At 44.7% G+C, this 131,370-nt stretch overlaps 6 protein-coding genes and 1 long non-coding RNA gene across 17 annotated transcripts; 3 read left to right on the forward strand and 4 right to left on the reverse strand.

Moving 5' to 3' along the window:
• Positions 1–1,346: 1,346 nt before the first annotated feature.
• Positions 1,347–6,615, reverse strand: LOC128918512 (uncharacterized). 2 transcript variants are annotated; one of them, XR_008469557.1, is made up of 6 exons: positions 6,257–6,615; positions 5,234–5,439; positions 3,158–4,066; positions 2,768–2,862; positions 1,873–2,016; positions 1,347–1,787 (listed from the first exon to the last, which is right to left on the reverse strand). It is a non-coding gene; the product is annotated as an uncharacterized LOC128918512 (long non-coding RNA). The 2 variants fall into 2 exon arrangements; XR_008469556.1 differs by having other exon boundaries at positions 5,234–5,475; positions 6,257–6,364.
• A 4,805-nt stretch (positions 6,616–11,420) lies between these two features.
• Positions 11,421–31,450, forward strand: TTLL10 (tubulin tyrosine ligase like 10). The gene is made up of 11 exons (XM_054222680.1): positions 11,421–11,572; positions 14,764–14,929; positions 15,859–15,977; positions 17,211–17,331; positions 17,978–18,063; positions 18,281–18,452; positions 20,861–21,032; positions 22,805–22,945; positions 24,246–24,362; positions 30,022–30,115; positions 31,050–31,450. The coding sequence occupies exons 1-11, from the start codon at positions 11,440–11,442 to the stop codon at positions 31,448–31,450; spliced, it is 1,722 nt and encodes a 573-aa protein (XP_054078655.1). The 5' UTR covers positions 11,421–11,439.
• On the reverse strand, positions 29,140–54,987 carry TNFRSF18 (TNF receptor superfamily member 18). Of its 5 annotated transcripts, XR_008469553.1 has the most exons (10): positions 51,604–54,987; positions 49,218–49,352; positions 48,609–48,696; positions 48,018–48,106; positions 47,366–47,506; positions 46,522–46,729; positions 40,889–41,020; positions 37,665–37,836; positions 33,990–34,085; positions 29,140–29,366 (listed from the first exon to the last, which is right to left on the reverse strand). XR_008469553.1 is itself a non-coding variant. In XM_054222775.1 (7 exons), exons 1-7 carry the CDS (start codon positions 51,776–51,778, stop codon positions 41,005–41,007), a joined length of 852 nt encoding a protein of 283 aa, XP_054078750.1. In that variant the 5' UTR covers positions 51,779–54,987; the 3' UTR covers positions 40,820–41,004. The 5 variants fall into 5 exon arrangements, 4 of the variants coding, with proteins under 4 accessions (XP_054078750.1, XP_054078749.1, XP_054078752.1 ...); XM_054222775.1 differs by lacking the exons at positions 29,140–29,366; positions 33,990–34,085; positions 37,665–37,836 and having other exon boundaries at positions 40,820–41,020; XM_054222774.1 differs by lacking the exons at positions 29,140–29,366; positions 33,990–34,085; positions 37,665–37,836; positions 40,889–41,020 and having other exon boundaries at positions 43,566–46,729; positions 51,604–54,986.
• Positions 32,665–40,887, forward strand: LOC128918507 (uncharacterized). Its single transcript, XM_054222770.1, has 11 exons — positions 32,665–32,818; positions 34,033–34,111; positions 34,608–34,754; positions 35,247–35,333; positions 35,753–35,825; positions 36,480–36,616; positions 37,899–38,045; positions 38,623–38,709; positions 38,863–38,938; positions 39,390–39,466; positions 40,474–40,887. The coding sequence occupies exons 1-11, from the start codon at positions 32,682–32,684 to the stop codon at positions 40,546–40,548; spliced, it is 1,122 nt and encodes a 373-aa protein (XP_054078745.1). The 5' UTR covers positions 32,665–32,681; the 3' UTR covers positions 40,549–40,887.
• Positions 54,988–55,524: 537 nt separating the features above from the next.
• TNFRSF4 (TNF receptor superfamily member 4) lies at positions 55,525–71,448 on the reverse strand. Of its 5 annotated transcripts, none has more exons than XR_008469554.1 (8): positions 67,642–71,437; positions 65,696–65,818; positions 65,239–65,340; positions 64,743–64,809; positions 63,984–64,213; positions 63,553–63,669; positions 59,690–62,826; positions 55,525–56,690 (listed from the first exon to the last, which is right to left on the reverse strand). XR_008469554.1 is itself a non-coding variant. In XM_054222780.1 (8 exons), exons 1-8 carry the CDS (start codon positions 71,378–71,380, stop codon positions 62,756–62,758), a joined length of 792 nt encoding a protein of 263 aa, XP_054078755.1. In that variant the 5' UTR covers positions 71,381–71,448; the 3' UTR covers positions 59,406–62,755. The 5 variants fall into 5 exon arrangements, 3 of the variants coding, with proteins under 3 accessions (XP_054078755.1, XP_054078756.1, XP_054078754.1); XR_008469555.1 differs by lacking the exon at positions 55,525–56,690 and having other exon boundaries at positions 59,406–59,856; positions 62,704–62,826; XM_054222780.1 differs by lacking the exon at positions 55,525–56,690 and having other exon boundaries at positions 59,406–62,826; positions 70,467–70,531; positions 71,364–71,448.
• A 1,193-nt stretch (positions 71,449–72,641) lies between these two features.
• SDF4 (stromal cell derived factor 4) lies at positions 72,642–86,753 on the reverse strand. Of its 2 annotated transcripts, none has more exons than XM_054222771.1 (7): positions 86,516–86,753; positions 84,378–84,743; positions 79,117–79,253; positions 78,519–78,632; positions 75,821–75,979; positions 74,536–74,711; positions 72,642–72,907 (listed from the first exon to the last, which is right to left on the reverse strand). In XM_054222771.1, exons 2-7 carry the CDS (start codon positions 84,683–84,685, stop codon positions 72,731–72,733), a joined length of 1,071 nt encoding a protein of 356 aa, XP_054078746.1. In that variant the 5' UTR covers positions 84,686–84,743; positions 86,516–86,753; the 3' UTR covers positions 72,642–72,730. The 2 variants fall into 2 exon arrangements, with proteins under 2 accessions (XP_054078746.1, XP_054078747.1); XM_054222772.1 differs by lacking the exon at positions 86,516–86,753 and adding an exon at positions 86,153–86,305.
• A 156-nt stretch (positions 86,754–86,909) lies between these two features.
• B3GALT6 (beta-1,3-galactosyltransferase 6) lies at positions 86,910–92,053 on the forward strand. The gene has a single exon (XM_054222773.1). The coding sequence runs from the start codon at positions 87,200–87,202 to the stop codon at positions 88,241–88,243; it is 1,044 nt and encodes a 347-aa protein (XP_054078748.1). The 5' UTR covers positions 86,910–87,199; the 3' UTR covers positions 88,244–92,053.
• The last annotated feature ends 39,317 nt before the right edge of the window (positions 92,054–131,370 follow it).

Raw genomic sequence — 131,370 nt, forward strand, 5'->3', positions numbered from 1 at the left:
GCAGAATATCAGCCCCAGGTGTCGTGTGGAAGGCGATTTAGATACTTAGATGGTAGGGAAGAAAACCATAACACCTCCCCCCCTTTACAAACGGCCTGGGAGAAGCTCGTTTCATATTCCTTTGTGGGTTTATTTTAGGCCAGGCGAGGTGGGGGCAGCTCCCAGGGCAGTAAATTTAACAGGCACCTCCTGGCACAGCCCAAACCCGTTCAAGAACAAAGTTCAAGCCATTTAAACTACAGACATATGAACACATCATTTGATAATAAGCGGATTTAAGTATTAAAGAAGCTGTTTAATGAGTAATATACAATTCTATCAAACCATGTACCTTCTTCAAGGTGGCAGCAGCATTATTTATTTTTTTTTTTTCCCGGATAGTGTCAATTTGCTTTAAAAGCACCCGGGATCCAAACCGCCACGTTCAGGTTGGAGCATCTTGTGCAACTTCCCTGGCCCCTCCTGAGACCCACGGCACTTTAAAACACTCATAAACACAGGTCTAAAGGGGGGTGGTGGTGGTGTGTGTGTCGGAAGAACCAAGTGGATGTGATATTTGATGAAGATTCCACTTTAATTTTGGTGTCCGAGCGCTTAATAGACTGTATTAAACCATTCCCTCAAGCGGGAGCCACGGGCAGGGAGGGGCTCAGCAAACACCCAGGAGACGCGACCGCGCTTGGATCGCTCGTGTTATTTGCACGGCAAACACCGCTTTAAACAAACCCACTGCTGTGCGCGAGCTTAACTCGTTATTCACTGCCTGCCGTTTGATGGCTGTTTCTGAGCCTGCCCTGTCGATAAACGGCGGCCACGCGAGAGAAGAAGCCTTGTGCGCCCATGAATGAAGGGAAACCTGAAAAACCGGGAGGAGTTAATAACGTGCGGCTCTTTCAGCTCGCTCACTTGTCTTCGGCCCTTATCTCCCGCAGAATGGCTCCCAAAATCAGGGCCATTTTAGAATAAGGGAACTGCCTATAAATATACTTTAAAAAACAGCAAGGCCGGGAAAAGTCTGAGCTAACCGTGGTTGTATAGTGACCAAATTGAATTAGACACAGCCTGCATTTAACTCTCTTCCTGATACCTCATCTAAATCTTCCCTCTCTCAGTTTAAAACCATTCCCCCTTGTCCTATGGTTCCCCCCACAGAGTCACAGAACGGTGGGGGCTGGAAGGGACCTCTGGAGATCACCCCGTCCCACCCCCTGCCACAGCAGGGTCACCCACAGCAGGTGGCACAGGAACGCGTCCAGGCGGGGTTGGAATGTCTCCAGAGACGGAGACTCCCCCACCTCTCTGGGCAGCCTGTGCCAGGGCTCTGCCACCCTCACAGCAAAGAAGTTCCTCCTCGTGTTCAGGTGGAACTTCCCGTGTTCCAGCTTGTGCCCGTTGCCCCTTGACCTGTCACCGGGCACTACTGAGAAGCCAAGTTCTGGAGCGCTATGAGGCAAACTTTCCTCATCTGAAGCTATAGCTGGGGGGCATGTAAACACTTGGCCATGCCAAATAAATGGTTAAGTTTGCCGGGTTGCTCTCTGTAGTGATAAAATAAAATAAAAATAGCCAGCAGCATGGCTCCGTGGGATGGTCTTTGTGGTTTATAGAGAACATGACTGACAACACGCATGAAAATTTGGCCCCATCCGATACTGTGAAGCGACCGCGTGTTTGAACGGCAGCACTCGGCCAGAAACTCGCAGCAACGGATGGGGCCCCGTCAGGGTTTGAATGGAGAGAAGTAACCGGAGCGATGCGTATCCCATAGCAATCCGACTGCCAAAATACTGAAACGACAGCCACAGTTTGCCCTCAGACTACTGGAATTTCATCAGAAATTCATTTCTGAGGGCATCTGGGCATCCCTCTCACCTTCCCAAGGAGGGAGACCACGGGGCCATGGGCGGAGCGTCCCGACTTCTCGGTTCGCTGGCAGCACTTCAGAGTCCCGCAGGCATCCGAGAGACGGGTCCAGGCTTGAGCAGCTGCGGGTTCTGAGATGAACCAAAGGCATTTCTGAAAGAGGACACACATGCCGAGTGAGCCTGACGGGTACGGCCACGGGGAATTTGTTTAAGTCTCAGGCAAAGTCCTGCCAAGCAATGGTTTGTACTTAGAAAGCTTCTGAGACTCTCCCGAAGTTGTATATGAAATAAAACACCCGAAGAAAATACCACGGCAAATAAAAGAAGACTGAACCCCATCTAGGCAGGCAGAGGTACAGAGGTGGGCATGGACGGGGATGGCTTTGGGTCTGTGACAGCCTCAGCCCCTACAGACCGGCTCTCGGCTGGCTCTGCTGCCGACGGCATGGCTGTGTTTGGGCAGGTCAATAAGGTCACTGCGGTTATTCCAGCTCCACAGGGATGCAGACAGGCCCTGGGAATTTACAGCTGGCGGTTTGGAAAAAGTCAAGGCAGCAAAGTGCCCAAATCAAACTGGAATTCAATGGGCTTTGGGTGCTCAGCGCCCCACGACCTTTGAAAATGCCACAAATGATGTGAGAACCTGCACCGCTCCGCTTGTGAATCAGCCCGGGCGGCTGTTCTACCATGGCTTCATGCCTCAATGAGATGGAATTCCAGCCTCACCCCTCCCCTGGAGTCTGACCGCACACATGGAGTGACCAGAGCAAGAAAAGGCAAATGGGGGGGCTTTGAATGATACGGTCACCCTTTGCTGCAGCAACAGGCAAGAGCAACTCCTTGGCAGTAGTTTGTCTTTAAAAAAAACCCAACCAAACAAAACACAACCGTTTTTCACTCACAACTGCTGCTCCTGCTCACGTCCCTCTCGAATTTCCTGCGAGTTCTGGAAGTCGGCTCTGCAGGTACGGAACGGGAGCCAAGGCGAGTGGTTCTCCTGTAAAATCAGAACTTGGGCCTTGTGCCTCACACGGCTTCTTTTTTAATATATTAAATATATATATTTGTATATGTTAATATACTATAATATATATATTATTTTATATATTAAAGACGGTGGGCCAGGAGGACATACACACGGCGAGAGGAGCACCCGTGGATCCAGCGGGAGACCCTCCGGCGGGGCGGCTGCCTCCCGCACGAAGTGCTGCTGGGTCTGGGACTGGGCAGCGGGAAACCCGAGCCGCGGGAAGGACCACGTCCCACGGCTGTTTGCTTTACTCCTCGCTCACCTTTCTTTTTCCCGCCGCCACGCCTCGGACGGTGGGTTGGATGTTGCTGAAGCTGGGATGAAACGTCACTCCGGGGACTCGCCGCTCCTTCAGCTGCAGCTCCAAATCCAAACAAGGCAGGAGAACGCAACACCAGAAAGGGGTTCAGCACACAAACAAAGCAGCAAACCCAAATGTCGTGGTTTGGGCACCAAAGCCACGTGAAAAGGGAGAGAAAGGGTGCGCATTTTCTAGGAAACACTCCCAGTTCCCTCAAAATACTGATACAAAGCCAGATGAAACCCTTGGAAGTTTTCCACAGCCTTCACGGGACTTCAGGCCAAATTCCTTTTTCCACGATTGACAGAGCCTCTCCTCTCACGGAGTGACGTGCTCCCGCCTTTCTGCTGGTTTCAAGCAGGACTGTAGGTGCTCAGCGACACCGACAAACGGGCCTGTTTCAGGAGGAACTGGCTTGACGAAATCGCCGCGTGGAGGATTCACCTGCTGCTGGAGGCGCGCGTTGGGTTTGTCTTCTCCTAACGCCACGGCTTCGCTTCCAAATTTGGGGCTTAATCATTAATTTCCACGTATCTGCGGGCCGCATGCCTGCTGTGCAGTGAGCCAGGGCTGGGCTGATAAACGCCTTGGGAAAGGTGGTGCCTGCCCCCGTGTTCCTACCGCTTTCCCTCTGGTACTGACATAAACCCCCCACACCACCCGTACTCTGTGTGGGAACCACAACTCACTACCGGGGAGCCCAAGCACGCGTTGTTTAATACACCTATCAAAGCAATTTATAATTATCCATTACCGTTAAAGTCCGCAACATGTAAATGTTGGGGTTTTTTTTCCATCGCACAGGTGAGTCTCGCCGTCTCTCTCTGCGGCTTTCTTGCAGAGCCAAGGGGAGATGATCCTTCCTGGCCCCTACGGCAGCAAAAAACACGTGTACGTGACGGTGCACGGTCCTTCCGATCTGCCTCCACACGGCCGGTTTCTCCCTCCCTCCCTCTAGAAGCACTCTCCTTAAAAAACACTACTACTGTTGGAAAATGCCAATGCCAAGCTAGGAAAAATACCCTGGAATTGCAAACCCTGGAAAAAGCATTGGAATTGACCTCGTCCCAGCTCCAGAGGCAGTTTGGGAATGACCCCGTTTGTGTGTGTGGGGGGGGGAACAGCCTCCAAATGTGATTAAAACATTGCTCCCTGAGAGACGTGCTGTCCTCACCCTCCTGTTTGCTACGGAAAAGGCCGCTGGGAGCACACGCACCACCGGCACACGAGTCACCCCTAAAATATCCTTGAATGAAGGCGATTGCGTAGACAGGGCTGCACTCCCACCGCCAGCACGGGGTGAAACCTCATGGCTGCAGCTGGTACCCAGCCCCGGCCGCGCCGATCCCAGCCCCGAGCGCCGGTTTTGGCTGGAATAGCGCTGCCCACCCCAACACCGGGATGAGCAGCATCAAGACTTTACTGTGTCCAGCTCCGAAGCCCGCAGCACAAGAAGGGCATGGACCTGTTGGAGCGGGGCCAGAAGAGGCCACGGAGATGATCCAAGGGCTGGAGCCCCTCTGCTGTGGGGACAGGCTGAGAGAGCTGGGGGGGTTCAGCCTGGAGAAGAGAAGGCTCCGGGGAGACCTTGGAGCCCCTTCCAGTCCCTAAAGGGGGCCTACAAGAAAGCTGGGGAGGGGCTGTTTGCAAGGGCACGGAGCCATAGGACGAGGGGCAATGGTTTAAACTAGAGCAGGGCAGGTTGAGGTTAGACATCAGGAAGAAGTTCTTCACACTGAGGGTGGTGAGACACTGGCCCAGGTTGCCCAGAGAGGTGGGGGAGGCCCCATCCCTGGAGACATTCAAGGCCAGGCTGGATGAGGCTCTGAGCAACCTGATCTAGTTACAGATGTCCCTGCTGACTGCAGGGGGGTGGGACGAGATGGCCTTTAGAGGAGGTCCCTTCCAACCCAACACAGTCTATGATTCCGTGATTCTAAGACCCACTAAAGCATCTCTCATGAGCCACTGAAACTGTGTTTTCTGTCCTCAAAGCGCATCTATTTATAGAGAGACGCATCAAAAAGCATCACATACCTGCAGTAAAGCGAAGATTGTTTTCTTCAGCAAGAAAATATTAGCAGGTGTTTACGCAGCTTGCTTCCTTGCGCAGTACGCTGTGTGACATCAAGCCGTCAGGCGGTTACAAAACCTGAGAAAAATTCAGGCCCTGGGAGAGCTGCTGTCTCTTCTACCGGCAGCACTGTCGGCGTGCGACGGGAGCGCTCGATTCCGTTCTTTTCCTGGAATAGCAAGGCTCAGTTGTTTGCTTCAAGGTTCTGCATAAGTAACGATGTAGAACATTTATTTTATTTAAAAAAAGAATTAATATTTGAGCTTTTACTAGTTTTTGTCTCATACAGCGCTCCTCGCTTTTGTAGCTTGGATTTCTCGTGAACCTTGAAAAAAGAATTATAAATTTATTATTGCATCTTCTATAGCCGAAATACATTCCTTATATAAATCCTGATATATTTATCGTTTGTTAGACTCGTATTGTGCATGGATCCCATAAGACTTTCAGAAATAGGGAACGTAAATGGGCCTTTCACATCAAAACACTCCGACTTTGTACACTTAAACAACAGACCAAATGCAGCACTGTCTGATTCCCAACACAGATGACGCGAATGTTGCTTGTAGAGATAATTAAGTCACAGAAACTCTTTGGCAGAACTACCTTGAATTAAACACGCGCCGTCTCTGGCCGTACCTGTGTTGTCAGTACGCGTTCTTTTCTATTGCATGTTATTTTTTGAGCCTGGTTTCCCAAGAGAATAAGGATTACACACAAACGTCTTTGGCATTTCTTACTCTAAGGACTTTTAAACCTTTTGGTCAAGTTCTACAACACTTGGTTTTTAGAGGCCTCCTGCATTGGTGCGGGTTTCGTGGGGCTGGGTGGACGACGGGGAGGTGAGGAACGCTCCTTCCCCCTCGCCGCCAAGGGAAAACCTTCAGCGGTCTTTGACCGACGCGCTTAGCATTGGGGATTCAAACAGAAAAGGTCAGGAAAATAGGTGTCCAGATAAAATAGAGCTCAAAACACAGGGCGAATACCTAGTTCAGTCTTCTCTGGGAATTCTCTGAGGAATGTCTCATTTGCCTGGATGCAGAGGAATACTGAAAAGCCGCACATTTCGTCGTCTCGGTGAATGAAACGCCTCCTTTAGCTCTGCAGCTGTCAGCCTCTCCCCTTCTCCAACAATTAGGCAATATTTCCTAGAGGGTGTAACGTTTGCTGAAGGTATTTGCAGTGCCAGTAGGTTGCGACACCGCCGTGTCCTCCCACTCCGGGCTGTTCCCAGTATGACCAGAGAGAGTAGGTTGGGCGGGTTGGCCGGGAGAGGTAATCCAGGAAGGTTGAAGGTAAGGCAAGGACAGGATCCCGACCGGCGCTGCGTGAGCACTGGAGCTAATCAGAGCCATTGTGCACCGACAGGAAAATACGGAGAACGTTCCTGAAGGTCGCCGTGACCGCCGGGGAGGAGTGCCAGGGTATTCACACGGCCTTGGCACGACCACCTTGGGAGGACGCAAGGGCCAACACAGAGAGAGATTGAAGCGAAGCCAAATTCCGCCTTCCATCAACTTTTCTCACGCCTTTTGGTTGGGGTGGGGAGTTATCACGCAAGAGAACACAGGTTTGCTGCTGGGTTTTCATTCTTCCGCCCTTGTAGTTTTAATTGCGATGCCCCTGGCAGGGGATCTCTCTCCTCAGGGAGCAGATTTCAGCATCTCAGGTGCTGCTGGCAGATGTGGCCAAAGTTTTCTGGGTAGGCCAACAATTCGACTGTTTTACCTGCAGTTGGAAGCGTCAAAGCCTGGCAGTAAATGCCGACTTTTCCAAGCTTTATCTTCTGATGTGAACCCTGGAAACGACCTACTCCCTGTGCATATCCAGCTGAGCTCACAAAAAAAAAAAAAAACAACCTTTATTTTTTTGCTCCTGCAGCTGAAGGACAGAAAATACATAGAGAGAGGAATTTAGGCCTGCATAAATAAGCCTTTCCATCTTTAGATTTTTGGCTGGGGCTTCCTAAGTGTCAAAATCCTTTATTATAGCTAGTTCCCCTTCCCTTCCCACAATTAATCCCTGGGTTGTTGTAGACTCAGCTCACCAGTAGCTGCAGCTTAGTGACACAATAAAACTATTCAAGGGATTCGATAACCAGTTACAGGCAGTCTGCTAAGAGAAATCGCCGTATTTGGCAGTTATCTCACACTATCATGACCTTATTCCCCCTTTTAAAAATATGTTTGACTTCATGCTTTTTCCCTAAATCAGTGTCATTTTGTATCAGTGTGAGCTGACAGCGTCACCGCTGCCTTCTTCGGTGGCTAGGGGTGAGTTTGCAGGTGTGCTTTTGCTCACATCTGGCAGGCAATTTCCACAGAACCGCCCCGATCGCTGCTCCTCGGGGTGCCCCGGCTCAGCTCTTGGGTGCCCTCTGAGCTCGCAGACTGGATTCTGTCGCGACGGAGCTGAGCTAGGGAAGGCACACACCCTGCCCCACCAGAAATGGGGGCCTCTGGAGATCCGGTGTCCGCAGCACACACCTTACGGAAAAGGCGTCCTCCCTCTCTCTAGAGATCCACTTCTGTTGAACAGATGTATTTGCCGGGGCAGACCTCACCTTGGCACCGAGCAGCTTTGGTGGGCTCCCGAGGGCTGCTGCAGCAGCTGCCTTCGGCCTCCGAGTTGCCCTTCAGAACACCGCAGGAGGAATCGCCGCTGTTCAGTAAAGAAACAGAAGGACTTAGGAGGATTTAGGACGCTAATTTTGCCCTGTTACCAGTTTTCACGGTTTGATCGTAGATGCCCCATCCCCGGGTTGGATGGGGCTTTGAGCAACCCGGTCTAGTGGGAGGTAGGTGGGACAGGATGATCGTTAAGGTCCCTTCAAACCTAAACCATTCTGTGATTCTATGATTAATCTGGCAAATTTAACACTGCACCCTGCACCGGGCCGACTCCCGGACTCTGCATTAACCAAGGCCAACAAAGTACTGAGCTATGCAAACTCTGCCTCAGAAAGGAAAACTATTATAGACAAAAATCTATATTTTCATGTCTTTAACCTGTTGGCCTATTGGTGATTGTGCCCCGGAGAGAACGAAACCGGACTCTGTGGTTTGCTCCTCGGGGCGAGTGGGAAGGGTGTCTGCAGCAGAGGTGACGCCTGACCTTGAGAAGACTTGAGGAAAGCCGCAGGAGAGGGAGCAAAACTGTGTCAGCCAGCAGACGCTCGGAGAACCGAACTGGTTTTCCCGTTTTTCTGTTACGCAAGCCGACTCGGATCCCCGCGGGCCGCTCTGCTCAGCAGCCCTCCTCTAACACTGCCGTTGGGTGGCTTTATCTGAAAGCACACACGTTTGTGGAAATCCCGTCGCATTTGTCACACCAGAAGCCCTTGCGTGATTACCAACAGTAGCCAGGCAGCAGTTGCCAGGGGATCAGCCCGTGTTTATAGCGCTGAAGCCTTTCCGAGCCTCCCGGATGGACACAACGCGATCTCGGTATCTATAAAGCAGAAAGAGCCCGGGTTTCTGAGCCTCCGCTTGCTGGTGCGAATCCACCGTGCTTCAGCCGATGGAATAAGGCAGCCTGTGCTCTCCCAGAGTGAAACCAGCTCCAGCGCGGGATGCCGGGTTTCTTTAGAAGCTGTTCACGGCCCGACTAGAAGCCAAGTGCAAGTTCTCCAAACCGCAGGCAGGGCAGGGAGCAGTCAAAGCTCTGCCGAAGTATTTAGAAAAACCGCCGAGCGAAGGTTAGAATTTCCATTTCTTTTTTTTTTAGCTTAAGGTACGGTTTTAGCCCCCGAAAGAAGGGGCTAAAAGGCAAGAAGTCGTGGTTGTACAGAGTGCCTCTCATCTCCGAGGAGATATGGTACAGAGTGATTTTTTTTCAGTAAAATGCTGAAGTGATTTTGTGTCATCTAATGCCAGCAGTCACGACTTATAAGCTAACCAGCTATTTGCATCTATATGATGATATTTGGAGTGAACGTCGCAGGCCCTTTCCCCAGACATGGCCTGGCAAATCCCCTGAGATCTCATCAGATCACCAAAACTGGGCAACCTGCTGCCACCAGATACGCTTTGGTAAAAACACTGCACTGTTTAGTTGAGTTGTTGCAGAACAACTACCGCTCCAGACAAACAAGATGACGCCTAAAATGTTATTCTTTGCTATAAAAGGCTTTACATACATTCTGGGTACGGCAGCACCATCATTATTACCGCCAGCGATCGGTGTCTGTCTTGGTACCTGTTAGTAAGAAGGTGTTACAGAGACACACGTCACTAAACAGACAGGCGTAAGGAGGAGGCTTCTCACTTACTGCAGGCTTTTCTTTCTGCTGTTTTAAAATCCTTTTACTTTGCCAGGAGAGTGCGTAAAACAGCTTCCGCAGGGCTTGGTATGGGGATGCAAAGGCACACACAGGCTGCGAGGCCACCGTGTGCGCTAATTCCTCACAAGCAGTTGCCGGCTCAGCTCGAGTCCTTCAGCCTCAGGGGACAGTGACGTGTAAGTGCTCAATAATATGGGAAGAGAAACCTCTGAGAAGCATTTATCCTAAAATGAAGCTACAGGAAGAGGCTGGGATAAGAAACAAGCAAACAGCAGAACGCCCGCAGAATGGAAGAGCTGCTTTTGCCTGAGAGGAAGATTTCTGCTTTTGATGTTCACGGCAGGGACAACTGGAAGAGGAACACAAACCTAAGTGTCTCCTCAGCGCGATGAGGATTTTTCAATGTGTTTTTCAATTCCATGCTTGAGCCTCACTCCTTTCCTGAGCGGTGCATTCCGAGTGCGGGAGAAAGCAGCAGGAGTAGCAAATGCAAACCCACCTGAACGTCAACCACCCCTGAGGACTCCTGGTCCCCAGTCCTCACGTTGCCTCCACCCAGACACTGACACACGTGTCTGCCTTCCCTGCCGACCCACGCCAACAAATCACCCGGGGAGGACAGTCTTTAATGGGAAATATCCTCTAAATATATCTAACTGTAGAGTCAGTAGCTCAATATTATAATTCAGCTTGTTGCATTATATCTTCCTACATAAGAATATTTACAGTAACTAGCACTTTCGCATTTGTCCTGCTTACGGACTTTGAACTACACAGTATGCGTGCTCCACTTACGTGGTGTTCTTAGACTATTTGTTACTTTTGCTTGTAAATAAAAGCAGCAAATATCTATTTCCCTCTCTAATTCTAGCTGATGTTTCAGTTGCCCTGTGCTTTCTAAGGTAAGCATCGTTCACAGAGTCACAGAACGGTGGGGGTTGGAAGGGACCTCTGGAGATCACCCAGTCCCACCCCCTGCCAGAGCAGGGTCACCCACAGCAGGTGGCACAGGAACACGTCCAGGCAGGGTTGGAATGTCTCCGGAGACGGAGACTCCCCCACCTCTCTGGGCAGCCTGTGCCAGGGCTCTGCCACCCTCACAGCAAAGAAGTTCCTCCTCGTGTTGAGATGGAACTTCCCATGGTCAAGTTTGTGCCCGTTACCTCCCGCCCTGTCACTGGGCACCAAGAGGTAACGGGCACAAACTTCCTGCAAAACAGTTGCAGCCTTGACTCAGAACAAATCCTTTTTTCACAACTGATTATTCCAAGCATGAAACTTGCTAAAAACATTCTGCCTATGTCCAACAACTATCCGGCGTTATGGTTTTTGTCTCCAGATAAAATATCTCATTTGTTGTTTTCATATCCATTGCAAAGACAAAAAAAAGAGTCTCGGCTTCCCAGCTTCCTGAAAAGAAGCCTGTCTTTTATCCCGAGGCTGAACAACTGGAGCCTGAAGATGCCATAGACAAAGAATGCCAGCTATATCTGAGAACAACTCTTGGACACTGCGCCACCACGAGCAGCAGACTTCGGAAAAGCACCTGAATTTATTTACAAGGCAACCCAAGAGCTGCACTGAGCGTTATCGATGGGAAGGAAGCAGAAGGACCACCAAGATTAGATACAAAAGCACGTGGATCCCAACACAGTCCCCAAGAGCTTATCACTAGAGACCACCGAGAAGAAGCTACAGAGGGAAAGTAGAGCCTGTGTTATTTCCAGCTAAACAACTAAGTCAAAACAAAGATTCTGAAGAAATGAAAGAACTGCAGAAAACGGTGGAAAATGGCATCTACAATCAACAGAGGAAATGACGACAAAGAGAAAAATACGTCTCACAGACTGTCCCAGAGCATTCCTGACTCGGGCAAAGTGGCTGACGATGGTCTCTCCCTTTGCAGGCTGGGCTGCGACGGCCTTTGTGCCAACCAGGAGGAAAAAGAACATCGAATCCACGATGCGAGGAAGTAACCAACAACGGGCTGGATCCTTATCAGCTGACAGAGGTGAATCTCGTATCCTTGTTTTTCAGCTATTAATTGTGCCAAGTCCTATGAGCGGGTTCTCAGCTGATGCCAGTATCAAGGGATTTGTATCTTCTTATACCTGCCAAAGTGCCGGACACTCACTCACCTAGAATTACAGTCACATTGCACATAATTTACACCATTTTCATTTAAACCCTGTGAAAATACAAGCCCATCCCTTTGCTTCTAAAATAATTCAAGACAGAAATTATCGATATTGGCTGACAAATATCTAGTGAAATTAATACATTTCACACTAACATTTGAAGTGTTTTGTTGAAGACACGAAGACAAAAATACAAGCAGTTGCTCTGCAAATAGACCGTTACATTTTTATGGAAGAGATAATTTGGCTGAAACGCCACAACCCTCTCAATGACAAAAGGGACAGTATTATTTTTCTGAGGTATTTGTTGTTGAACTCAGCTCTGTGTACCGGCAGCAAAAAATACATTCGTTTCACATGAAAACCTTTTTAATACAGAGGTAACCTTTAGGGCAACCCTTGTCTTTAGAAAGATGATTAGATCATTTCGTTTTCTGAAATGAAAATTTCAGCTAGATTTAAACGCTGGATTCTAGAGAAATCAGTCAGTGACTATTCTGTTAAACCTTCCTTTACGTGGAAAAGGGGAAAAAAAAAAGAAGTTCTGCGTTCTAAACTCTGTTGGGTTTTTTTTTTTTTTATTTTTGGTAGGAAATGACACAAAGCAGGCTGCACCTCCCTGCCCGCGCGTTTATCCCCGTGCGTGCTGAAAGCAGAGCTGAGATTAGACGGGGGCTTCTCGCGCAGACACCGCCAACACACCAGTCCCAAAGAAATTAATGAGCCGAATTCAAAATCGTCTCAAGCAATGCAATTTGCTGGCTGCTCCCGGTGCGAAGACGATCTCTGTGTGGGCTCTCTGGAAGGGAATCACGCTGTTTAATTTCATGCTGCTAGTTTACGGGAGGAGTTAGAAGCCCCTTTCCCCAGGGGCTCTCCCCACCTCCCCTCCCGAAATGACTTTGGGGCACTTGTTTTTCACAGGACAACGTAGAACTGAGTTCAGATGCACAAACTCAGCCTCTGAAATATCCCCTCCTGGCGGCTGATCGGCTCTGCGAGCCAAGCCACCCTGCCTGTTCTTTCCCAAGAGCTCAAGTCCCAACAAGCGGCTAATCCCACCCCTGATGATAAACAAGTGAAAAGGCCTGAAATTTATGCAATCAGGCAACGGGAATAACCCACCCCCCCCCCCCACCCTCACCCCCCTCACATCCCTGTTTCTCCTCGCCTCTTTAATAATTAGCCATGTAAGGATGCAAACCACGCAAACAAATGAAGGCTGAGGGGACTCACGCTTAAATAATACATGTCGAAAGATGCAATGAAATGAGGGTTCGTCTTTAATACTGGGAGATTCCATAATTAGACAGAAAAGAAGATAAAAGGCTCCCACCCCCTGGGTCTCTGTATAAAGATTAGAGAGGGAGAGACAAGTATGTCTTCAGACTAATGGAAGAATATCTTACCAGCACTTCAATCATGGCAGGCTATTTCATGTGTCCATGTCTCGGGATAAATGGGACTGGTTAAAATTAGTTAATTTCTTAGCAATCCAGGCACGGAGGGAGGTGATAAAAGAGGCAAAAGCTCTGGCAGGCAGGAGGTATGAATGAGCAATTAAATGTTAAAAATAGATAAATAAATATTTACATTCCCATATCAAAGAGTAACGAGAGCAGCAGTATAGCACCCCGTGCTAAGGCAGAGGAGAGGGATCAGCCTCCCTCGTGGGAGATGCCAGTAGCCGGAGGGGCGGCACCGCTTTGCGGCACAACCTTTCCAGAAAATACACCGGCTCTAGGGAAGAGTTGAGCTGTGTCGCGCTTTTCTGCGCGTCTTTCAATTTGCCTGACGCTTACGCGTAGTGCATTAACCCTGTCTTCGAGCTGCTTTTGATCTGTTACACTGAGTGGCAAACGACAGTCTCTTCTGCAGGAAGAACCCAATTATGTGATGTTTTCGCCCGGTTTGGGTGCTGTGGTGGCAAAATGAGAAGGCGGCCAAGGTGCCAGGCACCGCCGGAGACTCCTCCCCATTGCAGCCCTCCCACCATCCCGCAAGGAGCGAGCGCGGTCTCGGCTCCGCACAACCAGTAACGGGCAGCTTGAAATTTCACGGTGGAAAAAGCTCATTTCCGTGGGTTACGTGACACCGCCGAGGCAGCGTTCTCCACCATGGACATCGTGCCCTGGCTTGTTCAAACTGGTTGTTTCGCATGGTGGGTTTTTTTGGTTTGGTTTGGTTGTAATTTAAGGAGGAAATTCAAGGCAGGAGTCCAGGGGTTAGCACTGATAATGCTGCAGTTTGTAACAACGCTGAGGCTTTTGCTGTCAGAACCCTTTGGTGCCAAGTACTACCTGACGCAGAAATTTAAAGCAAGTCCCGCCGCAAAGCGTTTGCAATGTGTTCGCTCTATTCCAAAGCAAACGGACCCAGGTGTGGGAGCCTGCTGGGAAATCCAATAACCGTGGGCGCACAGTTCCCCCTGGACTGCACCTGTGTTCATGGGTGGAGTGCAGCGAAGACATAAAACAAGGGCTTGTAAAATGAGAGATAACAACGTCCAATACCTTTGCTCCACTTCAGTCAAAAGAGTTTTGTCATTGAGATGGAAGGTTTTACTCATGTGATCACTATAACAAATAACAATAAAAGAACAGTCCAAAGAGTAGACTCTTGTCATCTCCTTGCTTCCTGCTCCCTCCTTCCCTGTTCCCAGTGGGAACAGAACCAGGACGGAGTGGACTTTTTCTTCTATTCACAGGTGCTTTATTGTTGCCAAAAGTTCTGTGCATAACCAAGTTGAAGAGAAACCAGTGGCATAGCTTCTCAGCCCCTGGTAATATTAAGATTTGTATGTTTTCCATAGGTTTGGAGACAGTGATTTGGGTATCGATATCCCAAATGTTAGTTAAATAAGTAGTCATGAGCGCTTAATACCTGCTACCAGGTTACATTAGCAATAATTTCTGAATTGTTTAAAGACAATGCCCCTAGTGATGGCTATGAAACCAACTGAAGCGGTCCCTTACCTTACAGTATTTTCTTCTGTAACAGCTGTCGTTCTAGATGTGGATTTTATGGAGCAGATCCCGGATCATCTGAAGTTTCTCAATTTCCAATTGTGCAGGTACTTCTCCCAACTCTGGAGTGGAGCCTGACAAAGCCAAGGCTAATGAGAACAGAACGCAGGGTAAGGCATGCCCTCAAGAAAAACAGCCAGAAGAAGAGACACCAAAAGTACCAATGGGACCAGGACCGTATTTTTATATCAGTGGATCTAATGGAGCGGGGCTGTAAGTAGGTCCTTTTACCGAACTCTTATGAACAGCAGTGTGACCATATACGAAGTCATGCAATGTTATTCATTGCCCTTAAATAATTTTCCTTTGATGTGCTGTCTTTTTGGAGGGGTACACCTGGGGAACCATTTAAAGACAATTCAAACAGAAAGCATTGACTAGAAGGCCACCCGTGGTAAAGTAGCTAACTACTCTGTCTTTGCAAAGAATGAAATACTTCTGTTTGTTTAATATAAGTTTCTCTGTCGGGGCTGCTCAGAAATCACTTAGCTACACCATATAGCAAATGTGCTAGCACCATCCCTAGCGCTAGGCACCACTCTTGTTGAATAACATTCTGTTATGCTAAATGTAAAACAAGCGAAAAATAAGAAGAGATTTCTGCCCAGGAAAAACTGTCAGATCAGAAGTTCCATTCGTTCCTTTCTGAGTTCTTTCCAGCATATCGGCATTCTTCTCTAGATGTTGTCACCAGAATCTCTGCTGCAAACAGCACTTTCTTTGCTATGTTTCCATAGTTTTGTCTACAAACAGCTTTTCCTCTCGCTACTTGTCATCTCTCCCTAAACTCCTCCGCAGAGAGGCTCCTTATTAAGACTAGACCCTCAACATTTCTATTCCATGGGTATCAGTTGCATCCTAATTGGACAAACCCTGCTGAATCGGTACAAGTTCTCGGCAGAGCTGCTGAATCACAGTGTTCTTCGCATGCTCAGCTACTCCCCAGCCGCCCTCTCGAGTTCAGACCAGCAGGTCCACCAGCGGCCATCCTAATTAGTGCTTCCCACTTTATCCCCCACCCAGGGGCTTCTGGGCATGTTAGGTCAGGCTCCCAGAGAAAATTATTAGGAGTTCAAGGGATATGCGCTAAGTATTTATTAATAGAAGGGAGGCTACTTTGCTATTTTATTTTCCGTGTGCAGTGTGAACATCTATTGCCAGAGCAGAGGCTGGCAGCGTATCTATGACAACAGAAGAGAGGATTATGCACTCAAATGGTGTGAAATCAAGTGCCGAGAGACCTATTACCATTTCAAAGAAGGTAGAGGTGCCCGTGGGCCTTGGGTGGGAGAGGGGAGTGGGAAAAACTTGAGAATGCTGGACTTTTAACTCCCAGGGCTGAGGAGGTCGCCTGGGGGTAGGAGGAACAGGTAACCTCAACTCCTTGGGAGACCTCAGAGGGGAGGGATATCAGAGCTGGATTGCCGTGGTGATTAAAGAAAGGGGTTTAGACAAGAAAACAGCTTTGGGAGAAAAGATACCATCGAAACGAACTAAGTATAGTAAAATGAGCAGCGTGGAGATTTAAACGCAAACCATCGCAATCGCTTTTGAAAGGCCGTCCTCCCTCTTTGAGCAGAGGCTGCAGTAGGATGGACACAGGGCTGTAGCACAGGACCAGCACCCAGCCTGCTCTGGCATCTCTCGAGCGCTACGGAGGGTGCCCTGCAGTTCGAGACGCTCCCACAGTGGAGGTGGGGAGAGGAGAAAGGGAAGGAAGGGTGCACCTGGAGACAGAAGTCGAGTAAGCTCAAGGTGGGTCGCCCCACACATCCCAGGCCCAGCTATCTCCATCTAGGGAGAACAGAGTCACTAAAAAGCCAAACTACTCCACTGTATTAGCCAGCAACTTCTGGAATTGTGCTCTACCCTTCATCTCATCAGTACATCCTGACTTCTCAGGGCCCAGCTTTCCCACCAGAAAAGCATAAAATCAAGGACTCCCAGAGCAATACCTCTGGCTGGTACCCTTGGAGCGGTACAACTCCCAAAGCACAGCCCCTGGCGCCATTCTTTTACTTCTGGGAGGTGGTCAAAACCTGTGCCCTGGCAAGCCTGAGCATCGGGGCACAGACCCGCTGGCTCTCCTGTGGCAGAGGAACGTGTCATCTCTTCCCTACCAGCCCCCTTTCCCCTCCTGCCGGCTCTGATGGCAATGCGGTGGCTGTTTCTGCCAGGCTGCACCATTTACAGCCGTGCAGATGTGTTTCAATGCGATCCTGCAGCTGGAATGGTGTGAGGGCAGTGGCACCTTTGGAGCAGGCAAGGGACGCGCTAATTTACGAAGCCCCATCAGGTCGGTCTGTTCCACTACAAGGTCAGACAGAAATACATTTACAGCACGTGATTTCACCGCTCTGTGGGTTGTCACTACAGCCTTAAAGCAAATTGGTGACAGTCAGCGGTGACAAAGTCAGCTTCATCCTGCAGATTCTGCTGCATGGGACAACGAGGGCAAGCTGCTTTTTTTTTTTTTTTTTCCTTTCTCATCCAGGTGAACAGCTTCTCTATCAGATTCCCAACAATGGAGTGCTGACCAGTAAGATAGGGCTTTTATGCTGCCTGAGAGAGCAAGAGCGAGCGAGGAAAAAGATCAGTAGGAGCTCTAATTCCAAGTAAGAACTCTCACCTTTGAGCCTTGACCAGAAACGTGCCAACAGAAAGTGAGAGCACATAAACAAAGGACCAGTTTCTTCTGGACGCGTAACAGTACAGAACACGAAGTATTGGGGTTTTATTTCTTTCTTATCTTCCAGAAAAATCACTTTTTTTTTCCAGAAGTACATACATCAAAGACAGAATTTCTTCCTTTTCTGTCTGGAGTCGTAGGAGTGCCAGGTCCCCGCAGACCATAGACATAGCAATTCCCCTATTTTGGGTACATCGTCCTACTGGAAAGGCCACAGTTTCTTGTGCCACAGACACTGTAAATGTAAGAGAAGTTTATTGCCATTTCTACTCCTATATTTTTAACTGATCAAAAAACCAAATGGCGATCCTGTACCGTGGTTACCTGCAGCCATCTCAACTGGTTTTCAAAAAACTGAGCATATGAAGAACGTCTTAAGGCTCACATATATTCTTGAAAGCTTATGGAATGAGGTAGCTCAGCAAAAACATACAACAAACACACAACTGTCTAGAAGCAGGAAAAAAAAAAAGGCATTCCTTAAGTTTTTACTCGCACCCATCCTTTCTGAGAGTAACAGAGGAATGAACGTGTTGGATGGGGTTTTCAACTTGTATTTGGTTCTCCCATAGGTTCCTGAAGATGGAAGAATTCTTCCCAGAATCTTTTCGCCTGGACTTAGAAGATGAGAGAAATGCCTTTTTTGAGCTTTGCAAAGGTAGATAGTCTTAATCATGGTGGCAACCAATTTAAATAGCTATATGATCCTCTAAAACGTTCATAGAAGTATACATAGTAAAAATAATTCATATCTATATGCACGTGTATTTATGTACATACACAGTCGCTCAATGAGCAGTTTTCAGAGCCCACTAATGGGCGCATCGGCATTTCATAGCACACAAATTACTGTAATGGATTCATTCTCTCTGCAGAAGAACAGATTTGGATCTGCAAACCGAGCTGCTCTAACCAAGGGCGAGGAATTTTCCTGCTTAAAAACCCAGCTTCCGTCAACACCCTTCAAGCCAAGCTCCACAGCGCTGAAGACCACCTCCTCCATAAGAGGGTGCCATACAAGGCTCCCAAGGCAAGGATAGTGCAAAGGTAGAGACTGAAGCCTGGGAACTCACGTGTGAGTAATGTGCTTGATGAAGAACAGTGGCCTCAGCGAGCTGAATTGTTCCCATAGGTACTTAACGTGGTTGCACCACATCTCATCAACCTAGGAGATTTCATTTTGGGGGAGGGAGGCTATTTCTCTGGTTAGTCTGTCTTGCATCCACGCTGCGGTCCTTTCAAAGTGGATCTTTGTCATCAGAAAGATTTGCGTTTCCCTTTGTCTGGAAATTTAAGAATGACTTCAAAAGGCCAGGTCCTGCAGTTCTGTACATGAATGCTAGGCAAAAAGCCTTGTGCAAAGCAATTCAAATTAGATATTATCCCAGCTTCTTATACAAAGCTGGCATTTTACAAATTGTACAGCTACAATATCTGTTCCATGCAATCTAGTAAAGCCTCCCAAATATCTTCTTAACTCTTCCTCAATGCTGCAAAAGTCTATACCTCAGTCAACAGGCAGTGGCTAAAAGTCCCTAGAATTTTGGGTTAGGGTTGTTTTAGTTTTTTATTCCTTTCATGAATAAAAGAACCACGATGGTTCTTTGTAGAATACATACTCTCTCAGCCACTGCTAGAACTTTTTGTCGAGTAGCAGAACGAGGAAGGGAAAAATAAGGCAGTAAAAGCCACGAGAACGGTTTCAGCCACTGGACGTTACTTGCATACTCTTACACAAACTCACTTGACTTCCCTTCGCCCCAGTGGCCCTCCCTCAATTGAGGAATGGATTACAATTAAATCACTTCAGTGCTTTGAGATGAGTGAATAAAGAGAGAGACATGCAAAACAGATGTTTTCTGTATTTATCCTAGGAGCTGCAGCTCCCAGATGCCTTTGATGCTGCCTCTGGTGTGCACAGCCAGGCACACGGGGCACTCTGAGGTGCCTGTACATGCATGGCACTGCCTGGCGTTGTCATGACGTGCCAGCAATGACAATGCCATACGCTCGTGACAACGCTGTAGTATTGGCATAGCAAAAGCACATTTTGCTGTGTAGTGATCACTGCGTGGACCCGTTGGAGCAGGTCCAAAGGAGGCCATGAGGATGCTCAGAGGGCTGGAGCCCCTCTGCTGTGAGGACAGGCTGAGAGAGCTGGGGGGGCTCAGCCTGGAGAAGAGAAGGCTCCGGGGAGACCTTCCAGCCCCTTCCAGTCCCTAAAGGGGGCCTACAGAAAGGGCGGCGGGACTCTTAATCATGGAGTGTAATGATAGGACGAGGGGTAACGGTTTCAAACTGAAGGAGGGCAGATTTAGATTGGATATGAGGAAGAAATTCTTTGCTGTGAGGGCGATGAGCCCCTGGCCCAGGTTGCCCAGAGAAGCTGTGGCTGCCCCATCCCTGGAGGGGTTCAAGGCCAGGTTGGACGGGGCTTGGAGCAACCTGGGCTGGTGGGAGGTGTCCCTGCCCAGGGCAGGGGGGTTGGAATTAGATGATCTTTAAGGTCCCTTCCAACCCAAACCATTCTGTGATTCTATCATTCTATGTCCTGGCAAAGCGGTGATACCAATGCCTCACGCTGACCCGGTGCCACTTCCCTGACACTTTGCTGTCATTTGGCATCTTTGCTTTGCAAGAGAACACAGTGACCTTCCCAAGAGCTGCCCTAGCCAAAACAAGCAATATTCCCTGCTTACATTCATCCAAACATTTCTTTTCATCACAACGGGATGGTGGGCCTCATTGAGAAGGATAAGAGAGATTTGTAAAATGGCAAACTCGAATGATGATCTTAAAATCTTTCAGGAATAGGCTGGACTGTGTTTATGCAGCAGCCAGTATACAGAGCAAAACAACAACTGCCTGACAAAATTAGACCAAGGGACTTCGTTAGACCAATTCTTTGACATGGACAAGCAGCAGTGCCAGGGGAAGAAGTGGTTGGACCCTATCTTAGATGTCACCTTGATTTCTAGTAGAATGGCTTATGCTCTGCAGAACGAGGCTCCATATTCCTTTGAAAACCGTTGTTAGCGTTGATTGTTTTAACAGCATATCCTCGTTATTTATGTAGACATCCAGCAACCTTTGATGATAAAGGGAAACAGTTCCCAGATTACATCACGCTGGCAATAAAAGCAATGGTGCTGTATGAAGGGCTCTTTGTGTTCAGACATAAACTTTGCATATTCTCCAGTAAATATTAGTAAATCTTTAATTACCTCCCGCTCCCAAGACTCATAGCGTCTTTCCCTCTTGAAAGGAGATACTCTTGGCATTTCTAACCTCTCCTATGAGCGCCCTCTGCTGCCATTCACCTTAAAACCAGTGCTGAGAATGGGACAAACAGATGAGCTCTGTGGTGAGACATGAACTGGCTTTTGTGTGAGCTTGGAATTGCCACGTCTTATGGCTACTTCTTGGTGACGCGTGTTGAAATACTGCTCTGACAGGTATATTCAGCAGCCTCTGCTCCTGGAAGGGAAGAAGTTTGATGTCCGGTCTTACCTCCTCATTGCCTGCACAGCGCCCTACGTGTTATTTTTTGCCCAGGGTTATGTCCGGCTGACCTGTGTCAATTATGATGCCGCTTCTGATGATCTGACTGTCCATCTGACCAACCAGGTAAATGAAGTGCACTTAGTTCAGAAGAAAGGGAGGCTGTGGTTAACAGAGGTGGGAAGCAAAAAAGACTTTAGAAAGGCTAAAAATAAATGCCTCGTACAAGCAAAATCCATGCCCCCAGGAAAGGGAGGGGGGCTCATGGTCAGGCACGGCAACAGGAGTGAACAGAAGCAGTACCGGATCAGGTTCCCTTCTCTGCCACGGACCAGTTCTCTGCTTAACCTGACAATTTTTTTTCCCTGGATCTCTTTTTCCTGCTGTTGTTCTCTCATGTATCTACAGATTGTAAGCTTCTTAGGGCAAGAAGCCTTTGATTGCAGCTACCTAGCACAAAGGAGCCTTAATCTTGGCGAAGGATTTTGCGCTTAAACACAATAATCATAACGATGTAAGATGCAGATGTGTTCTTCAAGAGCCATCATTCCTAAATCTCCATCTTTGCTTGCCTTGCTTCTCAAATGAGAGCTATAACAGAACAAGACTGCTCAGGCTTGTACCCCCGTACATCTTTTATCATACAAAACAGAAGCCTGCCTTGCTCAGATCTCCCTGCGGTTTTGCTTCAAATGGGGCCCTTCTGTAGTTAGAACTGGCCGTGATGAAAGAGAATTAAAAGAATCAGAAGGAAGAAAGCAGTTTGCTTTTAAAGCCCTTCTCTCCTCCCAGTGTCACACTGTGCTCTGAGAACGAGGGAAATACGCATTCGAGAGGTATCAGACAAGCCCACTTCAGTTGGAGTTTTACGGTTCCTCTGGAAGTGCAGTTCAGGACAGCAGATTACAGCTGCTTCCTGCAATATATGCTATTATCACAATATATGCTATTATCACTCTGCCACTTGTTTTCCTGGAATAGTTTGTTTGCTCAGCTAGCGAGCTAGCCACACGGGAATTCAGGTGCTCAGGTAGGATCCCATGGCACAAGTGATATTAAACAAAGGACAGGTGTTTATTAGCAGAACATAAATTACGTGGGTTCCTGCTGGGAGGAGGGAAACAAAATTTACAGGAGTGGCTGGTTATTACCAGACTCCTTCAAATTACAGTTGATTCCGCTCTCGTTCCCTTCCTACCCTTTCATCCCACCTGGAATCAGCCATTCTCGTACTGTATTTCCAAAAGACAAGAGGCAGCATCACTAACCTCGCAGGGACCGTCCCAAAGATGGACGTGCAGCCCAGCCCAGCTGTTTCGCAGGGAAAGGGGACTTGCCTATGACTGAACAATGTAAATACCCCATTATTGCTAAACTCCAGCTGACATAGGGATTAATGAGACGGTGGAAGAGAGAAGCCCTCACCTTGGTTTCCTATGGAAAACATCCACACACCTCTCCCAGACGCAGTCTCCTCTAGGAGAGGACCAGACACTGGAAGTGGATTTAGTTCAAATATCATGACTATGACTTGAAAGCACCTCTCCCTGTCTGCCAGCCACTGGTCCAGATGTGTCATACACACGCACACACACACAGAGAAAACACCGCTTTGACGGTGACCTTGGCAAATTGTCTCTCCAAGGGCCACGTGGGTCAGGCACACTTCTGCCTATGGCACTCTTGTACGATGGGAGTCGGCACATTTCCTCAGGTTTAGCTCCGCTAGTGAGGGGCTCTATTCCCTCCACCCCTATAACTTGATCCTGGGGTTCTTCCCAACTCCAGATGCCTGGAACAAGTGAGGGTGGTTGGATGTCTGCCATGCAAGCTGGTTCCCAGTTGCCCTTCACTGCCAGAAATCTAATGCTCCCTTTGCTCTGTTCCCCACCTCTCAGCACATGCAGAAGAAGAACTCCCTGTACAGCCAGCTGAAAGACGAGACAGTTTGGCGGATGGAGCACTTCAACAGCTACGTTAATGAGAAGTTCAGAAAAACCAACGGCCTCCCCAAAGACTGGGTTTTCACTGTGTTTACCGTAAGTGCAAGCAAGCGCATGGTGTGCTACTCTGCCTAATTAGGGTGACAGAAATAGGGAGAAACCCCGTCAGGTCACCGGAGCCCCCAAGGAAACACATACACCGAGTGAGAAAGTCTTGATGGCCCCATGGTAACCATTTCTCTGCAGATGCTAAACACAGAAGTGAAGACACAAAGAGATTAACTTTAATAAAATGGGTAAACTGCTGACAAAGAGAGTGTGAATGTAAACGCTAGCTACAAAAATGCAATTATGGTCTTCACGTTCCTTGCCTAACGCTGTGATCCTGCGTTAAAAAATAAAGTAGACGTTAGAGAGCTCCCCAGCCTGACAGTCTTAGTCTGAAAAGGGACTGCACTTTCAGTGGTCTCATTCATGTCTGACTTGGTCTCACCCTTCACTTTCCACCTGATTTTGCCACATGAAAACCATGTCAGGGCCTTAGATCTTCTCGTATCATGGAGGAGAGATAAGAAGACTCAACTGGCCTGACTTCTTACCATCTTCCTGTCTCACTGGAGAAACAGAGAAGAAGTTACCTGAGTCCCTGAGACTTCATTTCATCAGCCTGAGTCTTAAAATGCATCAGCTCTACATGACTTGCTGGCGTGAAAATGAAAAGGGCAGAGGACACAGCTTTCTCAGGTTAATTTTGGAAATGCTGTAGTTTAAACTCAAATACAAAGAAAAATAAAAAGCTAAAAGCTTTGTTAAAATATATTTTTGTTTAGAAAAACAGCTCAGAAGCAAATCTAGTTGGGTTTGCCAAGCTTCTCAGGTGATCAGAAACTTTTCAGCCAGCTTTATGGTATTGCTCTTCATGCAGAAATTCCCCACTGGGCATTTCAACTCCAAATGGAAGGAAACTTAGCATCACCTACCGCAAGTTGCGTAGCTCTTTAAAACACTATGTCCAGCACAGCTGTGAGGGGGTTGTAAGTCATCACTGTCAGAAATGGCTGTGTTCAGCTCACATCCAGGTACCCCCATAGGAGTAAATGAAAGAACACCACTAAAAATTCTTCAGACAGCTCGTTCTGAGTAAGGGACAAGGGCCGAGATTCCTTCACATGCCACCACACCGAGTTCAAGAGGGGGTTTCAATCAACTCAAAGTAGACAGATAGGCAGTCTGCAAAATACAACATCCTCCCAGGTCTAGAGAGGAGCTCTGATGGAGGCAGGGGAAGGAAAAAGCATCCCTAAACCAAGAGGGCACCTATGACTTACAGTCACGCCCATGCCCTTGGCATTCACAACGACCAGCTACCACCACCGTTCCCTCTCTTCCCTTTCAGAAAAGGATGCAGCAGATCATGTTGCAGTGCTTCCTGGCAGCCAAGCACAAACTGGATCGCAAACTGGGCTACTTTGATCTCATCGGCTGTGACTTTTTAATTGATGAAAACTTCAAGGTACGAATGCCATATCGTCAAATACTAAGTGTGATACTGGCCAGATGTCTGACGCCAGCAGTATAGCATGGTTGTCACAGGCTCTGGTGCTAGGAATGGAGTAGAGTACTCAGTCACTCAGGTGTGAAGCGCAGGATTCGATGTTTTTCTCCAGTTCTATATTCCAGCATCAAGACATGGCACCTGCACCGCCTGAGCATTTACTGCACAGAGAAACCCCGGCATTAACAGCTCAGGATGGGAAGAAAAGTATTTACTGCAGCTGAAACTGTTCTGGGCAGAATTTTCACAGGGCAGTGGAGCTCGTAGTCAAAAAAGTATGGGAATTTTTATGCCCACGCAGTTTTTTCTTTCTCCACAAACCAAACATGCCAGATGATCAGCCAGCATAAATCAGTGTGCAATGCCTTCGACATCACATGAAATACACTGATTTACGCTGGCTGAGTAGCCATCAAAGGCAATGAAGGACCTGCCCTCACCATGCTGAAGATCAGTCATTATCGATTCAGGCGCCAGCATCAGCATCTCCACGTTCGCCGCGGGTTCACCATTTAGCAATAGGTCAGCCCAATGAGTCTATAAAATCTGCTAGAATTACAACTCAAACTTGTAAAGAGTGAATGAAACACAGGCAAGAAAAGCCAGAAGAAAGGGAAAGGGAAATGTTAAACACAGCGATTGAGGTGGTTTCAATGCAGCACAGTCCTTCAAAACCACCTGGCCTGAACATAACAGAAAGCCATCTGGCAGATTCTGCTGTTGCTAAAGCAGAAAGGAACTCAAACATATTCCAGCCAAGGGCAGAGTGGGAACAGCAAACCCTACGAAAGAATGGAATTAATGTATGCAGCAGTGGGTAAGGCACCCGGACAATAGGCTCCTTTGTACAGGAAGTCAATGGCAAGGGAGAGTAAATGGCAAAGACACAGAAACTGGGGCTTCTCAGATTTCAGTGGGAATTGTCTTTTGCAATGTCGGCATGCAAAGCCCTGGCTGTGTAAACTTTAAGTAGAATAGAAGATCCAGTATCACTCTATTGTGGCAATTCCTACTTGGCTAGTTAAAAACTTCGGCATTTAAAGACCATTACGTCCCCATGTATTTTACATACGGAGAGATAAACAAAATCTCTTTCTTGACAGGTATTATTTATAAGAATGATGAGGATTTCTGGACGCTTAGTGGTGACAGAGTCAGTTGGAACCTGGAACTTCCCTTAGAGAGAGACTAATGTGGAAATTTAGGCATTTAGGTTTGTCTATGTTTTCTTGCCCCTGCTGGGGAGCAACAAACCTACTTTTTTCTTGGTGCAGTGCCGCATCGGGAGACACCTGCGCACTCCCCGCAGAGGCAGGACTGGCAGCTTCAACCCACAGTTAACACTGGTCGGAGCAGCAAACTCCCCGTTTTCTGTGGGCAATTAGACCCAGAAATTACAATTCCCGGTCTGACGTCCTGCTTTCTCCACCTGTAGTACACAACAGCCTTATCCTCCCTGTCATCCTATTTCACAACGCATGTACAATCTGCTTTATACTGATTTAACACGGTCTTATACATTCAGTCCTATAGCTTATCATGCCATTCCCTCTTCCTTAGTTGTCTGAGATATAAATGCCCCCAGCATCATTCCTAATAATTCTTGAAGGCCCTGCAGCATCCTGATTCAGTCTTTGGAAGGTGTTTTTCCTGCCTCAGAGTTCTTAGAAGCACAGACTGTGAAAGCAGGGCTTGCTGAGAAACCACAGCTTTCTGCGGAGCTTTGCATATTCACATGTAAACTGAGAAAAGAATGAAGTACTTGAAGAGAAGAGGGAGCAAAAGCGACGGATGTGGTTTTGCTGTTGTTGGCTTTTTTCCTACTGTTTTCTGGAGCTTCCTTGTGCTGCGCTGTAAATGCTGAAGTCACCGCACAGCTTAGGACAGTGTCATTTAAATGCTCAAGGAACCTGTTTTCAGAAAGCACTGCATCAGCCGAGCAAAAGGCCTTCTCTCCAGAGGTATGCTGGGAAGACAGATGTGTACATTTTTTTATCAGTCATAAAGGGATCCAGCTATCTACCAGCAGAGAACAGACTGAACAGAGATAAGCCATTTGCCAATTTGTGGTGGATGTACATAAATGAAGATAACACTCAAATCCCCAGTGAAAGCAGGGACGGTTCCTTTGATTTGAATGACACAGCTTTTCATTCACCCCGGGAGTAGGAGGTACCACATGGATACTGTAAGATTTGGTTGTGCCCACTCCAGGTCACGACGATAAAAAAAATCTGATAAAAGCTTGTTAAGACTGTGGAGAACAGAACCCTGCTGCCTTGGGCTGTGGTCTCCGCTGTCGCTAAGCTGGTCTCTTTCTGGGTCAGCAACATCCGAGCAGCCCTTCCAGGGCTTGGTTTGTGACTGTGCACGTGGCTTCAGCTACGTCCACACAGATGAGGTGATTTTATTCCTACTTCTGACTGGTATTTCAGTGCTGCTTAAAGCTCCAGCCAGAGGTCAGGCTCCCTGGACACCTGCTGCCACACAAATGCAGAACAAGACAGCCCTGCTGTGGACAGCTTTGGGCTTTGAAGCATGGTACAACCATCCTAGGTACAAGTTCTGATGGAGACAGATATAGACATTCCCATTCAGTCTCGGCTATCACGTCAGTCGGCGCCTCTGAGAGCAGGGACTGATGCCCCCTCACTCTCTGAGACCCCAGCAGGATGTTCAGTGTCCACATGGTGAGCTCCAGCAAAGACCCATACAGTTAAATAAGCTAAATGCTTTAAACAGAACGAAACTCTGGCTCAGTCATGCATTTCCTGCACACCAAAAAGTCCTACCTCTGCCCGTGTCGGCAGGGAAAGGACCCCTGAGACAAGTCTTATGCTGTTTGTTAGCCACCATGTCAACACTTGACAGAGCCCAGTCTTGTCACCCAACGCTCCTTTGAAAGACATTGAGCTGCTGCTGTAAGGACCAATGAGACTACAATAGTAATTAAACTAGACGAAAATAAAAAGTATGCGGCAGATGCTAATATTGCATCTAACACCATACAAAGACGAAGAAATGAGACCTCAGATCCCGGTGTAAATGCATGATCCGGTTTCAGTCGGCATGTTGTTCAAGAACCTATGGAAAAATCCTAATATTTAAATGTTTTAAGCCTACCTGTGATGTCTTGACAGAGCGAGTTTAAGATGCGACAGAAGATGGGAGTTGTACTGGCAGGCTGCAGGGAGCAGTAACCTCTTCATCCCCGGGAAACACCCAGAGCAGCACTTCTGCCCAAAGCCACACGGCACTCGTTATTGTTCTCATCACTTGAGATGCCTAAAGGAAAAGGACCATCCATGGTTAGGAAGTCGAGGACAGACATTCTGGGTTTTGGTTTCCTTTCTTTTGCTAGGAAATTTTGAGCAAGCGTGGCCTGCGTGCCAGATGCAGGGGGAAGCACAGGAATTTTCATTCTACATGAAATTCCCGTGAAATTACTGATGTTCACACAGATATGGTGAATCTTGGCCTTGTTATCTCTTCTCCTCTTATATTTCATTATGCTTATTCTCCGCTCTTCCTGAAATAGAACCAAGGGGATTTATTAACTTGCCCTGGTTGTTGAGACGTTAAGAACATTTAAAAACTGAGACACTCAGAACAATAAATGGGGAACGTAGAGGATGAAGAGCCTGAGAACAGAGAACTTTCTTCCTCCTCTTTGTCAGTTTTAGTTGTTTCAAAGGAGAAGAAACCAAAACCTAATCAAGACAATTATGAAGGTTCACTGAGTTTGTCTGTCACCACAAAATCTTATGAACTTTTAATAGGAAAAAGAACACATACTCAGAAGATGAATGAGTTTGCCAAGAAAAAGGTATGTAACTCAGGTGCCCTCTGTTGGCATCTGCAAAGCAGGTTTTTTTGATCAGATGTTCCAGTTCTCTGGAGAAAAAAAAAAAAAAAAAGACAATTTACTGTCCTCACTTACCAGTCTTTTCATTTGTTTAATGAAGTATTTCAAAGAAGTGAAAATTATTGTTATATATATCATATTGCCAAAGTATACCAAACACTTAGACTTCATTTCACAGGTACTTGCAAGCAAACTCATTGCTGCTTCAGAAAAAAAAAAAGGCATTTTTTAGAATTATTTTTTTAAAACAATTAAAAGGGAGTAAAATTCTCCCGGGGGCTGTTATAAGATTAAATATCCTTCCTTATAGAACACTGAATAGTTCCTACGTGTGTTATACAGAATCATAGAATTGTCAGGGTTGGAAGGGACCTTAAAGATCACCTAGTTCCAACCCCCCTGCCATGGCCAGGGACACCTCCCACTAGATCAGGTTGCTCAGAGCCCCGTCCAGCCTGGCCTTAAAAACTTCCAGGGATGGGGCTTCCACCACCTCTCTGGGCAACCTGTTCCAGTGTCTCACCACCCTCATGGTGAAGAACTTCTTCCTAACGTCCAATCTGAATCACCCCATCTCTAGTTTTAATCCATTCCCTCTAGTCCTACCATTACCTGACATCCTAACAAGTCCCTCCCCAGCTTTCTTGTAGGCCCCCTTAAGATACTGGTAGGCCACTATAAGGTGTCCTCGGATCCTTCTTTTCTCCAGACTGAACAACCCCAACTCTCTCAAGTCTGTCCTCCTAGGAGAGGTGCTCCAGCCCTCTAATCATCCTCGTGGCCCTCCTCTGGACACGTTCCAGCACGTCCGTATCTCTCTTGTAGTAGGGGCTCCAGAACTGGATGCAGCACTCCAGGTGGGATCTCACGAGAGTGGAGTAGAGGGGGAGAATCACCTCCCTCGACCTGCTGGCCACGCTTCTCCTGATGCAGCCCAGGATACGGTTGGCTTTCTGGGCTGCAAGTGCACACTGACGGCTCATGTGGAGCCCCTCGTCTACCAGCACCCCCAAGTCCTTTTCTTCAGGGCTGCTCTCAATATACACGATGCAGCACCATATGGTGGAGGCAGGAAATGAACAGATGAGTTTCTCTCACTACAGGGAAAAGAAATAGTAAACAGCATTACATGCAAGTCAGTTGTTTGGTTTCACACAGATTGCAACTGGACCATCACGTTCTGCACTTGTTGCTTCAGAGCTCGGCATTTCGAAGGGAAACAGCGATGAGACTAGTATAGATATGGAAAATCTTTATCTTACATGGCTTCTACCTGAAACTAAAGCTTATCCAGGAAATCAAGGGCAAGGGTTCATTGAAAACTCAGTGCCACGTTTGCTTAGTGTTGATCCCACATCCATCTCAAATCCAAATGATTCCTAGGTTCCTTGTAACTTTATTTCATGATATCCAAAACACTCAACTAGAAATTGTTACGGAAACTCATATGTTAAGAACAACAGTGCCTTTACACACCTATAGAGCAAGAGTTAATTTAAAGAGAATCAGCTGGAGACACAAAGTAATGTGTAGTGTTGTTCTCAAGGACGTAAATGTATGCAAAAAGGGATTTTGTTTAATTCGCCCAGTCCTCATGAAAATTTTGCCCTGCCTGTGCTTTGCGTTATGGGATTTTGTTGGGATTTATTAGCACTCCCACCTCTCAAGGTGCTCACTAAGTCAGTAAAAGGGCATCGCTCTGACTCTGAGGAGATCCAGCCTAGCTTCCTCATTGGCATTCATCTTTCCTAGGTGTGGCTTCTGGAGATGAACGCAAACCCAGCACTGCATACCAACTGCCAAGTCTTGAAAGACATCATCCCAACTGTAGTCTACGAGAGTCTTGGTGAGTGAACAAGTCACGGGGTGGCCAGCAGCAGAAAATCCTATCACTCCATTGCGTGTCAGAGGAAAGACTCCTGTTTATATCAGTTGTAGCTCAAAAGCAGTCTTCAAATAAAGATAACTCGCTGCTGAGTTTGTAAGCGATTTAGAAGGCACTGAAAATTCTAATCCATGCAGACCTGGAAAAGCTACAGTCTTTTTAGCCATGCCCCCATTAGAAAGAAATAAGCGGTTAAATTTTTTTGTTATAATTATTTTTAAGAATATTTTCTTACATATTTGCCTACAAAAGGCTAAATCTTAATACGTGACCCTATAAACTGCACCTGCACATTTTTCTCATGCCTGTTGTTCTGAATGTGTGGGAATTTGGGATGGTTTTTACAGCGCGCCTGACACAGCTATACTTCACAAACAGAGCTGGCAGCTCTTATGTGAACTATACAAAGACTGAAAAAATCCTAATGTAGTCTGATATACATTAACTAGAACTGCTCCTGCCTGGAGGACCAAAATCTCTGATTTTCTGTGATATCCCTGCAAGAAGTAGTAAAGGGAGAGCCTATGTCTGCATGAAGGGGATTAGCAATACCCTACCATGCTTACTTTCATACAGTGACCTACCTGGGCACATGTATGTTTCTTTTGGGGTTTATTCATATCCTATATGGCACTGTAAGCCATTTTACAATATTTTTCCTACCAATCTCCTAAAATGCTTCCAGTGGAGCTGAAGCTGGCTGAAGTGAATGCAAGAAAAGTGTAGTGTTCTTTTTCTCTTTTTTTTTTTTTTTTTTTAAAATTGTCTTAATAGCAGTAGTCCACAGAGGCCACAGATCACAGGTTGGAAACCACTTCCCCTCCCACATGACAGCTCGGGTGTATTTTAGTGTCAGAGCGTTTAGACCATCTCACAACCACATCTTCTTTTCCAGATTTGGTTCTTGAGGTTTTCAAAAAGCGTCTCAAAGGCCAGAGAGTTTTGCCTTTAGAGACGCTCGGCCGTTTTGTGCTTCTTTATCATGAGGATGCTGCAGACCTGGGCCAGAAACAACCCTTGAAGTTCAGAACTGGACCGTGCACAGGCCGATTTCTGAAGCCACAAACCAGCATGACCAGCCCCTTCGGTCAGAGCCCTGCCAAAAGGCTGGAGAACTCTTCCAAGAAGCTTGGTTGCTCTAGAAAAAAAGTTGCCTTCTTGCCCAGAAAGTCAACAAACTGTCCCAACTGCACCACACATGCAGCTCTTCGACCATCATGGAAAAACCCCCGGAACCGTTACAGAGCAAGGGGGCTTTCACAAGTTCAGAAGACAGAAAAAGAAAATAAAAGCTAAACTTGTGTGTGCTGTGCATGTCCAGCTCTTTTTCACCTTAGAGAAACAAAGAGCTATCAATCAACTTCAACTGGAAAACCAGCAACTATTTCTATACATTCTTAGTTCTTCTGTGGAAAGTTAAACTTTAACCAGCCAGCCAGAAATTATAGGAAAGTTACAGAAAATGAGACAACCGTTACCACATGAAAACTCATCCCTTTTAAAAACAATGTTAATCGACCAGTGCAATCCAGAAACAGGCCAGACTTATTACACACAAAGCCCTTATAGAAAAAGGCAGGGAGAGAAGCTGCAAAGACTAAACCTAAGGCTTAGCAGTGGAAATCCCCCCGTTTGTCCCATCATTCGTAGCTGTATGTCATAGAATCACAGAATCGTTTTGGTCAGAAGAGACCTTTAAGATCATCAAGTCCAACTGTTAACCCAGCACTGCCAAGTTACCACTGAACCATGTCCCTCAGCACCGCATCTACACATCTTTTAAATACCTCCAGGGATGGTGACTCCACCACTTCCCCGGGCAGCCTGTTCCAATGCTTGACAACCCTTTCCAGCTCCCTCACTCATAGAATCATAGAATTGTTAGGGTTGGAAGGGACCTTAAAGATCATCTAGTTCCAACCCCCCTGCCATGGCCAGGGACACCTCCCACTAGATCAGGTTGCTCAGAATCCCGTCCAGCCTGGCCTTAAAAACTTCCAGGGATGGGGCTTCCACCACCTCTCTAGGCAACTTGTTCCAGTGTCTCACCACCCTCAGGGTGAAGAACTTCTTCCTAAAGTTCAATCTGAATCACCCCATCTCTAGTTTTAATCCATTCCCTCTAGTTCTACCATTACCCGACATCCTAAAAAGTCCCTCCCCAGCTTTCTTGTAGGCCCCCTGAAGATCTCGCTAGATCGACTCGTTAGATCCTCTGTCCCTTGCACATTTAACCTTGTTATATTAAGACTCTCCTTCATTTTTCATTTGGTTGTGGTGACAGCTGAGCAGCAGCACGTACTTATCGCATCAGGCCACCATCTCAGCAGGAAACCGTGACGCTTGGGGGACCAAGGAGACGGGGAGGAAGGGAGAGAGGTTTAAAACCAACAGGAAATGCTTTTACATCTCAGACACTGCTGCTTCTAACCCAAGAGGCATGTAAATGAGCAGTAAGTTGAAGGGTACATGCGTGTTTCCTTCCTCTCCTGCGCTTACTCTAACTGACCGCAGCTCAGGCACATTCATGCGATCCTGCGACTGCAGCATCAGTTTGAAGCACCTGTGGCCAAGCATGGGATGCTGCGGCCTGAGCGCCGGGCAGGCGGGCTCTGCAGGGGCAGGGCAGGGTGAGCTGGAGCTCCTGGAGACAGGCAGGACCAGGTAGGTAGAGATTTCGGGGGCACGTCAAAAAAGCCAGTCAGCTCCAGCCAAACAGAAAGATACTCGGTGCTGGAGACTGAAACGCGGTGGCTGTGTTTGCTTTCCAAATGTGATTCCCTTCAAGGCAAAGCTTTCTCTTCTTCCCTTTCTCTAGCCAGAATTTACCATAATGCTAAGCGTTAGATTCGTTTAATCTTCTCACTAGAGCCTGCTTACTTCTCCTCAACATATCCCCCCAGGTGTTGCAGTCTTTTAAGATAGAGGGTCAGCATTTGAGAAACCGAAGGTGGAAACATTCCTTCCTGCCCTGGATGTAACTCCGTTTTGGGCGGACAATCACAACTAACTCCTGGGGCTCTGGCAAGCACCGCTCGTGTTTTGTCAGAAATGGATGCTTTCAATCAGACTCTCACATGTCAGAGACAGATCGGAGGCCTCAAAAGAAGCTCAGGAGGCCTTTAGTCCTGCTTCCACCTCTGCAGCAGCCTCAGCTCTTCCTAAATCTTGTTTGTCAGACTCTTGTCTAACCTGTCCTTGAAAACCTCCAGTGATGAAGGTTCTGCAATGTCCCAGGCAAGCTCTTGTTTTTTCCTAATAGCTAATCTTTAACGCAGGTAAGGCCATTACCTATCTTACACACCACAGGCAAAAAGAAAAAAATCGATCCCCTCCTCTTTCCAGTGGTCTTTTACATATGCGAAGACGATATCACCACTATGTTCTTTACTTCAGACCAAGTGTTGAGCTATATTATGCGTTTCCTTCCACAGTCTCAGCATATTACAAGAAACGGTGTTATTCCTTCTTTGTCCATTAAGGCAGGCACACTGAGAGTGCCTTCATCATCCCTACACTCTTTTCTGTGTAACGCCAGGGGACAATTAGGAGTCTAAGCGCTCTGCTGAATTTAGGACCTGCTTAATGCGAGGGGACATTTAGTGGTATGTTGCCCAAAAGTTCAGCTGTGTTATTCCCTGACATGCCTGCTTTCTGATTCTGCATCTGTTACATTTTTTGTCCCCCCAGAGTTCACTGAGCTGTTACCAACCAATATTCCTGTCAAAAATAGCATATTCTAAAATACACCAAATTTATGCCAGAAATCCATACATTTATCTGCTCACTGAGCACTGATATCTCTCTCTTTTTTTTTTTTTAAAATACAACTCACGTAAGTGCTTTTCTGTGCCTTTTCATATTCTTTTCCATTTCAGAATGTGCTCCAACTCAGAAGGCCAGAGTCACGCATCCCTCCATCCTAGGGACCCTGCAATCCCAGCAGAAACAGAAGATGTGAGTATGAGCAGGATTGTGCCAGCAAGGATTTATACATAGAGCCAAGGAAGAAATCAGAGGCCTATTCACCTCCCCCACCACGGCATCATCCTGACGCTGGATCCCATTACAGTAAAGTGCCAGAGGCTGCGACATGCCCTTTGTTTTGAAAGCAAGTAACCAACAGGTCTCCCTGTTTTGAGGCCCAGGTGTAGGTTTTCGGCCGTTGCTCTACAAATTCACATGCAAGGAAGTTTGCCGTCACAAGTCAGTTTGGGATTTTTTCCTGGGACCACGTTTTATCACCATTGTTGAGAGAAGATGCTCAGAGGGAGGGGAAGTGATTTATGCAAATTCACATGGTTGGTCAACATCTGGGCTGCAAAACCACCCCTTCTGTCTTTTACCTAGTGTTATAAATAATTGTTTGGCTCTCGTTTCCATTTTTCCAGGTCTAACTGTCTGGTAAGGTTACCAGAAGAAATGCACGTTAATGTTTTTTTTTTTGTTTCAGCCAGACGTACTGTGGGGAAGAACACGGGAGGAACTAGCGAACTTGCTGAGCACACAGCCTGTCAGGGGCTGGGAAGGGATGAGCATTCGCTCTCTTGGGGAAATTATTTGGTCCTCCCTGGTTTTTCTGGGAACTTATTACATGGAGGTAATCATCCTCTTACCATAACCACTGAGTAACACACAAGGGATAAGGTGGGGGTAAATTTGGATTTCACACATCCTGTCCAAATTACTGTTAAATCCTAGGGCTTGACTAAAGCTATAATTTATCCTGACCTTTGTTTTTGAGAGTTAATTCTAATACATTCAACTTTTTTCACCAGTGCCAGCAAAAGCTGAATGGGTTTCATAGCCACTTCCTTGAGCAACGTGAATCTTTTCATTCATTCCCTGGGGAAACAAAACCATTTTTTTTTTTGTCAGGAGTTTTCTGTATTCTCTTCCCCAAAGAGATAAGGACTGGTTATTATGGTTGCAAATTTGTATGTGCAACAATCGAGCCCTCTCCACCGGTGCTGGAGGTGACAGCAGAAAGGAAGGGAAGGTGAAGAACTTTGAGGAAATATAATTTCCCTTTTAAAGAAAAAAAAATTGGAAACATTTTGGAGGGAAGATATAATTGATCTTCTTTCACCAGGAGATGTGTGAATGCTACCTTGTGCTGTCCTCCTTCCACTTGCTGATTCTTTCAGTGGATCGCAGAAATAAGGCATTTGTTTATGAGGTAAACCATGGGAATCCTTTTGTGTCTGTTGCATTCATGTTTGTATTCAAGATTTCCTAAATATCTATTTGCTCAGAGGAAAGGCAGATGAAAGTCCACCTTGTTCATACAAAGTACTTTTCAACACCAGCCTTGGTCTATTGGTGCCGCTAACTCCTATCTCTCAGAGCACTTTATGAAGGAGGACAGTCATTTTACGGGTAGGGAAACAAGAATAAACTCCCCATTTCCTACGCCTTGAGCCAATGAGCCGAGTGCCATCCCACACAGACTTCCCTAAAGTCAAAGGGTCAAAGGATGGGAAATTCTTTAGCCTTGCTTGCAGAAAAGCATTTCGCTGTGCATCAGAGGGACTGCAGCGGGACACAGAGAAGTCGTCGTTACCAATCGATTTCTAACATAATTCCCTTCCGTACCAGGGTCTCCTTCCTCTTGCTGGGATGCGTCTGAGAGAGATTGCGAGTGCAATCAGCCACACATTTGAAATTTCTGGTAAGCCATTTCCTGAAAGGCCTGTGATAGTCACAAAGCAGGTCACAAGCATGATACCCACGCTCTAGCCTTCAAGGACTGGCCCACATGGCTAGAAGATGAGAGGGGTTACGCAGCCATGCAGAGGACTACTGAACAAGGGACGTGCCTCCGCTCCAACATTCAGCCATGCTGGAGAATATGCCGTGCCTTTCTGCACTGGACTCTCACATGCAGCACACGCTACAGTGGCACAGAGGGATGAGACATAGCTTAGATGGAAGGAATTCAGAATCTTAGTTTTTACAGGTAGACACAACTGCTGCACAGCCTTAAACCAGGAATGCCTTTGGGTTAACAAGAATTCCTCCCGTGCAAGGCAACATAAATTATAGGTTGCCCTTGACTCTAATTTTCTACTTAAACTAAACAGGGGGCAAATGCTGATGTCTGCATGTAGAACAAGAAACTGTCCCAGCGCCAACCCAGTGTCTGCCATCAAGAACAATGCGAGACATGTTTCATCATGAGCTATCACAGCACAGGTGGAATATAGCTATGGAGATAACGAATGACAGAGTGGAGGGGCAGCACACAGAATTCACCCAACTAGAGTCAAAGGCAGATCCCAACTGCCCTTCCCCAGACCCAGGGGATCTCTGTTTCTTTGCACAGGGTCCATGATAGAATCCAGGCTCGTTTGCTGCCAGAATTCAGCTGACTTTGACATGTGGGTTCAACATCTCCAGCACCAAATCAAGATGGCAAACGCTCACTGCCCAGTCAGTCCCAACAATAATATCTCTTTTCTGGTGAGTCACTGCAGAAGAGACGTAAAGAGAACGGGATGAAAACAGGAAACAGTGGCAGCTTTGAAAGTGGACAGGGTTCTTCAGGGATCTTTAGAAGGCAGGGTGGAAACGAACAGTGGTGTTACTTGAGGATGCTGTTCTAGGCAAGTAAACTTGCTGCACGCAAATCTGCAACTGAGAGATTTTAGAAAAACTGATGATTGTTTTTGTTCTACTACAAATGTAGCAGTAGATGTAGGGATGTAACTACTACACTCGTTAAAAAAAAATAAATTTCCTCTTAGTTACAGTCACCGAATAAAGACTTTACCCTTCAATACATGCTGTCACACAAGCGACGCACTGCAACATCCACCAGGGTCACCAGATGGCAGGGTTACGCTGCCATTGAGAACATCCGCACAGCTGTGCCGTAGGGAATTCACAGACACCAACCCAAGGAGTCCTCCAAAGCCTCTGCCCATGGGGTGGTACGTTCCCATTCCTACAGGGTAAGAGCCAACTGGAAAGCCAGTCTTTCCCCTCTCCCTAGTGTTATTTACTAACAGTTCTGCTAAGGTTCCCCCTTTTTTAAACATCCCCTCCGCTGCCCTTGTTGGCTAGCATGGCACAGACTCCAGGGCAACGCTGCACCTTAGTTGTGTCCAACGCTTGTCTTCAGGCTGGGGGGAGAAACTACAACCCAGACCAGCCATCCTTAAGAGCTGCTGATTTCTGATGTTCCCTACAGTTCATGTAATTGTTTGTAGTAGCGGACACAAGCTAATTTTGCAGTAGTCAGCCCAGGTGGTCCTGCTCTAAGGATTCGATATAGATTGCAGAAATCCATCCGGGACTGAGCACAGCCACATATACCGAGCGCCCACATCAAACCCCACTCTCCTGTTAGCTGCACAGCACTGCTTCGAAGGAAAAGGAAAATATCCCCAAATAAAGGGACTTGAATAGCAATCTGAAAGTGCTTTGAACTAAGATGAAATTCTAATTCAAATCAAACCAGTGTCTCAAACAACCTTCTCTGAGGGGCAGAAGGAAAATGAGAGCTTACCCTTTTAATAGATAAAGCTGTTTGGTTGTCTCAGTTGCTTCTCATGAAACCACAGCACCCATGATCTTCTTCAAGTAGGTAGGAAACCTACAGCAAACTAGGAACTTCATCCTGGGTTTCACAACTTCCAAGTGTATTTCCTAGATACCTTTTCTTTTATGACCGTATAATCCTGAAAAACATCATACTTGTAGTTTTATCTTATTTCATTCTGTCTCAAAAAAAAAAAAAAAGGTGCCATGTGATGAACAGTGGAAGAAAAGGGAGCTGGTGAGACATCTGTGGTGTAACACCATTCTGAAGTGGGAAGGAAAACCTATTCAGCATCTGGGAAGGATCCAATATTTGACCATGGTGCAAGTGACTAGTGGCTGCATGGGGGTAATGTACACCGATACCACTCTGACGTGTGGGTGGCTTTAAGAAGGCTGGAACCAGTGAAAGTTTAGGCTCACATGATACTGTTGCTTAAAGAAAAGGGGAGGGAAAAAAAAAAAACAAAAAAGAAGGTTAATTATGTCAAAGACTCACAGTATTAAAGAGACAAAAGGAGATGCTTTTGTCTGAAAGCTGCTTCTGACAATGTGTCCAAAGAGTTGCACTCAACTCCCAAGGCAGTAGAGCTGGGAGGGACAGTCCCCCCCTTTCCCATCACACAGGAAGGTCTCACCATTTTCTAAACACCTCCTTGCAGACGTGTAACTGACCTATTCTAAAAAAAAGCTCGGCACTTTGTGATACCCTATCAGCTTTCTAAGCAATGAATAGCCAACCTGAATAAGAAATACAAAGCGGGGTATGTGTGGCTGGCACCAGAGCAAGTGGGTGCTGCAGAGTTCCAAGTTTTGGTGTATTGTCACAGTCATTAAACTCCATATTCTGCCTTTGACTGAGACAGACGCACTGAGCGGACGTCATTGAAAGTTTTTGCCGTCTCCAAGGTGCCTCTTTTCCACAGGCCCCTGAGGAAAGACTGCTGATCCTGTTTCCAGAAGACCTGCTTTTCCTCTCTGTGGATACGGACAGAACTGCAATCACATACAAGGTAACAGAGGAAATACTGGAAATGGTCAAATAAGCGAAGAACTAAAAGGAGCTGGAGCTACTGAGCAGCACGGGGTGATGAAAACATCTGAATAGCAAGGAGAAATGGGAGGAGGCAAAGGAAAAGCACATTTTTTTCTTTTCTTCTTTGAAGGGAAAACTCCCCGTAACTGGAATCCAGGCAAAGGAGAAACCTGCTATGCTGGGGAGGTTACAGTTTGAAATTACAGGTATGTAACTGAAAAAGAGAGATGACAGCGATGAAACACAGGAGTTTCTGGCTGAACACTGGGAAACAGTGTTTTACTGTGAGGGTGACTGAGCACTGGGCCAGGTTGCTCAAAGAGGTTGAGGAGTCTCCAACCTTGGAGATACTCAGAAGCTGCCTGCAGACGGGCCTGGGCAACCGTCTCTGGGTGGCCCTGCTTGAGCACGGGGCTGGACCAGGTGACATCCAGAGGTCCATTCCAACCTCAGCCATTTTGCGATTCTCATGAGAAACTGTGCAATACCGCTCGCTGCTCAGGCTTGCCTTGAGGAAGGGTTGGTTATCTTGTGAAGTTGTCCTCCCACGGGGGACAGTCCCTGTGACTTTCCTTGCAATGGGCTAATAAATTGTGTGTCATGGCAAACTTTGCACACTTTTCCGTCACCAAACTGTTCCCTGCTGATGTCTTGCAGGAAGGCTGACAGAACCAATCCTTATCACCTGTTCCACAGCAGAGGACTATGAAAAATGCCTCTTCTACCTACAGAAGGTATTTTTCAGAGAACTTTAGAATCAGCAGCAATACTGCAAACTTTTCTGCAGCAACATCTCTTTTCAAGCCTGGGATTTTCCCAGCCATAGATCGATCTAACACGTATCAACCTCCCAACTTTTCTTCTCCGTTTGCACAAAAGATTCACCTGAGTAGGGAGTTGTCTTCAAGCCTATCCACCTAAACACGAGGAGGAACTTCTTTACCCCGAGGCTGGCAGAGCCCTGGCACAGGCTGCCCAGAGAGGTGGTGGAGTCTCCGTCTCTGGAGACATTCCAACCCCGCCTGGACGCGTTCCTGTGCCACCTGCTGTGGGTGACCCTGCTCTGGCAGGGGGTGGGACTGGGTGATCTCCAGAGGTCCCTTCCAACCCTACAATTCTATGATTCTTCTGATAAGACTCATCCATTTGGCCAGTAAAATATCAGTGGGTATTTACAAAGAAGAGAAACACTCAGTCAGCAGGGACTGCATTTGGGTCCTCTTAGACAAAACACCTACCTACTCTAGGAGTGAAAGACTGATACCTAAGCACTCAAATTGCACTGATTTCAATAGAAATTACATACTGAAATAAGCAGAACTACTGAGGGGAGGAGGCAGGCCATTGGACTCTATTTTATGAAGCTAGAGAGACACATTATATCACACCAACTCCTAGAATACCCATGACTGCACTACCAGCTTATGACCTGGTTCCCTGCAAGTTATACTCATCTAAACATGAGTTATTTCCAAGTAGGTCCTTCAAAAACTCTGCTTTTCAGAGTCAATCATTTTTTGTTGGCCAGCACACATAGCACACCCTACCCAGTGGACAACCCTACTTGGGCTCAGAGGAGAGAAAGGTGAATCAGGAGTGGATGTTTTAAAAGCAGAAGGGATTTGGGCTGTGAGTATTTATTAATCAATATAGTTATTCTATAGTTAAGCATGGCTATGTTTATCTAGTGTGTGAATTCTTGGCAGAGCTAGGATATTCACGTGCTGAAAATATGTTCCAGCCACGGAAAATCCTTGATCCTCTGACTCTCCAGCCACCACCAATCATCCCTAAGAAATCCCGGCAACATCGGTAGGACGTTAGCCTGCAATGACAAGGAGAAGGGATGCTGAGTATGATCCTGACAGAAAGCGAAGAAGCTGCAAGAACGAGTAAGAGTGAACTGGAAATAGGAAACCAAGCTTCTTTCAGACTGAGAGGCCAATAAAGGTCTGCACACGAACTGCTCTCCACTGGCCACTCTTCTGAACGGGCCATTGCAATCAGTGTCGGATCTTGTAATTCTGATCTCAGCTGTACACATGCCATAAGGAGAAATCTTTCTCCATTTTCTTACTATATTTATTGCCTGATTCTTATCAGAAAAAGAAACATTGTAAAATACTGTGTAAATAGTACAAATAAAACCCATTTACCTGAGCTTAAACCATGCGTAAAAAGCAGCATTCGGGTGACTGTTGGCTCGGAGATCCATTGCCTTCCTTTGAAGTGACAGGCACAGCGCAATTCTTGATGGTGAACAGTCCCTTTTCTACAGCTTTTCTTCTCTGCCCAAATCAAGAAGAAAGGTTTCACAAAACAAAAACTGTTTCCCCAAATACTCATTTCTGTCCACTACCCTCCAAGAAGAGCAACCCAAAAACCTACAGGCCGAATCAAATCCTGAAGAACTGTAGATCCAGAATAATTTTTCTTTATTAAACTTTTGGAGAAGGTGCACGAAAACAAAGATAACTCCTCTCCTCTGCTACCTGCCATTTGCCCTGCCCTGAAATTTTGCCATCGTTACCCTTTTTCATTTTAGAAGTCAAAATTCAGGAATACAGATCCAGATTAGAAGCACAAAATGCTAAACGGTAACACTGGATCTGGCATCAGGAAAATAATATACATCACTCAGAGAAAAGCTGCTAAATTTGGTTTAACTCCAGAGCTAGGTCAGGCCCTTTTCTGGGGACAGGCAAGGGAGCCTCGGGCACAGTCAGTTTCAAAGAAATCACAAAATATCTTAGATTAGCAGCTTCGTAAAATTTGTCAATGGTGTTCCTTTCTAAGTATAATTAAAGCACGTGTGCTAAAAGAGATGGCTCTTAAGCCAGTGAAAGATTTCACTGATCAGGTCTGAGACACTCAGCTTGCGAGGCTGCCTCAAGCAGGATGGAAAGCAGAAGGAAAGGGCACACTTTTCAGCACATAAGAGACTTCTTCCACCTCTGCTGTATAAACGGAGCTGTTCCAGAAATTTCTTAGTTAAAGCTTTTCAGAGTCCTCGCTCACACGTAGGCTGCAGCAGGACACACCTGTGCCCAACACTCTTTTTATCTACCACTTCCTCAACAAGCAACGGCAGCAGCGCTGGCCGCGCAACGCAGCCAGGCAAACCCTGGGAGACGCTGCCCCAGCTGGAGGCAGAGCCCTCCGAGCCCGGGAGCAGACAGCCCTCCTCTGTGGAGCAGAAGGGGTGCAGAGACATAACCCAGCCTCCCAGACAGACGGACACCACCACCAAACCCAAAACACTACCCGAGAGCTCCTTCTCTTGCAGACGGACACCGCCAGCGGAGGTCCATGTCACCCCAGAGCCAGGGCTGATCTGCAGGACGCGATGGGACACCCAGCCCACGCCTGCCATGGGGCAGAGACACAGCCCTCAGAGCAGCAGCTCCCTTGGACCTTGGCACTTTGGTGGCCGCAGCAGTGGTGGCAGCACAAACCCAGCTCCCACCCCTGGCTCTCTCTCAACCGAGTGATCCACCTCCTTACCTCTTGGATGGATTCAAGTCAGGGACACGACTTGCCGAGTCATGCCAAGCCAGGGACAGCATCAGGGCTGCTGGTGAGGGCAAGCACGCCCCAGACTGATATCACAAAATACATGTCTAAGAAAGACTCCCCTTAAACGGCAAAAGCCTTTACTCATCACTGGCAGCTCAAGAACTTTTTTTTAGATTCCTCAGTTCATAGGACACCTCAAAGGCAAGTTTAAGATAAGTGCTGGACAACTCTAATAAAACAAGGACTAAGTGCTACCAACTGTCCTACCAAAAAAATTGCATTTTTTTTTCCATAAACATGTAATACACCTTTTAAGCTTCACCTACGCAAAGTGTAAGACTTATTATGTCCTCACTTAAGCCGTAATTCGATATTGTCGTTTTGGAGCCTGCATATTTGCCTTTTGTTAGCAATGTGAAGGAACTTTTTCTTGGTTTTTTTTTTTTAGATATAACCACGTATCATATTTTAACTATTTGACGTTAACATTAATGAAACATTGCATTTCTAAATTTGCTTGATCACTTAGCCTCTAGAAACTTCACGATGTTTTTCAGGGATATTTCATTTTCTCTTTTGAAAAGAGATTCAAGCAAACCCAAATCTTGTTAGAATCATTTCATTGGATGTAAACGATTTGAGGGAGAAGCCTTTTTTTAACCTACAGTCTATACACAGAGATCAAGCAGAAGTTCAAATCAGAACTCGAAAAACCCCATAAACTCTGGGATTTGAGCTGAAAATTCAGCCATAATCTGATTCAAATATTGCAGTAATTGCACACTGATAAAACACAGCTATTGTTCTTTCTGACTGGAAACTTATATACAGTGTTTTCTTACAAGCTCACTGTTCCGAGCCAATGGCTTTCATTTCCTTTGATGCAAAGAACAGCTCTTTTACTGAAATTCTCCGAGGCTTAAATGATTCACACGTTGGGTTTTTCCCTCTAAATTGGAGCTTTAAGAAGTCAGGAAATTGGTTGCTTTTCCCATCAAGAAGCAGCCGTAAAGTCAGGTGGTTAGGTAAGCAGGAAGTGGAACTGTTCTTCAAGGTAGGCATATAGAAACCCAAAGGCCACTGTGCAAATTTCCAATGAATAATACGGCTCTGCTCATCCTGTTTCAATATTAACTGGCAGTAGCGTCGGCTATTCAACACCCACCGCCCAGAAAACCTTGTACGCCTCACCAAGATTTGCCACACGTTGCCAGAGGCGCAAGACACTCCACTAGACACTCGAATCTTTCATTCCTCAAATCATAAGCTCTGTTGAATTATTTTATTTTTTTTTTTGCCCAACATGTTGCTGCTTCTCTGACATCATCAGGAACGGAAAAAAACATCAGCCAGAGTTTCCTGCCATTTTGGTAGTGGGTAGCTTAAGAGCTGGTTTAGCCAGGAAACATTTAGCAACTTGCTTAAAAAGGGAAAAAAAGTGAAAGTGCAGCGATCTAAAATTCAGTGACAGAAGAATTTGGTTGGGGGTATGTTGCTGAAATAGCCAGAGTTCTGGAAGAGAGGGGAAGTGAATGGCGAAAGTAAAACTAAGAACACTGGGACAACCTAAAAAATAAACCCCTTCCTTTCCAATTTGCTTAATTATATCACATAGGCACTTAACTCAATTTTCAAGTTTATTTTACCTTTACAAAAGGTTACAGTCAGAAATCTTGTTGAAAACTAAAAAAACGAGAAGGGTCAATACAGAGCCGGGACTACACACGGCCAACATAGAAGGAGCAGTGTCTTTACTAGCCAGTGTTTAGACTTCTGAGTATATTAAATCCCACAGAGAAACTCCTTACAAGACAGTGACAGTCTTACACTTTAAAAAAGTGATCCTTTTTAATCCAATCCAATGCTTTCACCTTTCCTTGGCTGAACCTCCAGTTCACCTCCATTAAAAGTCTGCACATTACTCAAAGCAATGGAGGAAAACTCACTCTGTAAGTGAATTTCACATAGGGATACCTATGCGAAAAATTATATCAGTAACACAAGAATTAACAATAAGAGGATCAAAGAAGGTATAGGGATGTCTCTTGCAGGAAACACAATAACAGAGAAGCTTGAAGATTGAAACTGGGACTATGGAGGAATACATTATAGTGAATAAGGATAACCCCTTGCACTTCATTTTTCCTTACAATTACTTCACCCAGTTACAAGATTCTATAATGCACAAAAATAAAAAAAGGCACAAAGCAAAAAAGACAGGATAACTCCTCTTGACATAATCACTGAAGAAATGTTCAGCAATAAAACCATGTCCATGAATCACAAAATTGATCCTTCGGCTTTACTCAAGCTTGCCAAGACCTCCTCCACAGAAGGCTTTGAGAAAGACCATCTGGAGAGAGCTTAGAGAGACTAAAAGTACTAGAAACCACAGCCTGTGAAGCAGGATAAGAGTCTAGAGAAAACAAGGATAGATCCATCATAATGGATAATGTTAATTTTAACCAACAAATTATCTCTTCTCCTCTGATTTGAAATCAGTCACAGCACTGGATTCCCTAGGGAGGTCATGGAGTCACCTCAATGGAAGTCTAACGGGTAGGTCGTCGTCCAGTCTCACCAAGCCCGTCTGGGAGCAGAGAGGATATGTGACTTGCTTACCAAGGGAATAACCTGTCTCACTTCCGAGGATTCTCTGTTCAAGTGCTTTCGCAACACACATCTGTGGAGGCAATAACTTCTGCTCTGCAGCTACTGTAATTTCACAGAGCCCTGCTTAAAACAGCATGTCATTCAGACTTGGAATAATCCCCTCTGAGCATTTAGTAAGGTGATTAACAGAAATTTCATTATTCTGTTAGGATTTAATTTAGAAGCCCTGTACAGTTTAGGTTATCTCTAAGAAATCATGAGGAAGCTGATGTAATGGCTGTACTGTCAGATATTTATAACATTTCATGTGAAGGCCGAGTCAAAACCCATTTTTGGCCAGAGCTGATTCGGTCATAAAAGAGTCTACTCTAAGCAGCTTTCACCAGAAGGGCAAACCAGAAAGCATTCAGAGCTTTGAAGCTATTACTGCAGTCACAGAACACAAAAATAATTATATAAAAAAAGACACGTTGAGTTTTAACTAGTTGAAGCCACAGGCGAGATTATTTGAAATCGGCGTCAATTCACAGAAAGCAACCAACTCTAGCTGAAACCCTGCCCCTTTAAATTGGGGCAAAAGAATTAATTCTAGCCACGTTAGAGCTCTGAAACTGGAGGACCACTAAATCAACATTAACGAAAATCCTCCATGGTAGAATTTCAGTAAGGGAAAACATCTTCCAGTGATGATGAAGTCACTGGAGCTATGCTGGTACACACCAGCAGATGCTCTGGTTCTTTTTGTTCTGGGGTGAGGGAAAAAAAGCATGAAGAACAAATGCTGGGCTTTTCTCTGTTTTCCACTGTCTTTTCCCCCTCTATAAACTAGGTTAGACGAGAGCATTAAACCAAATGTCATTCTCTAAACAGTGTGATTCTCATTTGAGTGCGTTAGAAGTCTCCCTTTTGTAATTCAGTATTTCAAGTACCCAGGATTGCCGAGTTATAGAAGGGGAGGAGGATAAATGTTACTCCCTTCTCCCCTTAACTTCCCTGGAGGGGACGAGGGGATCACAGAACTTGCATAGGAAAACCTCTGCAAGCACAAGTGATGCGGCCATGGCAGTCTCACCCTGGCACTTCTGTGAACCGAGACTGGCCAAACCAACACCTTCTGTCGAGACTGGAGAGAGGATTTCATGGGTGAAGAGTGATGGCCTTCTGCTGCACAGCAAAGAGAGCCATTTGACATGAGTGAAAGGCACCGTCTGCTCAGGGAAGAGTAGTAGATAGGGTTGCTAGGCACAATGCCTTATTCCCTTAATATGAGCATCAGGACACATCTTGGAAATACAGAGAGCCTGCAAAAGCTGAGAGAGTGCCCTGTAGGAACTACTGTATTTCCTGCAGTGGGACGCCAGCCTTCTACGTGCGTATCAATCTGTGGGAGCATCACAGAGACATGTGCAGAAGATGCAAAGCGGAATAATGACAAGAAGGGTCCTTGGTCCCAAACACTGTTGAAGAGAGCATCAGTGAAAAAAAAAGCCCCAACCCAACAACCCAGGAAACTTGCAATAATGCAATGCAGCTGAACAGAATGTCAGCTTGACTTGGCAGTTTTTCTGTTTCTAAATGCTAGGTTTGTTGAGAAGAAACAAAGCGAAACTCCCTCCAAAGCCATTCCTTGCTGCTATCTATATAACGATGCTTTACGCACCCAGCCCCTCCCTTCTTTTTTCCTTGAAAAGCTGAGCTCGGCTTCCCATTCTCACAGCATATTGCAATTGATCTGTTTTCATTATGGACTCTGAGGGTGGAAAAAGCAAGGCTTTTCTTCTGGTGTTTTGTCTCCATGTTCTTCTTCTGGAAACTGGCAGCTGTAAGTCTCTTCTCTATGGTGTGACAGTCGTGGAGCCCCCAGCAGCCTAGGGAAGTTATGTTCCAGATCTGCGGTGAGAATAAGCAAAAGCACTGCACATACAAGAGGTCTTCACACATGTCAGTCTGCTGCCCGTGACCTTTACCAACACAGCCTCTCGCTGAGGAAAGGGCAGAGAGACAGGTGATACACTGCATCTTAATCAAACTAAGTAACCCGCCCAAAATTGCCGAGTAAATCCGTATTTACTCTATTTATTCAACTTAATTTATTCCATTCTGACTGGATCAACAGAGACATTGTTCTCCACTGAAAGATTCTGGAGCAAGTCCAGAGAAGGGCAACAAAGGTGGTGAGAGGTCTAGAGGACAAAGTCCTGTGAGGAGTGGCTGAGGGAGGTGGGGTTGTTCAGCCTGGAAAAGAGGATGCTGAGGGGAGACCTTATCGTTCTCTACCTTTCTTCACCGAAAGGGTTGTCAAACGTTGGAACAGGCTGCCCAGGGCAGCGGTTGAGTCGCCACCCCTGGGGGTATTTAAAAGATGGGCAGACGTGGTGTTGAGGGATATGGTTTAGTGATGGTTTGGGCAGTGCTGGGTTGATGGTTGGACTCGATGATCTGAAAGGTCCCTTCCAACCTCGACGATTCTATGATTCTATAGAAGTTCACAAAGGTGCACTTACCATCAGCTGTGTGATATTTTTCCTTCTTCAGAGACCATATGCAGAAATGCAAGAAGAAAGTCAGCAAGATGAGAACGAATACAGCCACTGCAGTAAGGATGGCCAGGATGGTGGTATATAGAGAATCTTTCGCAACAGGAACTGCAATTAAAAATATTTTAATACAGATTAAGCAATCATGTGCCCAGACGATTGTTAAAATACTCAGTATCTGCAAAGCCTCTACCCACTTATTCGTATCTAATTTGATCCACGATAAAACATGAGATTTCAGTCCCGGGTGTTGTGGACTCAACCAATACTTGTAAAGGAACTGGATAACTAACTAAGCTATTGTCTCCCTAAGAAAATCTAGCAAAACAGCAAGAGCAGTTCAACGGAAGACTCTGACAATTTGCCAAATAAGCGTACTCTATTTAAGGACAATTGTTGGGTTTTCTCTACCTTTATTACTGACAGCACTTTAATGGTGGAACCTTTGCCTGGGTCAACAAATCTACTTATATTAATATCACAAGAAATACAACAGTAATTGTCAAAGCAAATTTTCATGACAGCAAACTCTGGATGATAATTATGCAGCAAATCACCAACTAAGGAAGCGCAGAGAAAAGTTATAGGCTCAAAGAAACAAATCATTGTGAGAAGGTACCTTGCTCCACATCTTTAGAAGGGAAACCACATACTGCATTGTGTGTACTGTTGCCTTGCTTGATTGTTAGAAACCCCGAACTTTCACAACTAAAAGAAGAATAAGAATCACATTTAGAACATCCCTGCCTTTCCCTTCATTCCTCTCCAGTCTTTCTCTTGGCTCCCTTTCTTCCTTCTCTCCACTCTTTCCACTACTTGTTTCCTTTTTTTTCCTTTTTATAGCAGTGCAAGTAAAATTATGGCTGTTCCCCAACAAGTTAACACTACATCACAATTGTTTATGCGCACATTTTTTTTGAGTCTCTTGTTTCAAGTACTGTCCACTTTTGGAATAATTTTGCATCAGTTTAAGCTTGACTTGGAAGCAAGTTGAATACACAGCAGTTTGTCTTAAGTTCTGCTTTGAGACTGACTATTTATAAAGCCAAAGGAGAGTGAAATATCCTATTGCTGAATTTTAAAAATTCATCATTTAATCTTATCGGTGATCTCATCTTTAACCCAATTTTATTTTCTAATTTAAGTATTAATCATTTGAGAATTTTATCACACATTTTTCCAAAGAAGGAAAGTATCAATAAATACATACTCAGTCCAATTACGGCACCAGCCATTCTTAACATTAGAATAGGTTCCAATCTCGCACGGTTTACATTTGAATATGAAGTCTAAAATTCCTACAAGAAAAAAGAACATGAATTATTAGTGGTCAGTGATTTACTGGAAGATGGGAATATAACAGAATAGAGCACAATGCATTCCCTCTACGCTCTTTCATCATTATGAATCACCCCCCTGGAGAAACACGTAAGCAATTCTTGCCACCTTGGCGTTTTGGGACATGTATGGGTGGACCCCTTACAGAAGAGGTACAGAATAGTCTGATCTGACAGCAGAGGGTGTAAAGTTAAGAGGCAACACAGAATAAAACACTCTTCTGCTGACAGTTCTAGCAGCTTGGAAAAACAGTAATACTGAAAGTCTGAGCATGAAAGTGAAAGCCGCAAATTTAGGAAGGGAAGACTCATAAAACAGGGAAGCAAGGGTTTTAGTCACAGAGGTCACAGGACAAATGACATTTCTGTCTGCATCACGAGCCTTCCCAAAAGCAGGTTGTAATAAGTGAAGGAAACTGCTGCTCCACTACCCACTTATATTGAACTCAGCCTTTTAGAGTCATTTGTGTTTCTTTAGTTACCAAGCTTAACCAGCTCCTCGCCTTCTGCACACTCAGGCAGTTTTTCACAGTAGAGACATGCGCTATCACTACAGCCGTATCCCTGACGACATTTGCAGTCAGGGTCCTCAACATTTTGACACGTGCTGTTGTCTCCTGTCAAGAAGAAAAAAGTTAGGTTTGCCTTTGTCTTAGAGGCCAGAAATTAACTTAACTATTAGTCTCACCGGCTGACAGAGGTGAAATAGTTCCTTACTGTGCTGTGGCAGAAAAAATGGATAACAAAGATGTCACTCCCATACATACTGGGTAAAGTCTAGAGTACTCAAATTCACATCACTCAGCTTTTTACCCCGTGGCTATCTGAGGACTGCACGACTTACCACTGTAACCCTTCTCTCTTACCTGGAAAACCAGCGTGAGGTCACGGCAGACAGAAGTAAGGTAGCAGATTTGCTGGTTTACATTAGCAGGTTTGTGCAGGTTTAGACACTATGGGGTGAGGAGGGCACTGCCAGTGCCCCAGAGAAGCACTACGCATTAACTAGCCATCCAGTCAGCTCTCCAGACACTGCCAGAGCTCTTCTCAGTTAGGCACATGTTAGAGGAGGGATGCCCAAAAGATCCTTGGCCAGTGAAGCTAGAGCTCCTTTTTCATGCTTTTCCCAACAGCTGCTGCTTCCTACACTCTGTTGGCAGAACTAAGTCTAAATCCACGCCATAAAACCAGCACCCTTCCTACCCTCTGTCCTTGTGTTTCTAGAGGAGTTCTGTTGTGAACTTTGCTTTCACTCAAAATATACCATCTCTAATTCTGAGACACTCCTGAGTTCACGAAAGCAAAGGATTTATCACACGTACTGATCCCATCAGCAAACAGTATCAAGCAGTCCTTCCGGCACTTGGAGACCAGTTAAAAGAAAAGTGCTGTTCAACCAGGAAGCTGTACAACTTAAAGGAAAAAAAAATATAGAGGGAAATGCTGGGTAGTTCAATAGCGTGCTTAAAACCCCACAGTGAGTAGCAAAGATCAAGAAAAGATTATTTCCTGATGTTGCTCATGGAACGTACAGGGCCACCAGGAAACTCCCCACATCCTCCTCAGCCCACTGGCCTCCTCCAAAGCTTAGTGAAGTCTGTCAAAACTTAGTGAAGTTCAGCAAAAAGGAACCAGCCTGGGGGTGCTTCTTTCTGCCCATTACTAGTGGGTGATTCTGTAGGTGATCCCACCGAGCGATGACTCTCCTACCTCATGCTCATCCCACTTTATCTCAGTGGGAAGGGTTATACCCTGGGGTCTCCACACTCCCGAGGACTCTATAGCTCTTCACCTATTTATTGCTCATTCCCGCAAATCTCAAGTGTCCACTCCTTCCACAGGGAATTCAGATATATTCAAGCAGATATATTCAAGCTGCTAATAGGAGGCTGACTCCTACGGAGGCACCAATGAAAGATGTAACTTCTCAGCTAGTCCTGTGGCTAACCTGCAGGACACCAGCCCTACCACGCTAGCTAGACAAGGCTTCCAGCAACCCTGTTTCAGGATAAGCAGAAAAGGAAGGTGCATTCCTTACTATAAGGTCATACAAACAGCTGCATGTTCCCTGCTGTTCATCTCTGGCTACCGTTACGGACGAGACACTAGATTAGGAAGAATAGTATGATTGTTCCTGCGACCACGGAAGAGGCCATTGGAACCACCTGTTCCGTCCTTCAGCCTAACAGGCACAGAAACATCACCCAGCAAGTCCTGCAGCTAGTCTGTTCCACCTCTAGTGTCTTAATTTGACTTAAAGTTACAGGCAAGTGAGAAGCCATTACCATCTCACCACCACCCTAAGATCAGGCAAGGATACGGGTTAGAACAGGCTGTTGAAACCAATGATCACCCGAGACCTTGTCTGTGCCTTCACTTCTGGGACAAGCACAGGACAGTGGAACGGAGGGATTGAAGTGGAATGTTTCCTACTCTTTAGGACTGCAAATTGCAAAGGACAGCCTTACAGGGAGCATCACTCCCGGTATTCCCTCTGTAGTCTGAATGGCACAGACAAACTCTAAAACCACGTCAGAATGGAGCAAGGGCTCAGAATCGGTGTTAAGTGAACGCTTTCTTTCCTTGTGAGGAAGACCGGCCCACAGAAACTTCCTTTCCCTTTCCCACTACAGAATAACAAGTAAAAGCACATAACAAATCTGAAACATGAGTCCACTCTGAAGTTTATAGCTAAGGCCCATTATGAGTTTGGGGGGCAGGAGGGAAGCCCTTGCCACTTTGTTTTGCATATACAGTTAATCAAGATACATTTACATACCCACATGTCTGTTCCCCACACTCAACTACCCTGGTTGACATAAAACAATACTGACAAACGGAAAGAAGACAGACACATCGTTCCTTTACCTGCGTTTGAGCTGCATTTGGGGCAGCATTTCTTTTCATCTTTACCGATTATTCTCAGTTCACCATCCTGGCACTGTGTTGCCAGAGTTTGCTGTGTCCATTGCCATAGGCACGCCAGCAGCAGCAAGCACGCTCGAATCTTGAGGTGACCGACTTCGCTTGCCAGGCCAGTCATGTCTTGAGCTATACAACCCCAAAGCACACCTAGGGTGGGCTTGTATCAGGACTTTTCTGCAAAAGCTCTCGTTCCCCTGACACCGTGGGAAGGCACTGTGCTTTTTGTGGCTGCACTCTTCCTGTTTCTTCAGGGGCGGGGAAAAGATTTTATTTTACGTCATCAAATTCTTAAAAAAGTAGAGCTAAGCAACCATGCACCAGTGACTCCATTAAGAGTGCAGCAGGTTAGGAGCAAGACGTAGCATCACGTAATTTGATTTTCAAAGGATTTTGCAAGTTGATATACAATTGAAAATTAATGCATATTAAATTAGTGTGTGAACTTCAGCGCTCTCAGACTATTTCATTCTGACTTGAGTTCCTAATAAAGTTAGAAACCTTCAAGGATTTAACTATCAGATTGCAATGTATAGTAAGTCCATCCATCCACTCAGATTTTCTGATTCTCATTCTGTTAATTGTTTTCAACTTCTTTCACTCTGGATCAGGAGAACTCTTGAATTACTTTCCAGAGCTGATGTAACTCCATATGGATACCATGAAACCAAGAGAAAGAATACCGTCATCCCCACAGGCTGCAAAATCAGCCCTGGTACCAAAACTGAAAATGGCTGCGATGGGGTCTTTAGGGGCACGTACAGCTCCTCTGAGCCCCAGATCCCTGGGATTTAGGTAACAAAAGACTCAGTAAAATTGTAAATAGGCACAGAGATGTTGCCTATAATCATCACCAGCTGATGGGTTTCAATTCCAAAATGTCTCGCCTTATACAAATGCATATGCAAACTTCCATCTCTGCTTTAGGTGTAGACAGCTTTCTTCCTTCCCCCCCCCCCCACCTTCTGTCTCCACTGCACCCCAGGGTTTGCTTCTGTTCCTCTAGCTTGTGGTTGCTCTTACGCGTGCACAGCGAGGGTAGTATTTTAAGTCCAACCTCATTCTCAACTGAACGGATGAATTCTGATGCAGAAGCAGCTTTTAACGGATTCTTTTCCACACTGCATGTGACGACAAATAGGTCAAGGCAAGGGAGAGTCAGACCCACGAAGAGAGATGAGCGCCTGTAGAAAATGTTATGCCTACAGAATTTGACACCTGCCCTGTTAATTCTCCTTAGCTTAACACACAGCCAATGAAGTCTGAATTAACTTCCCACACAGACACCAACACTCTTCCTTCAGTGTGTTCTATGCTTTCTTCCTGAAGATTCATCTATGGATCGCAAACAGTAGGTTAGTCAACACACCCTTCACTTAGCCTATGGTCTATTCAGGAATCTCGCTGTGTTCCTGTTGTGGGTTGGAAACAATCGGATAGGTTTGGTATGCAACAGACCCTTCTAGTTTTAAAAATGTATGCTGCAAAGCAGCGTGTACTCTTAAATGTGCTAGGTAAAACCCTTCTATCAAAAGATGACATCCAAACTAGCTGCAAGCAGGCAAGAGACACAGATCTCTGCCGTCACTTTTTCCCACATAATGGCCTAGAAGGCCAACTGCTAATTTTCAGAAACTAAAAGCCTCCTACTCTGTACTTCTGCCACACAGGAGATCCCCTCCTCTTCCCACACAGCACAGCTCCTCACACTCGTCACAGCTAGTACCACTCACGCTATACTGGAAACACACACTGCCTGCTGCTGCCCAGCCGGCCTCTGAGAGCCCTGGACACCACGGTTCTTGGGTTCAGTCCCCCACACCAGGATTCCTTTCACCGGCTCCTCCAAACAGCATAACCACAACACCTGGGCAACACAGGGAAGCTTTACAGGTACTGGTCAGGGTGCTGGCCCTGTACACAAAACACGGTGCATACAGAACTTTGTCTCACCTTCTTCAGAACTCATACAATGAAGACAAGTTATTAGGCAAAGCACTAATTGCAAAACACTACAGCACCACACTCTGCAGACCCATCAGTTATGACCATTTCTGAATTGCACACAAGCCCTGACCAACTCAGAGGATATTTTTATTATTCCTAGCTTTTACAAGAATAGGCCAACAATAAGGAGAACTTGTTTCAAGATCCTTATGTTAAGATTCACGCCAGGGCATGCTGGCTGCAATACCATTTGAAAATACCCCTCCTCACATAATAGCGCAAGAAATACCTGGAGCACACTCAGCCCCACCACCTTACTGTGGCTGCAGCCAGAATTCCTGGGGGCAGAGCACCCCACATCTGCCCTGGTAACAAGTGCTGCTCCTGCTCTTGTAAATGGCGTGCACGCCAAGCTCTCCCTTACACCTTCTCCAACCCTTTGTCCCTTCCCCAGCGCAGGCTGGTACAGTGGGGAAATGTGGCATCAACCACTTTTAGAAGCTTCTCAACGCGTGCATAAAGTGATTGTGGACAGGAGGGGATACACCTTTCCATTCAGCCCACCACTTCCCCTGGCTCTGCAAGTCTTTCTCAGAGTCTGTGAAAGAGGTATTTAGTCTCAACCGCATGAAGAAAGCAAGAACAAAAGACCCACGAAGGAAAGCCAAATTACTTGAAATCAAGATTTCTTCATTGTCCCAGCAGCACCTGCCTTTGAAGTCAGGTGCTTCCAGTTTCATTAAAAGACAGTGTGTAGGCTCCCTGCAAATATAAAAGGGCTGCAAACCCTCTTACAGTAGCTGGCAACACTGACACAAATTGTGGGACGTCACAAATGGTCTCAGGAGCAACACTGACATATCTTCATGAAGTGTGCAGAGAAAAATGTAAGCCAGGAATAGGAAGAAATGGGATCAGCTCTGTGCGTTGCTGCGAGACTCACCCAGAGGTGCAGCTCATGCTCCCCAGAAACTCCCCAAGGCTTTGTTAAGCGCACGTGGTTGCTGGGTTCAGTCCCACTGCCAGTACTGACGCGGAGGAGACAAACCCTTTGGGGACGCTGACAGCTGTTCTGATGCCAAAGCTGGGGTCCTGCAGAGCTGAGAGTCATTCAGCCTCACTTTCTGGAAATTACACCTCAAGGCCATACCCCAGGAAACCTGGCATGCCAGTCACCAATAACTAATGCTGCTGAATAACCAACGGGAAGAATTGCTACTTCCAGCAATAGCTGGGATGGGTAATTTTATAACGAACAGAAAGACTTGAATGGTAAAAGACCAGGTCTCTGATTAGGCACCACACTTAAGTCTCCTGATACCTTACTTTCTTCATCTTTAGAAGAAGTCTAGCTGTAGCAATAGACTAGACCACGTCTACCAGAAGGGACAAGGACAGTGTAGTTTCCAGACAGAGGAACTGGCCATGCCCTTGATTACTAAATAGCACTGCCTAAATACCAAACATGAACGTTAATCAGACATTTGCTCAGTGTCATAAACACAGCAACAGAGAAGGGATCTCCAAAGGCCCCACCAAGACAACTGGCAGTTGGTATGCAAGGGACCCCCAGGCCTGGTTGCAGACAGGCAGTTAGCGTATGCGATATCTCATACCTGGTGTTTATCAGAATAGGAATTAATAATTTATTACCCTCTATCTTTTTTCAATGTTGGTATTTTCTGAATTGGTCTCTACGTGTTTTCATTCTTGTTCAAGCACCACAGTCGCGCACAAATACTGCCAGGTGATGGAAAATTTACAGTCAGATCACAGACAATAGTTGCACATGCCAAGGCTAAATCTGTAGAGTCAGCAGCGACCTTTCAGAGACAACTTGACTATCTGGCTGCAAAATCTTTAGGGGTTTTTTCTAAAGCTAACCTTACCTGTCTCTGACATAAGGAAGTGACATTTCATCTGTCAATCCCTTTCTCACTCAGTCCTGCACGTGATGTACGTCAATGCTGCCAGGTTCCACGCTGCTGCCTGGTACGGCTTCCAGCTCTCTCTGCACCTATTGATAGAACAAATGCCTATTTCACTTATCAATAAGCAGTAATTCTCACCTCCTCATAACCTGTTTGGTGGTTTTATTCAGCAGCAGCTACAGGACTAACTAGACAATATTGGACTGAGACTTTTCAGAAATGAGGAATCCTTACAGTCTTTACCTTCACGCGCAAGCAGAGGTTCTGTGGCCTGCACAGCTTCTTTCAATCCACGTCAATCTCAATGAGCCACTGGAAGCAATGTGGTCTTTGGGGTTGTCTGAGCACGTACGTCACGCAGTGCCTTCTCAATGCACAAAACAGGAAGACATAGCACAGACATGAAGAGGCAAAGAGAAGAAGCGAGGGGCCGAGATGCTCAGAAATGCCTCAGGGTTCAGAGTTCCCAGTTGCCACTAAAAAGTAGCATCCAAACGCTGATGCTGCTGTGCCTTTGGAGACAGACTCTGCAAGGGCTTGTGTGCTGGAGTTTGAACCAAAGGGTCTCTTGCGTGCCAGGCTCTAGTTTCTCAGTCATGGATGAAGAGGCCTTAATCTTTTATGATTGTCTCCAATAAATGAGCTCAGTTCTGAGTGTGGTGCCTCACTCTATCAGGAGAACTGAGGAAGACGGGTTTCTTCTCCTTCCTTCAGCAAAGGAAGGTACAGAAACACATGTGGCAAAAGACCCCAAATGCAGTGGCTCAGGGCAGATTAAGGCTGAAACATAAGCACACACAGTGGTGGAACAGAAGAAAAAGTGTTACAGATCTCCTAATCCCTTCTCCCTCCGCTGTGCTCCATGACCCGCACATATCACACTAGAAGGAGTGCCCAAGGATGAGATCCGAAGGAAGAACCAGTGGATTCTTCCACCCACCGAAGTGCACTGATGAGGCAACTTCTACCTGTCTTCAGGGCCCACATTCCTAAGAGTACTTACAGAACCAGCTGAGAATTCTGCTTTTGCCCACCTTAAGGATATGCAGCCATGAGCTGAACATTACGCACATCGCCAGGAGCCTCATTTTACAGCTTCCTTTTTGCTTGGGGCCACAAGAGCCGCCAGTTTGCTGAACTGTCCAAATTACTAACCTGTTGGAAAGAACAAAAAACAAACAACCAAACAAAACAAAACCCCAAAAAAAGAGCGTCACCATTTCTCAGACATGCAGTTAGTTCTTGCAAGTCCAGTAGCTTTACTGACACTCACACAGAATCACAGAATGGTTCGGGTTGGAAGGGACCTTAAAGATCATCTAGTTCCAACGCCCCTGCCCTGGCCAGGGACACCTCCCACCAAGCCCAGGTTGCTCAAAGCCTCATCCAGCCTGGCCTTGGACTTAACGTCATTAACAATATACTGTCGTTGCCAGGGAGAGTTACTCGGTTTCCTGACATTGAGATTTTACTGATTACCCACAATGAGTGACCAAAGAAGCCATGCAGTTCTCCTAAATGTAAGAGGTTGTTCACATGAAATGTACGTCATTTCTGAATAACAAATATGTAAGACTGATGTACAAATTGCCTTGTAAGCTCCATCTCATAAACTGATTCCATCCCATTGCAAAAAAGAGACTCCATTGCTACCTACAGGATTCACATTCTGTTGTACAGAACTTGTCTATGATCTTGGGAAACAACTGTCAGTCTGTCTTTACTTAAAGAGCCCTTGGCTATGTCGTGACAGCTACAAGAAACGTTCCTCACACCAGGGAACCAGTGGTAGAACAGCAGTTCTGGTGGGCTGCAGAAAGCGTGGAGGAACAGCCAGTGCATGGGGTGCAGGTCAGTGCCGCAGCAAGCAGACGGTGAGGCTGGCACCAGGGGGACACAGGGACATCAACTCCCCAGAAGGACACCATATGAATGGTGACAGCTCACATAGTACTGTCCCAAAGACTGGTGTAAAAAAAAAAAAACAAAACCAAACAAACCTTAGGGACAAATAATTTATCTGCAGCCTGAAAGGAGAAGACAGAATTGTGTTCCTTTGAGCTCTGCTGACCTTTAGGCCAGCCTTGAGGTTTTGCAGTGACAAGGACTGGCTCCCCTGGGGGTTTCCAGATCCGGGGGTATTTGCAGCACCTGTCTAATGCCTGCCCTCTTTTGGCCCACTGGGAGAATGACTGCCCTGCAAACCTGCCCCAGCTAAGGCTGGGGGCACAGGAGTCACACAATGTGGCATAAGCACGTGTGATTCAGGTAGTGAGTGCCACAGGTGGGTTCCTGAGACCGGTTAAATTCTCACCCCAAAACAATTAGGGCTTTGCAAAGACCCCCGGATCCTTCCTTCACACAGCACTAAGGACCCTGCAGCACGCACCCATGGGAGCCCTGCCTTAGCCCATGGAACGAGTCTCGCAGCTACCTCTGGGGGTTGTTTGCACAGCCCGGCCACCAAAAGTGGCAACTCCTCACAGACAATCCCAATGGCGCAGAGGCCAGGTAGTACCATAACTGACATTTCATAGAGGGAAACCGAACCAGACAGAACGCAAAAACCTCAAGTCCCTGACGTTACCAAGCCGTGTATTTCCTTCCCAGCTTAGCACCTGTCACAGCGTCTATCAGCGGATGTGACCTTTCTTAAGTCTCTCATGGCAAACCTGAGTCACTTTGATGCACTTCTAAGTCACAGGAGAACGTGAAAGAAGAGAAAAGGCAGGAGATAAAGGATCTAGGGTAGCTGCAGTAGCAGAAGCTTGTCATATATTTCAGGGGAAGACCAAAAAAGACAACGGAGGAAGTGAACATAAAAAGCACAAACTTACGGATCTGTGGGTTGGGTTTTTTTTATTATAACAACTACTGAAATATGAAATACGTATGTTAACTGCCAAATCTGCGGTATGAAAGGAGTGTTCAAGAACTGCAAAACCCAGCTCATTTATATGATTTTTTTCCAACGTGGCTCTCAAATACCATCTGTTCTTGTCCTAATCCTTCTCCAAAACTGAATACAGCAAAGCAATTAGCAAAACAAACCTCCCTTTTAACCAAATTGCCTTGTTAAAACTCCAGGCGATATGGAGTTAGATATGCGATAGCCTCGCATGTAAGAGAGGGAAAAATACTGTAGATGGAAATCCCAAAGACAAGAGGGGTTGGTTTTTTGTTTGGTTTTCCTCCTGTAGCTAATTAGAAACAGCGTAAGGGGCTGGCCCCGTGGCGCGTAACTCATGAATAGTGCAGTTGAAAAGTTAAATTATTCATTTTCACACGGATATTAGTCAGTTTTACAGACAGTTCTTAAAACAATCAATAGGTCAAATTTCAGTGACAACATTCATACAGACAGTTTTGCATCTGCACAAACGACTTCCTGAATCAGGGCTCTGTGGCAACCAAGAGGCATTTAATTTACAAATCACATGGGTTTACCAAGTACTCTAACTGCCAGTAGAGTTCACACTAAAACCAGAGTTAGCACTGGTTTGCAGAATAAAAGACAAACTGACACCTCAGCTTACTGCATTACACCGGAAAAAGTTTCCAGTACAGCCCTATCTTTATCAGCTTAGCTGAAGCTGCACAATTCAGACTGTGTCTCTCTCAAGTGCCCAAAAACGGGGAAATCTGAATGGTTGAAAAACAGGAACTTGCTTTGTGACACAGGCCCATACCTTTGAGAAGGGAAAGTTTCATTTCTGGCACGTAGGAAGGCAAGCGTGGGCAGAAGGCAGCACCAATTTGTTCAAGATTTTCTGCCTATTTTTAACTACTTTCTGCCGTTTTAGGGAAGACTGGAACAAAAAAATCCAAGCAAGTTTTTCACAGAAAGAGTGACAAGACTGAAGATGGCAATTAAAAAAAAAATGTTATTCCTTTATTTAGAGTGAAATACCTACACCAGTTTATTTAAACTGGCAGTCTACCAACACAGAAATCCTCAAAAAAAAAAATCAAATCGTAAATGCCTCCAATCCTATCAGATGTTATTATGGTTTAACTCTTCTGATAGGATTATACGTCTTGGCACAGCGACTGGATACAGTCCTCCAGCAGGGCAGCCGGCACAGACAGGCTCACCGGTATGGATTAGCACAAAAACCAGCAATCGCAGTCTGGGAGCGCTTGCTATTACAGACCTTCAGCCACACAGCACACCGAATTGGCTGTTCTTGTCTTCCAAACGATGAGCAAATGCAACTTGTTCTCCGCTACCCTGCTGTGCCCTTCCACAGCCAGCGTCGGTTCATTCTTCAGGCAGAGGGAAGCCATGCCCTAGTTCGCAGGACATCTCCTGATGGGGAGGCTGTAGGAAGGCATGAGAACACAGTGAGTGCACTCGGGCATCTTCCTGTGCGGCTGAGCCAGAGGGCAGAAAACAAGTAAGATTCGCGGAAACAGCTGATGAGTCCACACCACAGAGGAGCTCTGCTGCCACAGCAGCACTTCTGTCAAGCCAACAGCTCATCTGCTCCTGTGGGCTGTTTTCACCGTATAACCCACAACCTACAATAGCTCGCTAGTTATCTCTGCCTTGCTCAGTTACATGGAAACATGGTACTTGCTTTATTGCCTCGGAAGTGGAGCCTACAAACTTGATAAGTTTCCGAGAATCTGTTGGGGTTTCCCTGGAATGCATTTCTCAGATTCATCATTTTGCCATCCAGTTCACCGCAAGATAACAGCATTTAGGCCACAGCACACTTCCAAAGACCTCTACGTTCACAACAGGGGCTCTACGATTTTGAAGGGGCTGAGCCTCATCATCTTGGCATCAACCATGGCAGGGGGGTTGCAACTAGATGATCTTTAAGGTCCCTTACAACCCTAACAATTCTAGGATTTTATGATCTTGAGCGTCCCAGCAACTCTCAGGTCAGAAATGCTGTCAGGCCAGTTTCACAGAGATAAAACACTACACGCGACTTTCTCAAGTCACACAGAAAGCCAAGGGGCAAGGCAGCATGTGAACTCAAAGCCAGTTAAGCCACAGGATTGACCATTTGGTGATCCTGCTTTCTGTGAGAATTATACGCACCGGAATAACTTTTTGCTCATTTGTACTCTCCGATCATACACATCATACAAGCACATCTAGCTGCTACCACAATTTATTTCAAAAAGTCACTATCACACTTCGTATATAATACAAATACTTATATACATTGTATATACGCTTCAAAATAAGAAATCACTGCTAAGTACACCATATGTATAACATATAAGAAAACATATGTTTAAAAACATGTTTCTAGACACCAGTTGTATTCTTGAATACATTTCCTGTTGCATATTTGGGCATATGCTTTGGTACTGTGCTTATAAAATACCTACCTCTAATGAGTAATCTACTAAGGAGTTACATTTGAAGTGAAAAACACTTCTCAATTATACAACTCCCAAGTTTTATTACTTCTTGAATTTTTACACGGAGGCATTTCAATTACAGCAAAAGCTATTGACAGTAACACTTCAGGCTTCTCTCAGACACTTCAGATGTTGCACTTGCCATCTAAAATGTGAACACTTTCCAAAACTACAGACTGATTAACTTGCGGTAAAACGTTACAGAACTAAAATTTGTTTCATACAGTGTAAAGGCAAACAACCAGGCATTTTTAACTGCACAGAGACCAAATCAAGAACACTTCTTGAATGAAGATTCCACTGACAGCATGCACAAGGTGATCATCCCGATGAATGGTCAGAGTACAGTTTAGGCATCTATCCACCGTTACACCATCTTTACACGCCTTTGCTAAAACGCAACCCTTGAAGGCCCAGAGAGTCAGCACTGTGTTCAGAGGTCAGCTCTTGCCTCTTATCAACAGAGAACATCTAAGGAGTTACTCCTTTCTAAACCATCACAAAATTTCCATTCAGCAGCAGAAAAACTCTGAATGTCCATGTACATGCTCCTAAACCTAAGACATAAACAGACTTTCCCCAAATCCAGAGCACGGTCTGGAACCAAACTTGCTTCTGTGTTTCTCCCTACATCCCAAGCAATCAAGTCTCACAAAAGTGGTTTTAGCTAAACAATTTTACTGTGGAAATGTCCAAGCTTGACTGAAGCAGCCTTGCTGATGATAGACACAACAGGATGTCCACCAAGAGGAAGCACACAGCATGTTGGTTGCACAGGGCTTATAGATAAAACATGAGTTATACATGGCAACTACTGAAGTTTACAGTGCAGACAACTGGCACTCTACCTTTCCCCCTATATTTTGAACTACAGTTTCCACTAATAATGTTCTAATCAGAAATTACCATCCCCTTTGCCTTCTGGCAATCCACATATTCTACTTTCCACACACATGAAGACCTCCGTGGAGATTTCCAAACACTTGGAGATCTGGAGCTACCTGGTGATCATTAGTAATTCCATTTTTTAGCCGGATAATGGATACACTGTTCACTATGTTAACATGACAATTTCTCAATGGGTATGTTTGAAGAAATGCATAACAGAGACAAGTGGCATTGAAAAGCCATCTCTTACCAGTCACTTAACAACTAGCACCAGAACTCTGGTGCTATTCTGGCACACGGCCAGCACGAGAGTTACCAGCAGTGACAGCTGCCTCTGGAGGCACAGCTGACATATGCCACTCTACTTGACCAAGAAGAAATAACTTGAAAAAAACAGAAGCACAAGGGACACTGGCTAGGTTCATCGGGGGAGATTCTCCACCTAACGCGAGGAGAGCTCATTTGGTAAGTAGACTGAAACGCTGGAGATACCTGCACTGAGAAAAGAGAGACATGCTCTGCTCAGCATCTCAGAATTGTACGACAAGACATAAACTCAGCCATAAAGCAAGTCTTTTGATTTCCCTTTTTTTCTGTCTGCTCAATGATCAGCTCTTACAGCTTCACAAACACTTTCTTCAGTCCAAAGACAACTGCCCATCACTACATACAGAATTGGCTAGAAATGCAGAGCAGACTATTATCAACTCAGTCTGGCAACAGGGATGCTGTGCGCAGGATCTGCCAAAGAGAAAGAATCACGTGATTTCAGCAAGAACAGCTACTCCCATGGGTCCTAATGCCAAAGGGGCCACTCAACGAGACCAAAGGAACCGAAGTGCAATTAAACAGTTACACACATCCACGCATACAGCCACAGAATGCTCCGTCACATTACTTGTTACAATCGATCGGCTCAGAAATGCAAGAAACAGAAGCGTAATGCGGAGTCAGTTTTTGATGAGACTAGAATTGGAGTGAATTTGTTCTTCCTGGACAGGGTATCGACAGCTCCCTCCTCCTGAAAGACAGATAATAATAACAAAACATAAAAAAATACTATACAGAGTAGAAAGGTCAGGAAAAGGGAAGTCAGGGACTTTTCTAGTTTCATAAAAGACTAGGGACCTGAATGACATTTGGGATAGTGCTTGCCTTTCCAGCCAGTGCAAACATTAAGCATAGGGAACAGTGAAAATACACTTTCTCATTGCTCTGTCAATGGAACACGAGGCAGCTGTGGGCTGATTCAAGAGCCAGGCTGCCACTTAATTCTCACTATAGAATTCAGCTCTTCTCAGTCAAACATTTCCTGTGTTTGCAGGTGACGCTTCAAGACAACTCACTTTACGTAGGCAAAAAAGTTCACCATATACTCTTTAAAAGACTGTTGATTCTGGATCCTGACTGTACTGAATAGAATTCCCTGCACAAAATCATTACCTCATTTTTGCAGGGACGAAGGGAGGAAAAAGCTAGAAGGAGTTAAAGTTAGAGAAAGAGAGAGAATCCTTCTGCTGGTCAACAAGTTGGGGAATCTTTGCTCTGTAAGAATGCAAAACTTGAGACACTATGACCTCCAGTGCATCAGGACTACACAGAGGATGAACCACTGGCATTAACTGCAGATGACACTGTGCTACTTAGTCAGGTAGCCTTCATTATGATTAGAACCAATTATCAAAGTTCAAACACAGGGCCCTGATTATTATTTTCTGTACATTTTTCACCATAAAAAGAAACTCACCTTGACGGTTTTTCCTCCTCTTGGTCTCTTTTTTGGCTGCTTGGATAATCAACAGAAGGATGGACATTCCACTCACCATGAGCAATATCAGACAAATAAGGATAAGTGATAAAGACCCTGGAAGGAAAAATAGAAGAATACACTAAAAAAGGTGCATGGTTCTAGCTGCAGTTTCCATGGCTTTCCAGCTTCAGAAGAAGGAACCTAGAACTCCAGAAGCACCCCTGAACCACAAAGCCTACAAATCTCAGCTGCCAAGCAGACTAGCAAGAAGTCTGGAATCCCGTGCATGTCTCACTGAAAGACTGTGTAAAATACAGATATGGCTTCTGAGAAAGAGTGTGATTTCATTTCCAATGAAATCAACTTCAGGTGAAAATTACTGAGCAGCTCTAGTAAATAGACTAGACTTGGTTATTCCCTCTCCTTACCCCAGTTAGTCTCTGTGGGGCTGTTTGTATCCGTGCAAATGAAAGGAATCACACTAGATCTGGACGGTGAGAACGTTGCAGTCGACATCTTATTCTTGTGGTCAGCATTGGAAAGATTCAAAGCAGGTATTGCACTCTGCGAGGTAGCTGGCTGTGTGACATGGTTGCTGCAAACAGCATCAGCTGTTTTTGTCCCTGGTCGAAGAGTGCTTTTCCCAAGAACGCTGCAGCTAGAGACACAACATAAATTAGTGTAGAGTTTCAAACAGTTGCAGTATTGCACTTTAAGTAATCTCCATGGAAAAAGCCAGTGAATATTACAATACTTTTTTTATCAACACAAACTCAGGCTTCACCTTTCCTAGATTCTACAGAATATGTGAAGAACAACTAAGCTAATCACAGTTATTACTGGAAAAAACCTGACATTCTGTTTTTCTTTGCAACCGTGTACCTAACAGCCTTGAAGCACATCTGCATTTGGCAAGGGAACCTTTTGCTAGAGAAACAAAACATCCAGACCTTTAAAAAACCAAAAGGCTGAGAATACTGTTGTTGCTGTAGGCGAAGAAAGGGTGGAAGGCAGGCAGATGCTTCAAATCAGTACACAGACTGCTCAAGGCTCCTGAGAGCCATGAGAAACACGGTTTTGTCACACCTACTGCAGGTTTACTCTATACACCATGATTTGGGCATCAACTGCTACCGAGATAAACCCAAAAATGTTGCTCTGGGCATGTTTAGATCAGTGATACGTACTTGGTCCAAGGTTTGCAGTTTTCATTTCTCCCTGTGGAATAAGACCCTTCAGGACATGGTAAGCATGCTGGAAAAAAAGAAAGAGAGAGAATCTGAGTTCAGTTAGCAACATAACTGTATGACAACCACACGTTAGTTATACTAATAGCTTATTCCAGTAGTCTAGCTTATGGAACAGACCAAACAAAACTCACATAGCCTCTACAAACCACACTCATTGGGTCAGAAGTAATACAACATGCTCAGAGGCTCATTTTAGCCTGCAACTGGCAAGGTTTCCCGTTTTCTCTACTGGCTATGGATATTAACAAGGAGAGCATTAAGATTTCTGACAGCTCAGGAATCAAAGCAACCGTTTGCACAACTACCCTGCTGTTAACACTTGTGCGGAGACATCAGTGAGCCAAAAGACAAGCAGCTTTTACACTAGAAATAACAAGCATCTCACCTGAAGCGGAGGCAAGAGTTTGGAGAGTCTGACACATCACTAACTTACCGCTTCGCAGTGGATGGCTGTCATCTGGCATGTAACCTGCATCGCACATGCAAATTCTGTCAGAGGTCTTCTCACACTTCTTCACTTCCTTGCTCCCCTTTGCTAGCAACAACAGAATACAGGGCATGTGAGAGACAAGAAATAAGTTAAGAAAGGCACAAAATATTAATTACTCGGTGCCTATCTGTTGTGTGTAGAAACAACCGCGGAGAGCAGAGTTCATTAACAATTCTGAAGACACCCGTTTTCAGGCAGTGCAAGCCTGCTTCCCTTTGAAGGCTCCACCACCAGTACCAACCAGGAGTTATCAGCTACTGCAGTGACAACCCAGTGTTTGGGCTTGGTCATCTCAAGTGACAGGCTTTAGGACATCAGCCTTTGAGGAGCACGCAAAGATATGAAGACTGATTGTCTCCCAAATTTGTATCAAGAAATGACCGCTATACAGCTGACTTACTAGTGTCACAGATCGTACAACTCTTGCAGAAGCTGTGGTTGTGCTCACTATTAAAGTATTCGTCTTGACAGGGAGCGCAGACTGTATCTGTTGTTGTTGTGCAGCGGCTTCTCATTCTTTCACCTAAAAGAAAGACCACATAGAAGGAGGAACTGATTGTTATCAGAAAAAAATCCTCTTGGTTTTCATGCATTAGAATGAAAGATTGCCCAGAAAGCAACAGTTCCACTTACAACTCTGACTTAAAACATCCAGCAGATTTAGATACACCAGAATCCCTAAAAGCATTGGCCCATAGCATCACTGTAAATTATGCAGCCAAAATGAGCTAGTAGGGGCCTGATGACTCGCTAAGAGTTGAGACAATGCCCCAAATGATTCTCCCAGTGGATTCCAAATATCACTTCTCCAGACCACCTTTTCATATGGTTTAGACATCACAGTTTGCAGCCAGTATCGGTTAGGGAAAAAAAGCAGGTTTTTAAGCACAGCAATAGGTCTGATCTCCAGTGTAATACAATGGCTCTATGACAGATCCTGCCTTCCCTTCTGACATAAATCATGCAATTCAACCCAAAGTAATCCCAAACAGGTACAAATGATGGCAATGGACTGCTCAGGTTTGCAGAAAATACATTAGTGAAGCAGTCAAGAATATATGTTTGTAGTACCTTTCTGTTGGCATTCTGAAAGCCCATTAGGCATGAAAGAATGCGGTTGTATTTTGATATGCATCTGTATTGGCGCCCAGCAACATCAAAGATGTTACTAGCTCCACTTCATAAACAGTGAGACACAGCGCAAGATGTAAGGCAGGCATTTGTTACTATTCCAAACAGCATGTCTGTACCACACAGTGCATTTAGAAACAAGCTCTGAATGCTTGCACCCACATCCTCCGACCTGTACAATACACAGCGCTTCCACAGAAGTTCACATTGATGCGCTAGGACGACAAAGTTCGTAAGCAAAGTAACTTGCCCAAACCGAAACGGCAAGTTACCAGTGGATCCTGGAAAAGAAAGGAGTCAGATATGTTTCTTCTATCTCACAGCTTCCCTCCATTACAGCACAGGCTGCAGGAACTATACAGACAGCTCTAATGACTAGGGTTTTTACACTTGAGCTTAAATACATCTTTCTTCTCACAGACTGCTTCTTTCGTTTTGGTTCTCCATTTTCCCGTTCTGTAGGTGAACAACGAGCACCAAGTCTCTCGATCACTCTAATTTTCTCTGCATTTTATTAAGTGCTATCAAAATACAGGAAATTTTTAGTGATGACCATATATGCAGTACACTTCCACATTTTTTACCATTTACACAATCAGGAAGAGACTATGAAGAAATGTCTCCCCAACAGCAGCAGATTTGCTAACAATGCCTAAAACCTGATAAAAGTTCTTTCAGCTCAAGGAGGAACAAAAAACTTTAGAGATAAAGGAATATCTTTACCTGCATACAAGTATGCCTTTCTTTAAACTGAGTTCAGAAACACTTTTTTTTCCTTAAAAAAACCACCAAGTCTTAAGTAGTAAAACCTTGCTACGAAAGAAAGCTTAACAAGCCATCTTTAGAAATAGAATTAATTACCTAAAGTTTTCCAGTACTATGCAAGATTTCTGAGCTTCTTTATGTGATACGTAAAGGACAGTAACATAAATGCCACCACCTTTTCTCAGCCAGTACTCCCACAATGAAAACGCACAAGACCAACACATTAAGAAAGCTGAGCCGCACAAAATAAGTTAAAGAACATGTAGCTCTTTCAAAAAGATGGATTCCTAAATGTACTATGTTATAGAAATAATCTCTGTCAGTCCAGACTGATAGGAAAGTCTCCTCAAACGCTTTTTTCCAACATGGTGTTTTCTACCACCTGTGGGTTATTAACTGATAGATATTACATCGCGCAACTATAACCAACATCCAGTGAAAATTACTTACCAGGGGCACAGTCCTTACAGCATTTTTCACGGAAAAGATAGTGATGTTCTTTGCATTTCAATACCAAGCAATGGCTAATAGGGACTGCCAGCAGCAAGAACGAAACAGCAGAAAAATACGAGTAAAAACCTACAGCTACCATAATGCAGCCCTGTTGTCCCAGCAAAATTCTAATAGCGGCAAACTTTTAGAGAAGTGATTCTAAACTGCTGGCAACCAGAATAAATTCATATGTCAGTTGCTGGGAAACTCCCAGCATGTACTCCACGCCCCCATCCTTTTTTCCACACCCTGCAAACCTATTTTCTGCAGTTCACAGCTAAAATATTCACAGGCAGCAAGATGGCATGCTGAACAGCATTATGAAAAGGTTTCTATTCACAGCCTTAAAACAGAGTGCCTCCAGCCAGGTACATACCTCTCCACATTGTATTAAAGCACAGGCGCCTTGAGTGCCAGGAGAACCAGAAGAGATGATCCTTGTTATTGTAAAGAGGAGTATTAAAGCAATAGAGGGGTAATGACTGAAAACCTTTACGGATGAGAGCCGTGAGTAAAATGAAACATAGCCCACACAGGTTTGCTCCTTAAAAGAAGTACAGACAGATGCTCTCCCCTTGGTCTCAAGGTAACGACAGACCCGTGACTTTTATTGCTGTATAAAAACCAATGTTGTTAATACATTTCGCTTCTCAGGGAAAGTGTGGAATCACAAATCATCAGTCATCTCATTATTGCCCTCAGGAGCTAGCAAAAGCTACGGATGAGAAGGGTCTGCAGTCTCCATTTCGACTCTTAATATCAGACTCCCTGCATTGCCACTGAAGAAAAGTAAGCGCCTGACTCCAAAACAGAGACTTTGTGTCACCCCTACCAGTTGCCCCCATGGAAATAAAGGCTTCCAGCACAGGTGTGCTCTATGAAAGCAAAGAAAGCAATATTCATGTACCAGCTACTTCTGATGCTAATTTGTTCCACAGAAGCACATTAACTCTGGAATTCAAAGCCCCAGAAGGCTTCTCCATCCAGGTGTGCGCACCAGCAACAACCAGACAGCAATGGAGGAGGCCGAATAGCACACTGGCACAGCAGTCCTGCCCCCACCTAACACAAGCATGTAGAGCAGAGCAAAAAAGTGGTCACACTAGGAATTAGCGTGCTTTAACTTTCCAGGCTCACTATTGATTTTTACTAATTTGATCTTACTGATCTAGGATGTAAATTTTCAGTCTTCCCGTTCTAAGGGACTCGAGCAACTCTTATGCAAAGGCACAAGGAAACAAGACATCCTACAGTAATCAAAGATGTTTTATTTAAGTTAGTTGAAAAACATGGCCAGACTTCCCAGACAAAGCAGATCTACAGTCAAGGTACATCTAAATGCAAAGGAGATTTGACTGGAAGAGAAGTACATTTGGAATCCCAATTAGCCTGCAGTATTTGGGAGGACTGAACAGCAACATCCTGCCCTTTTTTATCCAGAACTGCTGCTTTTCATTTCTTTCTTAAATTTCCGTAAGACTGTTTAAGAGTGGAAGGGGAGACAAAAGTGAGGCAAAACAGTAACTATTTTTCTACTTCTATTTTCCAAGCATTTTGGAAAACAACCGCTATGGAAAAGAAGTTATATCCTAAAGCTACTCTTTCCAAAAGGGATCAAAGCTGACAGAGCAAGTAAACCATCCCAGCTGAATTTCAACTGCCTTCACACTCAGTACCTGCACGCAGGAAATAGCCAAATCTCTTCCCATTGCAGTATCACACTCAATGCCACTGAAGTAGCTTTATGCCTCATAACTCAGTCATTCCCTCAGCAATATTTAACCAGGCTTTTTTTTCCCCAATTCTCTTTCACAAACAGTAGAAGACTTCACCTATTCAGTAAGTCAACTATTCAGTAAGAAACTGAAAATACAGACGCCTATGATGTTCATAAACAAGGTAAGGTTAAAATTCTGCTACACACACTTAAACTGAAAACTCAATACTAGCGCGGTGATGACCAAACACTGATATTCTTCTTAAGGATACTTTAATACAAATTAAATGCTCTTTTAATAAAAGCAGTTCACACAAACTTCGTAAACCATCTTGAGAATTCAACTTTTATGTATGGCATCCTTAAGTGTTGACAGGCTTCATATTGCCAGATTTCTTTACCTGGCTATATCATGCAAGTAACTAAAACAGGGAGAGAACAGTGATAATCCCATAGCGTTCCACAACTAGCACACTCCTTGGCTGGATTTTTACCAATGCAGATTAACCTCTCCCAAATGCTGCTTGGCATTGCTGTGGGCATCATGGGCTGCTTCCAAAAACCAGCCTGGATGCAGCTACTCTGGTCGTAGTAGGAGAGGGGAGTTCCAGAGTGGCGAGTTGAGCCACGCTACGGGACAGAAATAAGACCTTGCTCTGCTTTTATTCAATATACATGTATAATTTTTGACTACAGATGCTTATCCCAGATATTCCATGCAAGCTTTTGAATTCTGGAAAGATGAAACATGTCCATGAGATAGTAGCTCTCAGAGACCAAGTCCTATTAACAGTAGGCAGATTGCCTGTGTACATCAAAAAACCCCAAACTACCAAACATGGAATTCGAAACTAGTGCTTAATAAAAGGCTTTAAAGAAAGAGTCACTAGATTCCTTAGGGATTACAGCCAAGTAAGAGTTCCCCTACGGGAAAGGGCCTAAAACGATCTGAGAAAGATTGAGTGCATATAAAATACTTGAAGAATTTTTAAAAATAAATAAGTCTATGGACAAATTAGAATAGTTCGAACTTCTAAAATTCCAAAACAGGAATAATCTCATGTACCTCCAAATTTCACCACGCAGTCCACTTTATCCTTACAGCTGTTACTTAACATGTGATCCTGATTTCTGGCAGAGAAAAACAAAACACATTAAGGGGCAGAACTCTATGCATACATTAAAAATTAATTTTTCCCAGTTGCTCCTCAAGTTTCAGATTTATCAGTTAAGAGGCAAATACTGCAACAACAGTACGTACTTCAACATTTTTGCAGTTGCTAGTTAAATATTGTGTTGCCTTGTATTTTTCAAGGGATTCCATGCTTACATTACCAGAATATTAAACTACGAGTGTGTATGCAAATCTTTGCCTCTATTGACAGATAAAGTCCCATATTTCATCATCATATTTCGGCTGCTGAAGAATCCCTCTGCAAACTAGCCCTTGCTTTCTGAGCGTCAGGTGTGACAAGATAGAACTTGCCCACTCAAATTATATCTAAATAATTGAGCTGTGCAAACAACTAGAGTATAATACAAGAATGCAGGCAGGGCATTTATATAATTATCAACTAATACTGCTACAACTTTTGTCTTAACCAGACTGGCAACAACCACATTGCAAAAATGTATGTTTACACGTATAATTTTGTGACAGTTCAAAGCACAGGTCATTGCATATTTTTGAAGCCCTAGTTAAAACAGCAGCAAAGCAAAACCTAAAGCTTTTGCCAATCAATCTAAACCAGCCGTACTTATGACTTCCGCTAAGCACCACATGTTTAGACATAGGATTTTGTTCTGAACATCTCCAGATTCTAGCCACATTAAAATCTCACCACCCTGCAATCAAGTACACATGGGGCGTTGGTAGGGGGCAGAGGGGAGTGGGGGCTGACTAATGTGGCAGACGTTCTAAGTTCACTTTAACACAAGATTATCAGCTGAACTGATAACTTACAGTTCTTTCAAAATCATATTTTAATTTGTCTGTCCTCTGAAGAGTTTCAATTTTTCCCCCACTCACCGACAAACCTTAAACCAGCAACATTTCCAAAGCATGGAGAAAAATATTTAATGAAAAAAGATATGTATATAAAAAGACTCTGATACAAGCCATTTAACAAAAACAAAAAATAAAAAAAAAGGGAGAGAGGGAATACTAGAACAGAAACAGACAGCAATACTTATATTTACATTATATTAAGAGAATAAATTTAATCAAATATAACATCTCACTTGGATTTTCAGGCAACCCTTCAGAAAGAGGAGTTTTTACAGTAAAGATGGAACCAGGGTAAAAATAAATTTTCTATTTCAGACAGTAGTGGATATGACCCTTCTGTTGCAAGATTTTTTTTAGAGATTACCCAAAACCAGACTGATTAAAAAGCTTCCCAAGCGCTGACTGTACATTGCTCCGGCAAAAGCAGTACAAAAGCAAAGCCTGTATTTCCCCCAGCTTCATCATTCATGAGTTCATCAGCATCATTAATTTGCACAGAGGCAAGTAATTATACTAGTTTTAACAATGAATTTTAGTTAAGCAGTAACCATACTCCTAAGGTGAACCACATTGCTGTCTCCAACATCTTTAAGTCCACAAAGAAACCTTCCGATTGTTTCATTTCAGTATGCAATTTGATTTTTTACGACATAAGCAATCTCAAGTCACTCACATTCCCAGTGCAGCTGCAAACACAAAACCTGTCCCACTATAACCAATTTTCCTTTTAAAGTCGATGTATAAGTTCTTCCTCACAGCTCCTAAAGACAGTTCAGTGATGGAGGGAGAACTTCTATTAAATCCTCAACAATATATAAGTAGGTTGAGATGCTGGAAGATTAGCCAATCAGTCTATGTACGGATATTCTCACGAGGCCAGAATACACGTATTTGAACCACAATCCCCTTTACAAAAGCAAACATCTTTCAGTGTCATTTTTGATTTCCGTGGATCAGCAGCTATGAGGGCAACAAGAACAGTTAAATATTTAAGAAGCCTCCACCAAATATGATTAGCCAAAAGCAGCTGAAATTTCAGCTGGGTTAACTGTACAAACGAGGGCAAACTGATGTAGTCCAGTACCTGCCCCATTATTTATGGACCTCTTTTTTTCCCCTTATACCAAAGGCAACAGAGCTGTAGATCTTATGTATGGACAGAAGTTATTTTAAATCTAGGACAACACACTGTAGGCATATAACACAAATAGCAGCAAAGTAACTTTCTGTCTGTTTGGGGGTTGGATTGTTTTCTTTTTTTTTTTTTTTTTTTTTTTTTGAAAGAAAGAAAGTGCTTCAGAGCTCTGGAAAAGTGAGCAGGATCAGAACTCCTCATGGACGTTACGTGCATAGTCCATAAGCTTGCTGCCTGTGAAGTATTCACTGTATTTCAGGATCTCCTCCAGCTCCAAGTGATGGTTTTGATTTTCATCTGCTACTGCTATCATTTGCTTCGCTTCATTTAGGGCATTGTATTCATTCATAGGATCCATATATTCCTAAAACAAGTAAGAAAATAATTTTTAACTACTAAGTACACATTTCCACACATCAGGATTATGAACCTTAGCTCTGTGTAACCTTCAGCAATTATGAGACCAATATAAGCCTTCACAAAGTGAACATAAGTCATGGAAAAAGGTGTCAGCGCATCTTTTTAACAGGCTTACATGCGTATCCTAGCTATTTTTCCATTCACTGCTTCCTTGGCTGTTCCAACATAAATCCAGATTTTCTCAGCTGATGCCAGTATCTACAATAAAAATATTTTTGACGTTTTGGTTGCAAACTAAACTGACTATCAAATCTAGTGGGTTTTGTGAAGAAATATCAATTCAAAATTAAAAAGTGGCACAATATCAATCTGTATAACCTCATTATTTTTGTTTCTGGAAATAATCTTTTTAGAACAGGTTCAATTTAGAACTTTCTTGTTCCATTTTAAACCACCAGGCAGACATTACGGAGGTCAGAAGTCTCAGAAACAAATCATTTTGCTTCTTCACCTAATTTGAAATAGATTAAAAGATTTCAAGCAGTGCACTTTAGATCACGATGTAGAAGACTCAAGATTATCTTCGATTTCTTCCCAGAAGACACGACACGTGTGTGCGTCTACGTGTGGATATGTACACAAAGACCTCACAAATAAAACGCCTATTTTTAAAAGAAAATTCTCAGTAAAAAAAGCTATTGTCTATGTCACAATATAACTGTTTATCCATACTACCGCTACCGTTAATACCCACATATTTGCATACTGAGAAAGGCAGGAATTTCAGCATTCATCCTGTCTCAGGGAGAAAGCCAACATTTTAGAGGCTCTCCTTTCACACCGCCTACGCTGCAGTTTGAATTCTGCTAGACAAAGTACATTCTTACACCCAGAAAGGAAAAAAAGCCAGAAATGAGCCATGAGCCTCTTCCATTGGCCACGAAACTGCCACAACTGTAGGGTGCAAAATATTTCACGTCATTTGGTACACTTGTGCAGGCAGAATTATTAGAAGAAAGCCTTACTCCTGCAAATCAAAGTCCAGAAAGGCCACAAAGTAGAATCCACACTAATCACTTGCGTTTTTAAAAAAGAAAAACACCATGAAAGACAAGAGATCTCTGCTATTTTCTAGGCTACTGGGGCCCCAGGGTTTGTTGGTTGTTGGGTTTTTTTAGTTTGTTTTATTTTTGATTTTGGTTTTGTTTTTTTTTTTAACTTAATATATAGGTTGCCAGTTACTCTTTTTGCAACTGAAAGTATGACTCGTTGTCCCGTTAACCAGCGCACCTAATGAAGTCTGTGACTTGCTTTCATGCACTCCACATCCATACAAGCGTCTACGTGTCAAAAAAACCCCAAAAGCATACCTATGAATAACAGTTATGCAAGGAAAACTCCCCCTCCTCTTTAACAAAAAGCTTAACACCACTATCCACAAGCAGTACAGAACAATACTATATTCCAAAGTTTTGTAAAGTAGATGCTTTACTATTGTAGTAACAATAGACATTGTACTATTAATTCAAATATTTTTGGTCTTCATATTCTCTAAAGCAGTTTCAATCCTGTATTTAAAAGCTAACTGTTGGTTTTAAAATCGCTAAAACTAACCATCTGAGGAAGACTCACCTCCAGCTCTTCCATTGTGACAATACCATCGTGGTTAGCATCGATGACCTCCTCAAATTCCTTCCTTCTGTCTTTTACCCAGTCATCATCAATATCTTGAGCTTGCTGGTTCTCTACGGTACCAACAGGTAATGAAATGAACTCTGACAGGGTAAGTTTCTTATCTCCGTCTTGATCTACAACAGAAGCACATAGTAACTGAGAAGTATTTGCTTAATGCCCATTAAAAATGAGAAATTCCTTTGTGTCAGAGATGTCATTGGTACAGTCCGCCTGGTTTCACCAGTCCACAATCCTGACTCTAGCAGAGAAGAACAGTTACCATTTATATTTTTGGTTAGCCAAAACCTAACTGTATTATGGTACATACGCAATGTTTTAGAAGGCTAAAAAACATACACTCATCAATATACTAAACAAAAAGAATTTTACTGGACCTGAAGGACATATCAGGTGGTAAGCTGGGCTTTTTTTTTTACTGCAACAGAAACTTTCTTATAGCTGTATCCAGTCTCCCTTTAACATTCAGGTAAATTAACCCTCATAAAAGACTGTACTGGAGTTGTTCTGTCTGTGCGTGTCACACACTCAAGTATCACTGGAAACTCTTCATATTTATTAAGCTAACAACTAGCAAAGTCATAGTAGTTGGGTTTTTTTTAATCCAGGTGTTGTAGCAGTTTTAAATATGCATCACTATTGACTCAATAGAAAAAAAAAACAACCATGTGTACCAATACTTATGAATTTTTTTAAAAAAAATATTATTTTCTTAGAAACCTCAACCATTTATTTCCACTTTCACGACTGTACGTCACAATTCTTACATGGTTGCTGTACTGGGGAAGTACAAAGCAATTAATGCCCTCCTCATGGAACATTCACATCAGTATGTTTTATAATATTTTACTATTCACCCAACCTTTTCTACTATTGCTACAATGACCCTACAATGCAGCAGCACTTCAGTGTGAAGTAGCGTCAGCTGGTCTTTTTTGTATGAAGTACTCAGAATATCTTTATACGTATAATATTGTGCTGTTCTTTAACAACCAGAGACTAAATTTAGTCTTGAGATGCAGACAGCTCCATAGATATGTCAGCACATGTACTAACAGTTTGTTTTTCTTACTCATCACACTGGAAGATTGTGTAGAACAGAGCAAACAAGATGTGCCAAGATTTCAGACTGACCCATGACAATGCAGTGACCTAACAACAACTACCAAATAAAAATGATTTGCAAGCAAACAACTCCCAAGAAACATGTTTTAAAATGGCATACCCAAATCTCGGATGATTTCTTTCACCATGAACTTCAGCATCCCCCTACTGTGCTCTGGATGAAGAAAGGACAAGAATTCTTCTTCGTTCAACAACAGATCAGGAGGTGGGTTGTCAGCTTGGTACCACCGATCCTTCAGGTTATCTAAAACTTCCTGTGCTAGAAATTTAACAAAAAGATTAAATAGAATGAACATGATAGCTTAAAAGTTCTTAAAATATACCTTCCTTCGCTAACTCAATCAATTGTTTTAACAAGGATGGCCTATGAATCAGCTACTTTACAGTTCAGCTCCCAGGGAAAGCAGGTCCTGAGGGGAAACAAGTGCAATTAGCATCATCTAGCTTGTGCTGAAACACTATGAGAGATCCTTTAACGAAACAACTGAAGTGAAATTAGGAGATAAAAATAAAGATTTTGCTACACTTATATCAAAACTTCAATGTATCAAGTGAAAAGTACTGTCGTACCGTACTGTTAGTCGGTTCTGGTAGGAGGTATGAATAATCCAACTTCATTTGGTACTTGTTTTTCTCCTTTCTTATTTTTAGATTTTTGAAGCCCACTACCAATAGAAACCTTTCACCTGCCTGAATACCAGTAGTATTTTAGCTACCTTTAGCTACCTTGTCTATTCTGTATCAGAAAGCATTCTGACTCCAAACCTAAACCCTGCATACGTTCTAGTTATCACTATAATTTAATAAAGGGAGATATTTTTGCTGCAAGCAGCAAACACGAGTTGAAGTACCCGCGTACGAGCAGATACATCAGCACCAAAATCACATTTCCACGTCTTTCATTTCGTCTTACAGCATGCAGACAAGCACTTTTTAAGTGAGTTTTTCCTAAACTCAACTGAGAACCATAATTTGTACATGAGTTTCCACTAAAACCATGCATCTGATTTGAAGAAAAAACCACCCTGCAACACACAAAGTGAATATCAGGTACACCTAGTGGTCCTGAACATAACCAAACAGAAAAAAAATACCTATATAGAGTATTCACTTTCTGGTGTAGGCATTTTCTAAATGACACACTGGAAAAAATACTGCCTGTAGCACGCCCTGCTATCTGCAAAATACACTAACAAACACAAACCTGAAGCATTTGCTTTTCACAAGTTTTAAAAACACTCTGAAAGACTACAGTGTTCAGATAAACATTTTTTTTTTTCATTTAATAAACTGTCTTAAATAAGTCCTGCATGCTTTTGCTTGTTAAGTTACAAGAGACAAAAAGCCAAAAACCCAACAGTCACATGTACAATTTTTGAACTGCTTGTTGCAATTAAGAGTTATGTTTTTTTGTGAAGAGTAAAGAAATCCTTCACAGTCTTAATATGAACCTTAGGGCAAGTTTGTAAACGGCAAATTCTAGTTTTATTAAGGACACAAGTAAACACAGACTAATCAAATCACTTGCTTACAGTTTTCCACTATAGCCAACCCCGCATGTTAGAAGTCACAAGTCAATCTCCCTTTCCTACCTTTCTTACTCAGTCTTCAATGAAACTCAACTGTCAATCATCAGCTGAAACTGTCATTATCTGCATAAGTTAAATAAAGTTGCATCACTAGTTTTGGATGGCATACAAACTGTAATGTGCTTCTGCGCAAGACTCAGAACATGCCTTCAGATCCACATATTCAGTTATTTTTTATTATACAGACTGAAAAAGAGTACTTTTACACTGCACTAGAGTATGAAAATAAGTTTTGCCTATCATCCTCAGGAAGCGGGTAGATAACTAATCTGATTTTCCCAAACAAGGCTTTTTACCTAGGTAGAAAAATGATTATGTACACACTTCCCTTATTCAGCAAATCTTATCTGATGAGCATTCCTGTAAACTGTAGTTAACCACACTGCCATAGAACACGCTGCACAGGTGTTTTCCCTGCCATAAAATTCAAAGGCCCATTTGCATTTTAGTTGCTTTTTGATAAATGGAAAATATAACATAACCCACTTTTAAATGACTAATTCCTGCAAGGAAAGGCTAAGGCTTTGTGTTTTACTTAACAGTAAATTTAAATACTTTCAGACGGGGGAGAGTAGGGAGATTACTCTGTTAAGTGTTGCTATGTCTATACCAAGCCAGATTCAAATGAAAGTTTCAAAAGTAATAAGGAAGAAATGATCAATCTCACTAACCTAAAGAGTCAATCCATCTCTACAGAGAGCTCAGATGAAACAATTGTTCGGCAACCTTCTGCTATTAACTCCTAGTATGCTCTGCAGTGCCTAAGCATGTACCTATTTAAACACAGCACTGTTTGGTAGCACATACACCCCTCAATTTTAGAACAGGAATCCGGTATAGCAGCTCCCCTTCATTTGGAGCAACAGGGGACCTGGTTCCCGCATTAACAATACAATGGTCCACAGACAACTCAGGTCTGACCAATTTTAGCAGACTGTTAAACATAAATAACTGAAAACTATTCAAACAGGCAGTAACAAATAAGCAACTGAGATTTTTCAGCATTAAATATTTACATCAAGAGTGTCGGGAAGGCAGATTTGGGTTGGAAAGAAATAATAGTATTTCTGTCTTATGACTTACACATTCTACGTTTGCATAGAAGCAGAAGAACAACTAAAACATTCATCTTACATTAAGAACAGTTTTGACATTCAGGATATAGGAAAGTAAAAGAAAAAACGATGCACACCAACCGTCTGCACTTACTTTCTTCGTCTATTTTCAACTCTTCATTGTTTTTTATCTTCTCTGCAATCTCTTTTTCATTAAAGCCCTTACTTGCCAAAAATTTAATTTTATATTCATCCCAGGACACATGGCCTGTAAGAAAGAGCCATATCTCAGACATGACATAGTATGCTTAAATAACTTTTGGTCTCATTACTTAAAACAGCATGTGCTAAAATCTTTTGGTTCAGCACCATAACCATCACACTAAGCTTTATGAATGGCAATATGAAAGCTATCACCTGATTCACTTTTCTGTTTCTTTAGACCAGATGGGCCTTGTGAAAATAACCCATTTATGTCACCATCCTCACCCCATCCCTAGCAAAGCCACTTGTTACAACTTCCTATGACTGCAAGTGAAATAACATAGCAGTCAACACAGAACTACAATGCTGACTGGAGCGCATCAGTTATTTGCTCCATTGTCTTATGTATGGATCAAAACTATTGTGATTACATGCAGTGCAAAAGAACTTGGATTTTGTCACAGCATATCTAAAGAGTAACCTGTAGGCTTGGCCACTAGCAACTGACTTAAGATGTCATCAGGAGATGAAGGAATCATTCATCTTACCATCGCCATCAGGGTCCACAGCTCGGAAGTGCATTTTATTCTCCTCCACAGCTTCCTGGAAATGTTCATCTGTCTTTTCCATGATCCAGCGCTGCATCTCTTTCGCACTTATCTTTTTATCATTATTTATATCCACCCTACGGATGAACAGCAAACAAGATTTACGTTTGGGGACTGAGGGATGTCTTGATACCTTGATCTCTGGATCTGGGATACCTTGATACCTGTTAACGCATTACAGCTGATAGTTTTTAATTCTTAACACATTTAAAAATTCTGCACGTACATTTGTTCCCCATTAGGTTTCTGAGTTATCAGGCTCACTTTGCTTTGTCAAAGGACATGCTTGTACTCAGTGCTATGGAGCTACTGAGCTACACAAACAAGCTTTTTCTACCTGCCTGAAATTATCAGTAAATGTCCAATCTGACAATCCACTGTTCTCCTTATTGCACTGCAAATACTGCTTTATTGTATTAAGACACACTGCCATACCATCGATTCTATTAATGCTTATTTCATTAAAAGTAAGTTAATATAAAATACAGTTGAAGAAAAAATACAAAAAACAATAACATGCCACTTTATGGGGCTTTTTAGCATATCATTAAGTATTTATTCAAAAAAGACATACCAATATTTAAAACTGAAAAGACATCACTAACACTCAGAAGGCAAGATTCTATTTAAAGCATACCAAAACCACTCTTGTTCAATTAAAAAAAAAAAAACAACAACAAAGAAAAACACAACAAAAAACCCCAGCTTGACTCTGGCTTTCTTATCTGTTTGTATCGCTGTCTTAACAGGACTGAAGTGTTATCACTGAAACTCAAGTTATTAAATATGTGATTTGCCTTTAAATGTCAACTAAATGTTAAAAGCTTAAGCCAAATAGCAACACTAGCACCTAATCTTCTACAACACTTAGCTGTATTATTAAGTGCAGTATTAGTGGGTTTAAACATCTTATCGCATCTTTCCACATAGATATGCACAGGCTCAGTATTAGGAACTTGTCAGTATCAACGGCAAGACCAGCAAAATGGTCCTGTTCCAGTCATGCCACCTTGCAAGTGAACAAATGTGGGTTTTGAGAAGGAATAACTACTATCAAAAATGAGAAGGGAAAACAAAGTATTTTCCCCCTCAACATTGAACATTCTAGTGTCCTTAGATCAAAGCTATCAAACTTACTGCTTCCTAGCTGTACTTTCCATCTAAATCACATGGTAACTAGGGAGAAAGGTAACAAACGTCCCATTTATTGCTCTTCTAGCTCATGAAAGTACACCTTTGTGCTGCTACCAGAGTTCACAAGAAGCCTCCAATGGCTCAGATTTTCATGAACCAGCAGGCATCCACTGTACAACGCGAGCTGAAATCCTTTCAGTGTCCATAACCAGCGCGTCTGCTTTTGAGAGGAATATTAAGTACTGTATGAAATATAAGATACGGTCCTGACACGAGGTTACCATCTAAGGCAATAAAAGCAAAAGACTGTCTGTGCTTCCTTAGATAAGTATCTCATTCAGAATGGACTACTGAAAACATTTCCACTAAATACAACAAGCTTAGATAATTACGTGTTGCTGAACAAGCTAATACTCACAAATAATGGAAACCTGGTTTTATAACACAGCAATGGGCAATCAGTTTTCTGAGGCCAGAACACTCAAAGAGATGTTAGTAAAGAGCGGTACATTCTAATACAGTCCTTTAAAATAATTGCCAAAGAACAAGTACTGGCAAGAAAGAATTTAAGTTCAAGAAAACAATATGAATCCAAGCAAGAATATCATCTCAGATTACAACTTTGCTCAAACCTTCCTTGGCAATCTGTGTATAGAAATCTTGTGACCATTTCTCAAACTTCCTGATATACTAGCTCCAAAAAAAAATTTAAAAAATCTTGATCGTTCTTGCTCTTTTCCTCCAAGAAGCATAGCTTTCTGATACAGTATGCTATCTCAAATTGGGAAAAACTTCGGTATATGATGTATATCCTGAATTGACAGCAAAGAAAGTTTTTGTAAAAGCAGGGACTACCACTAGCATAAATTTGAATTAAAAAAAACAGACTACTGAGAGCAACCACATTGTTGCTTATCTGTCTCATTCCAAAGAAAATTATAGATAAACCACAGCCCAGACAGCAGTTGATGCAACATGACAAATACCATTAGTATTAATACATTTCAGTAACAGGCGGCATCAGGCGTAACAGCTCTTTATAATGTCTAAATTCGAGATCAACACTTCACTGACTATTCAAACTATGTTTCATTACCTATTCACAGCCTAAATGTTAATACTACCTTTGAGTATGGAACAAGCAAATATGCTACTTTGTAGGATAACTGTAAATTTTTCCTTAATAAAAGCCTATAAGGGTTTCCTTAACCCCTGTAAGGGTTGCATTGAATACAGACGTCAAGGCTGGAAGAACAGGTTTTAAACACTTCAGCCCAGTTTCTCAACCACAAGCCATTAAAAATCAGATTTTTGTGGCCACCTGTCAAAAGGTCCACGTATGAAAGCATTATCAATAAACACTGGCCACTCAGGTTTTCAAATGCACATTTTCAGGTTCCTAAATGACAACCTCGCAATGCTGCCCGAGGTACTGGGGGGAGCGCGAAGACAGTGTTCTTACCTAAAGGACTACAGATAACGATATCCTCAAGCACCTGATGCATAACACACTAGAGCTAGTTTCTGTTTCATCCAAATAATAAAAAGCAGATTCAGAAAATAATTTTTAATAACAGAAACAAAAGCAAAGCTCTAGTTTACACAATAGGAGGTATACAAAATTTATTAGATGCATATTTAAAGGTACAGGTTAGGAAAAACGTAAGTCAGGGTGTACACACTACTTAAAACCTTCCAATGGCATACAGCATAAACAGTTTTTTACCTGAATAATACAAATCGGTAACCTAAACTGAAGATATCAAAACAGGAAAGCATAAGATGTCGCCTCTCCTCGTTTTCTATTCTACCTGCTACTGTCCAACATCAGCTGTCACTACTAGCATCTTCCTGCCATAAACAGAATGCATACCAGTAGAAATGAATACTGTGTTAGGCTACGAGACAAACCTGAAATTAAGAAAGGGAGCATGAATCTTGCCCTATGAGCGGTCTGAACACGAACAGTCACAGCTCTAAAGTCTAAGAGAGCACTGCCGGATTCAGAATGAGTTCTGATTTACAAAAGGATAAGTTCAGAACTTTTAAACACGGGGAAAAAAAAAAAAAAACAAATCGAAAAGCTTCGTGGTAGTAGTTAACAGAAGGTGTATTTAAACCTGTGACCTGATGAATGGCCATCAAGGTAAGGCACTCAGCGAACACAAAGATTTTAATCTTTAAATCACAACTAGGGCTTCCTCTAAGCAGATGAAAACATCAGCAAAATGCAAATGCTAGAAGGATACTCAACTGTCAAACTCACAGAGTTAACTCCACCACCACAAACACCCTGACAGAAAGCCACACACATCACATTCTTCTGTACTTGCATTTATCTGTTTTGTTCAGTACACGTAATTTCATTGAAAAGATAACTGACCCTTGGAAGCAAGGCTCCCCAAACTGAATTCTAGTACCCAATGCCACAGATTTAGCAAAATCAGCATCACCACATTAAAATTAATCCTCCACTTGATTGCTTTCAATATCCTTCCTCCTTCCCTCCCATCAACACCCACCTACACAAGCTAAACTACACCATACAGGAAAGAATTTTCTATAGATTCCGGGCTAATTTTAACTGTTTAAATAGAGACTACAGCAAATTTTTTCTGTCACTTACAAGAAGTACAACAAGAAAGGATATCAAGTAAGCCCCTCTCACACATTTTCTTGACCTGAGGATACCTGAACACTTACTCTCGGCACTGAAAGACAACTAAAAAGATGCACCCAGGATTTCCTGCAGCTTGCCCTAATTTGACAAGGAAAATTGGAAGTACACGATAACTTGTAAAAAACCCCTTCTATAGACAAGTTAGGTTTGTCTTCCCAGTAAAGAGTGACTTCTGAAACTGAAATACAGAAGTATGAAATACCACATGTTCTTTCAGTCACAGATAGCTTGCTTGCCTAGAAAAACATGGTTTGGGGAGCTTTACTTCCATGTTTCAACTTTATTTTCAGTAACCCTAATAGACAATAACGCATGCTTTGAATTGACTACTTGATATCATACTGGCATGCCATAGAATCTCACCTATCGTTAATTAAAAACACATTGCGTTTTCTTTATGTCTTCAAAGAAAATATTTCCAAAGCATCTGGAAGCCTGCGGCTTACTAGCTTTTCACAGAAGTTTATAGTATTTCTCTTTTCATCAGCCTTTAAAAGTATGTCTAGAAAGCAAGCACATTCCTCAGAATGCTTTTCTACATTTCTAATCCAATCATCTGACAGAATGCAATTTTAAGTATCTGAGTGAAGCTGATCTTGAATCCAATTGCTTTAAGCTTCCTAAGACAACCTCTTTCGTAACAAACAGGCAGAAATGAATGGAGGTTGCAATTTGTGAATGACAATTGACTAACCACCAGATGAACATTTCCAACAAAGACACAACAATAAAGAAAATGAAACCTTCTAAGCACCATCTTAATATTTGTATATAACCTACCAATGAAGTGAGTGGTCTGAATAGCAGACACAGTAATAAAGGATTCTACTCTAATGAAAAAGGCACTCTGGTTTGCCTATTTGCTTTAGCTGCCTTTACTCAGGAGAACACCAGAAAAAAAATATCCAATGTTATTACTGATTTTTTTCCTTGTTAATGACAAGTTCACAGAAAAAAAGCTTTGTTAAGCCTCCTCATTTTATCTCAAGTATACGCCCACCATCACACCACCATCAGCATTAAGAGCACCAATGTAATTTAAGGTGCTCGAATAAAATTAATCCTCCACTGCAAAAATGCAAATAAAGCCAATTCTGCCACCTACTGTCTAAAAGTATGCACTGATTTTGATTTCCATTTCTGTTATGCTTACTGACATCTTAAGCGGTTATTAGCTGACACAAACCTTATCTAGCACAAGAAGTGCTTTATAAAAGGGAAAAACACTCCTGAGAATGCCTAGAATGTTAGTACCTTAATAACATGAACATAGTTCTTACAGTATGATGCTTTCCCCCTCATCAACACAATTTTTAAATATTACAGAAAAATTTGCTAATTTTACTCTGAAGATCAGAGAAAGAGGATGCACTTGGCAATAACTTACTTTGAAAAGATGACCATGAGCTTCTTCCTATTTTTTCTGGGTTCTGAATCTTCCTCAAACTCTTCCATCTCTTTTCCTAGAAAAACTTCTTGATGAAATTCTTTGTTCAGATGTCCATCCATCTCCATTTTGACCCCATTCAAGTGATCTGGGGGCAAGATCTCATTTTCATCTTTACTGTCAGCTGGCTTTTCTTTGAGGGCAGAATTATTTGCAGGCCTTGCATAAACATCCATTAGAAGAAATACAAACAGAAGGAACAAATACAGAGATCCCAAACTGCAGAGAAAGGCCTGCCTTGACATCATTTTTTCCTTTTTATTCAAAGTATTGGCCGATTAAATTACTGTGAATGGATTAAATGTTCTAAAAAGAAAAAAAAAAGGAAAAAACACAAGCAAATTAAACTCTAGAATATTATGTCACTAATAAAACATCTCACAAAATTCAGAAGAACTTACACACACACACACGAGTATTTGCTGTGAAAGAATAAAAAAGCCTGTTAAATAATAAATACATGACAACAAATTAAACCGTGTCAGTTTTCAATCTGCACAATTGTAACTTCTGTCAGAGGACTCTGGAAGATAACATGTTTTAATTGCTTAGTTCTGCTCTGAAAACCCTTTTCAGGGGTTATGGCATGAGCTGATGACAACTGAAACCCAAACATTTACTGTGAAGCCAGTCCAGTGCCTGGAACACTTACTGTCCCAACGTGCAGCCCAAACTCCGCTGTGGCAATGTCCCTCACATAGCACCGCACTTCCCAGCAAGCTGCAGAAACAACCCTGACAGCACAACAGTTTTGTGGAATCACAGAACGGTTAAAGTTGGAAGGGACCTTAAAGACCATCCAGTGCCACCCCCCCGCCCTGGGCAGGGACACCTCCCACCAGCCCAGGTTGCTCCAAGCCCCGTCCAACCTGGCCTTGAACCCCTCCAGGGATGGGGCAGCCACAGCTTCTCTGGGCAACCTGGGCCAGGGGCTCATGACCCTCACAGTAAACAATTTCTTCCAGTTTACCAGATATCTCAACAGACCATCTCTTTAGAAAAGATGAAAGATATAAAGGTCTTTTGCGGAAAAGATGACTGAGGGAAATACAATTACAAATGCCACCACATAAAGCGGAGCTGGAAACACACAGGAAACAGCTGGCAGGAAAAGCAACCCTGGGGCGGACCTGTCATCACCTGCTTGAAAATCAAGTTCATAGGACAGGGGAAAGGACCGCAGACCAACAGACAGAGCACTGAGGTGCACAAAATCCACAGTCTTGCGAGCCAGCACAGCAGAGCCTTGGGCTGGGAGTACGTGTGGCAGGACTCATAGACCGAGCAGCAACAGCTAACTCCCCACCGGAGAGGGGGAGCCCAGCTGGGGCTGCCCAGCCCGACTCGAATCATAAAATGTTTTAGGTTTGGAAAGGACCTTAAAGATCATCTAGTCCCAACCCCCTGCCCTGGGCAGGGACACCTCCCACCAGCCCAGGTTGCTCCAAGCCCCGTCCAACCTGGCCTTGAACCCCTCCAGGGTTGGGGCAGCCACAGCTTCTCTGGGCAACCCGCTCCAGAGCCTCACTACCCTCTTAATGAAAAATTTCTTCCTGATATCTAATCTAAATCTACCCTATTCCAGTTTGAAGCCATTACCCCCCTCCCTATCAATACACGCCCTTGTAAAAAGCCCCTCTCCAGCTTTCCTGCAGGTGCCCTAAAGGGGCTGTGGCGGTCTCGACCCCGCTCCAGGAATGGCCACACACACTCACCGACAGCTCCGGCTGCCCCTTCTTCCCTGCAGCCTCGCAGAACCGTGATAGGTGGCGGGGAGGCCCACCTCGTCCCCCCTGCCCCTCGCTCCCCGCGCGCTCCCCTCACAGAAGGAGGGCCCCGGGCCCACTCCCGCCCCAGCGGCACCGGCGGAGGGAGGAACTTCGTCACGACGCGCCGGCGTGCGTAAGGGACGGGGAACGGCCATCTTGGAGAAGGGCAGCAGCGCGCCCTCTTTCGCTTACGGCAGCCATTTTCCTCTCACAGCGGGGCGGCCGCAGCTGGCGGTGCCGAGGGGCGGTGAAGGGGGAAGACAAAACTCATAAAAATCTGAATGTACTTGCCGACGTTCTCTTCCTTACCTCAATTTATAATAAAGCAGCTTTCCTCCAAGAGCGAAGGAACCTTTTTAATTCCCTGGCAGGTCTCTTTTCCTGGCTATACGTGAGTCTATGGCCCTGTGCTTATCCATCTGTTTTGCTCGGCGGTCCTTAAAATGCGTGACGCCGCCAGCAACCCGTATGAAATCAGAAGAGCAGGTAGCTAGCTAACACACGAGTGCTTCCACCAGACTACGTGCTCCCAACGAGGCGGCTCCACAGCGCCCATCCCCGCTGGAAGCTCAGCCCGCCGCGGCCCTCACCCGGAACCAAAATGGCAGCGCCTCGGCCTCGCTTGCCCGGCTGCAAGATGGCTGCCGCGAGGCACGGCGGTGCGCCGTCAGGTGGTGCGGGGCCCGGCCACGCCTCCTGCCCCTTCTCCCACAAGGCAGGCGGCGAGGGGAGCGGCGGCGGCGGCCCTCACCGGCTCCGCTACAGGTAGGCAGGGACGGAGCCGCTTCTCCTCCCGCCCCGAGCCGGCGCTTCCCCGAGGTAGACGGGGGAAAAGGCAAGGAAAGAGACATGAAGCCACCTCTGAGGGACGGCGAAGCGCGGTGAGGGCTCCCACAGGAATCTTGTCTCCTCCCGGCGGCCGTAAAGCCGTTCCCGCCGAAATAAACCTTCGGGGCGGCACGGGCCGGCTCGCCCCGTTGAGGCCCCGCGGCCATGAAGCTGCTGCGCTTGCTGTGCCGCCACAAGACGGCCCTGGGCCTGGGCGGCCTGTCACTCTTCGCCGTGGTCCTGCTTTACCTGGCCAAGTGCACCTCCGAGGGCCTCCGGCCTCTGCCAGCCCCCCGCGGGCTGCCACACAACCAGCCAGCTGCCCTGCCACCACGGGGTGCCAGGGGGCCACAGCCCCCCGCCGCCCCGCCATCTTCCCCTGAGGAGACTGCCTTCCTGGCCGTGCTCATCACCAGCGGCCCCAAGTACAGCGAGCGTCGCAGCATCATCCGCAGCACATGGCTGTCGGCCGCTGGGCGTCCCCCTCACGATGACATCTGGAGCCGCTTCGTGATCGGCACGGCAGGGCTCGGGGCAGAGGAGCTTCGTAGCCTGGAGCTAGAGCAGAGCCGTCACAGAGACCTCCTCCTCCTGCCGGAGCTGCGGGATTCCTACGAGAACCTGACTGCTAAAGTCCTGGCCACGTACGTCTGGCTGGATCTGCACCTGGACTTCCAGTTTGCCCTGAAGGCCGACGACGATACCTTCGTACGCTTGGATGTGCTCGTGGAAGAGCTGAGAGCCAAGGAGCCACGTCGCCTCTACTGGGGCTTCTTTTCTGGCCGCGGCCGGGTGAAGTCTGGCGGCAAATGGAAAGAGAGCGCCTGGGTGCTCTGTGACTACTATCTACCATATGCTCTGGGTGGTGGTTACGTGATTTCTGCAGATCTGGTGCACTATTTGCGTCTTAGCAGAGACTACCTGAACATGTGGCAGAGTGAAGATGTCTCCCTGGGGGTTTGGTTGGCTCCCATCGATGTGAAGAGAGTGCACGATCCTCGTTTTGACACTGAGTATAAGTCCCGAGGTTGCAACAATAAGTATATAGTAACTCATAAGCAAAGCATCGAGGACATGCTGGAAAAGCACCAGACCCTGGCTAAAGAAGGAAAGCTCTGTAAGGAGGAGGTTAAGCTCAGGCTTTCCTACATGTATGATTGGGGAGTGCCTCCTTCACAGTGTTGCCAAAGGAAGGATGGCATCCCGTGAAAGTCTGAGGAAGGAAAAGGCAGAATGTTGGTGGACTTCCTGAGCTTGGTTGCTGTTACTTGGGAAGAATCCCAGTAACTAGGGCTTAAAAATTACTCAAAAGATTTTGCACGATTCATTATGTCACGATCAATGAAACCCTGAAACTGCTAAGAGCTACCAATGTGGCATGATGTTTAAAAAGAAAGAGATGACAGAGCCTGGAAAGGCTCATACGACAGGATTCAAGGCAAATAATAGGTTGCAAAACATGGATAGCACAGAAAATTTGGGGGAGATAACTTGGATGAAAAGTTGCTGGAAGATTTTTAACCTAAGACCCTAAGATTTATTTGCTAAAGATCATGACAGGCCTTTATGCTATCTCTAAGATTGTGAAACTAGCATCTGCCGTTTATTTCTTGGCAAGGAACGAGTGTCAGTTTGGCAAGGTTTGGAGATTCTAATGGGGCTGCAAATCAGTTGCTAATGCCAGTGGGAACAGGTGGCTAGTTATTGACACAAGCAGTCAAGTGAAGGGAACAATTTTACCTAGGATATTCCCTCCCTGGGGAGGGAGAGAGAGTCTGTACTTTGACAAGTGCTCTGACTTACAAAAATGGAATTATTAGACCTTCTGTGTAACTTGCCTCTAAGCTTTTTGTTGTTTTAAAGACATCATGTACATAAGTTATCTGGCAGCTATGGAATAAGTCTGTATTTAGACAGGTGGATGAGTTATGGTGTTTGGCAGATATAGAATATATTCTCTTATTTTGGGGCAAGTAGTTATGCTACAAAGCTAGCCTTCAGTTGTTAGGCATAGGTGTTTTTTAGCTTATCCTCCAAGCACACTGTGTATGAGGAAACATTTCCCCTCCCAACAGTAAGTAAGCTCACTGACTACTACGAGGTCAGACATTGTAAGTCTTCAGATTTATGTTGTTCTGGATTACTTCTGTAAAGTGTAAGTTAGGAAGATTAGATCAGTGGAAACTATTTGGAGTTCAGACAAGATTGCCCTAACACGGGTACCTCTGCTAAGAAAGTAAATTCTGTATGTAGTCAAGAGAGATAGGAATTTTGGGGGGTGAGGGAACCTGGTCCCTTTTCAAGAGCTACATTGCAACCTAAGGAGACTAATCCCCCAACAGTCACACTGAGATGCCCAAAGCCAGGTTGTGTGGATTCCCTCCTTCTCTCCAATAACACCTTAGAGTGGAACTAAACATAATTTTACAGGAGGTCTAAGTTAATTGCTCAAGCGATAATGTCAGTAAATGGGATTATATCCCTTAGTCCCGTCTACACTACAGATAATTCTAGCACTGACAGAGCTTGTCAGCATCAAATGCAGTATCGAACAGTAAAAGCAGACAGGACATTCTTGGCTGTAGAACAGATCACTTCCACAATTTCTCCATGTTACTTATCTTTAAACCTTTAGGTAAGCCTGTAATTCGGCATTTTTGAATGGCAGGTGCTCTAATACACAGAAATACTTCTTTTTCCAGTACTAGTACAGGGCTGCTGACTTCCAGTAACCTTTGTCAGCTACAGATCTTTCAGTATAAGCAGAATTTTACTTTTATGCCCAAAGGGCATTCATAATTATCAGTTTTACTGTTTGTTGCACACTGCACTTTCATACAATTTCATTCCCTCCTCTCCCTAGTTCAGTGTCTGTTCCCACCTGCAGGAAGAGACAAACTGCAAAGGAAAAAAAAAAAAAGGGGGTGCCAATGTCTCTGTATTTTTGCTTCTTAAATTAGCAAGTTAGCAATTCATACCAAAGGAATCAAGAATGGGGTTTGGTTTTTTTTTGTTATTCTTCTCTTATTTTGATTAAATTATTGAGGATTAAGAATAGTCTTCTACAGAGGCTGATAATTCTCTTTTTTTTTTTTGAAAACTTGAACGAATCTTTGACTTCCTTCTAAAACAAAGTTAAATTAAGATACTGAAAAAAAAGAAGTTATTTTAGCGTGTGTCCATTCTAATGCATGCTTATGTATTGACAGATAGGCAGATGTTCTTTTCAGCAAGGTATACTATTCCAAAACAAGAATTTAACGAGATTACAGGAAATTTAAATTGGCTTTAGCATTTTAAAAAAATACCTATTAGCTATTTGGGGTTCCCTAGTATTGTGTGTATATATATGTGGTTAAATGCTTGTAATGTGAGTATTTATTTATAATTACTGAAAATGTATTATGTATAGAAAAAAGAAGATAGTTAAATGTCATTTTACATTTGTTGAAGGAGGTACTGTAATGTCCATGAGAATGGCATATCAAGCAGTGCTTGAGTTTCTTGGCGTAGAAGCCATTATTTAAAGTACTGGGATCTGAACTGCAGACGAAGAGTCTACTGCATGTCTCTCAAGCTAGTAAGAATGTACTGTTTATCCATTTTTACCAATAACTGTGTTCATGGAGGTTGTTTTCGTTGTTGACTTTGACTCTCCCTGCCCGCAACCCCCATCCCCACCCCACCAAAAAAAGTATTTTTCATTGCTGGCAAAACTAATGGCAGAGAAATGCTGGATCTCCAGCTGATATTTGACCCCGTGGAAGACATTATGCATACAAATACTTAAGAAATTCCCTTGAAGAGTTTCTCACACAGGTGTCAGGAATACGACGTTCACCCCGAAATACCTGGCACAGCAGATCCCTGGACTGTGGCAGAGCCGGTGCCTGGGTGCGCTGCCTGCGTGCTGGCGAGATGGAGCGCCAGAACCAGCAGTGACCACTCTTAACACTCTTGGTATCGGGTCTGACACAGCTTCGTTACGCCCTTTCCTATTTAAGGTTACCCGTGTTTTGCTCTAGTTGCAAAACAAATCAACATGGAAGGTTTGACAGATTCTTTTCTTACGGTAAGGGGGTTTAGTTTTCAGTAGGCACCCCCTTACTGCAAATATAGCACTTTGATTTCAATCCCAGTTAATCCCACAAAAGTAAAAGATGAAGTTTTTAGACTTTTTTGCTATTTTAAAAGCAAATTGAATCATTTGGGAGAGAGCAGACATCCCACATGTTGTGTCAAAAAACACAGAAAAACATTAACTAGCACAGGATTACATATATATATATAAAAAACAAGAAAGAATGTGCATGTGAGAGACCTATTGGTGTTATTTTGAATAATCAGGAAACATCCGTCTATTGCCTGAGTGAGTCACCAAGGTTTTAAAACTTACAGTTTCAGTCCAAAAATTCATTTTTGAGCGCATTTTTTCTAAAGCAAAATATAAAGCACAGTTTGAACAACATATGAATTGAGTATTTTAGAAGTAGTAATTAAAGGCTTATCTTTCATACCTTCTCAGGACCGGGTCCCGTATTTCCTGACATCATCTCATCTAGTATATGATGTTTTTATACTTGAAAACTGTGGTGTAATCTTTGTCCTTCTTGAAAGTCAGTGGGTCCAGCCTTTGGAGGATGTTGAAGTGCTGCTGAGTCTTTATTGCAGCTATATGAAACTGGAAAGTTTTGTTCTGGGCCTTAGTGAAAATTAAATTATCCAGGAACAGATTTATCTTCTTGTTTGTAGCCATTCTTAGTGGCAATAGGTTAGCGATATGTTGGCCTTTTTATTTAAATAGCGTTTCTGATGGTTTCCAAGTTTTCATAATACTTTGCATTTTTAATATTATCATTAGTACAAGGAAAAATTATCACCTCGGCTTTTCTAGATATCGATGTTACACACTCTTAAGTTGGGCAGCTGTGTCAAGTCTGTGAGGCTATGTTGGCATCCGTTCAGGACTGCTATTGAGCTGATCGGTAACACTCTTCAGCTTTTTATTATTTTTAAAAATATTTTTAAAAAACAAAAATCCATAATCAGGCATTTCGCATTCTACCAGAGCTAACAGATGCGCTAGAGAAATTAATTGTTCATGACATGTCCCCTCCATGATCATATCTAAGACTTGATACAGACGTATTTAAAGCTGACAATGGCATAAAGTCAACTGCAAAGTTGATTTTATTTTCCAGAGAATTTTTTAAAGTTATGTGCAACATGACTTAATTGCTTTAGTGTGTAAAAATAAGTAACTAAAACATTAATTTCCATACTAAATAAACCATCAGTTATATTTAAAAAAAAAAAACCCTCAGGCTTCCAAGAATTCCTAGTCAGTTCAAGATTTTAAAAAAACCAAACCCAACTTAGAAATTACTATTCCTGTAAGTGAATCCTTTCATTTCTCAATGTCTAGCCTTGTTCACGTGAAGTTTGCTCAAATCCAGCTTCTACCTGTCATACTTTTGACAAATGTTACGTTTTCTGTAGTTGAAATGCCTCTTTTTTGAGCACTGAAATTGGGATTTCGTATCTGTTAACATTAATGTTTTGGGGGCCGAGGGTGTTGGCTTTGCAGATTTGATGAAACACCCAGCAGGAAGGGGGGGTGTGCGTGATTAAGGGAAGGTGATTAAGAATTGCATTTCTGTTCCTTTCTGTTCAGCATCAGAGTTGAAATACGGGTTTGGTATCGCTGTACGCTTGACAAACTGTCAACACCTTCCCTCCTCTATATTTTATTTAGAACACACTGCCTGCGAGACTCAAATCTGTTGCTACTTGTACCGGTGTAAGATATGCTTTTACCTTGGGACTGGAACTACTTTATGCCAACATAATATGCCAGTTCTTACTTTCTAATACAGACTCTTTAGGTAATGTCTAGTAAAACTTGGAAACGGATCAGTCTGTTACTTGTAGCCTGTCTGAAGCTGAAGGATACCGCGTAATAAGTGTGCCTTTATGAACCAGAATTAGCGTGGGGTACTGTGCTGAGTGTCTTTTAAACGAGTGAATGAAATTGCACATTTTTTTGCAGCCACATAACTGGACCGTTTTGGGGGCACGGTGTGGCACACCCTTTATTTGCTCAGCATTTAGGTAGGAAATAAACTGCTAAAAACCTGAAGCTAGCTAAGATGATGAAAACTCTTGGTAATTGCGTAAGCGTATCGTCTATGTATTGATGTCCTTTCATGTACGCCTTTATTGGCCAAAGGATCTGTGTGCTGTGATTTTTAATAAAAGACTTTTCCTGTACACGTGGTTGCTTTTTCTAAGTAAAAAAAAAAAAAGATAGAAGTGTGATTATTTTATTATGCCACTGCCTGAGAGGCACAGAGAACTGGCTATAATCCTGTTTTCTGTTAAAAAACCTCAAAATACTATCAACATGCTGATGAAGAGTTGAAAATATTTTCAATATAACATCTGTCCAAATCATTTCAACACTTCAGGCAGTTTAAATAGCACTGACTTTCTGCTGATGAAGTAGCTGGTCCATTCTCTTTAGAAATGAGCCTATTCTTGCTGCTCCTGCCAAAACTGCAGAAGAATCTTTTTGGGCTCTAGCCCAGAGCAACGCCTCTGTTTTTAGCTAAATAAACCAATCTACTCGAACCCAGTAAGAACCCAAGATGACTCCGAGTAAGACCAAGTTGTTGTTTTTGACGAGAAGCGTCCTGGTTCTCACCGGCACTTCTGCAATTCCCTACAAAGATTTTTCTTGGAGGTGTTTGTAATAAAGTGCCCTCTGACCAGAAAACCAGTAGTCATTTTCCCTCCTAACACTATGATCTCAAAGCGTCACAGTCCCCCCTGACACCTGGAAAGCTTTGCCAGACTCAATATGTTGCGTATTGACCCGTTCCTAAGTGGAGCGCAAAAGGTACGCTTCTTCCTGGGGCGTTGTGAGCCTTTAACTCGCCTGCTCAGTGACATTTGTTTTAAGAGTTTATATTGGCTGTGGTAGAGGCACAGAGAAGGAATAATAAAAGCACTCCTCCAGTGCATTAGTAACTTAGAAACACTACGGTCTGATGAAGATTTATTTCAACTAGAATTAAGATCGCAACACACTGGTTTTGCTGCTGTTTCACTGAAATCAGGGACATCTCAGGATTTACACGCTTAGAAATTCTCAGCAAGGATGATCTAACCTCTGAACTTAGTGCGTCTTAAGCAGCTTATGGTTTGGATTTTCCCCCGCTATGAGAAACATCAGCCTTTTTCAGGTGTCACACCTGACATTCGTTCAGCAGAAGGTAGAAGACGACACAGCACACCTGGAAAGCCACATCCAAGGAGTTTAAGTGAGGAGAGAAAGTGTCCAGAGGACCATTCCCTTGAGAAGGAGCATTGCCATTGCTTCCTCATTTAGAGGAGCAGGCATTCCGTTTTATCCACGTAGTATAATTCAGAACTGTATGTCAAATAGTAAAATTTATGTCTTGTGAGATATTTATAGGTACAGTGCTAGGTAAACACATGCATGTTCATTTTAAGAAGAGAAGTGCAAGTCTGAAATTCCTCGTCTACAGAGGCTGGAACAAGGAAGTATTTCAACGCTCTGGAATTTTTAAGACAAGCCAAGTGACCCTACAGAGCAGGGGGTTTGATTCCATGCCTGCACCCCGGCCTGCAGGCCATAATTAAATTCAAAATTTCATATTCACCTCATTCCAGCAGCAGCGGTATTGAGCTTTAATTAAAATTCATAAAGCACTACGATTGCCAAATAATACATGCAGTCTCCCCTTCTACTGAAATAGCAAGTCCAATGGTAAATCAAGTTAAAGAACTCCTGTCAATTACAAATGCGGTAATTAAATAGTAAAACCACAGTTGACCAGTGTTCTAACCTGTCCCCATTAGTAACCTTGGGGAGACTGTGGAAACTTGGGGGCCAACACAAATACAAGTCAGCAGATCCCTTATTTTATTTATGTGCTGAAGTTGTTCCCATCATCCCAGATCTTGCACACAAGCTAATCCGAAATTCCTCCTTTCAAAAGAACCCTGCCAGAGCCATGCAAATCCAACAGATCTTCATCCTCTTTGTGACAACAGAGCTAAGCCATCTAACTGTGCGTTGTTTCCATCTCCCAGTCAGGGAGATCCAGGCACTCTTGGCAATGGGTTACCATGGAAATTATCAGCCTTTAAGTCTAAAAAGATTCACCCTTTACATCAAGCTTTGGGGTGATTAACCCCATAACAAAAGAGAAGCGAGCGAGATAGGGAGGTGATTCTGCCCCTCTACTCCACCTTGGTGAGACCCCACCTGCAGTACTGTGTCCAGCTCTGGAGCCCTCAGCACAAGAAGGACATGGACCTGTTGGAGCGGGGCCAGAGGAGGCCATGAAGGTACTCAGAGGGCTGGAGCCCCTCTGCTGTGAGGACAGGCTGAGAGAGCTGGGGGGGTTCAGCCTGGAGAAGAGAAGGCTCCGGGGAGATCTTCCAGCCCCTAAAGGGGGCTACAGGAAGGACGGGGAGGGATCTGGATCAGGGAGTGTAATGATAGGATGAGGGGTAACGGTTTCAAACTGAAGGAGGGGAGATTTAGATGAGATCTGAGGAAGAAATTCTCTGCTGTGAGGGGGGTGAGCCCCTGGCCCAGGTTGCCCAGAGAAGCTGTGGCTGCCCCATCCCTGGAGGGGTTCAAGGCCAGGTTGGACGGGGCTTGGAGCAGCCTGGGCTGGTGGGAGGTGTCCCTGCCCAGGGCAGGGGGTGGCACTGGATGATCTTTAAGGTCCCTTCCAACCCAAACCATTCTGTGACTCTGTGATCCTATAGGGCTAAACCAGTCACATCTGCTGAAGGTTTGCAGTTAATGCACAACTCCAGTTATTCAATATAGGTTTTTTGGACAAGTGTGAAAGCTCTTTTTTTCCTCCCTGTAACACAGGGCTCCAGAACAGACAGGCAATACGTTACCTCTCCCCCAAATCCACCCGCCCTCTCTTTTGACCAACTGTTGTTAGAGGAGCACAGTTTGAAGACCTGAGAGCCAAAACAACCCTCCCAACTCATCCACCTTACCTTCTTTTTCCAAGGAAGATTGCAAATAAAAGCCACTTACCCAACACAGCTTCCAAAGCACAACATCCACTGTCACAGCCCAAACACTCCACACCAAAAAGCCCCCACTGGCCTATTCCTGTTGCTTTTATATGGACCAGCTGGTCCTCGCCTCGTTACTGACCCCAGGGAATCAGCTGGGAATCAACAAATCAGCTACAGATGAGGATCAGGCCCAAATATTTTAAAGGGACATCTACAGGTGGGTATTGTCCATCTGTTTCCCCTGATACAATTAACAAGTGTATTACAATTCTTTTTTTAAAAATGTATGTTCGTGCAAATTAAAATCTTTCACGTACATATAATGAATTCACTTCTTTTTGCATCTTTGCTACAAAGATTTTAAATAAGACTTTTCTTACTTTTTTTTTTTCATAAATAATTCAAAATAGCTTTCAATTTTGGTATTGAAGCAGACCTTTGAAACAAGGCAATTTATTTGGAACTCTCCATAATATTCCTCTTTCCTTGCCCTATGCAATTCAGTCACTAGATGCCACTATGGGCCTTTAAAAGCACAGAACGGGATGTTTTCCTCGGTAAAAAAAAAACTGAAAGCAGGAACCTAAGCCCTGCCGAAAGGCGGTTGTTTATGACTAAAATGTAGCTGTATTCTCCAATAACTACCTGCTGTTTAACACAGGCTCAAATGGATGATGGGGGAGAAAAGGGAAAAAAAAAAAAAAGTTTTCCAATTCAGAAATGGAATTCTGAAGGAATTATTGAGGATGAAGCCAACCTATTGTTCCGTATAATTAATGATTGGTAATGCGCGCCCGCATTTTAAAGGCAAACCTTTGCAGAAGTCCACAAAGCCCCCCAAAACGGAGAGAGAAAATTCACTAAAAATGATGAGCCGCCTCTTGGTCAGTATGATAGAGAAGTTTAGATGCGTTTTGGGGGCTACAATAGCGTGGGATTAGGGAAAAATAACTAACTGTGCCTTTTATGGAAAAAAAAAAATGCAGCTATGATTTGCCAAAATCTTTGGGTGTCTTTTTCTTGTCTATGTATGTTTGTGGTTAAAGTGGCCAAAAATTTTACATCAAAGGACTTTGTTGTTGGGGGGAGGGCTGGCAGGTGGAAGAGAAATAGCTTTTCAATGAAGTAGACATTTTTTATAGAAGAAGCCAAAACAACCCCAAATCCCCAATCCCCACGCCCCCCCCCCCCTTTTTTTTTTCCTTTTTATTATCTGTTTTGATGAAAACATGGAAAAAATGTGGGGAAATCTAAACTCTGATTCATGTTTTGATGAAAAGTCGCAAAGCCACAAGCTTGCCCATCCACCCCTCTCCAGTGCCCACTGTTTGATGGTCCCTCTGGCCCTGATTTCTGGAGACGCCAAGGCAATCCTCAGCCCGGCCCAGCAGCTTCAGCAAGTTGGCAAGGAAGATGAAGAACCTCTAGTCATTTAAGGCCACAAGCCCCACCTTCTGGTGGCCCGTGTCATTCCCTGCTTTGCTTGACAGCCAAGATCCAGGGAGGGCGAGTCCTGCTACGGCGTCTGTTTGCTTTCCAGGCGGCGGGGTGATGCGCACTCTTGAGATGTGACGTGTTGGACAAGTAGAGGAGTTCCACCCAAAGAGCCTCCAGTGCAAAGTGCACCGCACATAAGCAACAGAGGGGACTGGAAAATTAACAACGCCGGCTTTTTTAAATAAAGGAAAAGGTTGTTGTTGTTGCCAGTGATCAATGAATTTGGGGCAGTGCCAGATGGCTCCTCTTGGCTTTGAAGCATCATAGCACAAGACACTGCAAAAACATTTATCCAGAACAGATCCGAGCCACAAGAGTTACAAATATTTACTTTATGTATTTACTTTAGGGAAGGACTCAAGCCAGAGATAGTAGATCTTGATTGCAAACATACCAGCAATTGAGGTGCTAAGAACTGGAGTTTTGGGTCTAATCTCTGTGATCTTATCTTGTCTAATATATTTGTCTTTCTTTCCATGCCTTGACCTCAGTAAAACAAGTGTTCTACGCGCTGGAAAACCACCCCTATAAATATGCCGTGCTGAGCTCCAGGCCTGAATCTATGGTTCTGCTAAAATCAAGGGGACCAGGACCTAACCCAGACTTAGATTAATTGCAGTATCTTTTGTAGTTCCTTAGGTGTTTACACACTGCACGCTTGCGTGTGCAATTGTCTCAGCTGTCTCTGCCCTGATTTGCAGCTCATCTCTCCTAGTCCTTAGCAAGTGGCACCTCTGGAAATGCTGCACCATGTCCCTTCCTAAAAACAAACCTTGCTGAGTCTGGCTCTGAAGAACATTAGGCGAATCTTCAGGCATACAGGGATTTTCCTAAATAGGAGCTGCTTTGCAGAAGAAGTTAGAAAAGTTATGGCTATTCTGGCTTTTCTTTACCATTTCTCATCCCTGATTTCGTAGGAACTCCTGGCTAGTAAGATGCTTGGTGGGGTTTTATCTTTCTTTTATGACTTGCCTTCTGGCACCCTACTGTGCAGAGTTTTTCAGGGTGGTGGGTCACTCAAGCTGCGCCTTCCTGCCCATTGCGGAGAGCAATGGAGGGCTCCCCATGGCGGGGGAAGGCTGTAGAGAGACAGAAAGGAGAGAGTCCCCCAAGGAGACATGACTGAATGGCGAAGGGGCGCCCTAGCGAGAAGCACTGGCAAAAGGGAGAAGAGCTACTGGCGATGTGCTGTGAGGGGAGAGGACAGCCCGCTCTCCACACCATCAGACTGAAAGAGTGAGGTTAGCCAGCTCCTCCATCAGCTGCTGGAAGATGCAGGTACTTCTGGAACCCTCTCTCTCCTGAAAGCTTCAAGTCAGATCTACCCTTGAGAGCTGGAGCAGTGAGACGTCGGCACTGAACTTTGGTCAATGCAGCCTGCGAGGCTGCTCACTTTTTCATTATTAAGGAAAAACCGCCCAATTAATTGTAGTCAGGTGTCCTGGAGCCTACAGACCATCAGACTGGTCTGTAGCCGCAGCCAGGCCTGCCACACGGTGGTCCCCAGTGCCCTGAGTTCTTAATCTGCTCTGTATCCATTATTCCAACAGAATCCAGTGGAAATAGTTCTTGAAATGAAACTAGTGACTACTCCGTGCCTCAGTTTCTCCCTCACTAAATCAATAATAACGTTACCTCTGCTCAGGGCGCTGTGAAGCAAAGCTGGCAAAGGCCTTTGGGATCCAGGCATGGCTGGGCTTAGGGAAGTGCCTGATTATCTTACACTTTGTAAAAGTCCAATCTGGCTCCTGAAAAGCTTCATCAAAGCAAAACCCATAGCTGGAAGGTTTATGAGGACAGGGAGAGGGGTAAGAAAACAATAAGCAAGATCTAATTTCTTAGGAGTAACAGATAGTCCCGGGAGGATATAATTGAAGTCTCTAATAGCTGCAGATAAGATCAGACTGAGTTACTATTTTCAGCCAGTCTCAGACATCAGGACTGGAGTCACCGAAATAAATTCTAAAACCTGAGACAAATGAAATGCAGTGATCAGGAAGCTGCAGGGTCCCAAAGAGGGACAGACAGCAAGAAATACATAAATATTGCAACTGGGTAGAATCAGCCACTAGGCAGGGATGTCCTGTCCCGGTTGGCCTAAGCGCTGGGGTCACTAAAGAAGGGACAGATGCCTGTTTGGGGAAGGACTGAGATGAAAAGGAGGAACTTGAAGGGGTAAAATGACCTTGATTTTAATTCCAGCTGGAACAAGAGGAACTTTATCCTCATTACAGTGCACCAGCAACACTCCCTGCACCATTCGCTTTTGGAAACGAGCAGGGCACAACCATACAAAAGACGCGGAGCCAGGTTTAGCCCAGGGAGTTGCTCCGGGGTGATGGGTAGGAGCCTGTAGAAGTGGGCAATCCCTGAGTGAAGCCGGTGTCTCCCAGCTGGGGACCTGATCACCAGGCAGTGGTCCCAAATGAGCTATACAGGTGACTTCAAAGATCACCAGGGCGAAGACTAGTGGGTCTCATAGGAGGAAAGTTTGCATGATCATAGCAGAGAGATGGCGGGATGGGGAGAATTTTGTTTGTTTTCCTGGGGGGAGGTACTTACCCTGGGAAGGAAAAGGAAGGCTGGTGACTAAAGGCAATGTCGTCTCAGAAGCCCCCTTCCTATGTCATGATCTGTGCGATTCCTGGGTGCTACGCAGCACCCAGCCACCTGCGGGTCATGCAAGTGGGTGCCCTGGTTTGAGAATTCCTTCCCATACTTCTTGTTTGGTGTGTTTAACGCCCAATGTAGTTCCTTCAACCTGCCCAGGGGCCTATAAATCCTTGTCTGAGGAGCCCAGAACACACTCCCCGCGCTACCAAGGAAGTGGGGCTGCCTCTTTGCAGACACAAGCTACTGAGGAGCAATATGGTCAAGAGCCCAGGGAGCTGGGCTTGTTTAGCCTGAAGAAGACAAGTTGGGGGGCAGGCTAGCGGCAAGCTTACCATACCTGTGAGAAGTTGGCAAGAAGACAGATCCAGGCTCTTCACGGTGGTGTATGGCAAGAGGACAAGAGACAAAGGGCACGTTGAAATAAGAGAGGTTCAAACTGGATTAAAAGAAATTATTTTCATCATGTGAACAGTCAATTACTGGAACAGCTTGCCCAGAGAGGTTGTGCAGTCTCCAGTTATGGAATTTTTCAAAACCCAACTGGATAAAGCCCTGAGTAACCTGGTCTGCCCCCCAAGGCTAACCCCACTTTGAGCAGTAGGTTGGACTCAAGACCTCCAGAGGTCTCTTCCAATGTTAATTATCCTCGGACTGACAGCAAGTCTGCCTCCACTCATCCTTGGCATGCATAGAGATCAGCCTTAGCCAGGGCACATGACAAATGGGAGATTACATCAGCAGGCAGGGGAACGCTTGGGAAACATCCCATCGCTTGCCTTACACCAGTTCCACGTCGGCTCGTGCAGAGAGCACCCCACCCAATCCATGTGGATCTGTTCACTCCCTACCTCTGACAGCTTGTTTATCCAAAAGTATTTGGCTCTCAATGCCTTGCAGATGAAACAAGAGATCAAAGGCCCTAATTTCCTCTCCTCCCACTGCATTCCCCTTCCATGTTCAGGCGAGGGCTCATATTGACCAGGGATTTCTTCATGGCACGGGAAGTGCAGTTTTGAAGAACCTCCAGCACAAGAACAGGCACGAGCAAGGACCAAGTTGGAAGTGGCTGCAGAATCCTTGATTGGGGAATTGTAAGAGGCTGAGTTTGCAGCGGTTGGGAGTAGGACTGTTCAGAGGCAAGAAAAAAGACAGGTTCAGAGCAACCTCATCTAGTGGGAGGTGTCCCTGCCCATGGCAGGGGGGTTGGAACTAAGTGATCTTTAAGGTCCCTTCCAACCCAAACCATTCTATGATTCTATGATATTACTAAACAGGTACAAAGCTGGTTGGAAGGCCCTGGCCTTGCAGACAGGATGAGAAGTGCTAGGCAAATTCTTCTACAAACACAAAGAGATGAAGTGAGCTATTTCCCAGGCTCATCCTATCCTCACAGTACCTCCACTAGAAAGGTTAGTGCTATGGAATCACTTCGGAGGGTGGCTGAGGCACAGGGAGACCAAGATGACAATTAGACATCATCCCTCAGATCACAGAATCATAGAATCATAGAATCATTTAGGTTGGAAAAGACCCTCGGGATCATCGAGTCCAACCATCATCTCCACTCTACAAAGTTCTCCCTTACACCATATCCCTTAACACCACATCTAAACGAGTCTTAAACACATCCAGGGGTGGTGACTCCACCACCTCCCTGGGCAGCCTATTCCAGTGTCTGACCACTCTTTCTGTGAAGAGTTTTTTCCTAATGTCCAGCCTAAACCTACCCTGTTGCAGCTTGAAGCCATTCCCTCTTGTTCTATCGCTAATGACCTGTGAGAAGAGACCAGCACCAACCTCTCTACAAAGATCCGAGCGTCATCTCCTACTGCACGAGTTTGACACAAGCCAGCTGTCTCAGGAAGACTTTATAACCGCGTTAGCGTGACGCTGAACTCAAGCTAATCAGCTCAGACTCCTGGCCACAAGGAACTTGCTGGTATTGCTGGTCAGGAGCAAAATCAAAGGACTGAGCCACATTGTCATGGTCCTGCCCGGGCCCCCCGGCTGCTGTGGCATCTCTCCTCAGGCTGGGCAGCAGCAGCGCGGCGGTCTTGAAGTATCTCCGTGTCCCCGTTCCTTGAATTATACAGAATGCGTTCTTTCTTCTCCTGACTGAAAACAACCTGTGATTCACTGATTTCTTTCTAAGCGAACACGCAACCCCTTCCATGCAATCAGAGTTGTTTACTTCACTGCTTCCCCTTTCATCTGAGGCCGATGGCTTTCCATTTCTTCTCAGGCATCAAACGCTAATTTCACTTGGCTTTTGTCAGTGAAATGGGCTGGAACAGAGAGTCATAAACAACTGGATCAGTAACACTGATGTTTATTTAAAAGGCAGTTATGATTATTTTTTTTTTTACTGTCGTTTTTTAACTCTTGAGATCCAGCATTTTTCTGCAGCTGTGTTGTTGCCCTCTCTGGCTTTACAGAGCAAGAAACTGAAGGTGGAGAAAACAAAACAAAACAAAAATTAAAGATAGATTTATTGGGATAAGGTGATCGTTTAGCAATCACTGATCCCTGGGAGGCAATCCTGCAGAAGTCAGTCCTGCGTTTTGTTGGCAGCATGTGCTTAATAATGAGCTTAATAATGAGCTTAATAATTCGTTGGCAGCACGCGCTTAATAATGAGCGCGGTCTTCTGCACTTGGGGGATCGGGCCCTTATTTGTGAACGACATCAGGTAGCCAGGTTAGAGGGAAGGAAATGTGAGGAATTATTTTTTCCCCCTTTTTTTTTTTCTGGGCAAATCTAGAACAAACCAGTGAAATGAGCTTGGGCAAACAGCATTTTAATGTAGCCGCATTGGGTAACAATCACAAAGTGACGATGGTAGCCCAGGTTTGGCAGGCACTAGAGCCCGCAAGAGCACAGCCAGAAACGCCTAAACTGGAGAAACTGTTTTAATATTATTGTGCTTTTCCCTTGAATATTTCAGAGCTTTCTTCTGCTCATTTCCACAACGCAGGGGGAAATGCAAAATAAATGCCTGTGTTTGGAGGCTTGTGCAGACGCTGAAGCGAGACAGACTTCTGCTGGGCAAACATATTCTAGTTCAGGTCTTCTCGTCTCTCAGCTCTTCTGTTTGCAAGCAAGAGTCCAACAAATACCTGTTGCTACATGGATGCCCCTCTTAGATGGTGGATTAGGGCTGTTGAGTCTTGTTTGCCTTGGCTGCCCAAGAAAGCCAACGTGTCACCTCTGCCCAGCCCCAAATCAGCTCTGGAGAACCACATGCTAAACACACCTACTGCTGAACGCCTCCTCTTTCCAAAGCTTTCAGATGCACACAGAGCAGTTTCTTGTCCTTGGGGAATGTTGGAAAGAAAACAGTGTTGTCGATAACTGTGAATTGCACTAATTGGGATATTTAATACTTGGTTGCAATTGCACTGGTGCTGAAACCATCAGACCCTGGCTATAAAAGACCCCAGTGTCAGAAATACAGTAGAGTTTTTCATGCCAACTGCTGTTCTGGGTTATGGCTCCAGCCTGGCTGCATTGCTCAGTGAAATATGTTATTAGAAAATTAAACCAACAAAGACAACGTTACAGCAATGTTCAAGCTGAGCCCAACCCACAGAGGGCTGGGACATTCACCAGAGCAGGGAACTGCATCCTAGGTCAGCCCAGATGGTGCGTACGGGGATGAATCCTGCAATGGGCTGAGTGCTCTCAAGGACTAAAGGTCTCAGGGAAATGTGATGGTGCTTACAGTCTCGCTCTGCTCAGGACTGAGCCCCCCTAGGCACCATGACCCCCCCATGACAACGCCAGCCACACCAGCATGGCTTAGAACTTGCCAACCACCGCTGGTGAACTGACCCATCGCTCCTTCTCCCCGGGGATTGAGAGGCTGCGTCCCGCTGGCTCAGGGCACGGGCTACCAAGGGAGCAGATGCCTTTTGCTTTCTCTCCTCTGTCCCTTTTCCCAGCAGCGTGCTGAGATGTGGCACCCTTTAACAAAGCTCTTCCTACGTGCCCTGTTCTCCACGTAGGGCTAGAAGGGGCCCCTTGCAAGAATGCTGACATAATCCACTGCTTAGAGCCCATCAAAACAGGGCAGCTTTGCCAAGGCCACCAGCAAGCAAAAAACATTTGCTCTTTGCAGGATGGAACCCACTCATTCCTTTCCCAGTGGCTGCCCAGTACTCCCGTACTGGCCCAGCATGGATCTGAACTCACTGCTTACTGGTGGAAGAGGCTCTGTGGTCCATCAGATTGCCTGCCATTTAATCAAACTCACATCATGCTCACTCCGCTCTCTCCAGCTGAGACACGGGACTTTCTTAGCTGAGACAGAGCCTACTGGAGACGCCGGAAATTTCGTACTCAGGTGTCAAAGAAGAGAAATTTTGTCACTCCGTATGCTGGTCAAAAATTGATTTTGCAAGCATGAGTGCGCTTAGTCCTGGGGGCTACCTTTGATAAGAAATAATTTGTTAACAAACGGAGTTTGTGTGCTGAGGGAATAGATCAGTATTTGAGTTAGTATTTCCTCTGCCAAGAAGCAGAAGTGATTGATCCACTTTGCAGTCTGCCTGATTTTTTGAGAAACTCCACTATATTAAATGAAACGAATTGATTTTTTGCCTCCTGTGTACTTACTTGCAAGAGCTGTAAAACAACAGAGAGCATGCAAGAGTATCATCTTGCAGTCATCAAACCTAGTGTGCTTTTCCCCTCTCAAATTCTACAAGGCGACTCAGCCAAACCTTCTGCAGAGGTGGATTCAGAGGCCAAGCCAGAGAACCTTCCAGCAGTAACCTAAACCGCTTCCAGTGGGGTTTATGGGTGAGACAATGACAAGCAGTGTCCTCTGTCTGGTATGGCACTGCTAGCGGGCGCCGTGGTAATGCTCTGATTTATACATTCATTTCCTACTCTCATCTGTGGTTTTGGGTCCCCGGCTCTGTCGCAGCACACTGTGCAGGGACACGGGCTCGTAGAGGAAGGATGGAATATCACTGATGTGTGCAAGCTGGTTTTTAAGAGCCCACAAAAAAACCCCAAACCACAACAAAACACACAACTCAAGAGCAACCACTTTTTCTGTGTTGTTGCTGTTGCAAGAGTTACAGTCAAAGAGGGGACAAGATAACATCTGCCCAGCCACAGCAAAGCAGTGGAAGCCCATGGCAGTTGATGAAGAGTTTCCCAAAGTTCAACCATAAAGCATTCGGCTCCCTTTTGTTAGAATTCATCTCTGCAGGGAGCACAGAAATAAACTCTTCTCATGTCAAAAATATAAGAGGAGAGAGGAATGTAAGGAACAGGAATTTGAGCACTGAACAAGAAGCCCGAACAACCAGGCCATGCTGAGAAGGGGGACCCCATGAAACCTTGCAGGAGGTGCCCCTGTGCAGCCAGTAGTGCACACTTTTCACGTATGAGGGCACTAGCGTGTTTTTAATTGCGAACAGGTTTACTCTTGGTTCCAGCTCATAAGCAGATGTGAGGGAATAAAAAAAATACAGAGGTTTAAATCTGGCCACGGTACAAAAATTCTGTTTGCAGAGACATCCCTCAATGAGCCCCCGCTAGGTATGGCAGAAAGGCTTTTCGAAAAGGAAGGATTATGATTAAACACCAAGGAGGAGCTAAATCGGATTCTGATTTCAGTCTCTGCCATGTACGCCTGGAGTCAGCCTTGCAAAGTCAGGGGCGTTATTTCAGAATTCCCACCAAGGTTGTCGAGAAGCGAATGTCCGTCACTGTACTAAGCAGAAATTGGCCAAAAAAATACGCTCCTCTTGCCTGGCAGCCAGGCAGATTCTGAAGTTAGTTTCAGGGGTTGGGGTCGTGTTTAAATCTGGTTCAGAGTCCAAGTCCAGCAGCACTGAAATCTTACAGGCCTTGTATCGAAGGAGAATTTCAGTGTTTTGAGACAGAGAATTCTGCCATACTGCACGGTCTAAAACCAGACTGTGCAGGAGGTCCCAGTGTCCCCAGGTCTGGATGCCCATGTCCAGGAGAATGAAGCCAGAGCTGTTGCATTTCTCCTTGTCACATCGCCGTAGCGGAACCATTTCCCCGAGTTCCCAATGCTAAGACGCAGGACAAGTCCCAGCCATGGCCACGAAGAGGTTAACGAAGCACACACGGAGGCCAACGTATGTATCTCTCCACATATCCTTGCTGAGGCGATCCGGATTACTGTTCCTGTGTAAATAAAGCATAGTGAGAGTGGGTGGTCAGCTCCCATCCGATCTGCCACGAAGCATGGGTTTTCTGGGCCTGGAAAAGCTCCAACCATGTTGGCCTGACCCGAGAACTGCCAACTCTGCAGAACCATCACACCACGCTCCCGCTTTCGACGGACACGAGGGATTTCTCTGTGCATTTAGCATCACCTGCTTCTGAAAGGCCGGATCCAACTGTCTCAATAATTAATGAAAGAGCCGATTCATTAATTGATCCAAAGCCCATTAATGGACGGTGGCCACTGGTGAATGCAGCTGAGGACTGGGTCTCAGGGAGCTGGTACAGAAGAAAGGGCTATATGAAGATAGACTATAAATAGCTACATTTATCTCACAATTTTAATAGAATTCCTTTAACTTGTTCACTCTTTCTTTTAGTATTGTCTACTATTACTATGGCCGCTGTTGTGTTAGGTGTTGAACAGATCCAGAGAAAAAAGAAAAGAGCCTCTTTCCACCCAAAATCTGCAAACTAAGGTTAAGATAAAAGTAACACATGGATACACAAAAGAAAAACTAATCAAACAATACAACAGTTTTGTTCAGCATGCCAAAACGTGATCTCAGCACACCATGTCCCTAAATTGTTAAGATTTAAGCTGCTCCGCTAAGCAGGGTTTTAATGGAGAATTTGAAGAACTCAGCAAAGCTTTCCTTTCTTCAGCAGCAATTGAGCTCTTCAGCCTGAACAGATTTCAAACAAACAGTCCAACCTTTAGGCCACTTCGAAAACGAGTCACATCAAGCTCAGAAGAAATCTATCCCCGAAAAGAGCTTCAAAAACGAGTCACATCAAGCTCAGAAGAAAACTACCCCCCCACCAGAAGAGGCATCTGGTTCAGTGTGGGGATCCATAAACAGGAAAGGTTGGATCTGATTTTGAAATGCTCTTAGGAGGTACCAGAGAGGGCAGGAGCCAGAGCCAGGGGTTGTCTGAGCACACACGCTGCCCCATGCACACCAACCCGAGCTCTGGAGCTCAGCCGCAGACACCAGACTCCGCTCTCTGGCTGTTGGTGATACCGGTCTCAAAACCAAACAATTTCAGCACTACCAACATACAGCAATAATATAAAAGTACCTGCACTCTCAAAAAAAAAAAAAAAAGAAAAGAAAAGTAATTTAGGAGGCTGTAAGTAACACATTGCCTGGTAAATCCTAGCCTAAGAGAGGAATCACTTTACCTCCTACAGACATTCAGCCATTTGGATTAAAAAAAACAACAACAACAACAACAAAAAAAGATTAATCCAAGGGGAATATAGAATGTCAGATAAACCGTAACGTAGCCAGGATACAAAAACTAGCTCGCGAGTTCCACATAATTTCTCCCCTTGCATGACTCCTCAGCACCTTTCCTTTTTACCTGAACCTTGACTTTCCCCAGCCACTCGCACTTATTTTTTATCTGTTTAAAACAAAGCCACCAAATTTGTTAAGCAATGTCCTTTGCTCGTAACTCATCAGAGCTTTTCAAATGTTCGCTCGCTCCGGAGGTTAATGGATTCATCGTGTTAAAAAAAGCTCTAACTGGAAACTCGGAAAGTTTGTCTGGTCTTATCTCATGGTGGCAATCTGAGATGCATCCCCATCCCACTTCTAGGTGGAATAGAGGTATCTGCTGTTGCTTTCTTTGAGATACCATCAGACCATGCCGACCTCCACAGTTACACAGTTACTCGGAAAAAAGATGTTTGAATAGACGCTTGTCTCCTGCAGTGTTTGCACGTTTCAGAAACATGTTTCGGTGCTACCAGCAAATTCCTTGTCCTGCGTACCTTCTCTTTGCACTACACCATACTACTCTGAGTGCAAAGGCCATGGTAGAGACGTCACGGAGAATAACCTAGGGTACTGCGGTACCCTCTAGATCATGCAATGTTTCCCTTAGGTTAGTTTCCATCTCCCATGTCCTAAGTCTCTTCACCTGGGATGATATTACAGCCAGCCGCAGCACCCTGTAGCATACACTGCACAGCAACGTACCTAAAAACATTGCTTTAACTATTAGCAGAAGAACAGATCTCCTGGGTTAGCCTGGCTTCCCTGGACAATGTACTAAGTTGTTTTCTGCCATCTGGTGTCCAGAGACTTAAGGCAGATGTTACCACTAATCAGAGTCTTCCAGATGGTCGCCAGCCTCAGGATGTTTGTCTTACACAATTCTGTAGCCAAGAACCAAAGAGCTCTCCACATAGCCAAAATTCAACAATATTACCGAGGGAAATACCATCTGTGTGCTCTCACAGGGATTGAGTTAGACCTAACTCATCTGGAAAGAGCACTGTTTGGCATTTGGGAAGCTTCTTATCCTATCAAAGATCTCAAAAGTGCTTTGATAACTTTAATCAAGCCTCATTAAGCCTCACATGCACATCTGTAAGGCAAGTAAGGATTTCTTCTGCCTCGGTTACAGAGGAAAACACTGAGGCATTGGAAAGCAAAGCAGCTTGCCCTGGCCAGGGCTGTTGAGCCTTATGGTATTAGCTTGAATGTTGTGATATATTATTAGCGCAATATCATTCTTCTGGGGTCTCAAGTCTTAATTTTTGGAGGGTTATAGCAGGCAATGAGGCAAGTCCACTGTGAGGCCAGGAAAACAAATGAGGAACCTAGACTTTGATTATTCTGTTTAAATTAAATTCATTCGAATCTCATTATAAAGACTCGAAATAAGCATTTTAACGTGTAGCAAGCTGCGCTCTCTCCAGCACCCTCAAATCTCCACTGTCTGCTCATTTTGTGGCCCATTCTCTAGCCAAGGAATACCTGCTTGCAGATAGAGAGAGGCACAAAGTAAAAGTTTGACCCACGTTCCTGAGGGATTGTCCCAGGGAAAGCGCTCGTGTACAATCCGATGGCAGTGCCTTTCGAGTACGGTGAAGTTTGGCTAACAAGCGAGTGCTTGCCAGGAGGTGCAGGCACCATGCTCCTGGGAAATACTTTGTTGCCTTTTTTTAGTTTGAATCAACTTCATCCATCTTTGTTATTTTCGTTGTAACTCAGATGGTCTAAAAATTGCGGAGGCCCCCAGTGTTTACTTTCGAAACAATAGAAAATGACTGGCTCTCAGTCACATGGATCCCAAGACTTTTTTCTAAAGTGTAATTAGAGTTCCTTCCATGGCTAATTAAATTCTCCAGTGAATGAAAACAAATTTCCTGGAATGAATATCATCTTGATTCACTTTGGGCAAAGCCAGGCTTACGTGCTTCTCCCACTCTGTTCTCTGAGGGTGTTGGCTACATTTCTGAAATCTTCTTGTCAACACACGACAATGCAGGGAAATAGTCTGGTGCTGGGGTCTGCGTACTCCTTTGCCACGGATTACAAGAAATTGTGTCTACCTTATTCCTCTTTTCTGCTTTATGTGATTTTATAGGCTTTTATTGTCTCCTGCATTAACCTTTTTTCCCAAGCAGAAGAGTCATAGTCTATTTAACATCTCTCTGTACAATATGACACTGCACTTCTGACTATACCTCTTAACCTTTGCTGGACCTTTTCTATTTCTACTATATGTTTTTAAGCATGAGATACTGGTTGACTACCGCAGTTATGTGAGTACACTAGGATATGTACAGTAGAAATACGAACCCTTTTCTTATTTACAGAGCTCAGGATGCCAGTTCACTGCATGGCTTTCCCCTTACTCAGACATATCTACAAACTCCTGCCTCCCCAGTAGGAAGAAGTCTATGGTAATAAGCACTGGGTGAAAGAAGAAGTTGTAATTATTGTTCTGACAACACTTAATTCCCAATACCTTGCTATTCCGCCTCATTTCCCTCCCAAGGAATGTACCCAAGTACCTATCAGAAGTGCCCACGTGGTTTATGAGTGCACAGCAGTTGACTTTTACTGCTGATACAGCCACACGTACGGGAGAAAATCCTAGAACTTAGACATTAGTTACGAGTAAGTGAATGAATTTTCTTTAGTGCCGCAATTCCCCCCAGTAACTCCTGAAGAGAATGGCACTGTTTTACCTTTAAATGTAGCTTTAAGTTCCCAATGATGGAGAGATGCAGCCTTTTGTGCGATCACACTCATTTGGTTTTGAGAGCAATTTGCTCATAACTTGCTGAAGGCCACCAAGAAATCAGTTTACAAGCCACTTTGGACTGAAGCGGGGAAGATTCCTCCTGGGGCAGACAAAGATCCATACCTGGCAAAATCAGCTCCTTTCCTATGCTTGTTCCCTGGCTGTCATCTTCCCTGTGAGTCTGTATTTCATGCTGAGTGTTCCCCGGGGCAAGGCAGGCCTATACTCTGCATTTGGCAGTCAAGTGAGGTTAAAGTCAGCCCAAAGGAGACAATAAATCATTATCATGGTTAGACTGCGAGCAGATGCCTTTGGAGGCCATCCATTTTGAAGGCAAATTCCTTCCCTCTCTGACGTTTGCTTTCCTGTTTATTCATTTCAAAGCCTCCACAAATGGTGCTCAGTTCTCCATCATCTCTTGACACCGAACTCTGTGTCCAACTGGCCTCCAATCGCCTCTTGGTGGTAAACACCATCACATTCCCTCATGTGCTGGAAAACTTCATTCTCCAGACAAACTTGCAGTTTATTGTTTTACCACCCAACTTCCATTGTCCTGTCAGAAAGGAGACTGGGACCATACACTGAATAATAAGACAGAAGCAAGGTGCCACTTCACAGTTGAACGGAAGCAAGCGTTTCTAGGATGCGGCCTCAGAGGTCATACTCTGCCTACTTTCTCTACATCTGTATCATGTCTACTATGACAGTTTGGTAGCTTGGGTATGTGGACACAGATAGCTGTGGTAGCACGTAACTATTTTACCTGGATGTTTGGGCTATGGCCAGCTAGTCGATGGTTGTGTTTCTGTGGAAGCAGATATCACTCATATCGCTTACAAACTGAGCGCTGGTTATTCCCAGCTCTTTGCTAAAATGGCGTGAAACAAGTAGACTGCTTTCACCTGGGTGTCAGGCCAATAGAGAACAGAAACGCTGTGTTGGAAGTGGAATGGACATGATCTCATTTTGTAGGAACTGCAGTTCCTGAACTCCTGTTGTTTGCTTAGTAACCTGTGAGTTGTTATGTGTGAAATTGCAGGTCTACTGAGTCAATTAACTTCATTATGCCATGAAATATTGGCAAATTTGACAGTAAAAGGCTGATTTCATACATTGCATTAAGTTGCCAAGAAGTTAGCTTGTGCGTCTGCTCAAATGCAGGATGCAGAAAGGCTAAGGATGGGAAGAAGGCAACTCTACTGGCAGCCATGGTTTGACCCACTCAATAGCTTAGCTTCAGCCTCTGCAAAATGTGGGGACCGACCTCTCTGCAATGGGGTAAAAATGAACATCTGCAGGATATTTTGGAAGAGGAAAGCATCAGAGAAGCAGACACTGCTAGGTTTTATGTGTGTTTCTGGCGGCAGTCTGTGATTTCCCTAGTAGAGGTACGCGTGCGGTGGAACTGCTTTGCGCACTCACAACTCTTAAATTTCATTGGGCAAGAACGCGACTTGGATCATACCTATGCAGGGAGAAAAGAACCATGGCTTTTACATGTCATGGATCCTGAGGTGTCAAAGATAGCAGCTGGCTGTGCTGACTGTACCCAGGGGTTGGGAGGGATGGAGCAAGGACTGTACGGGTTTCTTCTCCTACCACGTAAAAGCCAGACAGAATACTGAGGGTGTCCTCAAGCAAAGGTAACCTCTACACCAGCATCGGTATCTCAGCCGTGCAGTTTTAGAAGGTGTGCAGCATAAACTCCAGTCCCGTTCTTGGAGCACAAACACATCGCATTTGCCCCTATTTGAGTTTTAGAGGCCACAGCTTGCATCTTACACAAAAATGTTGTCAACTGAGATTCTCAGGAGCCATAAAGTAGCATAATCCCAGTGTCTCCAGCAACCCTACGCACAGCTGTGCTGTTTTAAACCTTAGAAAGTTCTCTGAGCCAAATGTCACCCAAGGCAGGCTGACAGGAGACCTAAGTTTCCCTCAGTCAGCTGCTCTCCCCTGTTTCCTGACGCCTCACCCTCTCCTCACATTGCCTCCTTGCCTCCCAGACAAAATGGCATAGTGCGTGTTGATCTTTCTTAGCTCTCTCAGAGAACCAGTTATAAAGAACCTCCAGACTGCCAAGAATAATCTGACAGCAGGAAAGCATAGTCTACTTGGACTGGATATGCCACCCGTGTTGTGATGAGTGGAGCCAGGGGAGGTAAGCAGAGAGTAACACTGAAGGCTGTGCAGGGACTCAAAGCAGCGTTGTAGGACTGATATGAGATTGTCCTGGGAAATACCTAAGTGCTCTGGGTCTCTTCCACGCAACAAGACAACCTGTGGAAAGCTCCTTCATCGCAAGACCACAATGTGTGGCCACAACATCCTCGGCAACTTGCTCACCTCCTGCGACAAGTCCGCAGGACGACATCTCTGCACTAACTCCATCACAAACCAGCGTTCCGTTCCTTGGCTACACTTCTTGTGCAGGGCAGGGATTGAGTACAAGGGCTGCGTGGAAGTTGACTTTATGGGGGCCCAAATTCACACTTCAAGAGGGTGCAGATTCTTTGAAAGCAATAGATTCATACCTGAAGACATCCAGCAAACACATGGGAGTGGTGAGATGCCCCAGGACAGGACTCCCCCCTCAATGACGTCTAGGTAGCACTCCTATCAGAAAGGGAGTCAAACAGATCAGCCAGAAAACACACAGAAGGGAAGCTGGCTTCAACCCAAACGGGCTGTTTCCCTCATATCTCCCCCGTCAGAAGACGAGGATGAGGCCTCTGGTGTGTGAAGCATAAAGAACACCATGCTAGGTGAGGTAGGGATTGTTATCCATGATGAGAGAGATGGGAAAGCCCTTTCCCCCCTTCTGCCTGCCTTCCCTTTCACCAGCTTTGGCAACCTCTGCAGCATCAGCGCCGACTGAGGCCCCAGCTGAAACAGAAAGAAATACAACTTGAGGAATTTTCCAAACTGCAACATACAAATAAACACATTAGCCATCTTCCCCTCAGCAACCACAAAACATCCTCCCAAAAGCAACACAGCAAGTCACTTACTAGAGATTTAATGAGCTGTGGAAAAATAACACTATTCATTCTCAGCCACTTATTCTCTGTCCTTTCTGAAGTCATAGCTTGGGCCACCACAGAGCCACACAGGCAGCATGCAAACTCCTGGGCAAAGGCACAAGCTCACTTCAGCACACAAGCTCCAAACAGTATTTGTTGGCTTGTAGCTTTGGCTCTGACCTGGTTTGACTCCAGCCTCCGCTGCGATAGCCCTAAATCCAAATGGGATTGAGCTCATGAAAGCTGGGAATTACTACCAGAAGAATGGTAGGAAGAGTTATCCCTTCTAGCAGTTGATTAGCTATATGCTTCATCTTTACTTTACAAGGACTGCAGATATTTCTATGGTACCTTTTTTTCCCCAGGACCTCAAAGCACATCACGAAGTGAGGGTTATTCATATCTCAGAATTCAGAAAACCAGATACAAGGAAATTATGTGGCTTGACCACCTGAGACAGTGGAAGAACAGAGGCCATGTCTGATATGCTCCTAGACCGGAATACGGTCCTCAAGCACAGTGCCTCCTCCAGCAAGCTTCTACCAGGATGGAAGGATGATTTCATTTCTACAATCTTTGCCTTACCGCCATGGTTGGTGCTGCATCCCTGCCTTCAAAATCAGCCAGCCTGAGATGCAGCAATTTTGTCTGTTCTTATCTCATGGTGGCAATCTGAGATGCATCCCCATCCCACTTCTAGGTGGGATAGAGGTATCTGCTGTTGCTTTCTTTGAGATACCGTCAGACCATACTGACCTCCACAGTTACACTTCCCAACACTGAGGACAAGCCTTGTGTTGTCAGAGAGCGCGCTCCAAGTTTCAACCACCGTTCCGCATGTCGACCAGCAGCAGCACCTGAAGGCCTCAGTGGTGGACCTGAACCCCGCAGTACTGAGGACTGGGAGCTGTTGCAAGATGGAAATGGAGCTCCACATTCACTTAGTTGCCACTGGATGCTACTCAGAGCTGCGTACACGGCAGCAGCCAGCGTTCATAAGAAAATGTTACCTTTCCTCAGTGCCTGCCATTCAGTAAATCCACAGATGCAAGTAAATATTAGGAAACGTGGTTGCACCCCACGAAGCTCTTTTCTATCAAAGAAGGGATGAAGACAGACACATATCAGTGCATGTGTAATGTTTTCCAAAAAAAGTCTTCTAATAATCTTTTTTAGCAGTTTCAAGAAGTTCACTGAACACCCCTTTCTCCCAATTTATTTTCCGCTTCACAGGGTTTTTTTGTTGGTCTCAGAATAAAAGCTGACGTTCACTAAGTGTAGAAAGGTTATATTCATCAGGTTGGTTTTTTTCCTCACAATTTAACTTGGAAACGTCTAACAAGCTTCACAAAGAGACTCAAGATTTCCTACCTCTTATGCAAACCAGATCTGGAAGCAGGAGGACCACTCAGCTTCTATTCTGTTGAAGATTCGCATACCTCACACAGCTCAGATGATGGACTGACTGCAGCTGGTTGCATTCACATCTTGAAACTTGACAAGAGTTGCTTCCTAACCCGCTTGTTTCAAAGAGCGGTAACAATCTAACATGAATATCAACTATTTACTTTCTGAAAAAGGTCTGCCAAAGAAAACTAGTATAAAACCACAAGTTTGTTCAAATTTTGGTCATATTCCATCTGTTCTGTTTGCAAAGCTGAGAGCACCTGTAGGCTAGCGAAGGGCTGTCGCAAACAGAGCTATACAATTTATAAAGAGCCACTGCAGACACCTCTTCTCTTTGCTGATGATTAGCCTTTCTTAGTCCTGTATAAATTAGATCCAGATATCGTTCACAAAGGCCCAGTTGCTTCTCTGAAGACACTTTAATAGATGGGACTGTCAGCTAGGAATAGCATGCATCCCATCACTACACAAAGCACCAAGAAGAAATGGAGTTACTCTCTGGTTAATATTAGAGCTGGGAAAACAATGCCCCAAATCTTTATCTCCTTCTTAATGAGTGGGACCAGTTCACCTTCTACATCTCCTTTCTCCTTCATGATATGAAACCATTCCTATAGAAAAGACAATCGTGGCTTCAAAAGCCGTATCACCAATACATCAGCTTGCAAAGGAAGAATCGCCCCCGGCACGGCTCACACGTGTTCATCGTGACCACAGGCTGAGGCTTTTCTTGTTTGTTTAAGAAAAAAAACCAGCACATGATAAATCTGTGGGTGCCACTGTGTGGCAGAAGTCACACCTGCCTCCATCCTCGCTTTCGGCCAACACAAGCAATAGTACAAAAATGCCACCGGGAAGTGAAGGATGAGGCCAAGAGCTGGATGAATACAAAAAACATTTTGATTTTGTTTTGGTTTTTTTTTTTTTGGTGTTTTTTGGTGGGTATTTTGTGTTTGTTTGTTTTTTAATTTTAAAAGTCAGTGGTCTACTTTCTGGCAGTTGACAACTCCAGCGTAGTATTACCGAGAAAAAATTATAACCATCTCTCCCATGTGACAGAGACCACCGCCAGCTGCCCGGATCCTGGGTTCTGGGTTCTGCTACACACACGAACAATAACTAGTGTTGCTTCAGAGCTTCTGACAAGAGAGAATAAAGCTTTTTCCCTTTGTTTGCATTAAGTGTGCACATACCACTGGAATTCCCAGACAATCCACCCTTCTCTAGCTTCCTTTAAGGCTCCATCCTGCAGGATGCTGAGCTCTGGGCCAATAAAGCACCTGGACGTGTACTTGGACTTAATCCCAGAGAAGACTTGCTGTGCTCACACAAAGTGTTGAGTCTCAGCTGTGGCCAGGGTTTTCAGCTACCACGCTGCCGAGAGGGAGACCTCCTAGCACTGAGCGGTTTTCTGCTATCAAAGGAGCTCTAGGAATGCAAGACATTTTTCTATGCTTTGGATCTTTGAATATAAAACAAATCAAAGGCTTCCGAGCATAGCCGGCCACTCCATTTTTATAAACAAACTTATTTCTGGAATTTGCGCTCTTCAGAAGTAAGCGCTTGCTGAGATTCATGAATATCGCAAAGTTCAGAAAAATGATTACAAGAAGCTAAAAAACAGCACAAAAAACCCCACTGAAAAAGCCACTAACCAAAAGCTCTCGCCTGTATAGGGGATGGCAGCACTGCGATTGGAAAGCAGAAGGTCGTACACGTAGATAGACCTGAGACAGATGCCTCCTAATCTTATCCAGCAATAACCACAGCAGAGCTAGCCGGCACAGAGCACAGCCACGGAACGTGTATGGAGGCCATGGATTATACACACAATTCCGTTCCTGCTATAGTCCATCGCTGCGTTTGCCCGTTTTCCCCCTTACATTTGTTTCCAGGTCTTCTATTCCTCCTCCCAGCCCAATTTTTCAGTGCAACTGCTTGGTCAGGGCATCTTAGCAAAGATAGCTGCCTTTTCATTGCCCAAGCTTGCAAGGTGTGTGTGGATTTCATAACAGATTTGTTTAGCAAGATCTGCTGACCAGTCTCCTTTGCCAATCACGAAATATTTCTGGAAAATGAAAGCTGTGACACACTCATTCCACAACTTGAAGGACAAGGCCAAGTGGATCCTTTCCAAAACCGTTGCAGGGCTAGTGACTGGCTCTCTCTTCTCACAGATCTAAAAACCTTATATCCCAACAAATCCTTTTTCCTTGAAGAGATCCCAATCAAGGCCATTTACACAGAACGTGCATTTCATTTAGGGACTACAAGCCGTAAGAAACCGCTTTCAAATCAAAAAGGTGAAAAGCTACTTCGCTACGACTTCTACTGCTTGCTGCAAAAAGAGTACAGAGCATAAAAAAGTCAGGCTGAGGCTGAGCTGAGTTCTGTGGGGAAGAAGTTGGCCCTGCTTCGTTTGGGGGCTGAACCGACAAACTCTGGAGTTCCTTCCAACCTATGTAATTCTGTGATTCTACGATGGCCCTGTCTGTAGGAGACAGCGGTCTACAATGTGTTGTGACCAGCACAACTTCCATCACTCATCCTTGCTCGGTAGGCGAGGAATGAGAGACCAAGGCTTCAGCAGATAAGCCACAAAATCCGTTGTAGAAGACTGTCAGTCAGAACCTGGATAAACCCGAAGCGGGGAGCTGGTTTGTAGGCCTGTCAACCTGACTAGTAACCCCCAGACAAAAGAAATACCTATGAGGAAATATTTATTTTAGTGCACATTCCAGGCTATCAGATTTCTGGCAGTTTGATTTCAGCACCCTTGGGATCATGAGCCATGGGCCAAACTTGACAGTATCATCTCTGTGCGCTCTTAATCTTATTTCACTGGGAATTGCGGCTGGCCCCAGGCAGTCTCCAAGGAATCAACCCTCTTTCTGTCATCTTCTCATGTCAGCCCAGCGCTATCTGACATCCCAGGCAAACCTTTTCAGCTCATTGTTGCACACACAGATATATTGGCCTGAATTTGCACACATATTTTTTGTGTGGATTCATTCTGCTAATTCGCACGTGCCTGCATGGCAGAGGTCTTTTGGCGCCTGTCTTAGCTCTGCACTGGACTGGGATTTGCACATGATAGATTTAATTTCACTTTTGTTTATACTGACTTCAGCTTGATAAATTCAGAAGGGTCGTTCTTAGCATAACTGAGTGTCAGAAGCCAACCAGACACAAAAGACTTAAAATGGAGCAAGAAGGAATAAGATGAGCCTCACTGGGACACTTTCTGGCAGTGACAATGAATTTCAGAGATTTTCTTTTTTTTTCCCCTCTATTAATCTTTTCTCTTTGGACATTTTCAGAACTTCTCTGAAGTGAGGTACTTTCAGCCACAGGTTTTTGTTCTAATTGTTCTTAAGACCTTCACACTGGAGGCCTGAGCTCTGGAAATGTTCTTCCTGAGGTATTTTACAGATGGGATGAAAGGAGAAATACTGGATGCGTTGCAGGAAGCCTCCTAGCTTTCCCGAGCTTTCTGGTTTGTTTTTGCAGACACATACAGCTCAGGTCAGAAAAGCCCGCAGATTCCGGGGAGCTTCTCCAAACCCCAAGCTCTAAACACCGCATTGCAGTCTTCCTGCGTAGCTGCATTCATTTGTCTGCAAACCGTCTGAGAAGAGAACTGCCCTTCTCTTGAGCTCAAATCATTTGTTCGGGGAAGTATCAAACAGCTGTAAGTAAATGCCAGGGAGTTTGACCCAAGAGCCTGCGCAGCGATAAAAGCAGATAGACCCGGACCTCAAAGGGACCAGCTTTCCTTTATAGATGCGCCAGTGCTGGCCTGAGCAGCTCCTTTCATGAGCAGCGAGTTGGCTGGCACCGCACAGACCTTCCAAATTATTTAACTCATTTTTCCACAGCCAGGCAGGCTTTGGGCAGGTGCTCGATAGCTGAGGCAGGGCTAATTAAAACCACTCTTGCAAAATCCGACCAAAGCCAATTAAAATAAATAAATAAATAAATAAATAAATAGTAATGATTGGTCCTCTAGAGCTCTGACAGAGCCTATGGATAAATCCTCCCAGTACCCGATGCTGTGCTGGAAGCTGGGGGAGATGCTTCAGGACTCCCCACGCACTGGGAAAAGACAACTTGGCAGGAGGGACAGCAGGCACTTTGAGATGACTTTAAGTTAGGCTTTCTTCCCCGGGGTGCGTCTTTGCAAGGACGCACCCTGCCTGCTGGAACAAACGGAGGGGAAGAGCAGGTGCAAGAAGAAAGCACAAGCTGTTTGAAGAACCAGGAGCAAGGCTGGCAGCGGCAGGGGCTGCCGGTGCTCTGCTGGCAGGCACCCAACATTGCGGGACTTACCCCTCGTCAGACACGGTCGCGCCAAAGGGCTGGGCAGGCAGGCGCTGTTTTTCTTAACATATTCTGAACGGGACACCATGACATGGGTAGGTGATGGTGCAGAGATCAACACGTAATTAAGCGAAGACAAAACCTGCCATTGCCCCTCACCACCTGAGTGATGCTGAACGCGTCACTCGCCTCCCAGCTTCTCTCTTCGGACTAGGAGACTTTTAAGGAAGTGACTGTCCATCCTAAAGGCCTCACCTGGAGACACCAATGTAAGGTTAAAAATGAAAAGCAGCGGGTACGGACACCTGTTCTCCCCAGATGAAAAGCCAAAGTACATCCCCTAGAGGCTGACCTACAGAGAACCAGAACCAAAACCATCGCAACGTCCAGAACCTTTCTTTCCTCAGCTTCAGATGCACCCAAACTGTTGAAATTAAAGGCTGCAGGAATGAGGTAGAAAAGCCAGTTTTCATTGCCCTGCTTAGGGCTGATTTGTACCACAAACTTTGATAAAAGCTGGTGAATACCCTAACGCTCTGCCTGCCGACCTTTTAAAACCATATGATATTTCCTGTTAAAGATCACCAGCAGGAAGTTAGTTAACTACAGCCATCAAGGGCCCATAATCGCGTGGCAAATAAATGCCCTAGGGAGGTGAAAGACACCTTGGAGGAATTCAAATCTCTTTCAGAAGAATTCTTTCAGGCTGTTAGAAGCACACAAGTTGTATTGAAAAGGGTTTCTTGGGCTCATAGCAAATTAGGAAGGAGGTGACTGCGAGGGGTCATATGTGTCATCGTTGCCAGGGCAGGATAAACCCCGTGAAGCTAACCTAACTTCTCCAGAAGGCAAGGGCCGCCTGTGAAGCACTGGAACCATGTGCTGCCCTTTAAAAGTCCAAATTGAACCTGGACAGTGGCAATCACTAGTCACAAGGCAGTGCTTCTTTTGAAGGCTTACTCCAGGGGTTTCTCGCAAAAGCTTAAACAGGAGAGAAATGTGAGCAAAGTGACAAAAATTTAAGGAGGTTGTGTTTGTTTCTCCAGTAAGTTAAGCAAAGGATAGGGAGGCACTGCCAGACCACACAGTTCTGTTATTCAGGTATTTTTTTTATTTATTTTTTTTTTTTTTAATAAAAGGGAGACAACTTAGTTTTTGTTTCTTTGGTTCATAAATACAGCACGTGTGTGGTCTCCGGCGAAATACACCAGCCTGGGCTTTCCTGTCCCTAGTCTCTTCCCAACCGTTTTAAGGCACTGCTAATACCTGGTGGTAACGTCATTAGTGCGTTTGGGTGGGCAAGGAAACCGCGTCGCATGGAATGGCACTGTGGCCTCTCTCCTAAAGGGACAGCTGCCCAGCCTCTCTTCTCTGTTATTGCCAGCACCTTGTTTTGTGCCAGTGGTTTGGTGCCTGTGGTTAAATTTGCAGATGGCAACGCTAGCTTTGGAAGGTCCGGCTCCCTGGCTGGTGAGATCTGCAGAGCAGAGGCTGTGGTAAGGCCAGCGCTTGCCCTGGCAACTAATCCTGCCTGCTGGATGGCGGGAACAATTAAAATAGAGCTTGAGCTTTATTGCAGGCCTAGAAGAAGGATATTGATTTGGGTGCCTTTGCACAACAGAGCAAAGGTAGTTCTTCTGCCATCGTCCTGTGCCAGCAAGTGACAAAAGGTCTGTGCTCAGGACAGCCTGGAGTGAAGAACCAAAGCCCACATGCTAAAAGGATGCGAGGCACTGAATGCCGGTCATATTCATTGCACTTTCCCACTCATTTCAGTCTTAAAAGAGACTCATAACCTCTGCAGAAGAGGCACAGATGCGTCTCATAGAGGGCTCTGTCTGGGTAGCTGTTACTTGTACAATACACGGTACTGTTGAGGCACAACAGAAATGGCCAAGTGTAGAATTTCAGGCTTACCATTGGATTTCCTGCCTTTGCCTGGAACAAAATTGTATCTGCGTCATTCAGTATATGGGAATTTCCTCTCTTAGATTACCTAAATGTTATTTAAAGAGGTACTGGGTAGATTTCATAACATATTTTAGCTTTGGAAAGGAATGTTTGTTATCAATTTATTAAAAAATGTTGCATTTATTGGTGATGTTTGGGCTAGAGATGCTTGTCTCTGAGCTACAAGTCCTCAGCAGTCTAAGATTTCTGCAGCTCTTTTTTGCTGTGTTACTATAATATAGTTAAATTATATATCGCTACATAACAATATACTATATATTTGTTAGCAAATACAAATGCTCATGCTGAAAGAATATAAATATTAACATAATTATCTATATTCCTCAGTATGTAATCAGATATTCACTTCGTATAAATCAGAACAAGCAGAACTGTATTTATGCAGAGGTATCTGTTGATGCTAAACTACCCTAGGTCCCTGGACCAGATCACTAAGTCTAACCTAACCAGAGGGTTTCCCCTCTTCCCCCATTCGTGTTGCTTTTCCAGAGAAATCACCTTAGCGTGCATTTCCACCGCTTTTGGACAACTTTGTTTCTAAGTCCCAGTCACCCTTCTGCTCTAATTTTCATACTTAATGCAAAGCAGAACGGTCTCCGGTCCTTTAGGCAAGCCGCGGGACCATTCCCTCTTCCCCACCTCTTAAATATAAAAAGCATGCAGCATAATCTTCCCTTCAGTCATGAAAAATACAGTATAATCTTAAGTAAATATTAGTGTTCCACTTACGTAAATACAAACTGCCATTGAGGGCTAAAGCACTGAGCCTGTCAAAGCCCCAGACTGAGCATATTTCTTTGGAAAGGACAGTAAGGGTCAGGAGTGAAAGACACTTGGTGTTCACTGCGAGTTAGGGGAAGAGTTCTGCTGGAAAGAGAATGGGCCAAATAAGAGCTTCATCCTAGAGCTTCTGCCCTCATCAGGCGGTCCCTGATTCTCACTTGGTTATAACCAAGAGGTGGACCTTTCGCTCCCTGGTCCTGTGCTTTTCTACAATGCTCTTCTCCCCCTGGCAGAGCGGGACAGGAGGGAAGGCTGGGTCCTGCTACTGAACAGATTAATTCTGTCAATTTTTTATTAGTCTTTAAAGCATCAGAGACATTCTACGCTTGGACCCTGGCTGCATTTGCCCCATCATTACTTTCTTTAAGCATTAATTTCGGACGCTTCTTTTTTTTTTTTTTGTCTCACGCCCTTTTACAATTCCCCTGCTCTGAGCCAAAGCCCGGCTTGTTCCGTAACTGCCATAACTTTGATGTAGACATTCAATTTCAGAACAGTGCTCAGATCTTTCCCGAGGATCCACCAGCAGCATACGCAGGTTGCCTTGTCCCGTGCGGTGATTCTGCGTACCTCTATTACATAGAATCGTCTAGGTTGGAAGGGACCTTTAAGATCGTCATGCGTGCCAACTTGCTGGCTTTGCTGCTAACGTTTCTCTTTGGCCCACTCCCTGGCAGGATACCTTTCCTCATTTGCAAAGAGAACCTGAAACCACAAAGGCATTTAAATGCCAAATCCCCACCGGCCTCACTGGGATTTAGAGCCCCAAATACCTTTGCGAATCTACGAGTGGACAAAACGCCAGGAACCAGTGATAGCTAAAAGACAGAGAAGGGCGGGGGGGGGAAATAGATGAGCTCAACCTCCCAGCCTTGCAGTCAGACTAAACGGACCCAGCTTCTTCCCCCGGCTTTCCATCCTCCGTACAGACAACTCTGAGCGCTGGAGAATAATCACCTATATCCAGTTCCTCCTCCTAAGCCCTCCCCCCACCCAACTCGGCTTTATGACACCGAAAGCACGCACAGCCCATTTTAACATTTTCCAGCCCGAGAGCTGTAGTCCAACCAGGGTGGGCAAACAAACGTCTCGTCACCGCCAAGTATGGCCCAACATTGGCTCCAGCAAGAAATTTCCAGCCACTATGGAGCCAGACACATTTACATTCCTCTATTTGAAGTAAAACCCTAATCCTTTGGAAGATTTGCAGTCTGAGCAAGAGCTGTGCTCTCACCCGTGCCTTTAAGGTTTCTTTCTGTCTTGCAGCAAGGGGCAGCAGCAGACTTCTAAAGAAAGAAGGGGCTGTTAAAGAAAATGGACTGGAATTTCATGAAGGGGGCTTTTCTTTTGTTTCAGTTCTTTGAGGGCTGTGAGGGTTTTCACAAATTTATCTTCAGGATCTCCCCTCTAGGAAATGAATTAAGCTTTTTTTCTCCTCCTTATTTTACCAGCAGGTAAACATAAGTGTGTAGAAGGAAAGTGTCTTGTCCGATGCCATCCAAAAAGTAAAGATTTCACAGCAGAGCCAGCATGGGGACTCTAGAAACTTTGGCTCCCGTAAGCCTGTTAACGAACACAGACTCAAAACACAAGTTTGTCACAATTCTGATCACTTGAAAGGGCCGTTAGCAGCTTTGACTTTCCCTGCTGATTGTTGCCCAGAACTACTGCATTCATTTTTACTGCATGCATTGTGTTTTGTTCCTCACCCTCCACCTGTTGGCAACGGGTGGGTGGAATTCTTCTAAAAACTGGAATATACTTGGAAGTCAGGAGGAGGATGGTTCCAGCGTAGTAAGCACATGGCTTAATGCTATAGCTCTTACAGCCCTTAGAAGCGATACACCTAAGGTACATGCTCTTGACTAGCAAATCGGTTCACGGATGTGACATCCAGTCTCCAGTTATATGCCTTCTTTAACAGAGGAGTATTTCCATAGACCTTAAATTTTATGAAATGGCCTTCCTTGCTAAGAATAAAACAACGGGAGAAATGAACAAACAGAAAGCTACCCTTTTTGTACTATGCATCAGTTCATGAACTTCTTATAAGATCCAGAATCACCTAGTGACTGTCTTTTGCAGGGAAGGAAGAAGTGCTAATGCAGGTGAGCGTGCAGAGAATTCCTTCTGGAACTGCTGAAAACGCTCAATGCCCTGCCCTTCTCTCCAATTCTAAGCTCACAGAGTGACAACCCACGTCTCAGCACTTCGTGGGAACCAAGACGTCCAAACAGACAGAGGACATAGCTCTATGCTTCATGTTGTCCTGTCTGCTCAGACAACAGCCAGCAAAAACATTCCAGAGTAGAACATGGTTGAGATGTTTGGACTCATCAATAGGAACAGCAGAGCCTACCAGGCCTTGATACTTGGCACAGTCCTAAGCACAGAATGTTAGCTCTGGTTATACCTGGGAAAGCCTAAGAGAGCAAATTTCCACGTTGCTATGCGTACAGAAGTGAGGAGTGGCTGGGACAACAGCACTGGATCTAGCCAGGCATCAAGCTGGCAAGCCTTTGGTGAGCTTCTCGTGGGCATCTCTGCCAGCGCACCAGGTGCGTGGGGACATCCAAGCCTACACCTTCCCTGTGACACCCAACACCCTCTCCTGTTTCCCTGCCGAGGTGAGGCCGCACCGACCACAGGAGAACTTTGGGGTGAGCACATGGTAGTTAGTTATTGCCCAGGCTGGGACTCCAGGATGTGGTTGTGGCCTGGATCTCAGCCTTGGCCCCCAGGCAAGAGCACTGTGAGTATAAGGGCTCTCACTTCCTTCCTGGCCAAGCCCAAGGACTAGAAGCAGTCTCAGAATGGGTCACTGAATGCCTTTTCACTCCTGGAATTTCATACAGATTACCTAGCAAACCATAAATTAGTCCTGCTTCTGGATTTCCAGTCAAGGACTTGGACTTGCTGACCTAGTCTCTTGTTTCTTTCAGCACAGACATTGTGAAACCCCGACTTTCCTGTTTTCTCTCTCCTTAGAAAAAAAAACAAAAAAAAAAAAAAATTCTTCAAAGAATATTAAAGGTTCTTTTGCTGGCTAGCCTTACACATCAACTTTCCAAGCAACAGTACCACAACAGTTTCTCCTTTCAAATGTCAGAACCAAACACTCCTGTTTATTTTGTGTCTGCAGACAGTCCATCTACTCTTTTCAGGAGGATGAGGGAGTATTTGATGTAGGAAGGAAGGGTTAAAACTGGAGCAAAACATGTTCATTCCACGCTAAGGCATTATTCTTCCCACGCTTGACTCAGATCACCTCACCGCTGCCAAGGTAGCTGTGGAAAACAGAGTAAATAAACCTGCTGCAAAGCTCACACATGCAGTATTCTAATTATTTTAGCTTTGGCCAGCTACAGGAGTGTGACAAGACTATGTCTTCCCAGCAGTAACGCGGGTTTTCTCTAGTCATATTCTCCAGCTCTGTTGGATCTTTTCTCCTAAGGTTGGGCAATACGTGACTGAGCGGTGGCACTGGTGCCTCCTGGGGCCTGCAGCCACACACGTACCAACAGGCTGGCCCTTGGTTCTCTGAAGTCCTCCTCTTGGAGTCCCAAGTCATGGCATGTTTATCTGCACAGCAAAGAGCTAAAGGGGGATAGATAGTGGGAAAGATCAATGGTTTTTAATAGCAAATCTCCATTTCATGCCAAAGGTGTGGATTCTCCCATCACAATTTAGGTTCTCTGTTTCTCCTCTGTAGACTCTTTCTATGAAAAGCTTAAATTAAAAGATACATATGCAGAAGTCCACTCTGTAGGCAGGACTGACCATGCCTGTTGTCATACCCTGACTGTAAACAACAACATGCCTCCAGCTTCCCTTGCTGTCTCCGGCATATCGCAAAACCGTCACAGTTCCCTACAGTCTTCTCACTGCACTTCACTTCACTGGGTAAATACAATAATATGGAATAATAAATTAATGATTTCAGTTTCAGATCTTGTAGCTTGTAAGAAGGGTAGCTCTGGAAACAGAGACATTCCAAGAGGATTACAGTTAAGTGGTTAATAACCTCTGATGAGGATCATTAGAATCCGAAAGGAAAAACAAAACAATACAGAGGAAGGGGAAAAGGGAAAAACAAGCTGGCTCTTGTTCCACAGTGCTACGGCATCTGCTGCTGAACAATTCTAGCACTCAACCAGTCGCAATACCGTACAAGTCCTTCCAGCACCATGCTTTTCCAACATTTTCCAGGCTACAGACTACACTTATTTCAGGATAACACTACAATTCCCAGCTCTTTGCTTACTATTGTGCTTAAATCACACCCAGAAGAGAAAACTAATCCAACTAGTTCCATCTCAGTTAACTGGACAAAGACAACCTCTGCCCGTTTGAGAGGGTCAAAAGTGTTTTAAGATCAGACAAATAGTCTCATCACAACTTGATCAGAAATTATCATATTTTCCACTTCTTTGACAAACTGTGTCACCAAAAATAATTTCTGCTTGCCCAAAAAAAGTAATAAGCCTGTGGCAGAGCCAAGACCACTGCAGGATAACCTTCCCCCTCTACCCACCACCAGCTCGGTTTAGAACATTGCTCCTTACAGCAAAGTCTCTAGCGCTAATACAAAAATGAGCCCCATTTTGCTGGCAGGACGCAAAGCCCTAGTTCTCCACACAGAAAGGAGCTTGTACCTGAGAAATACCATGAGGAATCACTCTGTGATTCTCTGAATATCTCCATGCTGCCCTCACAGCAGTTTTTCAGAGAGAGCTCCATGGGTTCTGGCTGGCTGAAGTAAGTCAGAACAGGAGACGGTCCAGGGAAGCTCTTCTTGATCCTTTATGTTCCTTTAGGTTTTATTAATATATTGAGAAGAAGGCACAAGGAATTTTGACAGCTTCTTTACAGCATTTTCCAGAAGCCTGAAATGGGATTCAAGTGGCAGACCTCTAAATTCCTGTAAAGTTCCTCTGTATGCCATGGCAAATTAGGAATTTGCTGTCCAAACCACATATACTGAACTGGCTCTGATCCTGCTGCATTAACATTCTGATGTGTTTTCCTTTCCCTCTATTTCATTCCCTCTGGCCAACTACAATTGTTACGCATCTATGAATCATGGCTTCCTGGTCTTCAAGGCTGACCCACTAATAACAGCATTATTTGCATTATAGTCAGCCTATTTCACTAGACGTTGTGCAAAAATCTAGAAAATGACAGACCTTGCCTCACAGAGTCATCAACAGAATTAGAAAACGTCTGTTCCTTCTTACACAGAGAAGTGGGAGGTTCTTGAATTCCCTTATGTGTTTGTTCAGTGGTTGCATGAAGATGGTACTTTGAGCACTCCCCCGATTAACTAGTTTCCACACCGTGCCAAAAGACCACCCTCATAACTGGATTTGCCTCTCATCATCAGAGAGATCAAGGAAGCAATAGCCCATGAATGGGGAATCATCCTCTTCATAGAATCACAGAATGGTTTGGGTTGGAAGGGACCTTAAAGACCACCCAGTGCCACCCCCTGCCCTGGGCAGGGACACCTCCCACCAGCCCAGGTTGCTCCAAGCCCCGTCCAACCTGGCCTTGAACCCCTCCAGGGATGGGGCAGCCACAGCTTCTCTGGGCAACCTGGGCCAGGGGCTCACCACCCTCACAGCAAAGAATTTCTTCCTCAGATCTCATCTAAATCTCCCCTCTTTTGGTTTAAAACCGTTACCCCTCGTTACCCCTAGAGGAAGAATACAGGTAAGAACAAGCGTAACTTCCTTTATGCAGACGTATCTTTCCATCCTAAACTAACCCTGCACCAAATCAGTAAGTCTGAGCTAACCAGAGGGTTTCCCCTCTTCCCCCATTCCTTCCCTTTAACAATTTCAAATGAAGCCTTATATCCACTCTTCAGCTGAGAATATTTCTAGATTAGACTGCTTCAGAGCCCCAAATGCCTCCCCAGTCCCTCACTCTCACTCTTCCCAGCGGTGCCACTTCCAACTGCCCAGGCCACATTCTCTCTCCTTTCCCCCTGCTTTTGTCACCTCTGCGGAAGCCATCTATGTCTCTGAAATAACTTTCCTATATTAGGTAAAATAGCCTCAAAAACTGGGTGCTGAGTGTTCACAGCCCTCAAAGAAGCATCTTGCAGCCGATCAGTTACCGCTGCCTACATATTTGAACCAAAAGGGATACGTTTTTTGCTGGCAGACGGTGGAGACTTGCTGAACCTGAGCCAAGAAAATAGATGAGGCAAGGGGTGTTAAAAGCTACCGTCTCGCCTCTTCTACACATCACACGCACGAGTGCCTTCAGCACCCAGGGCCCGGAGCCCAGACAATTCGCTGAAAGTCTAATGCATTTCAGATAAGGCCTTTGACTATTACCTGGATTGACAGCCAGAGAATGGGAGGAAAAATCCAGGCTCCATCCTACGCAGCCGAGCAGAAAGCATCCCAGTTCACAGGCTAACCTAGGTCAAGTGATTTGGCGCCTGCGGTGTATTAAAGCTATTTACAAGAGAAGAGAGGGAGGGATTTACAGAACTTGAAGGGAACCCACTCTCCCAGTGAAAATTGGGTTTTATTATTTTAATTTGTGATACGTCCTGGCTCTGTGCCCACGGTCAGGGTTGGAAAGGCACTGTCTTTAGTAGAGAAAATGGGAAAATGAACAATATTTCTAAAACCCCCTCCGTTTCACGACTACCCAGCTCACATACTTTGCTTTCATTCTACGGACCGTCACCAGAAAGCTGTGCCTTCAGGTTGGAAGTGGATAGAATCCACTCTAAGTTCCCCAAGAGCCACGTGCATTTGTACACACGCTCTCAGACATACCTGAAAGTACCAGGGCAAGGATGCAAAAGGACTACCACGTTCAGAGCCTCTGTCAGAAAGATAAACGTGTCTCTCGTCCAGAAAGACAAACTGGGAACTCCAGAAAGACTCTTGTGAGGTTTCAGCCATCTCCCGTTTGAGCTGGAATGGTGTTTCACACACGACTAGCGCTCTCAGAACAGGGTATGCCTGGGGGACAGATTGCAGAACCTGCCAAAATGCTGAAAGATTATGAGACATTTGGGACTGAGAGAGTTGACTCTTCCTAACTCTTTCCAAGGCTTAATTTCTTAGAAGAAGCCTTACATATTCAAGCCCAATGTACCCCCCACAACACTGTGTATCATCATCCTCTGCTCATCCAACTGTCAGCCCAAAGGCAGGGAAGGGACACAGTCACTCCAAGTGGCCAAGGTGGGCTGGGAGCTCCAGAGCGACAGTAGCCATCACACTGTCCTGTACCAGCGTAAAGCTCCCGAGTTCTCCACACATTGTTTATCCAGTGGGAAAACTGAAGGGGGAATTACTCCTTCTGAAGGAGATGGACACAATTCCTCCTTTGGAGTCTTAGAAAGCTGCCTTTCCCACCATGTTTTGTTGGTCTCCCAGTTATTGTGTGCCATCAGTGGCTATAAACCAGCTGATGCTTCTGTCCGCTTCCCAGCGGAGACACAGGTCTTGCCTCAAGTTTCCACGAGGAGCTCATGTCTCATGCTGGGCTGGGTGAGCGGCAGCGGTCCTGAGTGGGGCAGTTGGACACCTCACGCCCCTTCTGGCTCTAGATGGAGCAGCCAGGGCTGGGGGGCTCTGTACGGATGACACGCAGCAGAGGGGAACAAGCACCAGTTCACTCATTGCGTTAGTCCTCGTGGTCTGACCTCAGCACAGACACACCACGTCAGGACAATAAACATAATAATTCCCTACAACATCTTGACTCTTTCCCCTCTGCTTCTGTTTTCCCTTTTCACTTTTCCTTTCTCTTTTATTTCTTCCTGGGCTGTTTGTTGGGAAATCCAATATTCTGAGACCAACTTGCCAGCCCTCACCTCTGCTTGTCCCCCTCCACCTCCTGTCCCCTTCTGCTCTTTGATCTGAAGATCAAAGAGAGAAATGAGCACAAGCTGGTGACAGTAAGAAAATCAACAGACGCGCGGAGAAAAGGAAAACACCTACTTGCAAAGAGGAATGGTATTATTTATTCCTCCACTTGTGGTGGCCCCCACAGGCAGCTCTCTTCCTTGATTCTCTGAACTTGGCATGAAAGTCTGACAAATGTCCCTGACTGAACAATGCCCAATGTTTTGGAGTAATTTGGGAACCCCACATTGTGGGCTACCATCCAAAAAATGTATGTTTTTCTTATAATTGGTCCAACTGATTTCTGCTGCAAGGCTCCAGTTCTATCGCTTTTCTCCACTGCTGCGGTATCAAAGCGCACCACAGGCTTATGGAATCAGCTGCTCCCCATCGCAGAGGAAAATCGAGCGCCGTCGTGCCCATTCTGCACTGGGTCGGTGCTGCCTGGACAGCTGGAGTGCCGGAGGATAAACCACCAAGAGCACCCCTCTGAGTCTTTCGGCTTTACCCTTAGAAAACTTCCTTTTCAGTTCCGAATCAGAATCTGCTTAGCTGGGAAATACAAGCAGGACCTTCCGCTGACACAGCATAGATGCTCCACAGCAGCTTTAAAATCAATGACTGAAACGTGAGTTGGTGGTTTTTTTTCTGGTGGCTGCGATGCCTTACATGTATTACACTGGGAACATAATTTCCTAATATCCCACAGACACTTACCCATGGCGCACTATCGCTGTTGTCTCAGATTCAAGAGCAGGGTAAGGACAGCCCGTACGAGCAGCTACAGTCATCTGAGCCCCTGACATTCTTCTCATCCTTCTCCAGATATGTAAATATATATGTATAGGCGCAGAGCAAAGCATATCCCTCTGCTGCTCAGGCTCAGTTTCTGTGATGAAAAGGAAAATAGCCCAGGCCCTTTTTTTTGTGAGAATTGCCTAGCATTTACAAAAAAAGGGCAAAATAAGTGTAGGGGGAGTAAATATTGTCTACCGCTAAACAAGGGCTAAACCCAACATCCCCACGGGTTGTTAACTCGCCATGGCTGTCAGCACTGATCATAATCAATTGGTCACTCATCGCAGGAAAGCAAATGGTCAGGCCACAGCCTGCCCCACAGAATCAACAGGCTAATTATTATACTCGGTCTCGCTGGAATAAGCCTGCTATTAAACTCCCAGGAGTCCCACAAAGCTAAAAGGTTGTCCTCCAGCGATGTCAAGGAGACCTGGAGCAGTATCCCTGAGATTTCTCTGTGGTTCATTCATGTTTTAGCAATGGGGAATAACAGAGCGGAGGAAGGTGGCCATCTCTGCAAGAGCAAAGAAACAGTTTTGTGATGTTTCCGGAGCCTCCTCATCACAAACTCTCCTCCATAGCAATCCCCCTGCCTGGACTCGAGGATTTTCTCTCTTCCCAGAACGAGAAGAGGAACGCAGTGGTTCTCGCAGGACGGTTTTCTGAGCGGTAACTATCAATTTACCAGGCACGTCATTTGCAAACCCGGGAAGAT

Source organism: Rissa tridactyla, chromosome 16 (assembly GCF_028500815.1).
Source record: "Rissa tridactyla isolate bRisTri1 chromosome 16, bRisTri1.patW.cur.20221130, whole genome shotgun sequence".
In the NCBI taxonomy this organism is placed as follows: domain Eukaryota; kingdom Metazoa; phylum Chordata; class Aves; order Charadriiformes; family Laridae; genus Rissa; species Rissa tridactyla.

Coding starts and splice junctions, on each gene's coding strand:
- TNFRSF4 (XM_054222779.1), bottom strand. CDS start 67,783: ATGGTAGCTGTAGGTTTTTACTCGTATTTTTCTGCTGTTTCGTTCTTG. Junction 65,819..67,641: donor CTGTAAGGACTGTGCCCCTG/GTAAGTAATTTT, acceptor TCTTTCTTTTAG/GTGAAAGAATGAGAAGCCGC. Junction 64,810..65,238: donor CAGCCATCCACTGCGAAGCG/GTAAGTTAGTGA, acceptor CTTTTTTTCCAG/CATGCTTACCATGTCCTGAA.
- LOC128918507 (XM_054222770.1), top strand. CDS start 32,682: ATGCGATCCTGCGACTGCAGCATCAGTTTGAAGCACCTGTGGCCAAGC. Junction 34,755..35,246: donor TGGGAACTTATTACATGGAG/GTAATCATCCTC, acceptor TTCTTTCACCAG/GAGATGTGTGAATGCTACCT. Junction 36,617..37,898: donor ACAATAATATCTCTTTTCTG/GTGAGTCACTGC, acceptor AAAAAAAAAAAG/GTGCCATGTGATGAACAGTG.
- TTLL10 (XM_054222680.1), top strand. CDS start 11,440: ATGGTCTCTCCCTTTGCAGGCTGGGCTGCGACGGCCTTTGTGCCAACC. Junction 11,573..14,763: donor AGCTGACAGAGGTGAATCTC/GTATCCTTGTTT, acceptor CCAATTGTGCAG/GTACTTCTCCCAACTCTGGA. Junction 18,064..18,280: donor CTTTTTTGAGCTTTGCAAAG/GTAGATAGTCTT, acceptor TTCTCTCTGCAG/AAGAACAGATTTGGATCTGC.
- TNFRSF18 (XM_054222774.1), bottom strand. CDS start 51,778: ATGACTGGCCTGGCAAGCGAAGTCGGTCACCTCAAGATTCGAGCGTGC. Junction 49,353..51,603: donor CAAATGCAGCTCAAACGCAG/GTAAAGGAACGA, acceptor TCTTCTTGACAG/GAGACAACAGCACGTGTCAA. Junction 48,697..49,217: donor CGAGGAGCTGGTTAAGCTTG/GTAACTAAAGAA, acceptor TTTTTCTTGTAG/GAATTTTAGACTTCATATTC.
- SDF4 (XM_054222771.1), bottom strand. CDS start 84,685: ATGATGTCAAGGCAGGCCTTTCTCTGCAGTTTGGGATCTCTGTATTTG. Junction 75,980..78,518: donor GTTGAAAATAGACGAAGAAA/GTAAGTGCAGAC, acceptor TTAAATTTCTAG/CACAGGAAGTTTTAGATAAC. Junction 74,712..75,820: donor AGAAATCATCCGAGATTTGG/GTATGCCATTTT, acceptor CTTCTGTTGTAG/ATCAAGACGGAGATAAGAAA.
- B3GALT6 (XM_054222773.1), top strand. CDS start 87,200: ATGAAGCTGCTGCGCTTGCTGTGCCGCCACAAGACGGCCCTGGGCCTG.